At 47.2% G+C, this 142,206-nt stretch overlaps 6 protein-coding genes, 1 long non-coding RNA gene and 3 other non-coding genes across 12 annotated transcripts; 4 read left to right on the top strand and 6 right to left on the bottom strand.

Moving 5' to 3' along the window:
• Window positions 1-37,312: 37,312 nt before the first annotated feature.
• Window positions 37,313-37,399, bottom strand: LOC133891831 (small nucleolar RNA SNORD24). Its single transcript, XR_009904288.1, has one exon. It is a non-coding gene; the product is annotated as a small nucleolar RNA SNORD24 (small nucleolar RNA).
• A 73-nt stretch (window positions 37,400-37,472) lies between these two features.
• LOC133891816 (small nucleolar RNA R12) lies at window positions 37,473-37,556 on the bottom strand. Its single transcript, XR_009904274.1, has one exon. It is a non-coding gene; the product is annotated as a small nucleolar RNA R12 (small nucleolar RNA).
• Window positions 37,557-37,713: 157 nt separating this feature from the next.
• LOC133891818 (small nucleolar RNA R12) lies at window positions 37,714-37,796 on the bottom strand. The gene has a single exon (XR_009904275.1). It is a non-coding gene; the product is annotated as a small nucleolar RNA R12 (small nucleolar RNA).
• Window positions 37,797-38,893: 1,097 nt separating this feature from the next.
• LOC133891623 (glucan endo-1,3-beta-glucosidase 8-like) lies at window positions 38,894-42,815 on the bottom strand. The gene is made up of 2 exons (XM_062332350.1): window positions 41,927-42,815; window positions 38,894-40,199 (listed from the first exon to the last, which is right to left on the bottom strand). The coding sequence occupies exons 1-2, from the start codon at window positions 42,262-42,264 to the stop codon at window positions 39,068-39,070; spliced, it is 1,470 nt and encodes a 489-aa protein (XP_062188334.1). The 5' UTR covers window positions 42,265-42,815; the 3' UTR covers window positions 38,894-39,067.
• Window positions 42,816-55,979: 13,164 nt separating this feature from the next.
• Window positions 55,980-73,062, top strand: LOC133890099 (probable polyribonucleotide nucleotidyltransferase 1, chloroplastic). Of its 2 annotated transcripts, none has more exons than XR_009903993.1 (24): window positions 55,980-56,320; window positions 56,709-56,777; window positions 57,437-57,543; window positions 57,637-57,679; window positions 57,763-57,846; window positions 58,660-58,724; window positions 58,828-58,984; window positions 59,523-59,579; window positions 60,142-60,255; window positions 60,901-61,161; window positions 61,405-61,479; window positions 62,315-62,428; window positions 62,833-62,925; window positions 66,353-66,531; window positions 66,884-67,067; window positions 67,182-67,229; window positions 67,330-67,402; window positions 71,017-71,090; window positions 71,180-71,287; window positions 71,357-71,451; window positions 71,608-71,671; window positions 71,763-71,940; window positions 72,028-72,069; window positions 72,347-72,448. XR_009903993.1 is itself a non-coding variant. In XM_062330549.1 (24 exons), exons 1-24 carry the CDS (start codon window positions 56,060-56,062, stop codon window positions 72,614-72,616), a joined length of 2,691 nt encoding a protein of 896 aa, XP_062186533.1. In that variant the 5' UTR covers window positions 55,981-56,059; the 3' UTR covers window positions 72,617-73,062. The 2 variants fall into 2 exon arrangements, 1 of the variants encoding a protein (XP_062186533.1); XM_062330549.1 differs by having other exon boundaries at window positions 55,981-56,320; window positions 71,887-71,940; window positions 72,347-73,062.
• A 19,061-nt stretch (window positions 73,063-92,123) lies between these two features.
• LOC133891683 (uncharacterized) lies at window positions 92,124-97,599 on the top strand. Its single transcript, XM_062332419.1, has 4 exons — window positions 92,124-92,279; window positions 92,365-92,622; window positions 96,690-96,788; window positions 97,126-97,599. Exons 2-4 carry the CDS (start codon window positions 92,365-92,367, stop codon window positions 97,222-97,224), a joined length of 456 nt encoding a protein of 151 aa, XP_062188403.1. The 5' UTR covers window positions 92,124-92,279; the 3' UTR covers window positions 97,225-97,599.
• Window positions 97,600-98,782: 1,183 nt separating this feature from the next.
• LOC133891270 (uncharacterized) lies at window positions 98,783-105,181 on the bottom strand. Its single transcript, XM_062331980.1, is given in 4 exon segments — window positions 98,783-99,085; window positions 99,290-99,621; window positions 104,348-104,476; window positions 104,479-105,181. Coding segments are annotated over 4 exon segments (1,467 nt in total).
• A 2,999-nt stretch (window positions 105,182-108,180) lies between these two features.
• Window positions 108,181-126,558, bottom strand: LOC133890439 (probable transcriptional regulator SLK3). Of its 2 annotated transcripts, XM_062330808.1 has the most exons (11): window positions 126,451-126,558; window positions 124,310-124,567; window positions 123,887-124,144; window positions 123,672-123,800; window positions 112,148-112,196; window positions 111,276-111,490; window positions 111,054-111,122; window positions 110,501-110,601; window positions 110,249-110,342; window positions 110,022-110,091; window positions 108,181-109,427 (listed from the first exon to the last, which is right to left on the bottom strand). In XM_062330808.1, exons 2-11 carry the CDS (start codon window positions 124,484-124,486, stop codon window positions 108,505-108,507), a joined length of 2,085 nt encoding a protein of 694 aa, XP_062186792.1. In that variant the 5' UTR covers window positions 124,487-124,567; window positions 126,451-126,558; the 3' UTR covers window positions 108,181-108,504. The 2 variants fall into 2 exon arrangements, with proteins under 2 accessions (XP_062186792.1, XP_062186791.1); XM_062330807.1 differs by having other exon boundaries at window positions 123,887-124,567.
• A 6,830-nt stretch (window positions 126,559-133,388) lies between these two features.
• On the top strand, window positions 133,389-134,489 carry LOC133890093 (uncharacterized). The gene is made up of 2 exons (XM_062330541.1): window positions 133,389-134,354; window positions 134,433-134,489. The coding sequence occupies exons 1-2, from the start codon at window positions 133,959-133,961 to the stop codon at window positions 134,487-134,489; spliced, it is 453 nt and encodes a 150-aa protein (XP_062186525.1). The 5' UTR covers window positions 133,389-133,958.
• Window positions 134,490-135,300: 811 nt separating this feature from the next.
• Window positions 135,301-137,211, top strand: LOC133890094 (uncharacterized). Its single transcript, XR_009903992.1, has 3 exons — window positions 135,301-135,369; window positions 136,525-136,887; window positions 136,971-137,211. It is a non-coding gene; the product is annotated as an uncharacterized LOC133890094 (long non-coding RNA).
• Window positions 137,212-142,206: the final 4,995 nt, after the last annotated feature.

The raw sequence follows: 142,206 nt of genomic DNA, 5'->3' as shown, positions 1-142,206 counted from the left end.
AAACAACTGTGATGGTTACTGAGGTGGAGGCCAAAGTCTGGCTTCTTCTAGGGAAACTCACCTTAGCCGAGGGCCAAGCCTGCACCGAACAAGCCCTTGGCCACTGGCTCAACCGAATCTTTGAGCTGCGGGGCCTCGCTTATGGAGACAGGCCGAAGCTGTACGGGTCTTCAACGGGCCATGCCAAAGAGGGTTGGCCTTCGAACACCGGTGACGGTGAGACCTCTGCCATCCAAACCCAGAGGAAGAGAAAAGGTGGAGACCCTCCGGCTCAAGGAGCCAAGAGAAAGAAGACCATCGCCATGAAGAAAAGACTTATCCAACTAGCCTTTGTCAATTCTGGGGGTGATGATGACCTCAGGGGCCCCAAAGCCATTGAAGTGGTGCCCCTTCGACAAGCTTCTCCGAAGGAGACATCAGATGTGACCGTCCCTTCGCCAAAGTGCACTACAACTTCAGCGTGAATTGACCTCAGCCCCCTCCTGATCAGCGATGACAATGATGATGAGCGACTGGACTCGCGAGTTTCTGTGGAAACAGTGGTGGAGGAGACGGGGAATATCGAGGAGTCGAACAGCTCATCATCCTCCAGTTCGACCTCTAACTCCTCCGAAGGCCATAGAGCCACAGAGACCGAAGAGGAGGGGAATGCTTCGCCACCGCTGTGCCATTGCGGTGGCAAAAATCTTATGTCACTGGGTGCCTCATGTGATGCTAGAGTCATCGATGCCGAAGCACCGTGAGTAGCTTCGTTTGACCCGAGCTCTAGAAAAGTGAAGGACGCGAAGAACATATTCAACAGTTTCGTCCTCTTCGACCGCAAAGGTACTTTGGATTACTATTAAGTTCTCCTTTGCATACTCATTCTTATAATGATGTATGCTTGTTACAGGCTATGCTTCTCTCCCGCGCTATGTGCAAATGTGAGGAGAAAATGGAGGCTAGCGCGAAGGGGTGGAGGAAATGAGGGTCATGTTGCTCGCACGGGCGAAGAAGACCGAAGGCAAGCTTAAAGAGTATCTCCGGCAAATGAAGGAGGCTGTTTTGCACACACAGGAATTGGAAAAAGAGGTAGACACCCTTCACCAACCCACAGAAGAGTCTGAAGTGAGCGTATCAGAGCTTCAAGCTTTTTATGCTGCCAAAAAAAGTTGAAAACCAATTCCTATGCGAAGCATTGCAGGAGGCAAAGCAATTTGCTTGCGATGTTGTATAGCAGCGGGTAGAGGTTCTGGAGCCAAAGGCGATTAGGACCAGTGAAGCTATCATCAAAACTCTTCAAGAGTCTGGTGCTTCGACCTCAATGCCAACCCTCAACCACGTTGACCTCGACAACCTTCTTGAGTGTGTCGGTGTATCAGGAACCAGGGGTCCCTGAGTCCCAAGACCGGGCCGGCCATCCGCCATGTGTCACCATCCCGCGAGGACCCCCCCTACACGATGAGAAGAACTTAAGTTCCGGGAGAAGGCGCTCGGGGCCGCAGCCTCCGGTTTCCGAGCACCCCAGTCCCCCGATGACCCGCAGAGTCTAAATACCGGGAAGAAAGTGCTCGGGGCTGCACGTGGCAGCCCCCGAGGACTCGGTTCCCCGAAGGTCTTACCGGAGTGCTCGGGAGAGGGTGCTCGGGGCTGCACGTGGCAGCCCCTGAGGACTCGGTTCCCCGAAGGTCTCACCGGAGTGCTCGGGAGAGGGTGCTCGGGGCTTCACGTGGCAGCCCCCGAGGTCTCGGTTCCCTGAAGGTCTCACCGAAGTGCTCGCGAGAGAGTGCTCGGGGCTGCACGTGGCAGCCCCCGAAGACTCGGTTCCCCGAAGGTCTCACCGAAGTACTCGGGAGAGGGTGCTCGGGGCTGCACGTGGCAGCCCCCGAGCGCCTGGTTCCCCGAAGGTTCACGCAAGATCGCCCGACGACCCGAAGGGTCCCATCGGCGGGGTGTCAGCCAGTCAAAGGTCCAATACCGCATTCAATAGTCACGCGCGGCCTGACATCCTGACATCCTGACATTCTCAGCTGCTACGCCCTAGTGTCAGACCCTGCCATGCTTTGGCAGGGGGGCGTGGGTCCATTAAATGCACGAGTCCGGTCCCGTTTCATCCGGGTGCCTCGGGATAACGTTGCCAGAATCGAAGCGCTCCGCCTGCCACCCTGCCCCGGCAGAAGAACAAGACAGGGTGGGCGCACCGGGCACCTCTATGGCTGCCCGGTGGACCCTCTTGATGGCGCCGGAGGACATCCACAGTGGCGGGTGGTCGGATGCACGCCGCATTTTTCCACCGCCCCTGTCACTTCGCCAAGACGGAATGATGGCACCTTTCTCCGTGGCACCTTGGCACTCGCGCCCCCTCTTTCCCATTCAGGATAAGTCGAGGTCAGCGCGTCTATAAAAGGAAAGGATGGAGAACACATAAAGAACACGTCAGACAAGACAGCATAAACAGGAGACATAGAAGAAGCGCGACGAACACGATAGAACAAGAACATCGCAGACAAGCTCGAGCAGAGCTAGAACACGGGAGCCTCAAGCTCTCTGTAGACAACACACCCTTGTAACCAAGCACATCCTTGAAGAATTCCCTTCAAGGAAAGATATTGCACTCACACAGGAGTAGGGTGTTACGCCCCCGTGAGGCCCGAACCTGTCTAAACCCCGGTGCATCTATCTCTTTCGCACTAGGTCGATCTTCCCCCACCACCAGCCGCTTCATTTATTTCCGTTTTCATTTATTTCCCCGATGAGCTCGTTCAGGATCATCCCCCCGGCCGAATCTTTAAAAAGGGGTCTCTCGGGATCCCTGCGACAGGAGTTCACTCTCCGTCCCTGGGCGGATCGTCCTCTTCACATCTTTTGTGGCGGCGGGGTTGGTGCCACCGTTCTCCACCTTCTTCTTGCAAGTGCTGGAGACGTACGGCATTCAATTGGTGCACCTAAGCCCCAACTCCGTGGTGGTGTTGGCGATCTTTGCGCACCTCTGCGAGATGTTCGTGGGGGTGGCGTCTTCGGCAACGCTGCTTCGCTATTTCTTCGTCCTTCGGCCGGTGGGGAAGAAGAGGGGGCATTCCACGGCGGACGTCGCGGGGTGCTGCAACCTTCGGCTTCGGGACGGCCTGGGGGATCATTACATTCCCCAGGTGCTGCGCAGCAAGTGGGAGGAGTGGCGACGGGACTGGTTCTTCGTCGACGTCAACCCACACGAGCGCCTCGAACTGCCAGAGGTGGCGGCGGAACTCCGGAGGTAGACGTGGGAGGCGCCGTCTCCAGAAGACGCGAGGCTGAAGCCGGTGCTGGAGCGCATCCAGGAGCTGCGCGAGTCCGGGCTGACTTCTGTCATGGTGGTGGTGGACTTCCTGCGCCGTCGGCTGGCGCCTCTGCGAGAACGGGCCCGACCGAGTTGGTTCTACACCGGGCCGGAGGACATCACCAGGACCCAGATCGGCGCGAGCTGGTACCTGGGCCCGGCGGAGTTGCGGGGAATGACGCGGGTGATCACCGGAGTGGAGGACATGGGCCAGGCGGAACTCCCATGGCCGGAGATGGCGCTCTGCGCCAATCCCGACCGGGTGGCAATCATGGCGCGACTGCCGGAGTTCAACGCCCAGGGGCCCGTGGACCAGCCGAGGAGCCGGAGTCCCGAGGCCTCCGAACTCCCCGGATTGGAGGAGCTGCTCGGCGAGGAGGCCACAATCAGCTCGGCACGGGCTGGCGACGGGGCCGCCGCATGCAGCAGCCGCCGTGCCAGAGAGGAGGGCGCCTCTGAAATTGCCGTGGAGGTGGCGCCGGGGGACCAGGGAAAGCGTCCCCGAGCCCTCATTCTAGTGCCGGATTCTCCGCCGTCGCCGACGGCAGCGGCGGCATTCCCGGTGCTGGAGTCGCGGCTGGTGCGGATGGGGCCTGCGCCGGCGCCTGAGACCCACGCAGCGGCCCCGCCGAGCCCCTAGCGGAAGAGACGGCGGGAGGAATCCGGGCCGGCGCCACCGGACCCGGACTTCAGGCTCCCAGCGGCCAAGTGGCAGTACCGGTGAGTCTCTTTTCTTGCTCTTTCCGGGCGTTTCTTGCCCGAACTGAGCTTTGACATTCTTTATCTATCTCCCGTAGGCCAGCTGCGGGCGCTACTGCGACGGAAAAGGCGCGGGCACCAAGGCCAGAGCCGAGCCCGCCGGCCGCGTCGACGGAGGCGGGCACAGGAACGGCGGAGGCACCAACTGTCGTGGCGGCCACTGGGAGAGAGGCGGAGGCGGCGGCCGAGAGGAGGACGGAGCAACCGTCTGAACCCTTGGCGCCGGCGGAACCTACCCCGGGCGCGGAGAGCCCGGGGTGGACGACGGTGGAGGTGGAAGTTTTGCCGGGGCCGACGGACGTGGCGACCGATGCAGGAACACGGCCGCCGTCCGAGTCTTCAGCACCGGCAGAGCCTACCCCGGGCAGACAGTGCCCGGGGCGGATGGTGGTGCGGGGCCCCGCGGAGAGCTCGGACCCCCCGGAGGCAACCTGTGGGGAGGCCTGGGCCCCACCGGTGCCCGGCCAGCCCGCCGATCGCTTCCTGGCCGCCATCGAAGGCGTCCAAGTGGCGGTCAGGCGGCTGGGCGCGGCAGTGAACGCCAAGGAGGAGGAGCTTGAGGCCGAGCACGCCCGCCTGGCGTTGGAGAAGACGCAGCTGGCGGGCGCCCAGGAGGAGGCCCGCGCGGCGGCCGCGCGGGAGCAGAAGCTCCTAGAAGACACCCGCGAGGAAGTCGCGCAGGAACAAGAAATTTTGAAGGCCGCGTGGGCAGAAGCCGCGTGGGAACGAGAAGACGCCGCCCGCCTGGCTGAGGCGTCGAGGCAGCAGGCTGCCGAGGCCCTTGCCAGGATGGGGCAGGCACAGGAGAGGGAGGCGGAGGTGCTGCGAGCCGAGCTGACCCGCCGGGAGGGCGCGGCCGAGAAGACGCGCGCCGACCTCCAGCATTGGGAAGACGACCTCCGAAAAATCAAAGAAGTGATCTGCCGCTGGGAGGAGGATGTCTCCCTTCGGGAGGTGGACAATGAGTTGTCGGCGGCAGACCTCGGCGCCCGGGAGGATTCGGTGGCCCAACAGGAGGACGCGCTGGCCTGGCGGGAGGGCGAGCTGAGTCACCAAGAAGGCGAGGCTGCTGCGGCGGCAGCGGCCGCTGCTACCAGGGCGGAGGAGAACGCGAAGCACGAGGCGGAACTGACCGCCCATGAACGCGCCTTATCCGAGATGGTGGCCAAGACGAAGCAGGCTGCCGGGCCCGCAGTAGTTGGCGGTTCTTCTGGTCCGGCCGGGGACCAGGGACTTGAGGCGCAGCTGCGGGCTGCCAAGGAGAAGCTCGAGACCGCGTTCTTCTCGCGGGTCAACCTGCAGCAGATGCTGGAGGATATACTCCGGCGGATGCGGCGGGCCGTGGAGAAGGGCGGTCTCGGACGGCTCGTCGAAGACCAGAAGGGCAACGGCCCCGCACGACAAGTGTTAGGGCTTCAGCAGGTCTGCGAGCGCCTTGAGGCCCTGCCTTGGGCTGTCCAAGAACTTGCCGCCCTGGAGGGACGTGGCTTGGCACATGCAGTGGCCGAGCACGTCCTGGCCTGCTACCCGAACTTCCCGCTGGAGCCGGCGTGGGAGGGAGTGGTCGATGCTGAGGGAGAGGCCGCCCGGGAGGCGGTCCGGAGTACTGCCGCCGAGGTGGCAGCCGGCTTCAGGCGGGAGGTGCCTCCGCAGCCAGCCCCGGGGGACGACTCAGAGGACTCAGCCGCCGACTAGATCTTTTGTAGTCGTTTCTTTCTTTTGTTGTCTTGATGAATGTAAATATAGGAGTGATCCCTTAGAAACGCTTTGTATATGCCTTGTGAATATAGTGGCAGCTTTTTTTTGGGCTCGCAACTCCAATTTCTCTGAGTGTTTGATGTTTCTTCTGATATTTTGCCTTGAAGTCCCGGGGAGTACTCAGTCGGGCCGTTCCCGACCTTCCCATCCCCGAGAACGAAGTTGTCCTGATCGCTGTTGTTGGCGCAGTCAGCTCTCGAGCTCTCGCGAGTCTGCATTGTCTAAGTTAAAAAAATAAAGACACGAACTTCCTTGCTCAGGAGATAGATCGATCCGGCACGGAACACGCCGTGCCCGGTGAACACTTTTTCACTTCGCGACCACTCAGTTAGTAGATGGGAGACGCGTGCGGGCGAAAATGTGACCAAGAGTCCTCGTGGTTCGGTGGTGCCCGAGCTTAAAACGGACCGGACCGAGCACTGACAGCCCGCCCCCAAGGCCTGAGCTCCAGACTACTCGAGCAGCTCGAGCGATAGGATTAACCAGGGCACCCAAGGACTCGGTAGTGCTCGGGGTCCTTAAAAAGCGGACCGAACACCACGACCACCACGAAGGGCTTCGGTCAGACATTACCGTACGTGCGGTACTCCTTTCTACAAAACGCTGTCATTCTAGGAAAAAGTAGACACGCGGCAGGGTTTTGCGCGCAAGGAGATCACCTCGCCGAACAGATTAAAACGCGAGAGCCCCCGAGAATGACTCGGGAACATAAATTTACTGAAAGCAGACTTGTCTGATTATAACCACTCACCGGACAGCTGTCGGCCTTCCGGCCAACCGATCCAGGAGGTGTGTGCTTCCGAACTCGGGGCGCCCGGGGACTTGGTTCTTCCAGCGGAGCGCCCGAGCGCCCAGAGGCACACGAGGCTCCCGGTGTCGGGTGATCTCGACCACTCATGCCTAAGTGGTAGGACCATCCGAGGTCCCTTGGGGCCGATCAGAGACCGGGGTATTGAAGCCCTCGCAGTCGAACTGCTCGTGATTGCTGGCCTGTGACTTAAGAGAGAATATAGAATTTTTTTGTCTGGTGCGCTCTGTTAGTGCGTTACTTGTTATAGACTGCTCTCGTTTTCGACTCGAGACCTCTTGAATACCCAAACTGGTGGACAAGAGCGGACAGAGGCATAACCCAGAGTTCCTATGGTTCGGTGGCGCCCGGTATGATAGACCAGACCGAGCACCGACAGCCAGCTCCGGGGGCCTGAGCTCCGGACTACTCGAGCAGCCCGAGAGCCTGCTACAACACCGAACACCACAGCCTACCATGCCAGACGTAAGTCAGCGGCGACTGCTCGCATGCATACCGATTGGGATTCTTTTATCAGCGGGGAAAAATGAGAGAGCGAACTTTTTCTCGCACAACCGAGCACCTCACCAGACAGATTAAACATACGGAATCCAGAAAAATATTTCGACATAGCGATTGCCTATTGAAATACTGAATGTGCAATTTTTACAAGGTTGGGCGACGGCGACTTACCCAAGGGGTGGAGCCCTCGGTCTGCTTGGGCGGGGGGAAGCCCCCGACCTGGCTGACCAGAGCCGCGAGCACGACCATCTACGGGTAGAACCTTCGGAGATGCTCGATGTTCCACGGGTTCGGAAGTGGCTGTCCTTCCTCTGTCGCCAACCTGAAATAACCTGCCCGCGGGACCGCGATCACGGTGAAAGGACCCTCCCACACAGGGGACAGCTTATTCATTCCTTTGCGCGACTGGATGCGTCGGAGAACTAGGTCCCCCACCTCGAGAGATCGGGCCCGGACATGGCGCAGATGATAACGCCGCAGACTCTGCTGGTACCGAGCCGCCCGGATGGCGGCACGCCGCCGGCGCTCTTCCAGGTAGTCCACGTCGTTGAGCCTTGGCTGCTCCTGCTCACCCTCAGAGTATGCATGTACTCGAGGGGAGCCCAGAGTGAGCTCGGAGGGGAGGACTGCCTCGGCGCCGTAGACGAGGAAGAACGGAGTCTCCCCGGTGGCGCGGCTTGGCGTAGTCCGGTTAGCCCACAGCACGGCTGGCAGCTCGTCCACCCATCCCTTCCCGTGCTTAGCGAGCACGTTATAGGTCCGGGTTTTGAGGCCCTTCAGTATCTCCGCGTTGGCGCGCTCGACCTGCCCATTACTCCGAGGATGAGCGACGGAGGCGAAGCAGAGCTTGATGCCGAGGTCTTCGCAATAGTCGCCGAACATGGCACTCGTGAATTGGGTGCCGTTGTCGGTGATGATCCGGTTCGGGACGCCAAAGCGGCCTGTGATACCGCGGATAAACTGGAGCGCCGTGTTTTTGGTCACCTTGATGACTGGGACCGCCTCCGGCCACTTGGTGAACTTGTCGATGGCGACATATAGGTATGGATAGCCCCCGATTGCTCGGGGGAATGGACCCAGAATGTCCACACCCCAGACCGCGAAAGGCCAGGACAGGGGAATGGTATGAAGAGCCTGAGCTGGCTGGTGAATCTGCTTTGCATGGAACTGGCACGCCCTGCAGCGCCGAACCAGCTCGGAAGCATCCTGGAGAGCTGTAGGCCAGTAGAAACCTTGCCGGAAGGCCTTCCCGACCAGCGTGCGGAACGATGAATGGCCACCGCACTCGCCCTCGTGGACCTCAGCGAGAAGATCGCCGCCTTCTACCCGGGAGATGCATTTCAGGAGTACACCTCCTGCGCTACGCCGGTAGAGATCCCCATCTACTATGGCATAGCGTCTGGACTACCGAGCAACTCTTTCGGCAGACGCCTCATCCCCGGGTAGGAACTTTTCTTTCAAGTACTGTCGGTGTATTCGGAACCAGGGGTCCCTAAGTTCCGAGACCAGGCCGTCCATCCGCCACATGTCACCACCCTGCAAGGTAAGAAGAAGCTAAGTCCCGGGAGAAGGTGCTCGAGGCCGCCGCCTCTGGTCCCCGAGCACCCCAGTTCCCCGATGATCCACATAGCCCAAATATCGGGAGAGAGTGCTCGGGGCTGCACGTGGCAGCCCCCGAGGACTCGGTTCCCCGAAGGTCTCACCCAAGTGCTCGGGAGAGAGTGCTCGGGGCTGCACGTGGCAGCCCCCGAGGACTCGGTTCCCCGAAGGTCTCACCCAAGTGCTCGGGAGAGAGTGCTCGGGGCTGCACGTGGCAGCCCCCGAGGACTCGGTTCCCCGAAGGTCCCACCGAAGTGCTCGGGAGAGAGTGCTCGGGGCTGCACGTGGCAGCCCCCGAGGACTCGGTTCCCCGAAGGTCCCACCGAAGTGCTCGGGAGAGAGTGCTCGGGGCTGCACGTGGCAGTCCCCGAGGACTCGGTTCCCCGAAGGTCTCACCGAAGTCCTCGGGAGAGAGTGCTCGGGGCTGTGCGTGGCGGCCCCCGAGGACCCGGTTCCCCGAAGGTTCGCGCAAGATCATTCGACGACCCGAAGGGTCCCATCGTCGGGGTGTCAGCCAGTCAAAGGCCCAATGCCACATTTAATAGGCACGCGCGGCCTGACATCCTGACATCCTGACATTCTTAGCAGCCCACGCCCCAGTGTCAGACCCTGCCATGCACTAGCAGGGGGCGTGGGTCCATTAAATGCACGGGTCCCATCCCGTTTCATCCGGGTGCCTCGGGATAACGTTGCCAGAATCGAAGCGCTCCGCCTGCCACCCTGCCCTGGCAGAAGAACAAGACAGGGTGGGCGCACCGGGCACCTCTGAGGCTGCCCGGTGGGCGCCCTTTATGGCGCCCGAGGGCTTCCACAGTGGCGGGTGGTCGGATGCGCGCCGCATTTCTCCACCGCCCCTGTCACTTCGCCAAGACAAAATGATTACGCCTTTCTCCGTGGCATCTTGGCATTCGCATCCCCTCTTTCCCATTCAGGATATGTTGAGGTCGGCGCGCCTATAAAAGGAAAGGATGGAGAACACGTAAAAAAGGGACCGGAAGTGTGTGAAGAAGAGGACGCAGACGCTCGAACCAGCTCAAGCCAAGCTAGAACACGAGAGCCTCAAGCTCTTTGTAAACGGCTCTCCCCTTGGAACCAGATACATCCTTGAAGAATTCCCTTCAAGGATAAATATAGCGCTCACACAGGAGTAGGGTGTTACGCCTCCGTGCGGCCCGAACCTGTCTAAACCCCGGTGCACCTATTTTTCTCGCATTAGGGTGATCATCTCCCACCAGCCATCGCATTTGTTTCCGTTCCCGCTTATTTCCCAAACAAGCTTATCCAGGATCATCCCCCCGGCCGAATCTCTAAAAAGGGGTCTCTCGGGATCCCTGCGACAGGAGTTCACCCTCCGACAGCTGGCGCGCCAGGTAGGGGCCCGGTCTCTCGAGGTGGGGGACCTAGTTCTCCGACGCGTCCAGTCGCGTGAAGGAATGAATAAGCTGTCCCCTGTGTGGGAAGGTCCCTTCACCGTGATCGCGGTCCCCCGGGCAGGTTCTTTCAGGTTGGCAACGGAGGAAGGACAGCCACTCCCGAATCCGTGGAACATCGAGCATCTCCGACGCTTCTACCCGTAGATGGTCGTGCTCGCGGCTCAGGTCAGCAAGGCCGGGGGTTTCTCCCCGCCCGAGCAATCTGAAGGCTTCGCCCCGTGGGGTAAGTCGCTGTCGCCCAACCTTGTAAATATTGCATATTCAGTATTTCAATAAGCAATCGCTATGTCAAATTATTTTTCTGGATTCCCTATGTTTAATCTGTCTGGTGAGGTGCTCAGTTGTGCGAGAAAAAGTTCGCTCTCTCATTTTTCCCCGTTGATAAAAGAATCCCAATCGGTATACATGCGAGCAGTCGCCGCTGACTTACGTCCGATATGGTAGGCTGTGGTATTCGGTGTCATGGCAGGCTCCCGGGCACTAACCGAGTTTCGTGGTGCTCTGGGTAATCCCATCACTCGAGCTACTCGAGTAGGCCGGAGCTCAGGCCCCCGGAGCGGGCTGTCGGTGCTCGGTCTGGTCTGTCATACCCGGGCGCCACCGAACCGTAGGACCTCTGGGTTACGCCTTTGCCCGCTCTTGTCCGCCGGTTCGGGTATTCGAGAGGTCTCGGGTCGAAAACGAGAGCAGTCTATAGCAAGTACCGCACTGACAGAGCGCACCAGACAAAGAAATCCTATTTTTTCTCTTAAGTCACAGGCTGGCGATCACGAGCAGCTCGGCCGCGAGGGCTTCAATGCCCCGGTCTCTGGTCGGCCCCAAGGGTCCTCGAGTGGTCCTACCACTTAGGCATGGGTGGTCGAGATCACCCGACCCTAGGAGCCTCGTACGCCTTCCGGGCGCTCGGGCGCCCCGTTGAAAGAATTAAGTTCCCGGGCACCCGAGCTCGGAAGCACATCCCTCCTGGATCGGTGGGCCGGAAGGCCGACAGCTGTCCGGTGAGTGGTTATATTCAGACAAATCTACTTTCAGTAAATTTATGTTCCCGAGTCATTCTCGGGGGCTCTCGCGCCTTAATCTGTTCGGTGAGGTGTTTTCCTCGCACGCAAAAACCCTGCCGCGTGTCTACTTTTTCCCAGAACGACAGAGCGGTTTGCAGAAAAGAGTAGCGCGCGTGCGATAATGTCTGACCGAAGCCCTTCGTGGTGGTCGTGGTGTTCGGTCCGCTTTTAAGGACCCCGAGCACTACCGAGTCCTCGGGTACCCTAGGTAATCCTATCGCTCGAGCTACTCGGGTAGTTCGGAGCTCAGGTCTCGGGGGCGGGCTGTCAGTGCTCGGTCCGGCCCGTTTTAAGCCCGGGCACCACCGGACCGCGAGGACTCTTGGTCACATTCTCGCCCGCACGCGTCTCCCTTCTACTAACTGAGTGGTCGCAAAGTGAAAAAGTGTTCATTAGGCACGGCGTGTTCCGAGCGGGATCGATCTATCTCCCGGACAAGGGAGTCTGTGTTTTCATTTCTTAACCTAGGCAATGCGGACTCGCGAGAGCTCGAGGGCTGGCTGCGCCAACGTCAGCGATCGGAACAACTTCGTTTCTCGGGGATGGGAAGGTCGGGAACGGCCCGACTGAGTACTCCTCGGGACTTCCAGGCAGAACACCAGAAGAAGCATCATACACTGAGAGAAACTGGAGTTGCGAGCTCAAGGAAAAATTGCCATTAATATTCACAGGATAGATACAAGGCATTTTCTAAGAGTTCACTCCTACATCTACATTCATCAAGACGGCAAAAGAAAGACAAAGGCTACAAAAGATCTAGTCGGCGGCGGAGGCGTCGGCTGAATCCTCTGAGTCGTCCCCGGGGGCTGGCGGCGGCGGCACCTCTCGCCTAAAGCCGACCGCCACCTCGGCGGCGGTACTCCGGACCGCTGCCCGGGCGGCCTCTCCCTCAGCCTCGACCACTCCCTCCCGCCCCGGCTCCAGCGGGAAGTTAGGGTCCCTGCTTCGGTAGCAGGCCAGGACGTGCTCGGCCACTGCATGCGCCAAGCCACGTCCCTCCCGGGCGGCGAGTTCCTGGACCGCCCAAGGCAGGGCCTCGAGGCGCTCGCAGACCTGCTGCAGCCCCAACACTTGTCGTGCGGGGCCGTCGCCCTTCTCGCCTTCAACAAGCCGTCCGAGGCCACCCTTCTCTACGGCCCGCCGCATCCGCCGGAGTATGTCTTCCAGCATATGCTCGAGGTTGACCTGCGAGACAAAGGCAGTCTCGAGCTTCTCCTTGGCGGCCCGCAGCTGTGCCTCGAGTCCCTGGTCCCCGACCAGACCAGAAGAACTGCAAACTGCTGCGGGGGCGGCAGCCTGCTTCATCTTGGCCACCATCTCGGACAAAGCGCGTTCACGGGCGGTCAGTTCCGCCTCGTGCTTCGCGTTTTGCTCCGCCCTGGTCACCATGGTCGCCGCCGCTGCGTCAGCCTCGCCCTCTCGGCGACTCAATTCACCTTCTCGGCGACTCAGCTCGCCCTCCCGCCGGGCCAGCACGTCCTCCTGCTGAGTCACCGAATCCTCCCGAACGTCGAGCTCCGACGCCAATAGTTCGTTGTTCACCTCCCGCAAGGAAACGTGATCCTCCCAACGGTGGATCTCCTCCCTGATCTTCCGAAGGTCGTCTTCCCTGCGCTGGAGGTCAGCGCACGTCTTCTCGGCCGCGCCCTCCCGGCGGGCCAGCTCGGCTTGCCGCTCCTCCGTAGCCTGCTCGCGGGCTGCGATTGCCACCTCCCTCTCCTGCGCCTGCCCCATCCTGGCAAGGGCCTCGGCAGCTTGCTGCCTTGACGCCTCAGCCAGGCGGGCGGCGTCTTCTCGCTCCCGCGCGGCTTCTGCCCGCGCGATCTTCAAAACTTCCTGTTCCCGCGCAACTTCCGCCCGGATGTCTTCTAGGAGCTTCTGCTCCCGCGCGGCCGCCGCACGGGCCTCCTCTTGAGCGCCCGCCAGCTGCGCCTTTTCCAACGCCAGGCGGGCGCGCTCGGCCTCGAGCTCCCCCTCCTTGGCATTCACCGCTGCACCCAGCCGCCCGACCGCTACTTGGACGCCTTCAATGGCGGCCAGGAAGGGGTCGGCGGGCTGGCCGGGCGCCAGTGGGGCCCAGGCTTCTCCGCAAAGTGCCTCCAAGGGGGCCGAGCTCTCTGCAGGGCCATGCGCTGCCATCCGCCCCGGGCTCTGCCTGCCCGGGGTAGTATCCGCCGGCGCCGAGGTCTCGGACGGCGGCCGCATTCCCGCATCGGCCGCCCTGTCCGCCGGCCCCGGCAAAACATCCACCTCCACCGTCATCCGCCCCGGGCTCTCCGCGCCCGGGGTAGGTTCCGCCGGCGCCAAGGATCCGGACGCTTGCTCCGTCCTCCTCTCGGTAGCCGCCTCCGTCTCTCTCCCGCTGGCCGCCACGACGATTGGCGCCTCCGCCGTTCCGGTGCCCGCCTCCGCTGCAACAGCAGGCAGGTTCGTTTCTGGTCTCGGCGCCCGCTCTTTCTCCGTCGCAGTAGCGCCTGCGGCCGGCCTACGGGAGACAAATGAAAAATGCCGAAGCTTAGTTCGGGCCAGAAATGCCTATGGAGAAGCAAGAAAAGAGACTCACCGGTACCGCCATTTGGCCGCTGGGAGCCTGATGTCCGGGTCCGGTGCCGTCGGTCCGGACTCCTCCGGCCGCCTCTTCCGCTGGGGGCTCGGCTGAACCGCTGCGCGGGCCACGGGCGCCGTCGTGCGGGCCTCAGGTGCCGCCGCGCGGGTCTCGGTCTCCGCCATGCGGATCGCGGGCGCCGATGCAGGCCCCATCCGCACCAGGCGCGGCTACAGCACCGGAAATGCCACCGCTGCCGTTGGCGACGGCGGAGAGTCCGGCACTAGGATCAGGGCCCGGGGACGCTTTTCCCCGGTCTCCCGGCGCCACCTCCTCTACGACTTCAGTGGCGCCCTCCTCTCTGGCACGGCGGCTGCTGCTTGTGGCGGCCCCGTCGCCAGCCCGTGCCGAGCTGCCAGCGACCTCCTCGCCCAGTAGCTCTTCCAGCCCGGGGAGTTCGGAGGCCTCGGGACTCCGGCTTCGTGGCCGGTCCACAGGCCCCTGGGCGTCGAACTCCGGCAGCCCCGCCATAATGGCCACCCGGTTGGGGTTGGCGCAGAGCGCCATCTCCGGCCACGGGAGCTCCGTCCGGCTCATGTCCTCCGTTCCGGTGATCACCCGTGTCATCCCCCGCAGCTCCGCCTGCCCCAGATCCCAGCTCGCGCCGATCTGGGTCCTGGTGATGTCCTCTGGCCCGGTGTAGAACCAGCTTGGCCGGGCCCGCTCTCGCAAAGGCGCCAGCCAACGGCGCAGGAAGTCCACAACCACCATGACTGAGGCCAGTCCACACTCGCGCAGCTCCAGGATGCGCTCCAGCACCGACTTCAGTCTCGCATCTTCTGGTGGCAGCGCCTCCCACGTCGATCGCCGAGGTTCCGCCGCCGCCTCCGGCAGCTCGAGGCGCTCGTGGGGGTCGACGTCGATGAAGAACCAGTCCCGTCGCCACTCCTCCCACTTGCTGCACAGCACCTGGGGAATGTAACGATCCCCCAGGCCGTCCCGGAGCCGAAGGTTGCAGCACCCCGCGACGTCCGCCGTGGAGTACCCCCTCTTCTTCCCCACCGGCCGAAGGATGAAGAAATGTCGAAGCAGCGTCGCCGACGGCATCACCCCCACGAACATTTCGCAGAGATGCGCGAAGACCGCCAACGCCACCACAGAGTTGGGGCTTAGGTGCACCAGTTGAATGCCATACGTCTCCAGCACTTGCAGGAAGAAAGCGGAGAATGGCGGCACCAACCCCGCCGCCACAAAGGAAGTGAAGAGGATGATCCTCCCAGGGACAGTCGTCGCCGACGTCAGAGTCGCCGGCCTCACCACCACAGCACCTTCCTGCCCCTCCGGCACCAGCAGCTTCCTAATCTTGTCCGCCGCCTCCTCGTTCCTCAGATGAGACTCCGGCAAGATGCTGTCCGAAGCCTTGTCCCGGCGTCCTCCTCCAACCCTCGTCATCTCGACAAGATGGAAGGTGTTTTGGTGGTGGAGAGAGAGAGAAGGAAGAATGCTCCGGTCGCCTGAGAATTTCCTAAGGGCTTCGGAGAACAAAGAAGGCAGGAGCACAAGTGCGAGAGAGCGTAAAAAGGGGAACGGACCGATCCATTCCCCCTTTTATATCTCAAAGTTCAAAAATTGCCGCCCAAACGGTTCGTTCGGCGAAGCGTCGCCTCGATCGATGCAACTGCCAGGCGAATCTCCCGCCGATCGCGCGATGTCAGCGGCTGCCATGCGTATTTTCCTCGATCTGCACGGCGACCGCGCGTGCCGCCCGTATGGTCATTATACCCTTCGGAAGTTGCGTGGACACGCGTCCACTCATTTTCCCGTTGGGGCGTACTTGAGGTTCGGGTCCGCAAGGGCCACCTCTCGAAAGCTTGCCACATGGCGTCTGCACCAACCTCGGCCTCGGCCGCGACGAAGGGCCCATTCGCAGTCTCCGTCCCGTCACCTACCAACGGGCCCGGGGGCTGCTGTCAGTGTATTCGGAACCAGGGGTCCCTAAGTCTCGAGACCAGGCCGTCCATCCGCCACATGTCACCACCCTACAAGGTAAGAAGAAGCTAAGTCCCGGGAGAAGGTGCTCGGGGCCGCCGCCTCTGGCCCCCGAGCACCCCAGTTCCCCGATGATCCGCAGAGCCCAAATATCGGGAGAGAGTGCTCGGGGCTGCACGTGGCAGCCCCCGAGGACTCGGTTCCCCGAAGGTCTCACCCAAGTGCTCGGGAGAGAGTGCTCGGGGCTGCACGTGGCAGCCCCCGAGGACTCGGTTCCCCGAAGGTCTCACCCAAGTGCTCGGGAGAGAGTGCTCGGGGCTGCACGTGGCAGCCCCCGAGGACTCGGTTCCCCGAAGGTCCCACCGAAGTGCTCGGGAGAGAGTGCTCGGGGCTGCACGTGGCTGCCCCCGAGGACTCGGTTCCCCGAAGGTCCCACCGAAGTGCTCGGGAGAGAGTGCTCGGGGCTGTACGTGGCAGCCCCCGAGGACTCGGTTCCCCGAAGGTCCCACCGAAGTGCTCGGGAGAGAGTGGTCGGGGCTGCACGTGGCAGTCTCCGAGGACTCGGTTCCCCGAAGGTCTCACCGAAGTCCTCGGGAGAGAGTGCTCGGGGCTGTGCGTGGCGGCCCCCGAGGACCCGGTTCCCCGAAGGTTCGCGCAAGATCATTCGACGACCCGAAGGGTCCCATCGTCGGGGTGTCAGCCAGTCAAAGGCCCAATGCCACATTTAATAGGCACGCGCGGCCTGACATCCTGACATCCTGACATTCTCAGCTGCCCACGCCCCAGTGTCAGACCCTGCCATGCACTGGCAGGGGGGCGTGGGTCCATTAAATGCACGGGTCCCGTCCCGTTTCATCCGGGTGCCTCGGGATAACGTTGCCAAAATCGAAGCGCTCCGCCTGCCACCCTGCCCTGGCAGAAGAACAAGACAGGGTGGGCGCACCGGGCACCTCTGAGGCTGCCCGGTGGGCCCCCTTTATGGCGCCCGAGGGCTTCCACAGTGGCGGGTGGTCGGATGCGCGCCGCATTTCTCCACCGCCCCTGTCACTTCGCCAAGACAAAATGATTACGCCTTTCTCCGTGGCATCTTGGCATTCGCATCCCCTCTTTCCCATTCAGGATATGTTGAGGTCGGCGCGCCTATAAAAGGAAAGGATGGAGAACACGTAAAAAAGGGACCGGAAGTGTGTGAAGAAGAGGACGCAGACGCTCGAACCAGCTCAAGCCAAGCTAGAACACGAGAGCCTCAAGCTCTTTGTAAACGGCTCTCCCCTTGGAACCAGATACATCCTTGAAGAATTCCCTTCAAGGATAAATATAGCGCTCACACAGGAGTAGAGTGTTACGCCTCCGTGCGGCCCGAACCTGTCTAAACCCCGGTGCACCCATTTTTCTCGCATTAGGGCGATCATCTCCCACCAGCCATCGCATTTGTTTCCGTTCCCGCTTATTTCCCAAACAAGCTTATCCAGGATCATCCCCCCGGCCGAATCTCTAAAAAGGGGTCTCTCGGGATCCCTGCGACAGGAGTTCACCCTCCGACAAGTACCCTCGGATGTCAGACATCCACGAGGCATCTTGAGAACATTCGGCGAGCGCAGCACACTCGCCGGACGGCGACGCCCTGACAGGGCTTCCCACTGAGGGCACCGCCGGGGTCCCTTGAATTGAGTTCGAGGTTTCCCCTTCATCCTGTTCGGCAGGCAGGACGGAAGGCCGTGTGAGTCTTTCTTCAAAGACCCCGGCAGGAACGCGCGCACGTGAGGAGGCCATGCGGGAGAGCCCGTTGGCCAGAGTGTTGTCGCGGCGAGGAATGTGCCGCAACTCCAGGCCATCGAAGCGCCTCTCGAGCTTCCTGACCGCAGTCATGTACGCCGCCATTTGAGGATCCGTGCACTCGTACTCCTTGGACACCTGGTTGACGACTAGTTGGGAGTCCCCTTTGACCAGGAGGCGACGAATCCCGAGCCCCACCGCAGCCCGGAGGCCGGCGATGAGACCTTCATATTCCGCCATGTTGTTGGATGCGCGGAACTGCAACTGCACGACGTACCGGAGCTCTTCACCTGTTGGGGAGGTGAGAACCACTCCGGCCCCTGCGCCTTTCAGCGAGGGGGAGCCATCGAAGTGCATGACCCAGTACCCGGGCGCGTCGTGCCCGGGATAGGCAGAGATCTCTTCTGGGACAATGTAGGGGACGGGTGTCCACTCTGCCAAGAAGTCGGAGAGTGCCTGGCTCTTGACTGCCTGGCGACTGACGAAGTGTAGGTCGAACTCCGTCAGCTCAACTGTCCATTTGACAACGCGCCCAGTGCCTTCCCAGTTCCGGAGAATGGGTCCCAGTGGATACGTGGTAACCACCGAGACCTTGTGCGCCTGGAAGTAGTGGCGCAGCTTTCGGGAAGCAACAAGTACGGCATAAAGCAGCTTCTGAGCCTGAGGATATCTTGTCTTGGCTTCTCGGAGGACTTCCCTGACGAAGTACACCGATCGCTGCACCCGGCGGGCCCGGATGGCGGCTCCACCCGGGCGGCTGCCGCAGCCCCCAGGCTCGGCGGCACGGTCGGGGCTGGCCGGGCACTCGGGCTCGACTCCCTGGTCGGGAGGAGCAGTGTGCTCGGGCTCGACCCCCTGCCCAGGGGGAGTCGCGAGGACAGGTGAGTGGTCGGGGGCCTCTGGGAGCTGGGACCCAGCACCCGGCCCTGAACACTCGTCGCGCTCTACCACCAGCACTATGCTCACGACCTGAGGTGTGGTCGAAACGTAGAGCAGTAGGGGCTCACCTTGAGAGGGAGCCACCAGCACGGGTGGCGAAGTGAGGTACTTCTTTAGATCGCGGAAGGCCTGCTCGGCCTCCGGCGTCCAGTCGAAATGATCGGATTTCTTCAGAAGCTTGAAGAGGGGGAGCCCTCGCTCCCCGAGCTTAGATATGAAGCGCCCGAGAGCTGCCATGCAGCCTGCGAGATGCTGGACTTTCTTGAGTCAAGCCGGGGGTCGCATCTGCTCGATGGCCCGGATCTTCTCTGGATTGACCTCGATTCCTCGGCCAGAAACCAAGAAACCAAGGAGCTTGCCCGCCGGCACCCCGAAGACACACTTCTCCGGGTTGAGCTTGAGGCGGGTAGAGCGGAGACTGTTGAAAGTCTCGGCAAGGTCCTCGAGCAGGGTGGCGCGGTCTCGGGTTTTGACCACGAGATCGTCGATGTAAGCTTCGACGTTGCGGCCAACCTGCGAGTCAAGGGTAATTCAAATAGCGCGCTGGAAGGAGGATCCAGCGTTGCGCAGGCCAAAAGGCATTGACATGTAGCAATAAGTCCCCACCGGAGTGGTAAAAGCAGTTTTTTCCTCGTCCCCTACGGCCATGCGAATCTGGTGATACCCAGAGTTTGCATCTAAAAAGCATAAAAGATCGCATCCCGCAGTTGCATCTACAATTTGATCAATGCGAGGTAAGGGGAAGGGATCTTTAGGGCAAACCTTATTTAGGTCGGTGTAGTCCACGCACATGCGGAGCTTGCCGTTGGCCTTCAGGACGATGACTGGGTTTGCTAGCCAGTCGGGGTGGAGGACTTCTCGGATAAATCCGGCGTCGAGGAGCTTGCTGACCTGCTCGCGGATAAACTCCTGGCGCTCAGGCGCCTACCGCCGGACCTTCTGCTTCACCGGGCGGGCGTCCGGACGCACCGCCAAGTGATGCTCGATCACCTCCCTAGGGATCCCGGGCATGTCCGACGGTTGCCAGGCAAACACGTCTGCGTTAGCCCGGAGGAAGGCGACGAGCGCGCTTTCCTATTTGCTGCCCAGGTCACCGCCGATTCGGACGACCTGGGTAGCGCCTTCGCCCACCACGACCTCCTTCGTCGGAACAGAGGTGTCGGCAGCGAGTCGGGGTTTGGATGGAGAGGGTCCCGGGCCCCCTGGAGAGCCATCGACCTCGGCCTGCACTGAGACCAGAGCCATGTATGACTGCTCAGCACAGGAGACGGCACCGCCGGAGTCGGCGATCACGGAGATGGGGCCCGCGGGGCCCGGCATCTTAACCGTGAGGTATGCGTAGTGCACGGCCATCATAAACTTGGCGAGCGCCGGACGCCCGAGGATGGCGTTGTAGGGGAGAGGGAGCTCCGCGACGTCGAAGAGGACGCACTCTGTGCGGAAGTTATCCCGGCTCCCGAACGTCACGGGCAACTCGACCTGCCCGAGGGGCAGGGAGTGCCCGGGGGTCACTCCGCAGAAGGGGAGCGACGGCTTTAGGCGCCTGGAGGACACCTGCAGCTTCTCAAAGGCCTCCTTGGAAAGGAGGTTGAGGCCGGCACCACCATCGATCAGCACTCTGCCGACCTTAACATTGCAGATAGTGGGGGACACTACCAGAGGTAGTCGCCCCACGACTGCAGTACTGGCGGGGTGATCAGCCATGCTGAACGTGATTGGAGCGTCCGGCCACCTCAGGGGCCTTGCGGCCTCCTCGCTCGGGGTTGCCGAGCACACCTCGCGTCGCATGACCTTGATGCCATGGCGCGAGGAAGGCGTGTACGCGCCTCCGTCGATGAAGGCGACGGCGTGCTCGGGCTCCTAGAAACCGAGCTCGGCGTTGTCGGGGGCGACCTCAGCATCGCCTCCTCTGTGGGACTCGTCGCGCTCCCTCTGGCGCTGCTCCACGAGTCCTTTGACCGTACGACACTCCGTGAGGTCGTGCCATCTGGTCTGGTGTATGGGACACCATTTACCTGGCTCGGGCCCCGCGGGAGCGGGGGGCCTTGCTGGAGCAGGAGCCCGGCCGGGGGCCGGGGCTCTTGCGGGAGTCGGTGCCCTAGCTGGTGCTGGGGCCCTCGTGGGCCCGGAGGCCCAAGGAGGAGCCCTAGCAGGGGCCCTTGCGGGACGTCAGTTGACGCCCGGCTGGTGCTCTTGCCGGCGGTCGGGCTCTTACGGCGCCCTATGGGCGGGGCCCTGGGTCGGCTCGACAGGAGCGGCATCGCGCTTCCTTCTCTTCTTCTTTTCCCGCTTGTTGGAGCGGGAAGAACTTGGCTGGTCGGTGGCAGGGCGAGGAGCATGCCACGCCCTGGCCTCCGCAGCCTTGGCGCACTTATCGGCCAGTGCGAAGAGCTCCGCAGTGGTCTCGATCTCGTGCGTACCCAGCTTTTCGAGCATCCGCTCGTCGCGGACGCCCTGCCAGAAAGCAACAATAACAGCATGGGGGGCTACTCGCGGAATAGTGTTGCGAACCTGGCTGAAACGCTGTATAAAGCGCCGCAGCGTCTCCCCTTCCTGCTGTTGGACGGCGTGGAGGTCGCCCTCCAAGCCGGGGCGCGTAAACGTGCCCTGAAAATTGGCCACGAACTGGGGGCAAAGGTCATCTCAGGAGCTAATAGACCCTGGGGGTAAGTTCATAAGCCAAGAGCGGGCAGAGCCCCTCAAGGCAACATGAAATAGTTTGCCATCACCTTTTCGCTGTCTCCGGCCGCTTGGACGGCCGTTGTGTAGATCTGGAGGAACTCGACGGGGTCGATGGACCCGTCGTACTTCTCCGGCAGCTCGGGGCGGAACTTGGAAGGCCACCTGACCCGGCGGAGCTCAGCGGTGAAGGCACGGCAGCCGGTGCCGTACCCCGCAGCGCGAGCGGGGGTCCTTGGTGGCGAGTGGCGGTGAGCCGTGGATTCCCGGTGGCCTTGGGCTGGGAGAGAGGAAGTCTGGTCCTCTGCCCCGACCTCCTGCCGGGTCTCCCGCTGGCGCTCGAGAGTAACTCGGGCATCCTCGTGGCCCCTCCGCTCGTCAAGACGCAAGCGGAGGTCCCGGGCTTCGAACACGACCAGGGGGACGGCACTCCGCCTGGAGGCCCCTCGGCCCGTGTGGACGTTGCCCGTTGAGGAGCCAGCTCTGGCGGCGCCACGCTGAGAGGTGGTGCGAGGACTCCCGGCCTGCACCTAGCGGCGAGCAGTGCCAACCAAAGCGACGACATCTTGGATCCACCGGCCTTTCGGAGTATTCGACGTGGCCTGAACGGGCGGGTGCCTGAGGAGAGCATGCGCTGCAAGCAGCGCGCTCCCCGGGCCGGCCTCGCTGAACGCGAGCCTGCGCCGGGATGGCACCCGACGCGATCCAGAGGCGGACCTAGCGGCCGGGGTCCCGACCTCTTGCTGGGGGTCGAAAAGTGCATCAGCAACAGCGGCGGCGGCCCTGCTGGGCCCAGTGCCTTGATCCCCTTGAGCGGGAAAAACCGCGCACGTGGATAGCGGCTGCTGATGGAACGCAGCAGCGACTGGGCTCTCCCGGGCGTCGGGCAGCACTCCGTCACTTGAAGTGGAGCCGGAACGCTGGAGACGGTGCCCACCAGCCATCTTTTCCTGTGGAAAAAAGTAAACAAACAAATCCAGAGATATTCCCCCCTACCTGGCGCGCCAGCTGTCGGAGAGTGAACTCCTGTCGCAGGGATCCCGAGAGACCCCTTTTTAAAGATTTGGCCGGGGGGATGATCCTGAACGAGCTCGTCGGGGAAATAAATGAAAACGAAAATAAATGCAGCGGCTGGTGGTGGGGGAAGATCGACCTAGTGCGAAAGAGATAGATGCACCGGGGTTTAGACAGGTTCGGGCCGCACGGGGGCGTAACACCCTACTCCTGTGTGAGTGCAATATCTTTCCTTGAAGGGAATTCTTCAAGGATGTGCCTGGTTACAAGGGTGTGTTGTCTACAGAGAGCTTGAGGCTCCCGTGTTCTAGCTCTGCTCGAGCTTGTCTGCGATGTTCTTGTTCTATCGTGTTCGTCGCGCTTCTTATATGTCTCCTGTTTATGCTGTCTTGTCTGACGTGTTCTTTATGTGTTCTCCATCCTTTCCTTTTATAGACGCGCCGATCTCGACTTATCCTGAATGGGAAAGAGGGGGCGCGAGTGCCAAGGTGCCACGGAGAAAGGTGGCATCATTCCGTCTTGGCGAAGTGACAGGGGCGGTGGAAAAATGCGGCGTGCATCCGACCACCCGCCACTGTGGATGTCCTCCGGCGCCATCAAGAGGGTCCACCGGGCAGCCATAGAGGTGCCCGGTGCGCCCACCTTGTCTTGTTCTTCTGCCGGGGCAGGGTGGCAGGCGGAGCGCTTCGATTCTGGCAACGTTATCCCGAGGCACCCGGATGAAACGGGACGGGACCCGTGCATTTAATGGACCCACACCCCCCTGCCAAAGCATGGCAGGGTCTGACACTAGGGCGTAGCAGCTGAGAATGTCAGGATGTCAGGATGTCAGGCCGCGCGTGACTATTGAATGCGGTATTGGACCTTTGACTGGCTGACACCCCGCCGATGTGACCCTTCGGGTCGTCGGGCGATCTTGCGTGAACCTTCGGGGAACCAGGCGTCCAGGGCTGCCACGTGCAGCCCCGAGCACCCTCTCCCGAGTACTTCAGTGAGACCTTCGGGGAGCCGAGTCTTCGGGGGCTGCCACGTGTAGCCCCGAGCACTCTCTCGCGAGCACTTCGGTGAGACCTTCGGGGAACCGAGACCTCGGGGGCTGCCACGTGCAGCCCCGAGCACCCTCTCCCGAGCACTCCGGTGAGACCTTCGGGGAACCGAGTCCTCGAGGGCTGCCACGTGCAGCCCCGAGCACCCTCTCCCGAGCACTCCGGTAAGACCTTCGGGGAACCGAGTCCTCGGGGGCTGCCACGTGCAGCCCCGAGCACTTTCTTCCCGGTACTTAGACTCTGCGGGTCATCGGGGGACTGGGGTGCTCGGAAACCGGAGGCTGCGGCCCCGAGCGCCTTCTCCCGGAACTTAAGTTCTTCTCATCGTGTAGGGGGGGTCCTCGCGGGATGGTGACACATGGCGGATGGCCGGCCCGGTCTTGGGACTCAGGGACCCCTGGTTCCTGATACACCGACACACTCAAGAAGGTTGTCGAGGTCAACGTGGTTGAGGGTTGGCATTGAGGTCGAAGCACCAGACTCTTGAAGAGTTTTGATGATAGCTTCACTGGTCCTAATCGCCTTTGGCTCCAGAACCTCTACCCGCTGCTATACAACATCGCAAGCAAATTGCTTTGCCTCCTGCAATGCTTCGCATAGGAATTGGTTTTCAACTTTTTTTGGCAGCATAAAAAGCTTGAAGCTCTGATACGCTCACTTCAGACTCTTCTGTGGGTTGGTGAAGGGTGTCTACCTCTTTTTCCAATTCCTGTGTGTGCAAAACAGCCTCCTTCATTTGCCGGAGATACTCTTTAAGCTTGCCTTCGGTCTTCTTCGCCCGTGCGAGCAACATGACCCTCATTTCCTCCACCCCTTCGCGCTAGCCTCCATTTTCTCCTCACATTTGCACATAGCGCGGGAGAGAAGCATAGCCTGTAACAAGCATACATCATTATAAGAATGAGTATGCAAAGGAGAACTTAATAGTAATCCAAAGTACCTTTGCGGTCGAAGAGGACGAAACTGTTGAATATGTTCTTCGCGTCCTTCACTTTTCTAGAGCTCGGGTCAAACGAAGCTACTCACGGTGCTTCGGCATCGATGACTCTAGCATCACATGAGGCACCCAGTGACATAAGATTTTTGCCACCGCAATGGCACAGCGGTGGCGAAGCATTCCCCTCCTCTTCGGTCTCTGTGGCTCTATGGCCTTCGGAGGAGTTAGAGGTCGAACTGGAGGATGATGAGCTGTTCGACTCCTCGATATTCCCCGTCTCCTCCACCACTGTTTCCACAGAAACTCGCGAGTCCAGTCGCTCATCATCATTGTCATCGCTGATCAGGAGGGGGCTGAGGTCAATTCACGCTGAAGTTGTAGTGCACTTTGGCGAAGGGACGGTCACATCTGATGTCTCCTTCGGAGAAGCTTGTCGAAGGGGCACCACTTCAATGGCTTTGGGGCCCCTGAGGTCATCATCACCCCCAGAATTGACAAAGGCTAGTTGGATAAGTCTTTTCTTCATGGCGATGGTCTTCTTTCTCTTGGCTCCTTGAGCCGGAGGGTCTCCACCTTTTCTCTTCCTCTGGGTTTGGATGGCAGAGGTCTCACCGTCACCGGTGTTCGAAGGCCAACCCTCTTTGGCATGGCCCGTTGAAGACCCGTACAGCTTCGGCCTGTCTCCATAAGCGAGGCCCCGCAGCTCAAAGATTCGGTTGAGCCAGTGGCCAAGGGCTTGTTCGGTGCAGGCTTGGCCCTCGGCTAAGGTGAGTTTCCCTAGAAGAAGCCAGACTTTGGCCTCCACCTCAGTAACCATCACAGTTGTTTCAAAGTAAAAAATTATGAAAATAGCATAAAAATCGAAGGTTAATGGGAGTTAAGCTAAGAAACATACCAGGTTTTCCCCTAAAATCAAACTGGGGGTGGCAAAGTCCCTCTGGCCCTTTTGGTCCGAAGGATGGGATGGTCCACCCTTCGCTCAGAGGCTCGACCCCTACAGCAAGGAACCGAGTCTTCGGGGGTTGCCACGTGCAGCCCCGAGCACTCTCTCCTGAGCTCTTCGGTGAGACCTTCGGGGAACCGAGACCTCGGGGGCTGCCACGTGCAGCCCCGAGCACCCTCTCCCGAGCACTCCGGTGAGACCTTCGGGGAACCGAGTCCTCGGGGGCTGCCACGCGCAGCCTCGAGCACCCTCTCCCGAGCACTCCGGTAAGACCTTCGGGGAACCGAGTCCTCGGGGGCTGCCACGTGCAGCCCCGAGCACTTTCTTCCCGGTACTTAGACTCTGCGGGTCATCGGGGGACTGGGGTGCTCGGAAACCGGAGGCTGCGGCCCCGAGCGCCTTCTCCCGGAACTTAAGTTCTTCTCATCGTGTAGGGGGGGTCCTCGCGGGATGGTGACACATGGCGGATGGCCGGCCCGGTCTCGGGACTCAGGGACCCCTGGTTCCTGATACACCGACAGAGTGGATCACGAAATCGTCTGAAAGCCTTCAGCCAGCAGCCCACTTGTATGGTGATTTCTACACCATGATCTTCGGCCGAAGTCTTATACAAACCTTAGAGATGGCAGGCTGCGACCACTACAATGTGCTCTAGAGCCCTTGGTTCTGCTACCCTCCGGATATGTCCACCGAAAAGGTGTCGAAGGCATTGAAGGCCACCGCAAAATCTTTCACCAACAACTATTTGTATAAACATGGGCGCGACCTGGCCCTTCAAGAGGCGGAGAACAACTGTCGACGAGTAAGTACCTTTTCGCTATGCCTTGAAATTGTTTTATCATTCTCTATTTCACATATTTTTGGCTGGTTTTTGTTGCAAGCTGCTACAAAGGCCATTGATGCTTTGGCTACTATGAGACCCTTTGTCCTGCCTACTTCGTTGCCTGTGTAATATTCCCAAAAAAACATATCAAGACCGAGTCGGTCACGAGACCGACTCGGCCTTGAGGATGCCACAGTATAATCGGTCCTGGAGCCCAAGTCACGCCCAAACCCTAGCATCGTCGCCATCATCCTCCTGCGTCGCGTTGTGGTCCTTCCGTGTCGCGCCGTTGCCGTCGCCGTTCCGCGTTGCGTCGTGCCATGCAACCGCACACCTCCGCACCACGATGCATGTTCGAGCGCAAGCCACCACATCGTGTTCTAAGCCGGCCACATATCTCACCGCCGCTGATTGTCCTCATATTCTGCTGCCGAGTCAGTAGGCTATTGAAAAGGTGTGTTTTTGATCCATACGTTTCCATGGCACATATCGATTGATTAGATTCGGTGACTTGATTAGTGATTTTTATTTTTGAGCTGCATTATATCCACTAGCTTGTTTAGTGTTTGCAGAACAGGATATGTGATTTTGGGTTTGTATGACTAGTTGAGGCAACTCACCATGTTATACGCACTGGAGATAATTATAGTGTTTGGCCATCCAAATGGTTTCGTTGTTGGATTTATATTGCATTGTCCTTATTATGAGGATTGGAAAACTCACGTTACATTGATTAGAATAGCTGGGCTTTAGCTCCTGTGTAAGTAGCCACTGTCTTGTAGCATATGGTTTAAGCTTTCCATACATTAGTAAAATGTGAAATTGGGACAGTGCTATAGTAATTTACCTATAGTGTTCCGTAGCTGACCGAATTAGGATTCCATTGAGTCAAGACCATAGGATTTGGATCAGTGTTTTGAAATGTATGAGTCTAGTTGGTTGTAAGTGCAACAAATCAGTTTCAACCGTGAATTTAATGTTATAAATTAACCCTGTGTAGTAAATAAGTTGACAAATTGTTTAATTGAGAACTAGAAGGAGAATTCTTAAACAACAATATCATGATAACAACAATACTCTAATCCCTAACCCTTCGCAAAATGCTGATGACGCACCAAAAACGATCAAAGGTTCGGAGCAGGTGTGAACGAGGAGCAATGCACTATATCTTGAATTTGAAACATACCGATGATACTGGAAGTATCTGTAATATATTTTTGCTTAATTTCTTGTTGAATATTTTGACAACCTTCGCTTCCTACGCAGGTCCTCCCTTCGGACACTGCGCAGGTAGTCGGAGATGTTGCTCCCATCATCATGATGCAAGATAACTTTTTCATGTTGTGAGCTTGCCGGGATTCATTCCACCATCGCTATCTTGCCATAAAGTTTGACAAGTATTGGCAGGCGAAGGCTATGGTATGACACAAGGAACGCTAATTCGAAAGCATTTTGGAATTCGTTTAGCCCTTCAGACCTAGAGCTCTGAAACGTTGAGCGAGAAACTCGTAGGATAGAGCGCGGAGACTATGAGCCTCCACTTGTATTCCTCGAGACAAAGCCTGAGCCAAATGATGAAGACTATGGACCTCCGCTAGGGCTTTTTCAATTTCATTATCGTCAACGGTCTGATCCTATGCAAGCAACACTATTTACCGAAGGCCATAGTGCTTCACCTGTGTCTTCATCCATAACTTCTTCGGATAGCTATGTCAGATTCCCGCTAGATCCGACGGAGCCTTTTCCAGCTATCCGAAGCATTGCTTTCCAACTTGGTCGTAGTCAGATGGATAAAAACTTTGTAGACCCTAACGTTGATGAATTTGCAAAATACATTTTTGTTATTCTTTGTTGCATCCTTTTCCTGAGTCTTTGATCCCCAACTGTTTTAAGCCATAGACCTTCGACAGCAACGTGCGCGAAGCGTTGATCGAAAAATCGCCTCCCCGCTGACTTTTAAGCCGCAGGGACCATCGACATCCACATGCGTGAAGCATCGATCAAAAAAATGATGTCCCCCTAACTTTTAAGTCGTTGGGACCTTCGGCAACAATGTGTGCGAAGCGTCGATCAAAAAAACGTCGCCCCCCCACCCCCGCCTGACTTTTAAGCCGTAAGGACCTTCAGCAACAATGTGAGCGAAGCGTCGAACGTAAAAAACACCGTCCCCACCCCCCCCCCCCCACACACACACACACACTTTTAAGCCGCCTGGACCTTTGGAAATAAAATGCGTAAAGCGTCAATCGTAAAAACACCCCCCTGACTTTTAAGCCACAGGGACCTTCGGCATGATCTGTCTAGTCGAGCGCTGCTTTGACGGATTCTAAATGTCTTTGCTCATATCTTCTGATTCGAAGAACAATTACATATTGGCCGAAGGGTGTATTCGAAGACCATTTACATATTTTTATGTATGTTACTCTCAATTCTTATTTGAATACCATTTACAAATTTTTATGGTGACACAAATTGTTTCTTATTTGAAGCCGAGGATGCGTTGCCTTTTATTTGAGGCTTAGCATTACTTCAGCATTTATACATGAAGAATTAACACTTCGATGCATTGACATAGCGCGTGTGTGGAAAGTAAAGCTTCGATACATGCATATAGAGAGTAATCATTTTAATGTGCTTGATACTTTCTTTTTGCGGGGGTGCATTGCCTAGTGAGGGCGAGCAACACCTCAACTTTTTATGCGAAGGTGCATTGCCTATGGTGGGTTGAGCAACACTTTGACCTTTTCATTCCGAGTGTTTGTTCTGACCTCGGTGCGGGGTCGGCACTCTTAGCATATGTTTTATTTATGATCTGAAGAATTGATTAAGTCTTCAGACCGAGGGCAGGCACTCTCAGCCCTTGCCGAGAGGTGTGCTGCCTTTATTTTAAGGTCTCGCAACACCTCCGCTTTTTCTTCCCGAATGTCTGTTTAGACTTCGGTGCAGTGTTGGCACTCACAACATCCGTCTTATTTATGATCTGAAGAATTGATTTACTCTCCGGAGCAAGGGCGGGTCCTCTTAGTCCCCATCTTTTTATAGTTCAAAGGGCAAACTGCCTTCAGTGCGGGGGCAAGCACTCTTAGCCCTCATCTTTATGTAATCCGAAGGGTGAACCACCTTCAATGCGGAGGCGGGTACTCTTAGCCCCCATCTTTATGTAATCCAAAGGGTGAACTGCCTTCGGTGCAGGGGCAGGCGCTCTTGGCCCCTATCTTTTGTATGAAATAGATGCACATAGGGTGCAATCAAAGGGTTAGTGTTTCGACCTTTTGTTGCAGGTGTCTACCCATCTTTAAGTCGAAGGGTAAGGTGTGAGGCACACTTTGACATTCCTTATCTCAACTTTTTGTGACTAGGCTATGGCCCACCTTATTTTGTCGATTTGCGTGCATTCTTCAAGCGAAGGCTTGCATCACTTCGACGATAAATCATGCATAAATTTCATCGAAACACATGCTTTCTTGGGAGTAATTTTGTATAATCATGAGGGTTTATAAAGGTGGTTGCCTCGTTAAAAACCTCACGCCCGAAGAGGGGTTCCCCCTGTGAGGAAAAGAGTACAGCACCTGCACAATGCTTGAATTGAAATGCAAAATTTAAAATTGCATAAATGTAAATTTACTACAGATGTTTCGCCCATTAATATGAAGCCCCCCTTTTGACATCCTCGATTACTCATAATACTTGCGAAGGTTATCTGCATTTCAAGTATGCGGAAGCTCTTCTCCTTCGAGAGTAGCTAGGTGATAAGACCCATGCCTCATTGAACTCTTTACTAGGAAAGGTTCATCCCATTTGATTCGCATCTTTCCCACAGTCGAAGCATTGGGAAGCCTTCAGAACACAAAGTCCCAGCAGGTGAACTCCTTCTGAGCCACATTCTTGTCCCTCCATTTTTTTTGTTTCCTCTTGATATTTCACCAAATTGCCTGCATTCTGATTTCTTCCAGTGCTTCTTTTGCTACTAGCTCTTCACCTTGAGCCGTCTCAGCAGTAACACGAAATGACTTGTTTTTATGTTCCACTGGAGTCATAGCCTCTTCGCCGAAGAGAAAACGAAACGGCATGAATCCTATTGGTCTGGTTGTTGTTGTCCTGAGTGACCACAGTACCTTCGGCAACTCCTTGACCCATTTTCCCTTTGGGAGACCCTACAGCCGCCTTGCTACACCAGCCAAGACGTTGACATTCACCCACTCCACAGCTCCATTCGACTGAGGATGATATACCAAAGCAAAACGAATTTTGATACACATGTCTTTGCAAAATTGCTTGAAGCCTTCGTTGTCAAACTGCGTTCCATTGTCAACTATCACTTCGTGTGGAACGCCAAAGTGATAGATGATGTTTTGCCACAAGAACTTTTGAATGTTTCTCGACATGATCTTCGCCAATGGAACTGCCTCCACCCATTTGGAGAAGTACTCAACTGCCACTACAGCATAGCGAAGGTTTCCTGGAGCTGCTAGCAACTGTCCTATGATGTCAATGCCCTATCGAGCCAAGGGCCAAATCGGTGGGATGAGCTGTATCGCTGATGAAGGCCTGTTAGAGTTTTTGGGCCATGTATTAGCACTTCGCACAACTTTGAACTATCGCATCCGCATCAAAGATGGCCTTCGGCCAATAAAATCCTTGACTGAATGTTTTTTCAACGAACGCTCAAGTGTCGATGTGTGAGCCACACATCCCTTCGTGTATTTCTTTGAGCAAGCTTTGCCCTTCTATCTGGAATATGCATCGAAGCAATGGTGCACAAATTCTTATCTTGTACAGATTAGCCCCCATAATCATGTAGTTTCTGGCTCTTTGCATCATACACTTTGCCTCTACTTGGTCTTAGGGTTCGTTGTGAGGATCGATGACGTCCTAAGAGGGGGGTAAATTAGGAAACTTAGAAACTATTCAGCTCCAAAGACTTCACAAGATAAACCTATCTCAATTTCTATCTAAATGTACTCTAGATTTATCTAGTGTGTCTACTCTACCGATCAAAGCGCTTGCAACCTATCTAAGAAGGTAAATTGCAAGTAAGTAAATGCGAAAACGTAAATAAAGTACAGAGAGTAAACTCGGCATAAGGATTTTTCCCGTGGTATCAATCGTATGAATGCCACTCCTAGTCCACATTGGAACTCCATCAAGGATATGCTCCCGGTTGGCACCCGATCACGGCTATTGAGCCACTAAGTCACAAAGACAAGACCTCAACCCGGATGAGCCTCCAAGCCACCAAGACAAAGCCTCACCACAAGCCTCGGTCCCTTACCATCGTGATCACTTCAGAGCTTGAGCCACCAAGGCAAGAGTGTCTGCATCCCTGTACACATGTCTTGTTGTTGCTCCACACCAAGTCGGAGGGTCAACAATTTTGAGTAACTCCAGCTCAAGTTGCCGGCAAGTCACCAAGACTCCAAGGCACCGACGTACCACTTGGTACATGGTTGGATCACTCCTCGATCCACTCTATAAGCATCAATCACCTAGGAACACTCTCTCTAAACCTATAAGCACTAACTCACTAATCTTATGCTTAATCACCTTAGATTATCACTTGAAGCACTTTTGGTGGCTTGGATGTCTTCTCAAATGTCTATGCACTTCTCTAGACTCCAGCAGCATGCCACACTTTCAAATGACTGAGTAGAGAGGTATTTATAGCCTCAAACCCGTCAACTAGCCGTTGCCCCAATGGCTCAGAAAAAGTTATTAATACCGGATGATCCGGTGAGAACAATGGTACTAACACCGGATCATCCAATAAGTACATCTTAGAAACTAGCCGTTGGATTTCCACTCAAAGTCATCCTGAACATCGGACACTCTGGCATATACTTTATCCCCATCACTGGACTATCCGGTGTGTTATCGTGAGCCAAACCACGCTACTTCTTCTTTGTGCAAAACACTCTGGTGTAAGCCTCCGGTGCACTTCCTCTTGACACCGTACCATCCCGTCAGTTCATCTTCATTCTTCGACACTTGGAATCGTCTCTGCAAGAAATGCTCCGGTGAAGTCTCCGGTGCACTTATTTATCATCACCGGACCTTTCAGTCCATTGTTCTCCGATCTTCAACACTTGCAGACCTCTCTACAAGAATTGCTCTAGTGTATTTCTTCCACTGATCATCGGACTTTCCGGTGAGTTCAACTTCTTCTGTCCTGAGCCAAAATACTCCGATGACTACCTTCTTCATCAACACCGGACTATCCCGTGGCTTCTTCAATTCTGCTCTTCTCTGTAGATAAAGCTCTAGTGCTGCACCTTGCTGAGCACCGGACTATCCGGTGAGACTAACAGCCTCTGAACACAATACTCCAGTGAGTGCAAACTTCTCTACATCGGACTATCCGGTGAGGCAAATCTTTCTAGAACTTCTCCAATTCAACCAAACTTTGTCCCGACTGTGGTGGCTTCTTCATGTATTGCATCCATGAGACCTACTAACATATATTGTTGACAAACATATTAGTCTCATTGACTATATTGTCATTAATCACCAAAATCACAATCATAGCCTTAGAGGGCCATTTTTGCTACACTCGTAATGTCCCCAAAGGTAGGCCATTATGGGGGATCTCCAGTCTTCGCTCTCAACTGTGGTGACGCTTTGAGCCACCTACTGTGGGGCTTATATAGCTGGTATCTTCAGATCCTGATAAAAAAACATCCAGAGGCATCAACAGTTTTTGTGCCGCAGCTTTGGGCAAGGTCGTCAGTTTCGGAATTGTTATTTCTTGAGATGCTCTCAACAGTGAAACCCAAGAAATGTTTTTTCATGCTTCTCGTTGCTGTCATGTACTTGGTCAACTCTGACTCCCTTACCTAGAAAGTTTTGTCAATTTAGCATGTGACTACTTGGGAATCTATCTAGACCAGCACCCTTCGTGCGCCGAGGGCTTGTACCTTACAAAGGCCAAGGAGGACAGCTTCGTATTCTGCAACATTGTTTTTTGATCAAAAATCAAGTTTGGTTGCGTACCGCAGTTTTATACCCGAGGGCAAAAATACAACTACAGCGCACCAGTGCCCGAAGTCCCCCAAGCTCCGTCACAATATACGATCCACACTAGGTCCAAAGGTACTTCTTCTTGGCCTTCGTCCTGTGGTGTTCAACCTGCCAAAAATTCTGCCAAGGCTTGAGACTAGACATGTTCAAAGGTTGGGTCAGGCCGAGCTTTGAAAACCCTAACGGGAAAACCACAAGCCTAAGCCCGGCTCGAGCCCGCCACCGAGCCAAGTTTTTTGGGTCCGGACTCGGGTTTTTCTTGAGTTTTCTCGGGTTTTGGGCCTATTTTTAAGTCTGAGCCCAGCTTAAAAAAACTACGGGCTGGGAAGTTAAGCCCAAGCCCAGATCGTGCACTGGTCGGGATAGGCCGGGTCGGGCTTTTTGAGCTAGGTCGGGTCATTTTTATCGGGCTAGGATGCCCATGACCAGGCCTACATGAGACTTTGCATATGCCATTTTTTCCATCTCGGAGTAGAACCTCTTCGGACCCACCAATGCCTCCGAAACGTAATACACCGGACGCTATTTAAATTTTTTGGATAATTCCTTATATGCCACTGGCTAAAACTTAAATCCCTGATATGTCATTAGGCCCCACGTGTCATTGACTGAGGTGACCCCACATGTCATAGACATGGGATGACATATAAGGGATTTGTGAGTTTTAGTGATGGCATATAAGGAATTGCCCCTAAATTTTTTGTTGACTTGCATTTCTTGCACAAGCATTGTAATTACTGCCGAAGTGGAAGCCACAATGTACAGTAATAACTCGGCCTTCGGATCTAGGCTAGCCAAGGTTGTGAGCTTCATCAAATATTGTTTCAACTCATCAAAAGCATTATGCTGCTCTACACTCCACCTAAATGGGTCAGAGCCTTTGATAGTTTTGAAGAAGGGTAGTGTTCACTCAGCTGACATGGCAATGAATCAGCTTAGAGCTGCCAATCGATGTGCCTCTTTCTTATTCTACGGAGGCCTCATATCAAGTATTGCTTGTATCTTTTCTGGGTTTGCTTTGATACTTCTTTTTGAGACCAAGAATCCTAACAACCTTCCGGTGCGCACACCGAATACACACTTTTCTGGATTCAACTTTAAACCAACTCTTTGGAGATTGTTGAAGGTTTCCTGAAGATCATCCAAATGATCAACTTGTTTGGTGCTCCTAACAACTATGTCATCGACGTATGCAGATACATTCCTTCCCAACTACAACTGTAGTATTATCTTGACCAATCTGGCGAAGGTAGTCCTAGTGTTCCGAAGGTCGAAGGCCATTCTTACAAAACAGTATAATTCGAATGAGGTTCTGAATCTTGTTTTTGCCTCATCCTCCCTCACCATCCAAATTTGATGGTATCCCGAGTATGCATCCAGAATTCTTAAAATCTCACAACAGTTGCGGAGTCTACTAATTGGTCGATGTGTGGCAAAGGAAAATCATCTTTTAGACAATCTCTGTTTAGATTTGTGAAATCAACACACATTCTCCACTTGCCATTGTTTTTCTTGACTAACACTAGGTTGGCCAGCCATTCGGAGTGTAATGCTTAGCGTATGACCCCAGCGTCGAGCAATTTTTGTACATTGGCCTTTGTTGTGTCTTCTCTTTCTTTTGACGCTTTTTGAAGCCTTTGCTTCTTTGGCTTTGTCTTTGGATCAACTTTCAAAGTGTGTGATGATGCCTCTGCTGACCCCTTGCAAATCCTTTGGACCGTGCAAAGACATCTTCATTATTGCGAAGGAACTCTATTATTCTTCGCCCAGCTTCTTGTGTCATTTCAGCTCCTATTACCATAACTCTTTCTGGTCTATCATGACACAGCAATACTTTTTTGGTTTGGCCTTCAGGCTTAGCCTTCGAAACTCTATGTGTCTGGAGTAGATCTTCGGCTTCTAGAGGCTTCGACAAAGGTTCTGTCATGACATGGATGTTGTGCTGGCCTGAAGTATTTCCACTTCAATTCTTCATGCTATTTTTTAATCTCCCAACACTGAGATGACTCCTCCGGGGCCGGGCATTTTCATGCACAAATATTCGTGGTGTGGTATTGCCCCGAACATGAACTTTCACCAAAAGAAACTGGTATCTCGATTTTGCCCAAAGTATTGATTGCTTTGCCACCGAAGCCCAAAAACGACGATCTAGCCTGTTGGAAATCACTTCACAGCAAACCCATCCTATCAAAGGCATCAGCGAAGATGATGTCTGTCGAGCTACCATCGTCTATTAGAATCATGTGGACTTCATTTCCTAAAATGTTAGCCGCGATGATGAAGGCAAGTGTATGCGGGTATTCCAAGACCCTTATGTCCTCTTGTGAGAAGGTGATGGGGACGTGAGACCACTTCAGATGAATGAAGGCATGGCCTATGCCGATATAGTTAACCCTTCAACCATATTATTTTTGTTGTATTTTGGACTTAGTTTCCTTATTAGAGCTACCAGTGATTGCCAACATCACGTTCATTTTGTATGTTAGTGTGTCTACCAACCTGTTGGTTTCTGGGAGGCTTCGATTGCAGGTCTTAGCGAAGGGGTGGAAGTAATGCTTGAAAAGCCACAGGTTGAGCATACGTCTAATCTGGTATAGCCGAAGGTGTTGTAGCATATGGCTGCGCCGAAGCAATTGGTCGCCATTGAGAAGCAAATGCCGGAGGGTTTGGCCCGTGAGCTTGGCCCTGGCCCTGTTGACATGGCCATGCATTGCAAGTCTATATGACGCGGCGTGATGCACCACTCTTGCATAGTCGAAGGGTTGCTTCCATAGGCTTTCCTTCATGGCTACAACATGTGGACACTATTTAGTTGTATGAACAGCACCTTCACTGTGTGGCTAGTAGTACAATGTGCTTAGGTCACACGGTGCCTATCCGCCTCGGCCTCTACGACCTTTACCGCTTCTGCCATTGCGGCCTCCACCACCCAAGGCTTTGACGACTTCTTGCAAATGTCCTCGGGCTTTGATTTTATCTGGTTGACCTCTTTCTACTTCGAAACATACCTGAAGGCCTCATTTTTTTCGAGTGCTTCGACCTGTCCTTTGGTTGGACACTACTTTCTTCTTTGCTAGAGGGAGAGGGCTTCGACGTTTTTAATGCCGCCATTTCGCTTTTCCTTGACTGATGGTCTGCTTCGAATCTTGCATACTTCATTTTGTTGAAAAGCTCTTGGACACTCCCCGACCACTTGCGTGTTAGCTTTGCTACCAGCAAGCCTCCTCTGATACTCTAGATAACAGCATCGAAGATTATGTTTTCACTCAAGCCCTTCATCTAACAGTGCACATGTACAAAACGATGCATATAACATTTGATGTTTGACTACGAAGAGGTCACCGACCATAATTTTCACTGCACAACTGCTCCTATGAATATATCGACCCTAAGTACCAAAATCTTGCTATTCCTTTTACTGCCAACACGAAACATTCATTAATGTCGTGTCATCTCCACTAGCAGATTCGACTGCTAACTTGAAACTCATAATAAGTTCTCTCAAATCTGATTCTCTATCAAACATCACAACTCTTTAAAAACTAAAGTCCAAAGCTAGTTCTGCAAGCCAAAAAATAGTGAGGAGTCTGGATCGTTGCAGGTGACTTCAGACGAAGATCTTGCGCAGGCTGTGTTAGAAACAATGACAAAGGTGTAATGGTGCATCGTGTTTCCTCACCCGGCATGCTGCAGCACAATCTAACCTTGTAACTATTCCAGCATTCTAACTTCGTCAGCTAGTTATTCAACGATCTTTCGACTTAATATCAAACTCTCTAGCATGATTTTCTTCTATGCTATTTACCGTTCCAGGTATTCGACTTTTAGATATGCAGTTCTTCAGAAATTCAGTGGTTTCCCCTGGATTTCTTATTTTTCAGCATCCAGCAAGTATTAGTGGACACTTCCAATTTTATCATAAGACGGCTTCAACGGCTCAAAAGACTGGATCTGACTCCACCTTTCTCACCAGTAGCACACCAAGTTCATTTTGCAAATCAGATTGTTCTTGCCACCACTGTATCGTCAGCCTCACTGATATGAAATATGCAGTTTAGTCCACTGCATTCGTCAATACTGTAAGAACGAGTCTTGGGACATCTAGACGATTTTGTTTTTCCTTAGAAAGGTTTTAACATTCAGTAAGGTGGCGAGGGAGCGTTCAGGAATTTACGAAAGTTCTGTCGTTCCAAAGTGAGGAGCTTCCAACACCTGCATGTTCAGGAATGCAATTTACTCATCAGTGTTCGGAGTTACATGTCAATTTGATATACACGCGTGCAAATTAGAGAGTTCCTGAATCTTGAATAGCCTGTCTGATATTGCAAAAATCAAAACAAATTGTCCAAGAAGAGCACAACTAATCATGAATGCAGGATGGTTAACTACAGAGGACCTCAGAGATCTTGGTGGTTCGTGATCATCAGACGGAGCGATTGCCCCATCAAGAGTAGCAAATATTTTGATCACATCACTGGCCCCACGAAATTACACATACATACAGAAAACACCGGAAAAATCAAAAACTTGATTAGCCAACCAATGGCACTGTGTCGAGTCAGAAGTAGCTGGTTAAAGATCTCATCTTTCTTGTAGAAATCAATGGGAATCCGATTGATTTTCTTCGTCATCCTCGCTAGATGACATGACCATCGGTAAAGCACTCATCACAAAGATTACGAGACAAAAACGAAGCAAACAAAAAATATATAAAAAATATCGACAAATAATTTGATCGCATCACTGCCCCAATGAAATCACACATACATACAAAAAAAAGCAATGGCATGGATATCGAGTCAGAAGTAGCTGGTTAAGATCTCATCTTTCTTATAGAAATCAATGGGAATCCGATTGATTTTCTTCGTCATCCTCGCCATGCCCTTTGGTTAACACTCGAAACAAACCAAAAAAATCACAAAAAACTACAGAAATTTGCCTACTGTTTCACCGGCGAATCCTGGGATCGGAGGACGGCCGGAGATTAAAAGCAGGCGGAGAGGACTAGGAAAGCGCCCTCCCCTTTGGGTTCAGTCTCGCCTAAGGATAGATTGCCCGCCGCACCGGATGCAGCGGCGGATAATTGCAATGTTAGGCTAGCTAACCGACCAACAAAAGCAGCAAATCAAGAACGCGAAAGAATCGAATCAAAGCAGATCGAAGAAAAGGAGCACAAATCGGGATCGAACGATGAGGTTCATGGCGCTTGAACCCTAATTCGCGAGGAGTTGTGGCGGCGGCGGAGGTGGTGGAGTGCTGGGTTTGGGGCTCCTGCATTTGTAGCCGTCGTAGCGGGTTGTGGTTGTGTCAGGTTTGGATTTGGGTTCGTTTGCTGTCGGGCCCGTGCACGTGATGTCCGGGCCCGTTAGGTAAGTCGGTCATGGCCCACGGCCCATGGAGGGAATGCTGTACAGCTCGTACAGTTAGAGGTTGGAAGTAGATTCTTTTATTTTTTATTTCTTAAATAAAAAAATAAAAATAGGTGTCCATTTTGAAAAATCGCATATCTATATTATTGTCGACATGTCGCCCTTCCAACAGGTGACATGTTTAAAAATAAAAATACTACGTTCTATTGACCTAAAAATTCAAAATAATATTGAAATAATCATGAAAAATTCTAAAACGATTTGGTGGTGTAGAGGATATTATGATCTAGTTTTCCAAAAATATATGGAGTAGAGGATGAGACTTTTTAAAACTTGTCATCCGTTGGAAGAGTGACATGAATCTAGATGTGCGATTTTACAAAACGGATGCCTGTTTTTACAATTTTTTGATTTAATAAATATAGAAATAAAAAAGCTCGTTGGTGGAACTAGCCATCTTGGGGGGAAATTCGATTTAAATTTTCAGATATGTCTTGTTTTTTGATGAAATCATCCATGTAGTTGCTGATTTGGAATTCTCCTTCCTGCTGAAAAATTATTTTTTTTTGGTCAAATCGCCATGAGATACAGGGTCTCGTAAAAAATTCAGTCAATTAATCACTTGTAGAATTAGAATACCAGCGTGTTATCTAGCTGAGAAGGTCAAATGATGGTTGAATTGAATCTTCAAACAAAAAAAGGCAACAAATCAACGGAACAGATTGATCTTTCCGACACGTACACAAGCGCACCACCACTGCGCACGGCGGCAGTAGCTACTACGACAACGCCAAGAACTGGATCAGCGCCACAAGCAGGGCGGCCACCACCGCGACGCCTGTCCCGCCGCTCCGGCCGTGCAATGCCGCCGCTGCCCCGGTCTCGATCTGTATGGTGCAGTTGCACGTCGCCGTGGACGGGTCTTTCTCCGTCGGCAGCGCGAGGCCCTGGAAGTCGCAGGCCGTGTCCTTCTGGCTCTGCGCCTGGTAGTAGGCGTTGAACGCGTACGAGGCGTTGCCGGCGGTGTCCATGCCGTTGCACGTCGAGCCGTAGCCGAGCGGCGTGCAGTCGGCGTGAGTGCACGCGTAGTCGATGTTGGCGCCGAGCCTGCCGAGGTCCTTGGCGTTGGGATTCAGCGCGCACCACGTCCTCGACAGGTACTTGACGCCCTTCGCCGGCACGAGCATCGTGTTCCGGCCCTGCCCGGTGAGGTCCATGGCGTACTTGGGCTGGCCGTCGTACCGGAGGACGCCCCAGTGCCGCTCGAAGTTGCCCGGCGCCACGCTCTTCGCGTCCTCGTCGACCAGCCCGAACAGGTACACCTCGATGTACTGGTTCGGCCGCGCCGGCGTGCCCGTGTTCGCCGCCAGCCGCTTGAGCAGCCCAGCGTAGAACCGCTGGGCGTGGGAGGCCTTGGCGTGCTTGTCGCCGTCGGTGGGCCAGCCGACCTCGCCGATGATGACGGGCATGTCGCCGTGCCCCACGGCCTTGAGCGCGGCCACCAGCGTGTCGAAGTTGGCGTCGAACACGTTGGTGTACATGACGCCGTTGTCGTTCACGGGCGTGGCTCCGCCGTCGAAGAAGGCGTAGTCGAGCGGGAAGTTGTCGTTCAGGTACAGGCTGAGGAACGGGTAGATGTTGACGGTGAAGGGCGCGTTGTTCTTGGCCAGGAACTTGACGATGTCCGTCATGAGGCCGGAGATGTCTGCGCGGAAGCGGCCGGCGGACGGCACCGTGTTCTTGGCGGGGGAGTTGTACACGTCGGCGTTGAGCGGGACGGTGGCCTTGATCCTGTCGCCCACGCCGGCGTCGTTGAGCGCGTTCTGGATGTTCTGCAGCGCCGGGAAGGTAATGTTGATGAAGGAGCCGTTGTAGGACTGCAGGAACGGCTCGTTGCCGACGGCCACGTACCTGCAACAGAGGATCACAATAACCTTAGCTCTGATTTACCAGAGACCATGGAAGAGTCTCTTGCTTTTCATTCGTCGAAAATGTGCACGGGGAACATCTGTTACGATGCAATGGGCATTCTTGATTCCAGTTCACTGCTAGGGCTAGTTCAGAACTTCAGATGTAGAGATGGCAACAGGGCGGGGCGAAAACAGGGTACCCCCGTTCCCGTCCTATCTCCGAACGCGGAGCCCCACCCCCGCCCCTGAAACACAATTCAGGCTAAAATCGTTCCCGTCCCCATCGGATCCCCGATCTCCGTCAGGACCCCGTGAGGGAGGCGCTGCGAGCTGCAGCCGTGCTCTACTGGAGATGCTACGGTGCCGGAGGCCGAAGGCGGGCTGCATGCTGCCGTGCTGGAGGCGGGCTACGTGCTGCCATGCTGGTCGCTCTGGCGAGCGGCGCTCGTGCCCTTGAGGCCATGTGCCACGGCGAGCCACGTCCAGTCGAGCGACGCTCGTGTCCTGGAGGCTGTGTGCCCTGGCAAGCAGCGCCCCGGTGAGCAACGCCTATGCCCTAGAGGTCAAGCGCCCATGCGCCGGAGGCGGGCTGCTGCTGTGCACCGCTGCCGCCCAACGCCCGCTCACCCCTGGACTCAGGGCCCATGGAGCCCCCACAGGAAGAACTTCGTCCCTACCTCCGTCCTAACTTGGACTCGGGCCCCACCCCGTGAGCCCCGCGGGGAAAAACTCACCCCATCCCGGTCCCATTCGGGGCGGATCACCGCCCCTATGAGAAAAATTGTCATAGCTTTTCAGATGCTAGGACAGTATTTCACTTCACTACCTTGGCAAAAGAGTACTAGAACACATGAATATTATTCTCAATAAAAAAGGTCATCACTAAAGAAAATTACCGAGAAAGTGAAGTGGACATGAGTGACTTCTCCACTGAATTAGCAGCAGGCAGCAGCTACTGATTACTGGTTAAGTACTGCCGTACTGAATGGAGGACCAGTCGCAAGGTGTAAAGGACAAGCAATTCTCAGAGGGCTTGGAGGTTTCAGCTTTCAATCAGTGCGAAACAGATTTAGATTCCCCTGACACCTTATGATTTTCTTTCACTGTTTCTAAACAATACCTCAGAAATCTCCAAAAAGGAAAAACATTTGGCGTGGCCAAAGTCAACAATTTCACTTTTAACAAGAACACCAGAAACACCAAAATCACCATCTACAAGCAATCGTATGTTCCAAATATGTCATAAACAAATCGATCCAATGCACATTGACCATGCTTTGGTACAACTGGACCGTACCGGAACCGTGGAATTAATTTAATAACCCATTAATAAACTGATATTCAAACAATGACAACAGGATGACATTATCCATGCTCGAAAACGACCCATAGAAAAATGTGAGCCTTGCACGGCCAACCAAAGTTGCCAGCAACCTCCTCCACTGACTACTGTCCCCACTATTCGATCACTGAGCCACCCTCGTCCAAAAATCAATCTTGATGGCAAATCCACAAGAATTTATCAAGATGATAATTTCGTGCCAAGGAGCACAACAATTTAAAACGATGTCACCATCGCAAAAGCTTCGCACGATGCTATGCTCGTCGTGTTGCGCTGTGCTATGGAATCGAATAATGAATGTAGGGTAGCACGACCATGTAGAATAATTACTATCTGGTAATCTGAAGATAGGCATGGCGCGCAGCCGATACAGAGAGGGGACTCACTTGATGGTGACGCCGCCGTCGAAGTCGTACCGCTTGACGTTGCGCTTGGCCCAGTCCTTTGCGGCGCCGGAGTCGCCGGCGAGGTCGGCGAGCATGTTGTTGGGGATGGCCACCATGACCTCGATGCCGCTGCCGGCGAGCGCGCTCATGGCGGCGAAGTCGGTGTCGAAGAGCTTCACCTTCTTGATCCCGTTGTCCCGGAGCAGCTGCACCACCACCTTGGGCGGCAGCGGGTGCGTCGCCTGCGTGCCCCAGTTCATCCCCAGCGCCTCCACCCCCGCCGCCGCCCAGCACAACACTGCCGCTGCCACAAGCAGCGCGGCGGCGAGCCTCGCCATCGGTAGGGAGCAATGCAGCCCGCTACCTTTGGAGCTCAGAACTAATCGGAACGCAACAGGAGTGCGAAGAACTCAAGATTCCCGGCCGGGAATCTGACAAAGAGAGCAATCTTGCCAAGGAGACGCTGGAAATTTGGATGGATTTCGAAGAGTCCAGCTCCAAGAATTGGGGGGAAAGGTAAAGAAGCTGTTGGACTCGGGCCGGTGAGCTGTCCAAGATTGGGCTGGCCACAATCCAGCTCAGAAAAGCAGGAAGCCTTTAATAGTAATTAGCAGACAACCAAGAACAAGCCGAGATGAGGACGAAATTGAGATAGCGAAAAAATTCAAACATTTGAATCGAGCAAGCAGGGGAGGAGAGATTGCTGCACGAGAACCGAGGTGAAGGGAGGCAGAGAGGCACTGACCAATCCAGAACGGGCCGCCAGGCCACTTTGGGCGTGTTTGGATGGGGTGCATAGCTCGTGCTTCATCCGCCTCACGCAGACGAGCGTTTGGTTGCCGTGACGAGTGGTGGAGGCATCCGCTCGTGCACCTGTACGCTCCGATACTGCATGTGCGGACACGCTGAAATCGACCGTCACTCGGATGCAGGCACGCGGGATGCGGCGGTTCGACGGCTGGACCCACTGGTCAGCGGTAGTGAATCTCTCATACAGTTTTAGATAAAAAAAAAACTCAAATTCAATCTGTATTTATCGATTCAACTAATCAAATACTTTTTTTCTAAAATATAGCTCCTATTAACCTGTTTTCCCTCATCTAGGATATACGATACAGTACTATGAGATATTATGCAGATAACCAAATACACTTAAGTTTGGCAAGTTACCGATGCAAGGGAGGCATTGAAAGTGACGGGTGACCGAAGGTGGGAGAAGGAATCGCTACGGTTGTAGTTGTCGGAGAGGAGTGTTTCGATCATTAGGGTGGAGAATATTTTTGTGTGTGGTGACATGACAAGGTATCCATCCGCCACTAGCCAGCGTGCGGGGGCATGCTGACGTGGGACATTGGGCCTGTTTGGTTCCAAACCCCACAAAGTCTGATCAAAATTTGGCATTTCCAATTTATGGGTAAAGTCACATTAACAGAAAAAAAAATAGTATATGAATGGTAGCCATGCTAAATCTTATCATAATTATGAATATGACATGTAAGGTCTACGTGTCATCAATTTTTTTCTCATTGAAACATAGCAATATGGAATCTTGTTTTGTAAAAAAAAATCACAGGGAATAACATGGTGTAAATAAATTACAAATCAGTTACATGGTTCAAGTAGATATTAGCATTTGAAGTTTGATAATTAAAAAAAATCGGACTACATGCAACTAATAGGCTGCTGACACTCGCCCACGTCAGTACCCGCGTCAGCTGGATACTGTAGCTGGCATCCGCCAAATTTTCATGAATGGACTAAATTTTGATCTTGACCAAACAACGACTAAATTTTCAGAACAAATCAAATTTTAGCTTAGCTTATCCAGACCTGAAACCAAACACACCTTTTTAGCCGTGGAGAAAGTAGATTTTCGGCTGCCTTTTTCTGAAGGAATTTTCAGTTGCCTTTTGCGACGGAAGCAGTAACAGTGGGCCCGTACTGCTAGTCGCCCGTTGCGTTAGGAAAATTTACCGAAACACCCTTTGCTCAACCTCTCTTTCTTTTGGGGAACGACAAATTCAATGTCATTTGCAGAGCGGCAGAGGGCAGAACTTTGGCAGGTTTTCAAAACTTCACGTATCGAGCAGGCATGTGAAAAGCTGCGTCTTCCAACCAGTCCGTTAGCCTCACCTAATCTCTCATGTTTCGCATCCTAATCCGACCCTACCTATACCGACGAATCGCATCACGCGGTGAGGTGGTATTTAGGAAGGACACACTTGAGGCAAAAGACAGATAAGAGCGGATCCAGATCAGAAATCGAACAGGGATCTGTTAGCTATAGTAACGTTAGAGTTATAGTAAAAATGTCTATAATTTATTAAACTAACAAAATAAGTTGAATTTGTGCCCCCGCTTCTATAGAGCTGGATCTGCCTCTGAAAACAGAGAACATGCTGAAGAGTGCTTGCGAGGTCACAAAATAGCGTTGCGATATATATATAATTATCCTCAACCGAGTTTCGTTAGGGTCCAGAATCTCAAGATTTTCCTTCACGAAAATATTTTCGTTTCCTTCAGCGCTTCAACGGTTTTCCTTTACGGATCCCGTCACGAAGGGATTCTCAAGGTCATTCCCTTCAGAACGGGATTCTCTCTCCTTTCTCTTCACGAATCACTTCGAAAAAAACTGTTATATATGAGAGAAAATAAAATAAATAAGAACGAAAAGAGGAATCGAGAAGGAAACAAAATAAAAGAAATATGATTGGAATGGTATAATGCCATCATCAATTGTGACCCCCACTCATATTACATGGTATTGCACCATTCTAAACGCATGTTTTCCGAAACTGCATCTACAAAATCTAGGCCTCCTTCGAAGTACGGGATTTTTTCTGAATCTTACGTTTTTCTATAAAATTAAATTGATTTCTACAAAATTCATGTACAATCTCTTTAAAATTCCTACGTTCTAAAAGAGTCCCTGGTGTTCTACTCATCCTCACCTCCTTATCTGTGTTTGAGTCTTTGAGATACCAAAAATATGGTTGGATAGTCATATTTGTGTGTCAAAAAACGTCAATTATCTGAGAACGGTGGGAGCAAGGGACCCCCACACAAGAGCAAACCACCGGTCGCGTGAAGTCTCCTCCTGCCATGTCCATCCTCTGCGTAAGTAGACAGCTACTCTTGTGCTAATCGCCAAAGTCTTACCAGCAATAACAGTCAATTAACATCGGACCTTACTGTCGTTAAAAAAAATAACATCGGACCTAAACTATTAGAGTGATTTTAGTATTGGGACTAAAATTCAAAATTAGATAATATAATTGAGCGTATTTGTCAAAATAGATATCATGTAGTTGTATTTCTTAATTTAGCATTCGTATTCGGCATACGGTGTATCTTGAATTTTCGGTACACCGTGTAGCGAAAAACCATTTTCGGCACACGGTGTGCCGAATACGGCACCGTTGCCCGTATTCGGCACGTCGTGTGTTGAAAATGGCTTTTTGGTATATGATGTACCGAAATTAATAAATACGACTACATATTGTTTATTTCGATAACATGCTTACATCATGATATTAGAATTTGATTCTACGTTTAACTTGTTTTTGCAGAGAATATTATGACTGGTATGGCCTTTATGTGTATATGATGTATGTGTGTAATTTTCGTGACCTGCGTGTCATGGTTAATTGCAGCCAAAGACTGTCATGTTACTGTACAACAGCTTGCGTGCCGACTTATGATACTTAATTTTTTTATGTAATTCGTCTAGTGCTAGTGGTGTAGTAGACTAGTACATGATCATGGAAACATGAAGCATGATGACCCGGAGGACAAGAACCGTGGTGATGGAGATCACCATATAAAAGGGGTCATACTATGTCACAGTCAATATAATTATATGTGATGCTTTTTATATTCCTATCATACTGTTCTTTCATGTTTCATATGCAGTGGATATTATTATCATGATAGAGTAGTTTTTCTCGGAAAAAATTAAAAGTATTTGATGTCCTTCCAATAGCTGCACCTACACAGGTTTTGATCATTGTTTGTTAGGCCTGCCAAAGCAGTGTGACATCATTTATCTTAACTAGATATGGTGGATGTCGGACATTCGTACGTATAGTGTTGGTTTATTTAAAAAGCTATCAAAACATTTTTGAGCTTTGGGGCATGGTGTTGGCACCGGGGCATTCAATGCTACCCAACAAACAAGAGTCACTGGGGCATGCAAGTTATTGCTTACCTATATTACTAGGTTTCTAGCAGTGATGTCAAAGCTCATTAGAACTTAATTGAATATGGATCTTGACCCACTATATGTTTTTAGAGAGAAAACGATTTTAAAACATATATTAGAGCATCTTTTGTTAACTTGTTTAATAGAAGATTCACATAAACATAGCGCTGAATTTGCATGTTTATTTTTTTTATTGTAGATATGGCACCTACCACTAGTAACACTTTCAGTTTTAACTTGTGATTGATTCTTGAAAAAAAGAAGCTTTTTGGAACAAACTTTATTGATTGGTATAGAAATATGAGAATTTTTCTCAAACAAGAGAAAAATGAATACGTTCTAGAGGTTCCCTATCCTATTGAACTAGAAGAGAGCGCCACAGTGGCTAAAAAGAGGGCTTATGAGAAGCACACTAATGATGCACTTAATGTTAGCTGTCTCATACTTGCCACAATGAACTCTAAGCTTCATAAGCAATATGAGAATGCATATGCTTACAATATGATTGTGAGACTCCGTGGCATGTTTGAGAACCAAGCTAGGGCTGAGAGATTCAACACCTCAAAGTCTTTGTTTGCGTGCAGATTGGCGGAAGGTAACCCAATCAGTCCTCATGTGATCAAGATGATTGGTTACATTGAGAGCCTGAAAAAGCTTGGTTTTCCCCTTAGCCCTGAGTTGACTACATATGTGATTCTCCAATCGCTCCCTACGAGCTTGAAGCCGTTTTATTTTGAATTTTCATATGAATAGCATGGAAAAACATGGTTGAATTGCATAGGATGCTAAAGACTTCTGAGGAAAGCATTAACAAAAACTCTAGTCATATGATGATGATTCAGAAGGGTAGTAAGAAGAGAAAACGCAAGGCCAAGGCTAAGACTTCAAATGAGATCTCAAGCTCTAAGCCTAAACCTGTTGAAAAGTCCAAGGCTTGCCTTGCTGCTTCTGATTCTTGCCACCACTGCCATAAGCCTGACCATTGGCGGAGGAACTGCAAGCTATATTTGGAAGAACTCAAGAAGAAGAAGGGAAATAAAACTTCCACTTTAGGGACTGAAAAAGACTAGGAAGTGTGCGGGAGGCGAGATGGATGCTCGTGTCGGGAATGGTGCAAAAGCTGATGTGTTGGCTATCGGTGTTTATTCCTTATCGCTACCCTCAGGATTAGTTTTAGAATTAAATAATTGTTATTATATTCCTGCCTTGGGCAAAAACATTATCTCTTCTTCATGTTTAGAAGAATATAGTTATGAATTCATAATAAATAACAAGTGTTGTTCGATTTATTTGAATGGTATATTCTATGGTATTTGTCCATTGGTGAATTGATTATATATTCTAGATCTTGAGGATGTTCCTATTTATAACATTAATATGAAAATGCCTCGACTTAATGATTTGAATCCCACTTTTATTTAGCATTGTCGCTTAGGTCATATAAATGAGAAGCGTATGGAGAGGGTGCATAAAGATGGTCTTCTAGATTCATTTGATTTCGAATTATTTGATATATGCGAGTCTTGTTTACTTGGCAAGATGACTAAGACGCCTTTCACTGGTCAAAGTGAGAGGGCGAATGAATTGTTAACCCTTGTACATACATATGTATGTGGACCAATGAGTTCTACAGCTAGAGGTGGTTTTCAGTACTTTATTACTTTCACCGACGATTTTAGTAGATACGGTTGCATCTACTTATTGAGGCATAAGTCAGAATCCTTTAAAAAGTTTAAGGAGTTTCAAAATGAGGTACAAAATCAAATAGGTAAGATAATTAAATTTCTACTATCAGATCGTGAAGGTGAATATTTGAGCCATGAGTTTGGTGATCATCTAAAGCAACGTCGAATCGTTCTATAGTGGACTCCGCCAGGAACGCCTCAATAGAATGGGGTATCTAAACGGAGGAACCGAACCTTGTTAGATATAGTCCAGTCCATGATGAGCCAATCTGATCTTCCATTGTCCTTCTGGGGATACGCACTAGAAACTGTTGCGTTCACTTTAAACAGAGTTTCATCTAAAACTATAGAGAAGACATCATATGAGATATGGATCAGGAAGCGTCCCGAGTTATCATTCCTTAAGATTTGGGGTTGTAAGGCCTATGTAAAATATTTGATGTCTGATAAGCTCACTCCCAAATCCGATAAATGCTTTTTGTGAGGTATCCTAGGGAAACCAAAGGATATTATTTCTATAGCCAGGAAGAAGACAAATTGTTTGTCGCCTGGAATGGTGTCTTTTTGGAGAAAAGGTTTCTCTCAAAGAGAGTTAGTGGGAGCACGGTGCAACTCAACAGGGTGTGCAAGATGCTGTAGAACCTATTGTGGAGACATCAACCCCATCGGTCGGAAAGGGTCAGTCATGCACATAAGAGGTTTATGTTTCTAACCACGGATCAGCGCAACATATTATTGCTGAACAATGATGAAGCTAAGACCTACTCGAAAGCGATGATGGGACCAGACTCTGAGAAATGGCTTGGAGGCATGAGAATCGAATTATAATCCATACGAGAGAATCAAGTTTGGAACTTGGTCTATCCACCCGATAGTGTAAAAACCATTAAGTGTAAATGAGTTTTTAAGAAAAAGATAGATATTGATGGAAATTTTCATATCTATAAGGCACGATTGGTGGAGAATGGTTTCAGGCAAATTCAAGGTGTTGATTATGATGAAACATTTTCGTCCGTCGCAATACTAAAGTCTATCTGAATCATCCTATTAATTGCCGCATATGACTATGAGATATGGTAATTGGATGTCAAAACGGCTTTCCTCAATGGAAACCTAAGTGAGGATGTATACATGACACAACCTAAAGGTTTTATCGATCCAAAAAATGCTAGGAAGATACGTAAGCTGCAAAAGTCTATCTATGGGCTAAAGCAAGCTTCTCGGAGTTGAAATATTCGTTTTGATAAAGTGGTCAAAGGGTTTGGTTTCATCAAGAATGAATAAGAGTATTGTGTTTACAAAAAGGCTAGTGGGAGCACACTTGTGTTTCTGATCTTATTTGTAGATGACATATTATTGATCGAAAATGATATTCCAATGCTTGGTGTTGTCAAATCTTTGTTGCGAAAGAGTTTCTCAATGATATATTTGGGAGAGGCAGCATACATATTGGACATAAAGATCGATAGAAATAGGTGAAAGGACAATGATATCGCCTAGAAGGGGGGTGAATAGGCGTTTTACAAAAATTCGTCCCCTTTTACCGTTGGCCTAAACTTGCAGCGGAATATAAATTAACGGATTTTTCACAAGTGAAAAACCTAAATATGCTAGGCTCAACTAGTGCACAATCACCCTAAATAAGTGTGAAAATTACAATCCTAAGGTGACAAAAATTACTATAATCTAGCGAGAGATATGCAATAAAACTTAAATTGAAAAAGGCTGAATACACTGTTCATATACCTGAAATTACTGTTCACCGGATACTCCAGTGAAGTCCGGAGTCTCTGGGTTGTACAGGTCCGAAATCTCAGGTAAAGTCCGGATTCTCCGGATTCTATACAGAACTGAGCCTAAAACTGAATATAAAGGATGGGTAGAGAGTTCTAGCTCAAACCAAGTGATATCGTGTGTTCGCGGAGATGGTTCCAAGTAGATCCACGGAGAACCTACACTCAAATACACACAAACAAGTAGATCGAGCAATATGTATAAAGATTTGAGCAAGAATTCAAAAATAGAGGAACAAAGAGGAGACACAAAATTTGTTTCCCGAAGTTCGGATTCACCACCGTGAATCCTACGTCTCCGTTGAGGAAGCTCCAACGAGCCAGGTCTCTTTCAACCGCTTTCCTCGATCCACTAGCTTTATCTCTTTCCTTTCGGAGGCGAGATTGACCTTCACAAACTTTCCCACGGCTCACCACACGTGCGGGAGCTCACCGGGCAACACCTAGCCGGCTAGGAGACTTCACCTCCAAAAGTAACAAACGCTTTGAGAACTTCTTGTCGAAAACTCAAGTGCTCAAGATTAGATTTTAGCTCACATGCACTCAATCTTCTAATCTCTCAACCCAACTCTCTTTTCTTCTCAAATCACACACTAGAATGGAGTGGGAATGAGTTCTTTTGGCTCTAGAGAATGTTCTTTTCGTGCCCTTGCAGCAGCCCCAAAGGATAGGGTGAGTGGGGTATAAATAGCCTACTCCAAAGAACTAGCCGTTACTGTTCTGACACACCTACCCCGGAGTATCCGTTGAACACCGGAGTATCCAGTCTCAATTCCAAAAACGGCGTCAAAACGGTCACAGAACGTGTCAGAACTAGCCGTTATGCTCTTTTCTGGACTTTTACCGGAGTATCCGGCTTACACCGGAGTATCCGGTCGACACTTAACACAGAAAATAGCCCCGGAGACTTCCCGGAGTCTCCGGCCACTTCAGGTACCGGAGTATCCGGACTTCACCGGAGTCTTCGGTCTTTCCAGGTACCGGAGTATCCGGCCTACACCGGAGTCTCCGGCCACAGCACAACTGATCTCCGAAAAACGGCGATAACTTTTGATCCCAGAGTCCGATTTCGATGATTTTGGACTCTATGGAAAGCTTATTTAGAGGGCTACACATCGCAACTGAATTTATGACCTAAAACACAAAGGATCAAACTAGGAACACTCCAAAACCTATTTTGGATACTTCCACACTTTCCGCTCCGGACTCTTAACAACAAACTCTCACTTTGGGTTTGGTTGGGAACTCTTGAGCACTGAGACGCGATAATTAGCTCACGTTGCATCCCTCTTAATAGTGCGGCATACCTATACTCAAATTCAAAGAAAAAACACATTTGAACCACTTTGAGCTTTTAAAAAACTTTCAAATACCGCTTCTTTCTTTCAAACTTTGAGGGTTGCCAAGTTTCATATATTCTTCACTCCATCTCTTCTTGATTCTTCATATGATTGATGTGAATCATCCATAGCTTCCCATGGCCTCGCACGGTCCATCGGCGCAAAGCCTTTACTCGCTCTTCACTAGGATTTTTCAAAGAATCCATGCAATTCTTTAGACTCATGGCATTTTTCAAAGAATCCATGCTTCATCATTTATGCATCTCCTATAGAATAACCTAATAGCAATTCTCAATATGATTGTTAGTCCATAGGCATTGTCATCACTTACCCGAGCATCACCTAGAGCTCATTCATCTTGATGCATTTTCAATCTCCCCATTTACCTAGAGCTCATGCATATCTCTCATCCATGCAACACCTATGGAACAACCTACTAACAAACTCAACACCATTGTTAGTTCATAGGTATTGTCATTAATTACCAAAACCACACATAGGGGCTAGATGCACTTTCAATAGGTCCAGAATGCTAATTGGATTAAGCTAGAGTACATACATTGACAAGGTATTGAAAAAGTTTAATATGCAGGATTCCAATAAAAAGTTTCTTGCCAATGTCACATGGTATTACTCTCAGCAAAAGTCAGTGTCCTACGACACCTGATGAGCTTGAGAGGATCAGTGTGATCCCGTATGCTTCCGCTATCAGGTCCATCATATATGTTATGCTTTGTATACGCCCATATGTCTCCTACGCTCTAAGTGTTACGAGTAGATACTAATCAAACTCAGGTGAAGCTCACTGACTAGCAACTAAAAATATCCTAAAGTACCTCATAAGAACTAAGGATATGTTCCTGGTCTATGGAGGTGATGAGGAGCTCGTTGTACATGGTTACACTGATGCTAGCTTACAAACCGACAAGGATGATTTCATATCACAGTCTGGATTTGTGTTTTACCTTAATGGAGGCGCAGTGGGTTGTAAGAGTTTTAAATAAGAAACAGTTGCTGATTCAACGACGGAGGTCGAGTACATAACAGCTCGTGAAGCCGCAAAAGTGGTTGTTTGGATCAGAAAATTTGTTTTTGAGTTGTGTGTGGTCTCTAGTGTGTCTAGTCCAATGGATCTCTATTGTGATAATAGTGGAGTCATTACACAAGCCAAGGAGCCTAGGTCGCACCAGAAGTCTAAGCACATACTACGGCGCTATCACCTTATCCGAGAGATCATAGATAGATGTGATGTAAATATATACAAGGTGCCCACAGATTCGAATATTGTTGATCCGTTGATGAAGCCTCTCTCACAGCCCAAGCATGAGGCTCACATGAGCTCAATAGGTATTAGATACTTGCGTGATTGAGTCTAGTGCATGTGAGAGATTGTATTATGTCTATGTTAATGTGCTTTTGGATAATCGTTTATCTGGTTCCTTGAATAATTATCATTTACATTGATCAGTAAGTATGTGACTTGGTTATGAAACTCTTTGTTTTATTATGATATTATTCTAAATGATTCATAATCTCATATCATTATGTGGAACAATAATGATTTATAGATTAGCACATTGATTGATAGATTATCATGTTTCACAAATCATAGATATGGAGATATCAAATCAATAATATGGACACATGTTAGAGAATATGACGTTGGATTGACCCACCTTAAGACACTGCTAGAATGTTATTTATTGTGCCATCAGTTGTAGTCTCGAATGGTGCTCCTGCAGAATCCTTTGACCTGAGATCGTCGTTGATTCCAGAATATGTAGTAACACACTTAAGAGCTTCCAAACGCACTCCATAACTGGGTAATTATAAAGGTTGCTTTCGGGTATGTTATGAAACATGTTATGAGATATGAGCGATCAAGATGAAATTTGCTCCTCCTAGATAACGAGAGAGATATCTCTGGGACCCTCGAGGTAGTTGGATTAAGAAAGTGCATGACCATACCAATATAATTGAAGAGTTAATCATGATGAATCCACTACTTGATCGAGTGAATGGTCGAGCTATCACAACGGTGATACAAATATCTCATTGAGCTTGACTGGTATTATGTGGTAAAAGGATTGGTGCATGAGTATATCAAGGTTCAGCCGAGATGTTTTTTGTGTGCATTTAGGAGTCAGTATGTTCTGCTAGGTACCACTATTGACTTGCAACTCGGAAAGGGTTTCTGAGTAGTGGCTGTTTACACATGAACCTAACGGGCCACACACTTAAAGGGATGTAATTTAAAACTTGCATGATCGACTCTAGTGCAAGTGGGAGATTGTTGGTGATATACCCTAGAGGCGATCGCATATACAGATTGGATCTGCGAGTGGGATTTAATATGATTAAAGATCCATTAGGGTTTAGAGTCATGATGGGTTTTAATGTGATTAAAGACCCATTAGCATACTCTATATAAGAGGAGGCAGGAGCTGTGGGCGTACGAGTTGATTCGACCACCAAAAACCCTAGCCGCCACCTCTTCCCGAATTCCCTGTGAAATCCTAACCGGACCCGCGGTGCTAGCACACTGGTGTACGGTGTTCCATCCCTGTACGTGTGGATACCGTAGAGGCATTGCTGCTATTACGGCGCTGATCTACTCTGCATGTAGATCACTGATCGTGCTCTGTGGTCAAGGAGTGCGAGCACCTGGTCGCGGTGGTGACCGATGAGATCGACTACATCCTCTTCGTGGCCGAGGATGTGGTCGAAGCTTCCTCTTCGTGGTCGAGGACGTGGTTGAGGAGCAACACACCTGCTCGAAGGTGGTCGAGGAGCGACTATATTGACGTGCACGACGTTGAATTGGTATACTCTAACTCTTCTTTCGCTGCATTGCGCGTCTAGTGGTAATGATCTATGATCCCATACTTGCATAGTTTTCAAGTTGAACGTGGTAGAGAAATTTTATTTTGTGCTAACGTAGCCTACTCGTTCCCCAACATTCACCCTCTCTAGTTGCCATTCTTGGTATTACAATTTACATAGTCATCACAAGCTTCATCTTATAAGAAACTAGTTTTTTGCATGTGCATTGCAATAGGAGAAATAATAAAGGAAGAAAGAAAGCACATGACAAAATTTGTTATGTGAAGAGGTCAAACTTAATTAGAAGATCACCTTTCTAATATGATACATCATTTCATGTTTCATGTATGAAATTTTGAAAGATAAATGAGTACCACATATTAGTTATTTCATTGGACAAAATGTATCTTCCTAATTTTTGTTGTACAGAACTAAAATTAACATATAAGTTGTGAACACATGATGATAAATTGATTATTGTTTGTGACCTGAATAATGTAGGATATGTCAACTTTCCTGATGTTGTTTTCGAAGGTTAAGCTGTTTAGTTTTCGTTTCAACAGAGAATATAATAACAGGGCATAACTGTTGCCATTCATCTGAATTGGACCTTCTGCCTCTGGGAAATACATATCCACATACATCGGAAAATTCTATCATTTGGACATTGTGAAGCAATGCTTTTTAACAGTGTAAAACCAAGAAGTTCAATTCTTCCCTTGGTCGGTTGGCCCTTTAAGCGCTACACTTGTCCTGCAATCGTTGTAATGTATCCAAATAAACTAATGACGCTTTCTGAGAAGCATCATTGATCTAAATACCTGATGGACTTGATAATTTTTAACAGAAAACTTGATTTTTTACCTGTTTCCAAAGTCCAATGGCTAAACTAGTGCCCTTGGGGGGAAATAGGGATGAAAAATTGAAGAAAATGTTGCTTTTAATTGCGGCTTTCTCTCAAATGATCCAATCTCAACCTCCAAGTAGGCACCAAGTATGTGTATTAGCAATTCAGTTTCCTTTCACAATTCTAAAAATAACAGAGTAGGGCACACTATACACCTTGAAGGTCTCCCATGAAGAAGCGGCATCCTGATTCACCGTCACGTTGCCACCGCCACCGCCGCCTGGACTCACGTACTTCTGAAGCCCCACTGACTTGAGCTGCACCAGTGTGCCATCCTGAAGCAAACCAGACATTGACATAAGAAAGCAAAACGCACAACATTGACCACAACATGAGCTCCCATAACCAAAAGATCTACAAGCATGTCCCCGTTCTGAATGCCATCAAACAATGAGGGCTTGATCCACCCCTCCACCACTAGCCAGCCTCCAAAATTCACCTCCCTGACCTAGGAGAAATCATCAGCTGCAAATACAAACACACAAATACAACATAGAGACACAAGGATAGTTAATCAAATCACAATGAAGCAGGTTAGACTGAACCAACCATCCATGAGGTAAACAATCACCTGTTGATGAATGGGCCAGTTGTAATGAGGACATAACCCCAACGATCAAGAGACCAGCATGAGGAAGCCTCATCTCATGTGGGCAATTCATCGAACAGCCGGTGTGCACACGAACTCGTGACAATGGGTTCAGATTGAACTTGTATGGAAGGAAAGGGATAGGACATTCCAAGTTCAACGGGGGTGAAAACTGAGAGTGATGTGGCATGGCCGGGGATCGCCTTTTGCGATGATGCACTAGATATCTTCCTCATCGCAAAGTTCATCCTAAAGATAGATGGCGACGCAAACTAACACCACCACACACCGGAATCAACAACTGCTACTTGCTTTCTCTTCGGCCGCTTTTCTCGCACGACTGGTGGCAGAGTGGTGCGGGCAGCGAGGAGAGCGGGCAGGGTCAGAAGGGTGGATGAGGGCGAGAAGAGTGAACGGGGGCAGGAGGGCGCGGTAGTGCTGGGAGCAGCGTGGGCGAGGGCAGGCGTTGAGGGGAATGAAGCATATGCGCGAACACCGGGAGGACAAGGGTTATAGGATGAAAAGGTGAGCGAATAAGAGGCGTGGGATGAAATGGTGAGCGGGGGAGGGAGCGGGGGATTCACAGGCAGCAAAATCTGATTTAAAACCCACACGGCGGAAAACAAAGGAACCGAAGAAAGTGATAAGGTTCGTGGGCGCGTCGCTACCCTCTCGTCTCCCTCCCGCCCCTTCCCCCTCCTTCGCCTCCTCACTCCCTCTCCCCGGCCCCGCCCCCGCCCCCGCCCCCGCCCCCGCCGTTGCGGGCCGTCGTCTCCTCCCCTCCACCGCCTCGAGATGCTCGCGTCCCCCGCCGCACTCCACCTCCTCCTCCCGGCGCCGCCGCCGCCGCACTACCACCACCTCGCGTTCGCGCTTCCGCACCCCGCGCCGCCGCTCCACGTATCGCTCCAGCGCGCCGGCGCCGCGTGCTCGCGTCGCGCGCGGAGGAGGGCGCCGAGGCATGGCAGTGCTAGGGCTTCCGCCGCGGTGGCGGCGGAGACGAGTGACTCTGGCCCGGCCAAGTTCTCCGTGAGGATCCCCGTCGGCGACCGCGAGGTGAGCACTGGCACCGCTGGCCTGACCCTTCCCTGTCCGTGCAACTCTGAAATGTGGCGCGGTGCTCGGTTCGCGTGGTGGGAATTGGAGCTCTGCCGCGGGAGGCTTTCACGCGATTGTGTCGTAGTGAATTCCTGCACAGTACATTCTACCGCACGCTGTGTGCTTGTGTGGATTCCCAATTGCTGGATTCTCACGTACAATTCTAAGTATGGGTTCTCAGGTTGTTGTTAATAGTGAAGACCACCCACTGTGCCTGGTTGTGTGCTATGTCATCTGCATAATTGCATTGAAGTTGTTATACTCTTCATCATTTTGGGTTTCGGTTGACAGTTGTTTGATGACACAGCGTGAACATTTCTAAATGGGAGTATATTCTGTTACGCAGATACTGGTTGAGACGGGCCACATTGGGAGGCAAGCGAGTGCTTCCGTAATGGTCACGGATGGCGAAACAGTAAGTCATCAGAATTTAGTGTCTACTTAATACCCATCGTTAAGAAATGGCACATGCACGGGCGGCGGTTTATTTGATCGGTCTGTAGGATTTGTAAAATTATCAGAAATTTTCTCCTCAGAGCACAACATTTGAACGTTTTCAGTTAATTCTTTCAAAATTCAAGTGGGGGTGGTAGACTAGTAGTTTGTACATTGTTCCTCCTCAGAGCACAACATTTCAACGTTTTCAGTAATTCTTTCAAAATTCAAATAGCAACCCTTGAGTTGCACAGTGTGCCCATTTCATTCTGTCAGAAGATCAAAAGCCTGTTTTCTTGCTCCTTCCACAATTTAGGCTACCATGACTTAGCCACTGTTCTTATTTACCTGCATGGCAGTCAAATTGATCTACCTTGACCATGATTCTTCTACTGTTCTTGCTGTTGGTTACCATAGTTCATGAATCTCTTCTCCAGAGGACAGCATATTGCTTATGCATAGCACAAATTTGCCTTTTTCCCAAGTTCCAACTCGAGGCTGTAGTCTGGATTTTATTTCCTCCATCAATGTTCTCCAGTTTTATTGATGAAAGATTGAAGCATCTCAAATGTTATAATTTTATTACTTCAACTTCAAGACCTTGTTATGTCTAACTGGTAATTCAAATGGCACTGGCAGATTCTCTACTGTTCTGTTTGTCTGTCTGATACTCCAAACGACCCTGCTGATTTTTTCCCTCTATCGGTTCACTATCAAGAACGCCTTTCAGCTGCTGGAAGAACTAGGTACAGAAACCTAAAACTGTTCTTGCCATCCTTGTCATTGTCCATCCTCTGTGCATTTTATGCACTCTTACTCTATATTTCAACTGACTACAGCGGTGGTTTCTTTAAACGAGAAGGGAAGGCAAAAGACCATGAGGTTCATTATAAGAACTACCATTTTATTCAACTATTATGTTTGTTGGGTGATTAGAATTTCTTTCTTACTTTTTTTTTGTGCAGGTTTTAGTATGCAGATTGATAGACAGGCCCCTACGACCTACCATGCCCAAGGGCTTCTACCATGAAACTCAGATTCTATCCTGGGTAATCTTAATAAAAGTTAACTTGTACTGGTGTTGCCTGTGGGAGTTTGGTTGCATGACCTGTCTTTTTCCTTGCAACCTGTGTCAAAGTATACGAACAGCCCGTCGCCAGTTGCATATTTTCTGTTCTTTTGTTTTAACCTGCCCTAGTATCTTGTAAATAGCAGCAGCCTCCTTCAATAATCACATAAGACTACAATCAGTTGTAATGATAACATGACACTTTTCTCATTAATGCCCAATTTATGTATATCATGAGGTAGCTCGAATTCTGGATTCACAAACTGGACAGTCCTGTCCATTGTTCAACCTTGAAGCTGAAATGCTCGTTGTTTGTACTTTTGTTGCAAAAAACATCAAATTCAGCAATAAATCCTGATGCAAACTGCAAGGCTATTGTTCCAACTTTTGAAACTGAAATGCTGTATAACTCTTATCGGCAATCATCATAGATGGCTGTTCTATGGTGATTCATGCAAGATGCCTTGTATAGAGCCTTTTCTTAGAAGCTATGCTTGGTATGGCTTCAAATGTGATGATATTTTATTTGAAGTACATTTGTTTGGGTTGTTCCTCATTAAGAGCTTTATGATCTGCACTTGTTAATAATTCACTTTGGCAACAAAAACCAGAAATATGAATGCCCATCTTTTCAGTAAAAAACACCATGTTTGACCACCTTTCCTCTTGACATCTTTGTGGCTGATGGGCCAGCTTGAAACATCATATTTTGTTATTCCACCCATGTCTTGATTTTGTTTTGTGATGACCTCCATTAATCACTCGATGAAATGAGATAATCTGACTATTACAGGTTTTCAGTTATGATGGTATTCACTCCCCGGATTGCTTGGCTATCACAGCTGCTGGTATAGCCGTGTAGGTCTAATGAAAAATATGGAAATGATGTATTGCTTTTTTGTAATTTAAATTCTATTTTATCTTGAAGCTACTCTTATTTATTGCAAAGCTTTCATCGCAGGGCTCTCTCTGAAATTCCAAATAAAGAAACAATTGCTGGAGTAAGAATCGGCCTGATCAACGACCAGTTTGTTATTAACCCAACTACTGAACAAATGGAGAGGTCCGAGTTGGATTTGATGATGGCTGGGACTGATAGTGCCATATTGATGATTGAGGTTTGTGCTGAAGCTTTGTTTCACCCTATTCCCAGCATTTTTTTTTCACTAAAAAACACAAATCTGTGTTTGTTCAGCACGCATACTTATGATTTCACCTTTTACCGATACTGCATTAGGACAGTTACAACAGTGTGTGTCATTTGTGATTCTTTGCAAATATTATTCGGGTTAATGTTACTATCTGCCAGCTGATAACTGAAACATCTAGATACTTTTGGATCACTTTTTATTGGTAAAGGTAAAAATAACTAATTTTTTATTGGTACCATACCTTTTGGATCACTTTCATTGTAGGTGCTCTACAGTCTTGTAAAGCTTATATAGGCAAATATGAGTAGCATACCGTATTTCTATTACATTTGTTGTACATTGCTACTCTGCCCTATCGTTTTATTAAAAGTTTGTTCGCTTTAGTTTATTTATGGTTCATGTGCTGAACCAAGTCGCTAGGTCTTGAATTAGCTCAATTATTTTCCTATACGAGTCATTTTTTCCAGTTGTGGTTATCCCTTGATTTCTGACTAGTTCATGATAGGGCTACTGTGATTTTTTGACTGAGGCGAAGCTGCTTCAAGCTGTGGAAACTGGGCAGGTTAGCTTCTATCTTAATAATGATTTTATATAGAAGATATTGCTTCATAGTGTAAATTCTGAAGGCAATGCTTAAATATTATAGCAAAATCTCATGGCAAGATGATAGCACTCAGCAGTGTAATCAACAATCAGTTACTCAAGTCTGCCCACATAATAGATTTATTTGTTTCCTCATTTTGTTTATCAATGCTTCTTATAGCTCTTAACAGTAGAGATTTGTGTTCGTTATAACATGTAGTTGTTTTGGGCTGTTATATTACCCCTCTAGCTCTAAGTATTCAGTAAAGTAAGTAAAAAATGTTAAGTTCCTGAGTTTTTGTTTTCTTTTTGTTTTCCATAATTTGTAAGATCCAGAATTTCTTTCATTTATAGAATTTTTGTAAGAAGAGCTGTTCTCTGCTAATTGTTTATATCTCACCTTTTTGCTTTAGTCTCATCATCATATCTTTTTATTCAGTTCTCAAATGTTAGCTCTGTCCGCCTAAAACACAACTTTTGTCCTGGGCTAGTATGTTCTTGTTCTTCCTTCTTTTGTGATTCTGATGTAGTGTAGAAATCAGGTGGCAATTCGGGAAATCTGCAAGGCAGTTGATGTTCTTGTCCAGAACTGTGGAAAGAAGAAAATGGTTGATGCTATCGATTTACCACCTCCTGAACTCTACAGGCATGTTGAAGTATGAACATACTACAGCTCTTTATTTTACCAATTGTACAATCTTTTAATTTGTTGATAGGTCCAACTACAAGTAGTTAATAGGCTTGTAGTAGGTTAAAGAATACTTGAATTGTCCAGAATTTGTGTTGACTGGTGACCATAATACTGTTTCCTATCCTTCTTTCTTCTATTTTCCTATATGTTTTATCATTTTTATTTGCTTGATATGATTGATGGAATGGCCACTCCTTCATATAAATAATAATGCTGTTCTCGCATATTCTTCTTTCGTGTGGTTAGTTGCGCTGTCATGGCATTTAGAACCTTTCTTATTTTCCCCCAGTTAGAGGTTTTAACTTTGTATTTTGTGTGATTATCTCAAGAGCTCTCGTCTGAATAAATTTGTGAGAAAATAGATCACATCAACACTGTACAAACCCCAATCATTTTCAATTCCTTCCAATTTTCTAATATTTGATACTGTAATTTGGATGAGCCTGAAATTCTTAAGTTGGAAATATATATTGATAGTTATACAACATCCTTTTTCTTTTTTAAGTGTGCATTTGCCTCCAGCCATTGCCCATTTCATTGGAGCAAAGAGTTATTCTGCTTTACATCTTCTCGATTTCAGCTGCTGATTTCAACTGCTGATCTTGTTCAGGATATTTCTGGAGATGAGTTGGTGAAGGCATTACAAATAAAAGAAAAAATTCCCAGAAGAAAAGCTCTTTCAACATTGGAGGAGAAAGTTATAACAATACTTTCTGAACAGGGGTATGTTTCCAAAGATGGCTCATCAGTAGCCACTGAAAGTTTGGCTGATATTGTTGAGGATGAAGATGAGGATGAAGTTATAGTGGATGGTGAAGTAGATGAAGGTGATGTTCACATCAAGCCGGTTTCAAGGAAGCCCCCCCGTCAGGTGATAATCATTGTTTTATTTTATCTGAAGACGTTATTGATTTAAATGGTTCTTCAAAATACCAGAAATAGCATCCTATACACCTTTGCTTATGTCTTGTAAAGTTTTTCTTGTAATTTCTCTAGAATTTCTTATATAAGTAGACTTGGGTTTTCTATTTGTTTGACATTTTTAATCTAGCATCTCATGCACTATTGATCAAATGACATTCTATATTGATTTGCACTCTGTCTCTTCATTTAGCTGTTCTCAGAAGTTGATGTCAAGCTAGTCTTCAAGGAAGTTTCATCTAAATTTTTACGAAGGCGCATCGTAGAGGTATTGATTATCCTTATCACCTAATGGTTTATTTTGGCTTGCTGCTAACATGATCTCTGGACCTAAATGTTAGCATATTTGGATACTTCCTGTTAGCATATTTGGATACTTCCTGTTATCTATTGCATCAACTTGGTAGAGATTCAGTTTTCATGGTATAATTGACTTCAAATTTGCAGTGCTGTAGTGCATCGTAGTCATGATAATCAGCCATGGTGAATCATCATGGGTTCGTAATGTGTGTATTCATTCAGTGTATACATTTGATCACAACTATGTAAAACTTTTAAAAGATCAGAGAAAAATTTTCTAGCTCGTGCTACAAAAGATCTCTGGCTTTCTTCCTATGCGCCCTTGGGTTACTAGCAAATATTTTTCAAAAGATTCCTGTAGATTGTTGCAATGTAGCTCAGCAACAGGAAGCCAGTAAAAATGTGACAGATATTTCAGTCCTCCCACTGGCCTTTCCAAGAATCCAAAAGAAAAACGAAGTTAGAAGTGTAGCTGTCATAGTTAGGAGAAACTGCTGCTATGGGAACACAGGTTAGTTGCCAAACTAATAGAGACAATTCAGAAAGGGGTGCCCCTACGATGTAGCATTGTGTATGTACGGCTAGCTGGCAATGCCTGCCATGCGTGCCTTTGTTCTTCAACATTATTTTAACAATTACCAGGTTCAATTTTAGAAGTAATGTTATCTGTTGGGACTTTCTCTTTGACCGATGAACTTCCTACTGGGATACATCATTCTGTTTGATAGTCACAGTTCCTTGGGACTTTATTTGGTTGAATAAGGTAAATTTGATACTGAATATCAATGTCGCTCAAATTTCAGGGCGGAAAACGAAGCGATGGGCGGAGTCCTTGGGAACTTCGACCAATTAATTCTCAATGTGGATTACTTCCACGAGCACATGGTAGTGCTCTGTTCACGAGGGGAGAAACACAGGTAAGGTAATACACCTCGTTCAAGAGTCTATTGTAACTGACATTGTCACAATATGCCCTGGTATTATAGTTTCATCTGTCATATCTTGCTGGTATTAGTGTCCCTTCTAATGTTCTTAGGAGTTCTGCATTTGCATTCTATTCATATGTGTCTCATGTATTGTAAGAAACCAGCTTTCTTATTGCAATCAATAACTGTTGCAATTATGTAGATGCATTGGATTTTGAGGAGTTCATTTCACAACAACAGAGAGTGCAACTTAACTGTAATTTAAATCTGTATGCTTCTCTGCTGTTTTAGTTTAGAAAAGAGGCTGTTCCAGTTTCAGCAATTCAGCTCAAGTTGCATGTATTACAACTTGCAATCTATATGTTTTCATTTACTTTGTTTGTTCAATCATGCAGTCACTGGCTGTGGTCACTTTAGGTGACTATCAGATGGCTCAAAGAATTGACAACCTTGTTGACACTGAGGAATCAAAAAGTTTCTATCTTCAGGTTTGTGAAATCGCTGTGTTAATTGAATGATACATCACCCTGCTAGGCCAATATCCTATCTCTAAAGTTCAATATCTTAGTTTATAGTTACTCGTGTATTTCCACTTACTAAGTTTTTTCATTTGTTATGCTTTGTTTTTATTTTAGATAGTTTTATTCATTTGGAAAGTCATTTGTGTAGTCTTTTACAAATCTTCAAATCCAGGTTTCTGGACAAATGCCAAAATAGACAGGATAGCAAATGATGATGCCATCGCACGTATCCCTTTCTAATACATGTTATCAGAGGGATACATGTGGTATGTGCACTTAGTATTGTCTCCTGCTTTAGTACTAGCATTCTCGCAGATGGCATTAAACGTGAGCTAATTCATCCGTAGATTGTAAGTGGATATGAGCTGCCAATATTGTTTGTTTTGTTCAATTACCATTTATACGTGGGTTCTATATTTTGTGTTTTGGTCATCTCATTCAGATTTATTCACATATAGATTTATTCATGGTCAGCCTGTTTCCTCTTTTGTATTCTCCCATTGTATAAGAGGCCTTCTGCATATACACCACACCTGTACATGTATATATTCAAGCCTAGAGCCCTCTAATGAATACAAGTGCTATTCATAACATGGTATACAGAGCAAAAAAGTAGGGTTAGGGTTCTTTTTCTCTCTCTAGTCGTTCCACCGCACGTGGCACTTGCGTGCACCCCCCAACATCTCCATTGCTTCGTCGTGATTGCTCTTTGTTCTGAGCCCCTCGGTAGGGCTGATTGTTTTCGCCGCCGCCGATCTTCGTCGTCCTGGAAGCCTGGCATCGACCTCATCGTTGTTGTTTTGTCCTCGTTCCTGGACATGCAGCCGAAGTCACTGTCATCTACAACATTTGCTGCTCATTGGGATTGTCCAGGCCGCCACTGTTTTTTCTGGCCGCCGCCGTCAAAGATCCTTTTCTGCAGTTGATTTGGGACGGTCTGGTTCATCGGCTGCTCGTTGCGATCTTTCGATTGGATCGCGGTGCAAGCTGTTAACTGGATTGACTTCTCCGCCCACGTCTGTAGATTCCGCCGCCATTACCCGACTGGATCGGAGCGGGTTAGTTTTCCCGCCACCTGCTTGTCTCCAGGATTACCCCGTCACCTGATTCAGCGCTGATCCAGCCGTCACCGAGGTTGGCGGATCTTGCCGGCGGCTTCTCTCGTCTTGTGGTACTTTCTCTTGTTGCGTCTCATGTGGCGTCTCCTCCTGTGACGCCTTCTTCTGTTGTGCCTTCTCCATTGGAGTTATATCATGAGGCTCCTATTGGCACTATTCCTGATGATTATAGACCACTTGTGACAAATGTCTACACGTCATTCGCGAGTTGAGGATTCATCTTCTCCTAATGCGCCACCTCCTAATGCACCATCTTCTCCTGATGAACCATCTTCTTCGGAGGATTCTTCACTTGAGCCGCCTCCTCAATATGCTCTTCGTGATCGTTAGTCGATTCGGCCTCCTGGTCGGTTTGGTTTTGCTGGCACTGTTCTTTCCGAGCCAACTTCTTATCATGATGCCATTCTTCATCAGGAAGGGCAGCACATTATGGCGGAGGAGCTTGCTGCTCTTGAGCGCATCGGCATGTGGGATCTTGTACCCTTTCTCTCATGTGTCTGTACTGTCACCTACAAAAGGATCTATAAGGTTAAGACCCGCTCTGATGATTCTCTTGAGCGCTACAAGGTTCGTCTTGTGGCACATAGCTTTCAGTAGGAGCATGGTCGTGACTACGATGGGATTTTTGCTCCTGTGGCTCACATGACCACTGTTCGCACTGTTCTTGCTGTGGCCTTTGTTCGTGAGTGGTTCATCTCTCAGCTTGATGTAAAGAATGCCTTTCTTAATGGTGAGCTGCGTGAGGTGTATATGCAACCACCACCTGGGTATTCTGTTCCCGAGGGGATGATTTGTCATTTTCGCCGCTCTCTTTATGGGCTCAAGCAAGCCTCCCGTGCTTGGTTTCAGCGCTTTTCTTCTGTGGTCACTGCTGCTGGTTTTTCTACCACTGCTCGTGATTTTGCGCTCTTTGTCCACACTTCACCTCGTAGTTGGGCTCTTCTCCTTTATGTTGATGACGTAATCATCACTGGAGATGATTCTCAGTATACTATCTTTGTGAAGGCATGGCTCAGTGAGCAATTTTTTATGTCTGATCTGGATCCTCTTCGTTACTTCCTTGGGATTGAGTTCTCTTCTACGCCTGAGGGCTTCTACCTGTCCAAAGAGAAGTATATCTAGGATCTTGATCGTGCTTCTCTCACTGATCAATGCACTATTGAGACTCCCATGGAGCTTAATGTTCTCCTTTGCGCCACCGATGGTGAACTACTTGCCGATCCCACACATTATCGCCACATTGTTAGGAGTCTTGTGTCACTCGTCCTGATATTTCATACTCAGTGCATATCTTGAGTTAGTTTGTTTCGGCTCCCACTCAGCTCCATTATAGCCATCTTCATCGTGTTCTGCGATATCTTCGTGGGACTATCTCTCGCCGTCTTTTCTTTTCGCGCTCCAGTTCTTTATAGCTTCGGGCATATTCTGATGCTATTTGTGCTAGTGGTTCCTTTGATCGTCCATCTCTTTCTGCTTACTGTGTTTTTCTTGGTGGTTCCCTCATAGCTTGGAAAACTAAGAAGCAGATAGCAGTTTCTTGTTCGAGTGCAGAGAGAGTTACGGGCCATGGCACTTTCGATAGCAGAGGTTACTTGGCTATGGTGGTTGCTTGAGGATTTTAGTGTTTCTGTTTCTGTGCCAACTCCTCTTTTATCCGACATTATAGGTGCTATCAGTATTGCTTGCGATCCAGTGAAGTATGGGCTCACTAAGCGTATTGGTGTTGATGCTTCTTACACATGAACATAGGTACAAGATGATGTTATTGCTCTTAAGTATGTGCCCTCCGACTCAGTTGGCACATAGGTACAGATTTCTTCGCAAAGGCACAGACTAGAGCTCAGCATAAGTTTTATCTCTCCAAACTCAGTGTTATTGATCCACCTTGAGTTTTTTTTTTGGGGAGGGGGGGGGGGTGTTAGAGTACATATATAGCCTGTTTTCCTCTTTTATATTTTCCCATTGTATAAGGGGCTTTCTGCATTTACACCACACCTGTGCATGTATATATTCGGGCTTAGAGCCCTCAGATGAATACAAGTGCTATTCATAACATCTATGAGTAGGCATGTTATTATGTAATCTTTGTCTTGCCCTATGCGGATCACTTTGTACAGTTCTTTGTGAAGGATATGTGCGTATTAGTTTCATTGTTGACTTGTGCAACAGTTATAAAATAGTTTCCTATTCTAGCTTCACGGAATTTTGTTCTCAGTGAAGCTTAGACAGTAAGATTGGTCTGCGTAATTAGCTAATTTCTGTGTGACGTACTGCAGTACTCATTTCCTCCATCATGTGTTGGTGAAGTTGGTCGAATTGGAGCACCTAGTAGGAGAGAGATAGGACATGGGATGCTTGCAGAAAGGTCACTGGAGCAGATTTTACCCCCTGAAGAGGATTTTCCTTACACTATTCGTGTCGAGAGTACTATCACCGAAAGTAATGGCTCGTCCAGGTAATACTATCGTTTCCATTTGAACTTTCGTTTCTGCTTGCTTGCTTGTACAGTTTGTTGTCTTTGCTAGCAAGGACAATATTTGCAATTTTGTAATTTGCTAAATTTTTGGAGAGTTGGCCTTATTGTTTTTCTTTAAATGTTACTTGTTGCCTCCCGTTGGAGGCATTCTGCTAGCTGGGCAGGTGCAAAAACTAAATTTCTTGTGCGAAGACTGAAGAGTAACCTGAATTTTCACCCAATATTTCTGATAAATTTAACAATCAAGCATTGATTTTCTTGCGTACAATAGAGAAATAATCTTTTGATTATCTCCTCAATTGCTAATACTTTCTCTGTGATACATCACTAGCATGGCTTCTGTTTGTGGAGGTTGTTTAGCACTTCAAGATGCTGGGGTTCCTATAAAGTTTCCGGTTGCTGGAATCGCAATGGGCTTGGTTCTTGATACACAGGAGTTTGGCGGAGATGGCAGCCCACTTATACTTTCTGATATTACTGGAGCTGAAGACGCTTCTGGTGACATGGATTTGAAGGTGTGACTTCTATTTTATTCTGAACTGGGTCTTTCATATGGAAATGTAGTAGAAAGGTTAATGTACGGTGCTGCATAATCTTTCAGTTTTCTCACCAGTCAACTCTTGTTGCAGGTTGCTGGTAATGAAAATGGTATAACTGCATTCCAGATGGACATCAAGGTTGTCATGACTATAGATTAGCAAGCATTTTTCTTATGTAACTGTTCGGAGGCATCGCTTCAATGTTAAAGTTACCCCTTTGGATCTTGTGTTGTGGCAGGTAGTAGGGATAACTCTACCTGTGATGGAACAAGCACTCCTTCAAGCTAGGGACGGTAGACAGCATATTCTGAGTAAGCCAGTGCTACACTAATCAGCGACTTTTTTTAATAAAAATATTTCAATGTGCTTGCACTAGCTATCTGCAAATATATGATAGTTAACACACCATAACTAGGCTGCAGGTTAAAATGAAAAAAGGAATATGAAATCATATCAACTTGCCGGAGTTATGTTTTGAGCTCATTTCCAAACCCTGTCAGGATTGTTAAAAAAATAAAAATAAATCAATGTTTACCTATAATTCGGGCTTCTTGTGGATCAGGAATGCACCATCTGGCATTAGTATAGAACATGCAAAATAGGATATGCAGTGGCGGCTTTTCCTTGCACTTTTTTTTTCTTGAACGACGCAGGAGAGCTGCGTGTCATTTTATTAAGAAGAAAACGTACAAAGGAGTACGACAGCACACGCCAAACATACCCCTAACACACAGAAAGGCATACAACAGATTACACGCGTGCCACACAAAAAGTAAACAACCGAGAGCGAGGACAAGAAAACCTAAGGCAGACTCCTAAGGTCTCTAGCCCCTGCTGTGCACCGGAATATCATGCATGTTGTTCTTGAACTTTACACTTTTGATGATATCATCTGCAAACGTGCCCACTAAATTTGTGAGCATTAATGTCAATAGCGAAAAATTATGTCACGGTATGGATGGAAGGTGGAACTTTTCTTAATATCAAATTATCCTTAGATGGTCAACAACAACAACAACAACAACAATAACAAAGTCTTTCAGTCCCAAACAAGTTGGGGTAGGCTAGAGATGAAACCTAAGATCTTGCAAGTCTAGTCATGGCTCTGGCACGTGGATAGCTAACTTCCACGCACCCCTGTCCATGGCTAGTTCTTTGGTGATATTCCAGTCTTTCAGATCCCTCTTTACAGACTCCTTTCATGTCAAGTTTGGTCTACCTCGACCTCTCTTGGCATTATCCGCACGCTTTATTCTTCCGCTATGTATAGGCGCTTTTGAGGGCCTGCGTTGTATATGCCTAAACCATCTCAAACGATATCGGACAAGCTTCTCTTCAATTGGTGCTACACCAACTCTATCACGTATGTCATCATTCCGAACCCGATCCTTTCTTGTGTGGCCACACATCCATCTCAGCATGCGCATCTCCGCTACACTCAACCGTTGGACATGTTGCCTTTTAGTTGGCCAACATTCTGCGCCATACAACATCGTAGGTCTAATTGCCGTCCTATAGAACCTGCCTTTTAGCTTCTGTGGTACTCTCTTGTCGCAGAGGACGTCGGAAGCTTGGCGCCACTTCATCCATCCGACTTTGATTCGATGGCTCACATCTTCATCGATTTCACCATCCTTCTGCAGCATCGACCCCAAATATCGAAAGGTATCCTTCTGAGGTATCACCTGCCCGTCAAGGCAAACCTCATCCTCCTCGTGCCTAGTAGTACTAAAATCGCACCTCATGTACTCAGTTTTAGTTCTACTAAGCCTAAAACCCTTCGACTCCAAGGTCTGTCTCCACAGCTCTAACTTTCCATTTACCCCCGTCCGACTATCGTCGACTAGCATCACATCATCTGCAAAGAGCATACACCATGGGATATCACCTTGTATATCCCTTGTGACCTCATCCATCACCAAAGCAAAAAGATAAGGGCTCAAAGCTGACCCTTGGTGCAGTCCTATTCTAATTGGAAAATCATTGGTGTCACCATCGCTTGTCCGAACACTTGTCACAACATTATCGTACATATCCTTGATAAGGGTAATATACTTTGTTGGGACTTTGTGCTTCTCCAAGGCCCATCACATAACATTCCGCGGTATCTTATCGTAGGCCTTCTCTAAGTCAATGAACACCATATGCAAGTCCTTCTTTTGCCCCCTGTATCTCTCCATAAGTTGTCGTACCAAGAAGATAGCTTCCATGGTTGACCTCCCAGGCATGAAACCAAACTGATTTTTGGTCACGCTTGTCATTCTTCGTAAGCGGTGTTCAATGACTCTCTCCCATAGCTTCATCGTATGGCTCATCAGCTTAATCCCACGGTAATTAGTACAACTTTGAATATCCCCCTTATTCTTGAAGATTGGTACTAATATACTCTGCCTCCATTCTTCGGGCATCTTGTTTGCCAAAAAATGAGGTTGAAAAGCTTAGTTAGCCATACAATTGCTATGTCTCCAAGGCATCTCCACACCTCAATAGGGATACCATCAGGGCCCATTGCCTTGCCTCCTTTCATCCTTTTTAAAGCCTCCTTGACCTCAAACTCCTGAATCCTTCGTACAAAACGCCTGTTGGCATCATCAAATGAGTCGTCCAGCTCAATGGAAGAGCTCTCACCTCCTCCATTGAACAGCTGGTCAAAGTACTCTCGCCATCTATTCTTAATCTCATCTTCCTTCACCAGAAGTCGGTCTGTCCCATCCTTGATGCATTTGACTTGGTTGACATCCCTCGTCTTCCTCTCACGGATCTTGGCCATCTTATAGATGTCTCTTTCCCCTTCCTTCGTGTTTAACCGCTGGTAGAGGTCCTCATACGCCCGACCTCTTGCTTCACTCACTGCTCGCTTTGCGGTCTTCCTCGCCACCTTGTACTTCTCTACGTTGTCAACACTCCTGTCCAAGTGTAGTCGTTTGAAACATTCTTTCTTCTCCTTGATAGCCTTCTGGACATCCTCGTTCCACCACCAGGTATCTTTCGCTTCGCTTCTACTTCCCCTCGTCACCCCAAACTCGTCGGAAGCCACCTTCCGAATGCAAGTCGCCATCTTTATCCACATATTGTTTGCATCACCTCCTTCCTCCCAAGAGCCCTCCTTAATTACCCTCTCCTTGAAAGCTTGAGCCGCTTCCCCCCTGAGCTTCCACCACTTCGTTCTAGCGACTTTAGCGCGTTTATCCCGCTGGACACGTATTCGGAAGTGGAAGTCAGCCACCAAAAGCTTATGTTGAGGGACAACACTCTCTCCAGATATCACCTTACAATCTAGGCAAGCACGCCTGTCTTCTCTTCTCGAGAGGACGAAATCGATCTGGCTAGAGTGTTGGCCACTACTAAAGGTCACTAGATGGGATTCCCTTTTTTTAAAGAGGGTGTTAGCTACGATCATGTCGTAGGCTAGAGCAAAGCTTAAGACATCCTCTCCTTCTTGATTCCTGCTTTCATAACCAAAGCCCCCATGCACCCCCTCGAAACCTGTGTTAGATGTACCCACGTGGCCATTGAGGTCTCCTCCTATGAAGAGCTTCTCGCCAATAGGTACACTCCTAACCATGTCCTCCAGGCCTTCCCAGAACTCCCTCTTGGTGCTCTCATTGTGGCCTACTTGAGGGGCATACGCGCTGATAACATTGAGAACTAAGTCCCCAACGACCAGCTTGACCAGGATAATCCGGTCTCCTTGCCTCTTGACGTCTACCACTCCATACTTGAGGCTCTTGTCGATCAAGATGCCTACTCCATTTTTATTTGTAGTTGTCCCCATGTCCTACTCCATACTTGAGACAGAAGCGCACAATAGTAATTGTGCGCTTCTGTCTGTTAAACAGAATGCTCTTATGTTGAAACTGTCATTTTCGTCACGTTTCTTTTGAGGAGATTCCGTCTGATGTTACATTTTGCTTGTCTTCCTCAGATGAAATGTCAAAATGTTCACCTCTACCATCAAAAGCACTATCTCCACATGCTCCCTTAATTCACGTTATGAAGGTTAGTCTTTTCTTCATGGAGCGTATACACTACGTATGTTTTCTAGCAACTATGTTGTTTTAAAATATTTATTACCATTGTTCTTCAAGGTCAAACCTAGCAAGGTGAATTTAATAATTGGTTCTGGTGGAAAGACAATAAAAAGCATAATTGAGGAGACTGGAGTAGATGCTATCGATACTGGAGATGATGGCACGGTATGGAAAATTTAGTGATACTTGCCTTTTAGCCTTCTTAAAATACTATCGGACAAATGCTTTTGGCAGGTAAAAATTACCGCAAGGGACTTATCAAGCTTAGAGAAGTCAAAAACTATAATAGCTAATCTTACCATGGTTCCAAAAGTCGGAGAAATTTACAGGTATCAATTTTATCCCTTAGTTCTATACACAGTAATTTCTCAAAGTATATGATCTCTTTTCGCTTGTTCAATTAATTACTCTTCTTACTTTCTCCTAGTCAATTTTCTGGGTTTTAGCTAGTTAACACTCTTTTTTCTTGGAAACTCATTTGCTAGGAACTGTGAGATCAAATCAATTGCCCCATACGGTGCTTTTGTTGAAATTGCTCCAGGGCGTGAGGTGAGCAGATATTAAAATTTAATTTATTAGTTTCAACATTTTCACATATTATCACATGTACAATTCACTAAAGAGAAGCCCTACTTCTCAGAAAATTCACATGGCCTCATTGGGCTTCTGTACAATGAGGGAAGTTCTCATGAAAATTTGTTCCAGTTTTTTTTTTTTTTTTAAATCTTGCTGCCATAATTTGTTTCGCTTAACTCAATGTGCAGGGTTTATGCCATATCAGTGAGCTAAGTTCAAGTTGGTTGGCCAAGGCTGAGGATGTGAGAAAATGTCACAAATTTGTTTTATTTGCTTTGTTTTTTTTTTCCTGCTTGTTTAAGTAATCCAGTCCCCTGCTTATTGTGCAGGCTTATAAAGTCGGTGATCGCATTGACGTCAAGCTGATTGAGGTTGGTAGCTCTTTGTAAATTCGAATATTGCCTAATTCAATGTACAGAGAGAATCACTGACCATAGCTTTTCTCTAAGTTGTTTCTGGGTAACTGCGTCATTGTAGGATTTGTATATGGTTGGTTTGTTTCTTAACTTGCTACTGGCAGATAGACTGCTTGTAAGCCTTTATAGTGCTTATGCCACAATTCCTACCTCCAGAAATGCCATTTCGTTATCTGTCTACACGGTATGATTTGCTTTTCTTAATGTTTACTTTCCTGTTTGTCTGAACTAGATAAATGACAAGGGTCAACTTCGGTTAAGTTGTCGAGCTTTGCTTCCTGATGCGAATCCAGAATCCAACAGCAAACAGCAAACAAGCGGTTCTACAAAAGAAAAGGCCCCGCAAAAGGATGATCTTATCAAGATGACAACAAGGAGACCCAGGCGTAAGAAACAGTCTGAGTCTGAGGCGTCTGCAGCTGAAAATGCCACAACGACGACTCTTGAAAAGAGCACCGCTGCTCCAGCTAGTTCACAAGGCAGTGAAACTGCAAAGAAATAGGATCACAACGAAGCTGGCACCGTATTCAGATGATTGATACACATGACTGGCCGAGTTAAAAAGATGCATGCACAAGTGACCATATGACAATCATAAGGCAGTCATTCCATGACAAGGGTTCAGACACTACACCAGATTAGATTATATAGAAGAGTTAATTGGTCTGCCTCTTCATGGATGATGGCGTCCAGAGTATGCAGAGTTCGTGAAATGTCCTTTTAGGACTTGGTAATCATGCAGCGTTTTAGAATGTGCTACACAAACATGATCTGCGTTTTTGTGTACCTGATCAATGCTGTAGTTTCTTAGAAGAGCGATCTGCAGCAAGAAGTAGCTATCGTTGTTTCCTTGTTAGTTACACAAAATTTTAGCGTGTTAGTGAATTATTGTGACTCGTTATACGTGAGAAATTTTGTCCTTGCTAAAATTCAAGCTTTATTTCCATACGTGAACTTTTATTATGTATAGCATGGGGGAGCAGTTGTGGACTAGTGGATCAAAACTGGATTGACTAGTGGACAAATGCATTTCCATTCTCCACACGCCAGTCTCAATAAGATCAAACCTGCGATGTGGGCGGCGTGCACCGTTGCCTTCGCCGCCTGTGTGCACGGCCCGGAGTTCCTATACGACACATGTTTTTATCTTGGGTGTAAGACGGTGTTTGAGATTCGTGCATACTAAGGTTGACGACTGAGATGTGTGGGTGCAGATCAGAGCTGAAGTGGAACACTTGTCATGATGGGATTAGAAATATTCAACATTTTGAATGTACTATTTTAACAATACGAAAATACTATTTCAGCATTTTTAATGTATTGTTTCAACAACTGATACATAAAATATAGAACTAGTTTTTCGAATGCTCCACTAGGTTTCATAATTTGTTGAATCAATTTTAAAAAATGTTGAGTGCATATGAAATTTTCTTGAACAAATTACACATAAAATGCTGACCCTGTTTTCCAAAACTATTGAATTAGGTTTAAAATTATGTTGAATAAAATATTTTACATTATTTACCATGTATAAAAGACAAAATGATAAATCTAGACAAAAAAACAGTTATGCGGAGTAATAGAGAAAACATAATCTCTACTACTTAAAAAATACGTAGTGATCCATCCTCAACAGCCAGAACATCCTGCCTCTCGTGTGGGTCCCATGACCTCTTGCACTGCAAGCTCCCGTAGCGTGTTGCCGCCCACGTGCTCCCGCACTGCGCACTCACACGTGGGTCCGCGCGCTCCCGCACCGTGCGCTCCCGCACTACGCTCCGCCCCGCACGCTCACGTGCGTCTGACGTGCAACACACGTGCAGCCGACTAGTAAAATAAAAAAAATGGAAGTCTTTATTGTGCACCCACCTCGGCCGTGTCTACTGGTCCTGGGCCGATAGTGTGCAGCAAAGATCTTAATGAGTTGTGTGTGGTGTCCTCTTTCAAGCCTTGCGAAGTTGGACTCGTGTTTGGTTGGGCCTTTCAAGGCCGAAGGAAGTTTCGGACAGACTTAGTTGTGCGTCTTCTATAAGTTGAATTTTGATTTCTGCTCTTGACTCAGCTCAGCATATGACCCCTACAAATTTTCCCCAATTCTAGAACCCTCCCGAACCCTAAATCTCAAATGCTTCCACAACTTTGTCGGAGCCATGGGACGGGCGGGCCCCTAAGGGCGCGATTGGTTCCCTGCACGCGTGAGCGATGGCTCGCTCGCGCGCAGCAACCCCGCACCTGTGTTTGGTTCGCCTCGGGGTTGGAGCGCGCCTGGCCGACAGATGCAAGAACAATGTGCCAGTTAGGTCACAGAAAACATATTTTGATCGTGTTTCCCATGAGCCTGGCTCGGCCAGTGCGAGCGGTACGCGTGAATTTTTTTTATTTAACTCTCGATTTTATTTAGACGTACAAGAGTGATCCAAAAATTCTAAACGTTTTATGAGTAAACTAGAGCCAATAGCAAATATTTAATTAAAATTCTCTAAAAATCAGAAAAATCACTAATGTTCCTATCATGTGGTGCACTAATTTATAAAAATATTTTCAACCATAAGCTATTTGGTAAAAAAGTGAGTTCCTTTGTAATGCAATATATATTCAGACGGACAACTAAATATAATCTCTTCTCGGCTAGGCTAAGTACATACAACCAACCAAACAGACACTATTACATCTCCTGAGCTTGTCTCAACTCAACCTGTCCTAACTCAACCTGTTTCAACACCCCGTAAGACGATGAGAATGCCACTGTGTTCTCCATAGCTAAAGCCGCCTCGATGGGGTTCAGGAATGCCTTGCTCTACTCATAAAAACCTGGTACGCACCCACGTTCGATCTAAAACCCCAAACATGGGCGGGTGGGACGTTGCCACGGTCACCCCACCAACGAGCTCGAGTGTGAGGCACCTGGAATTCGTCCCCTATGGGAATCGAACCCGGGACCTCACTGGTGCTACTTGAGTCTAGTGACCAACCGGTCAACAGCTTGTTCGCAGTACTGGGTGCGTATAAGGTAGCAGCCTCATCCCTACACGCATAGCTAGTTAGGGGCTACCTTCAGAGTGTTCGATGTTCTTTAGTGTTGATGCTTGGCGTGCTGGGTGTCCCCTTCATGAGATGGATCAACTAAAATCCATGAGCAGACACTTACATTCATCGAACCAAAATCCACGGGCAAACACTTAGCATTCATCTGATTCATGCTGACTGTGGTTTTTGTTTACCTTTAGGATCTGCAACTAGTTGTTAGATGTGTACTTCAATCCTTTGCTCCAACGACGACAATTGGTTTCTTTGTTATCGTTCCTGTTTTTTCTGTGGCACCATAGCTTGAGCTACGGGTAAGTAATTCGTTAGGTGGCTAGCCCATACTCTTCTCTTAGCTCCGGCCTTTCTCTACCTTTATTGCTCCACAATGCTTCTTTGTATGGTACGGAAAGAGTAAGCTACGTCCTTACGTTGGCAGACATGGCTATTGGGTGCTTAACACATAACACATAAAAAGAACAACATACTAACAGAAATATCCATGTGTTAGAAGGATCAATACAAAAATCTAGAGAAAATCTTCGACATGCCATTGAATAAGCCAACGTTCTTCCACAATCCACTCGTTATGAGGCCGCCATGTGGGTCCTCGTCCTACATATCAATGAGCACAGTATCATGTGATAGACACATAAACTCATGCAATGGAATGTGGTGGATTGCCCCCAAAAATCTAGGTATTAGAAGGATGATAAAAATAGCTTCTTAGAAAATATCAAGATCTTTTCAATGGTACAAGAGTACATGTGTTTGGTTGCATACCCCTGAAAGCCTAACCAAACTTTGTCCATGATCATAGTTGGGGTAGTAACAAAATTAAGGCCAAAAAAAATATTGTTTGGTTTGCAACCAAGCCAAAATTGGGGTACTAGACTGAAATTTGATGTTCGGATCTTGACCAAGCCAAAGATTTGCTAAAAGTTATGAGCATGACATGTAGGGTCCATATGTTATTATCTTTTTTTTTGTCATAGGCAATATGGGTCTTAAATTGTATATTTAATTATAAGGAGGGGAATTTGCATTCATACCATCATTTTAGATGTACTTTTCATCTATACTATCAGCTGTGTCAATGACAGGTGGGATTTGGTCCTACATGTCAGTGACACAGACTGATGGTATAGATGAAAAGTGCATCTAAAGTGGTGGTATGGATGAAAGTATTTGTTATAAGGAACATAATAGTTTAAACGGATTATTAATCGGGTTCCTATTTTGAAAGAAATTATCGTTTGAAGGTTTGTTATCAAACAACAAAAGCAATTAATGCAACCACTCTCCTGCTGGGAATGAGATCCTCTGACTTCGATCTGCAGTTGCTACAGTGATCCTCTCGCTTTGCATATTTTGAGCCGTCCGATCTAACACGAATGGCTCAGATTGGCTACCACAGTACCTAAACAATACCTATGAACAGTGAATCGATACAGTTCTGTGGATATACATGTGAATAGTAAATTTCGACTGCAACACCTTTGCCTTCAATCGCCCAACTGCAGAGGATTCAATTCCCTCCTGCTGCCACCTCAGCTACGACTTGGGCAATGACCTAGCCAAAACTTAGGTGGCCGATTTGCCTGTCAGAGTTTGGCCCATGATTTGTGCTACATAAGGCATGGGCAGGCCAAAATATCTTTGGCATAGCCAATTTTTGGCTTTGAACCAAATGGGGACCAAAATCGTTGGGCAAGGCCAAATTTTTGGTCTTGCACGTTAGGATCGAGAACCAGACAGCCCCTAATTGCCAGGCGGCCTTATGGCATGTACAAAGATACCTACACCAACTATCTATGAGAATCCACATCAGCAAAAAAAAAAAAAGAAAGCCTAGTTTTCTTAGGATAAAAGAAAGCCTATTTGGAAGAGGGAGAACATGAGGAGAGAGAATGTGTCGCCGGTTGCACGCCTTGCCCTTACCGTCCGTTGCCCACGCGAATTGCGGGGACCATCGATCAACAACTGGTCTGGACGGTGCAAAGCTGATGACCGTGACCGGATCTTGCAGGATGAAGCCCTACGCTCGGAGCACGACGACTGCGACGGAGGTTGGATGACGACGCGACGGCACAACACGAGGACACGACAAAGATGGCCATAACCCCAGCTAGAACGACTCAGATCCCATAGGATCCGCACCGCACACCGACTGTTTGGAAACAGACGGATCTGAGCTATGGTCGTTGAATCAGGCATCCAGCCACGAGTGACGGAGATGGGACGGAAGTGCCGAGTGAGTGACGGCACTGCAGCCACCGAGGGGAGGAAAGGGGTGGCTGTGGAGGTGTGCGGTGTCGGTGGAGTTCATTTTTCATTTTTTTTGTAATTGTGCAAGCAGGTAAAAACTATTGGGTTCCCCTTTCATGGCGATGCTAGGCTGCATTGCTTTTTCTCACGAAGGAGAGGAGGTATTTACTGACCTTTAGGGCCAATCTTTGCTGCCACGTATGTGGAGGCGAGCTACGTGCGCACCCCCTCACTTCCTCATTGCTAGGTGGACAAGGGCGAAGCCAGCATCAAGAGGGGTGCCTGTGCGTTTACAGTTCATTGTAGCTACAGTAAATTACGGTTCATTGTAGCTATTTTTAGTAGTGATTTTGGATTCTGTTCACCCCCTCCTCCCATAAGGTGGCATCGCCTCTGCAGGTGGGCCCATGCTATTGTCTTCCTCAATTGAGCTTCCTCGTTGTAGCCGAGCTGGCTGTGCGCAGACATCCTTCGAGTTAGGGTCAGGGGCTTTGGGGTTACCGGGAGTTCACCAGAGCTCTCCCTGGGCTTAGAGGATTGCCCAGGGTAGCAGGTCGGCCGGTGGTGGTGGCGGGGTGTGGGTAGTGCGATGAGGCGGCATAGCGTCACTGGCCGCGGGTGGCGGAGGCCCGCCGAATGGGCGGTGGTAGTGCAGGGGCGTCATGGCAAGGGTCCCAACGGATCCAGGTTAGTGTGGCGGCGGGAGATGGGAGCGAATTTGACACCGGAGAAGGAGGAGGAAGGCAGGACAGGGGCATCTCGTCGGAATCGATGAGGAAGAAGGAGAGATTGAGGCTGGCACAAGAAGCCAATCAGAGGCGGCGGTGATGATGGATGAGCTACCGTCTGGAGGTTGAAGAAGGCCTGGTGGGGTGCGCGATCTATGATTTCTGTTTGCACACGTGGGTGCGAACATGACCCGATGACCTTCATGGCCTGTTTGGAAGGTTGACATGTGGGCCTATGCGATGAGAGGCATAGGAAGTTACTAGTAGAATTTGTGGGGCCATGCTTAAAGACAGTGGGTTGTACATATTTTTTCTTCAGTTGTCTTTAGGTTATATGGACACTAGTTATAGGCAGCTGCTATCACAACCTTTGTACATGCCTTTAGTGAAGCTACCAATGTTGAGGAACCACTGCTATTGGGTGTAGTTCAGCGATCGCTCGAGATAACAATTGCACAAAGGAGACACAATATAGGGGAAAAGCTTGCTATTCTTTATTCATATGTGTTCTACAATGAAGGGTTCTATCATATATATATAGTGTCAAAAACCACTAAGAGATAAAATCGAATCTTTCAAGAGATTGAGACGGGCCCACATTCGGTTGTAAAACTTCAAGTTTCCTAACACTCTCCCTTAGGCACTTCTCACGAAATGCATATGTCTCATCAAAACTTCCCAAAAACCAGTGAAAAAATTAGAAGATAGAATACATAGCTCACGATATGGTCACACGAATTGCCTCATTAAAACCTTAATATGAGAAACTTCAGGAAAACTCATTTAAGGGAAAAAGAGTACAATCCACCCATAATGCTTCATATAACCTTCATGATTATTTTTGGGCACTTAGTCTTCTTGACTAAGATTTAATTCTTCATATCGGTATTATATGAAAATTCTCCCCTGAAATGTGCAACGCTCTAAGCCTCATCATCTCAACGTCACGAACACATCTTTCAAAATAGATGCACGGAGAGACTTAGTGAATAAATTTGCAAGATTTTCACAAGATTTGGTATGCATTACCTTTATTTCATTCATTTTATGCAATTCAAAGAAATTGGAGTTAATATGCTTTGTTAAGTTGCTTTTCACATATCCTGATTGCACTTGTGCAACACATGCAACATTATCTTCATAGATAATGATGGGGGTGTTAGTCGTGTTCAAATCACATGTCTGCTGGATATGATTGACCACTCTTCTAAGCCATGCGCATTCCTGTGTGGTTTCATATAAAGCTATTATTTCCGAGTGGTTCATCGAAGTAGATAAGACTTTGCTTTGACAATTTCCAGGATATTGCAGTTCCACCACATAGGAAAACATAGCTAGTCTGTGATTTCGCTATATGCGGGTCTAACAGATACCTAGCGTCTGCATATCCAACCAGACTTAGGTCCTGATTCTTTCTGCAGAACAGACCCAGATATTTGCTACCTTGCAAGTAACGCATAATATCCTTCACGCCCTTCCAATGCCTTTTAGTGGGCTCTGCACTGTATTATGCAAGTAGGTTCATTGCAAACGCTATGTTTGATCTAGTGCAATTAGTCACATACATCAGCGCACCTATTGCACTTAAGTGTGGAAATTCCGGTCTCAATGCTTCCCCCTCTTCTCTAGGTCTATAGGGATCTTGATCTACTTGCAATGATCTTCTGGCATGGGGGTTTTAGCGGTAAATGATTTTTTAAAACCAAACTGCTCTAACACCTTTTGACTGTAGTTTGACTGATGTATGAAAATTTCATCTGTTACATGATCTAGCTGCAGGCCTAAGCAAAACTTGGTTTTACCCAAATCTTTCATTTCAAATTCAGACTTCAAGTACATGCTTGCTTCTTCTATTTCTTCTTTTGTACAGATGATATTCATATCATCTTCATATGCAAAAATCCATCCTGAGATTTGACTGTTTTGACCCATATAGCGACTTCTTCAATTGTACACTATAAAGGTATCTATTTCTTCTATCCTAATTCGACAATGGTATTCCTTCAGGTACCTTCATATAAATGTCTGAGTCAAGGCTCCCATAAAGATATGCAGTCACAACATCCATCAATTTCATTTTCAACTCCAGGTTGACTGCCATCAAGATCAATTATCAAAAGGTAATACCACCCATAACCAGGGAATAGGTTTCTTCATAATCAATGCCTGATCGTTGAGTGAAACTTTGTGCTACTAATCGTGCTTTGTACCTCACAATTTCATTCTTTTCATTCCTCTTACGAACAAAAACCCACTAGTAACCTATTGGTTTGATGTGAGGAGGTGTGCGGCATACTGGTCCAAAAACCTCTTTTTTTTTTCAGGGACAACAGTTCAGCTGTTATTGCCTTCTGCTAGTCTTCCCAATCTAACCTCATTCTACATTTAGTGAGTGATGCAGGCTCAGGTTCATGATCTATAATTGTGGCAATTTTATTTGCGAAGTATATATCAACTATTGTGGTTGCTCTATTCCAGGATTCCCTTGAATTCACATAGTTTATTACTATTTCATCATGGGTTGCACTTTCAGGTGCTTCTACATCTTACTCTTCATCATTTCTTACTATTGGAGTATGACCCTTTAGTTTACCAGCGTCAATTTCAGCACGCGTATTTTCGCTGGTTTCTTCCTACGTGGGAAGATTCATATCTAGTATGCCTATTTCCTTATGTTTCATACCATCGTCAGGTCTCAACTGACTCCACTTATTTTTCTTTGGGGCATTTTTATGATGACTGTGGTAAGCTTTCATTTTCCACTTTCGTCAGATGTCTCCGACTACTTGGGACTTGAGGAACTGAATTTCTTATCCATTATTTATTTTGCGGAGCTCTTAGGACAAGATTAGGGGTACCTTCTTTTGGTACTTCTAGCCTCTCCGGTGCATTGCGTTCAGGCATATGCGACTTAGTCATGCTCTTCAAATCACAAAAATGATTAGGCAGATCGTTTGCTAATATCTGCAAAAAAATTTATGTACTTCATCATTTGCTTCACTAGTGCGATGATCATATGCCACAGTTCCTTCCACCTTCCAAATAATTTCCCAATATTTTTCATCCAAGGGTATATTTCCTCCCCCTAATGATGAAAAATTATTTTTATAAAAAATACAGTCAACGAAGCGAGCTGTATGCAAGATCCCATAGCGGTTCGTTGTGGTGGCAGTATTGGCACATAAACCATACATCCAAATTTACATAAATGAGAAATTTTCGAAATTACTCCTTGAACTAGTTGTATAGGTGAATGGATGTTATAAGAGGATGATCTATAATTAATGAGAGCTGCTGCATGTAAGACTGTATGTCCACAACATATAGCAGACAAATTACATTGCTACAACAACAGTCTAGCAATGAATTTTATTCTTTTTATCAGTGCTTCGGCTACTCTATTCTGGGTGTGGATGTGCGGTACAGAATATTCAACTTTAATTCCCATACCACAATAATCATCGAACGCTTTCGAAGTAAATTCTCCAGCGTTGTCCATTCTAATAGATTTCATTCGATGGCTAGGAAAATTATTCCTGATTTATATGATCTGCGAGATCAACTTTACAAAGACGTGGTTGTGGATAGATAATAGACATACATATGATCACTTTGAGGATACGTCTATTAATACACAAAATACCGAAACGGGTCAAAGAACGATTGAATAGGACCTTCAAGGTAGATGATCTTATTATTAACTTAGTAGGTACCCCGTGCGTTGCCGCGGGTGCTATTAGAAATATTGAAGTTCAGAATCCATGTGTCAAAAGAAATAACATTTTAGCTAACACAAAAGTTCACAGTGCACAGCTATAAAAGAGAGGTGAGCTCAGTTGGAAGCTGAACGTTTACAATGCTGGAATATGGTAAACTGGTGTAGGGTGACGACATGCCAGTATGTAAGGGGTATGGAACAAAACAAATTGTACAAAAATGTTCGGCCGACCACATGAATTGAGATAAAATTGAATCCTCATTGTAGCAAGTGACCTGCAAGGAAAATATAATAGTAACATGTCTCTACATCGACTCGCGTTCCCGGTGACTTAGCATATAACAAAATAAAAACCACACTCTAATTTCAGCTCTATGGAACTCTGAGCTCAACTAAAGATCTATGCGAAATTGATATGTGTATTCAAGCAAGTTCGTTAACATGCAAAGTAAGGAAAACATAAAAATGCTTATCTTTAATTGACTGGTGCCATCTGAAAAAGGCATGGAAAAATGGAGCTGCTTCCACCGAAAAGCTGAACATTGCTGAAAATTCAAGTATTTAACCACAAGGGCCAACGCTTTCTTCCAGATCCCTTCAGAGCTAATGTTTTGTTGGAGAAAAGCAAAGCCTATTAATTATGAGGGCTATATGCAGAATCATGTAAGATTTACCTATGAACCTATGTATCATACGTCCAGGATATTGATTCAACAATATGTGACTGTATTTTTAGACAATCTGGGGCCAACTGGAGGCCATCGCAAGTGCAGCACTAATTCATACGGTGCATCCAAGCAAGGTCAAAACACATAAATTGATTCATAAAAACAGTAGCATGCCACAAAATAAAGTTGCAATTCCAAAATATTGGCTCTGTTTGATTTGAAATGATCTGATTAAGTCACTGCACAACCTTGAATTGAACCATTCTATTTCTGAATATACAATACAGTGACGCTAAATTGGTTCATGAAATAAAATGGTTGTTTAAATATTCCATAAATTAGACAAAGGTTATCCTGCAAACGATTTTGAGACATGAAACCTCTCTGGTTTGTCATTGACGAAGAAGCTCCAGAGTAAAACGAAGAACAGTTTGAACGCTCACCTTGCTATGATCGGACTAAGCACTTTGCTCCTCCATTTAGACATAACTGAAATGGTGGCAATTCTAAATATGAACTGAAATAAGTTGCGAAGAAACATAGAGCAAATCGATGAAATGAATGTGCCAATAGCTAGTAATTAGCTGAAATTTTCTGTTTCCCAGACATAAGCATGGACGGAGATGTGCTCTAGTTGGCTTCTGGTGCCGGACAGTTGAAGAGTGAGGATGACGATCAGCGGACAATAGAGGCAGTTGCCAGGGACACTAGATCCGCCGCCAAAGGGTTTGTGGATGCCGGATCCGACTGAGTGACTGGGGCCTGGAGCCACCGTATGTGCAGCCCAATGCAAAATTGGTCGTAGCCACTGGACCTGCTGAGGAAGGTGTCGATGATAGCCGCTCCGGTGGGGAAGCGGACGGTGTAGAAAAGCACGGCATCCAAGGGATCGGTGCTATCGGATCTGCAAGCGGCGAGCAAGTGGGCAGGCGCCCTTGTGCGTTGATGTAAATATTGGCCTCCGAATTGAGCTCCCGGTCAAGATGGAGAGAGGAGGAGGGCGAGTGTAGCGGTGGAGAGTTGCACAACTGTAGGGCCAGAGGAAGAACCCCGGAGGACAGGGGATGCTGCGGCGGTGGGCGGTGCTGGGTAGGGGGGACAGGGGATCGCGAGAAGGGAATGGCCAGATGGGAGATGAGGAGGATGAGATTTTTCTCGAGTAGGGAACGTTCACCGGATCATGATCGAATGGAGGAATCTCTATAATTAAATTATTATCAGACTAATTTCTTGTGTATGTAAAGAGCTATTGGAATTCATCGTATATTGTAGGAGATAAATCAAAGGATATAGAGCTATTACCTTAGATTCTTGTGGATAGTGACTGTAATGCTTTGAGACATTGTTCGACAACTCAGATCAAGAGAACAATTGAATAATAATTGAGAAACTAAGTGGATAAATATTTTGGTTTATTTGTGTGATGAATCATTGATAATGTTCAAGTTGAGTTGAGCTTAGTTAGCATGTGTGTGTTGATGCTCACCTTTGATCTTGATTAACTCGAGTTGGCGGAAAATGTTTTTGGCGAGTTCATCTCTAAGCACAGGAATTTTGCACACAGCGGAAGTTCCGGTGCCGATGTTCACTTGAAGTTCCGGTGTGGGTAGTTTGTACTCGTCGGACCAATTTGTGTAGAGCAGATTTTAGGAAGAAAATGGAGATCAATGCACCAAATGGTCCGATGATGGTTATGGGAACACCGAAGAGTATCACCGGAGCATTTCTTGTAGAGAAGAATTTTTCGAAGAAAAATAGGAGTTGTTCTTATCGGAAGTTCCGATGTTAACACCGGAAGTTCCGGTGTGTCACCGCAAGGTCACGCTAGAGCAATTCTTGTAGAGATGATGCAAATGGGTGATCTGGAGGAGATAAACGCGCGGGATGGTCCGGTGATAGACACTATGATCATCGGAGCATATCACTGAACAATTTCTTGCAGAGACAAGATTTTTCAGTGCACAGTGGAGATGTACTAACTGGATGTTCCGGTGCTCAGAGGCAGTGCACACCGGAACATCCAGTGTTAATGAATTTTTTGAGATATGCTTTCAACTGATGATTTTGATTATGATCTAACTTGTGGTGAATTTGAAGAAACATGTTTGCTTGCCTCATAATGTGAAGGTGATAGATGCGACTTGGCGGTCGACGATAGGATGATCAGGGCTAATTGGGGAGCTTAGTGCCAGATGACCAATGAGGCCAGACGGAGTCAAAGATGATCCTAGCTAGACATGTGGAGGTCAAGCAAAGCATAAAAGATGGATGAAGATGGTGTGTTGATAAAGTCAAGCGAAAGGGATGCCGGTGCAAGTGACAAGGTGACCCGAGGGATTGGGAGCGGGAGAGACTTGCTGGCAGTTAGGATCGTAAGACAGAGTACACACGTCGACATCGGAGCTCTTGCTTAAGGTCTAAGCAAGTGGCGAGTCACGCTTTGAGAAGAGTGCAGAGGGTTTCACGGTTTGGCCTCAAAATCGTGGGAGGGCTGGAGGGTCACGTGGTATCATCATGAAGCTTCCATCGAGGCAAACCTAAGTCATGAAAAGGTTATGGTTGTTCGATGGATGGAGCTTGAAACGGACGAAAGCGCCCCCGGTGGTTGGTGGGAGTGCATTGGAAGGTGGTAGGTAGGAGGGGCACTGTCGGTGACATGGGAACCAAGGGTCCCCAAGTCCCGAGGCCAGGATAGCAGAATGTCACGTGGCGCCTTCCCTCAGGGACTATCTCCCCGAGGTCCGAGAAGACCAAGTTCCGGGAGAGGGCGCTCGGGGCCATAAACAGTGGTCCCCGAGTACCCGAGTTCCTCGAGGACCCGAGAAGTACAAGTTCCGGGAGATGGCGCTCGGGGCCATAAACAGTGGTCCCCAAGTACCTGAGTTCCCCGAGGACCTGAGAAGTCCAAGTTCCGGGAGAGGGCGCTCGGGGCCATGAACAGTGGTCCCCGAGTACCCGAGTTCCCCGAGGACCCGAGAAGACACAGTTCCGGGAGAGGGCGCTCGGGGCCATGAACAGTGGTCCCCGAGTACCCGAGTTCCCTGAGGACCGAGAAAAGACATATCTGGGAGAGGGTGCTCAGGGTTATGAACAGTAGTTCTCGAGCACCCAAAGTTCCACGAGGACCTGAGAAGCCCCTTGCCGGTAGACCCCACAAGGACTCAGCGGTGAGGTATCAGCTGGTGAGAGACCCGATGCTGTACTTAAGAGCAAGCGTGGCCTGTCACTTCCAACCACTCCCCCACGCCTGCTGTCAGTCCCTGCCACCGCCTGGCAGGGAGGCGTGGGGACATTTATTGCGACGGGTCCCATCGCACGTCATCCTACGTGGCTTGGAGATATCGTCGCTGGGCTCGAGGCTTATCGCCTGCCCCCCCTGCTATGTTAGGCCCGCTCTGACCGAGCGGGCATGCGGGGTGATTCGGCGGTTGCCCGGTGGGCCCCCCTCCTGCAAATGGCTAAAGCCGTGCGTAATGGGCGACAAGACCGGTCAGGACGCACTTTTCAACTCCCCGTAACATCAAGCTGCAGCCCATGATGGTTGCTTTCCATTTATGACTCATGGGGACTCGTGCCCTCCTTTCTGGGCACGTCAAGCCCCCCCGACGGTATAAAAGGGGGGTGCACCCTGACGACAAGGAGGAGGTTTTAGAAGACCGAGACAAGTTCAAAAAGTTCAACAGACGTAGACAAGCTAACAAAGTCAGGACACACGAAGCTCGAAGCGAGACCGAAGCTCTAGATTTAGACAAAAATTCTTGTAACGCAAGAGATCCACAGAGAGGCATTCCCAGAGCATTTATAGCATACACACAGGAGTAGAGTATTACGCTCCGTGCGGCCTGAACCTGTCTAAAAATCCCTCGAGCATTTACTCCACTAGCATCTGATCATCCGCCCCGCCTGCATCTCCCACACACTCTCATTTAATTCACGTACAAGGTAGATTCAGAATCATCCCCCTGACCGAATCTCAAAGGGGTCCCTCCGGATCCCCGCTTGAGGAGTTCATCCTCCGACAGGCACTTTGAGAACAAGGAAACTTGGCTCCCAACTAGCCTCTCTAGGCCTATAAATAGAGGGGTAGTGCTGTGAGGAGAAGGGAAACAAGTCATTTGAGTGCCTAGAATTAGGTTTTGGAGGAGAGGAGAAGATAGGCCTAGCCTTCGTAATATGTTAGAGTTTTTGTGAGGGAAAAATACTTTATAATCTGTCAAAATAGGGTTGTTCTTTGAGCTTAATGAAGTTTATTTTCTTGCATTTGTTCATGCTCATCTCCTTTTAGTATTCCTCTATTGGTTCCTTTGTTTTGGTTGATAGTTTCTCTTTTTCGGTGGTTATTTTCGTTTTCAGTTTTGAGCTGAAATTTTCGTCCCTTGAAAAGTTGTTCTTGTTGTTGCTAGTCATAAAATTCACATACGAGTGTATACTCATGGATCTTGAGTTCACTTGCCTCTAGATCATCAACTTAGAGAGTTTCTTTGCCCGGCGACCATCTTCTTTAGTTCCTTTACAAGTTGCTTGTTTTTTGGCTATGACTAGTGGTTGTGTGCCTAATGGAACCTAAGGTTCATTCTTTCATACACTAGATCTATGCCCTCCTTAGTTTTATCTCTTTCCTTTGTTTCTCTCAGTTTGCTTCCGTTTGTGCATTTTTGAGGAACGTTGGGTAAGAAAGGAGTATGCCATCGATTTCGAAAGAAATTTGTTGAGGCGTCTATTCACACTTCTCTAGTTGTCACTCTCGATCCTACAATAATGGAGTACCTCACCTCAACAATCTCAACAATGGTCATGGAGTTGAATCTTTCATGCAACCAATCTAAAATTGGGAAAACAAACACAGTTAGAAAATAATACTGTAAGTTTGACCTCAAGGCGGGTACGCGTGGAACTCAGAGAAAAAGATAATACGATAGAATAGACCACCTTTAAAAATCTCAGGAAAAACAATAAGAATGATATTAGCAATGTCAGCTATATTGATTGATAAATGATAATAGAGAGTTTCTGAAATGTGACCTCATAGCTCAATGAATCACATCAGTACGCAAAATTAGCATACATCAAGGAGAAGAGCACTGCAATATATCCCAGAACATGGTTTCTTAAAGAGGTCATCAACTGCACCATCCCTTGTTCCAGGTAGATGTAGTATTATTTAAAAAAAGCAAAATAAAAAAAATCAGAGCAGAGGAACACAGTCTACCGTAATTTATATAAGTATTTCTCCTTGATTTACATAATTATCTGTTCACTTGAGCAGGGGAACTGGACATCAATCAAAGCAAATGTGTATCATAGAAGAGGATGTAGATTAAGTGGAAAAAGCAGCAAGTGGATCTTCAGGAAAGCTTACTATTGCTGTCCCGGAGGAGCAAGATGGACATACGTATAAATTGTGAGCTAGGTGTGTCCATTGGCGCCAGTATTTGCAGATGATGCTGAGCGGTGATGCAATCAAGCTGTAGTCACAAATCCTAGAGCATGGAGGAAATCAAGTTGGGGGGGGGGGGGGGAAGAGTAGGAAAACAGTGGTAGAGTAAATAGCTAACCAAGCATTGACGGAGGGCGCCGAACCTCCATTGAGACCACCATAGTACGGCAAAAGTTGGTCGTAGACGAGGGCATGGTGACGCTGAGCCCTAGGACGGATGGAACCCAGGGCGGCGAGCCCATGGAGGGTGCTGCGGTCAGGTCTGCGCCGCAACAGTAGCAGGTGGTGGTGAAGGCGCATGGTAACGACGACGATGGTCGCCTGACAGTTAGAGCAGGGCGGCGGAGAGGGAGCGCTAGCGAGGAGAGAGCATCGGGGCTGGGGCTAGAGGTGCGCAGCGAGCATGCGATCGTGTCGGGGAGAAGGGATGCAGAGGCTAAGGACTGATGGGCAGAGCTGAGGGGTGGCGGATGTGGAGGTGACAGAGTCGTGCAAGTCTAATTGCAATTTGGGGATTGGGGCTTCAGGAAGGCTCGAGCTCTGGACTCTGGAAGAGGAGAGATTTCAGAATACACCACCCTGTGGGCCTAGCTCTCCATCACGATCCGGTATTGTTCGCCCGGTGAACGCAGTTGCGCCTCGCGAACTGGTACGGGAGAGGCTTGTGAGCGAGTGGAGGAGAAGAGGGAGGTGGTGGTGATTTTTGGGGAGAGGGTTTGGGGCTGTAGAGATGGTGACGAGGGAAGGGAAGACCAGTGTGGAGAAGGCAGCAGCCTTTTCCTCTCTGTGAATTGGGAGGGGCCTCGAAGCATCAAAGAGGCAGCATGCCTAAGAATGGATGGATCGAGCCGAGCGATAGATTGTACGCCTGTAATTAAATAGCGACGTGGCCGCACGAGGTGTCGAGTAGCACATGCAGGGTATACAAAATCTTTATAATTCGGGAAATTTTTTACATTTATGCCATGATCTTGTGAGTTAGTAATTATGTTTCTTATCATTCTAAGATCAGGATGACCTAATCTATCATGCCATAGGGAGAATAATTCTGCACTATGAAACACAATCTTCAAGGTAGTGAGCACTTCAGGTGCTCTAATACGAGTATAGTACAAGCCACTTCTCATGGAGGGAAGTTTTTTTCTATTATTCTCACTTCACTATTGCGCTTAGTGATGAGTAGGTGCTCCCTACCATTTTCTTCACCAGTTTTTACCTAGAAACTATTAGCGTGAATATCTTTAAAACTTAATAGATTTATTGTAGATTCAAGGTACAATAATGCTTCTTCAATGTGCAAAGTATTTCTCATAGGTAGGATGACTATGGCTCTTCCAAAACCAACTATACATTTGTCACTACCAATGATAGTCATCATTTTTCCAGAACTATTTGTAATAGACTAAAAATACATCTTTTCTCTTAAGATAGTGTTTGTGGTTCCATTATCCACAATACAGTTCCTCCATGCGGGTGTCACACATATTCTATTAAATACCGAAAAATATTGTTTGCAGCTAAGCTGGCTCTTTTAGAGCTTTCATTTATTTATTCAATCCTTCTAAATTCGCCAACTAGATAAATAGTTAATTACTCTAATTCTAGATAGAGTCAGCGAAATAAATGGCTTTCTTTTCTGCTTCATCTTTCATGGCATCTTCTATGGCAGTGGAGTAGGGCAAAGTAGAGGTATCTGCATCCTTCATTGGCAAGTATTTTACTGCCAGTATGGTGGTGTCATCAACTTCCATGTGAGATGGTTCCCTTTTAATTGCGGTAACTTTGTCCACCTCCATCCCCACTGCAATGGTGAGGTGTGCTTCTGGCTGTTCCATCTTCTTCTTCCGATATGCCTCCACAACATGCTTTGGTGCTTGACAAATTCGGGACCAATGGCCCCAAACACCGCACTTATAGCATGTTTAGTTCTGCTCACCGTATAGCTTGACTTCTTTCTTTGTCTTGCTATTATCATCACCGGACTTGACCTTGTCTTCCACCACTTTCCTTCCTCCCTTCCCCGCTTCTTATTTCAATTCTTGCGTACTTTGAAAGAGCTGTGATTGACTTCTAGACCACAACTCTTCCCTTGCGGCTGAGATAAGAAGTTTTTGTTTATGACTTCGTCATGAATTTCATGAAGCTGCAGTTTGTCAATCAGTTCAGAATACTTCTTATATTTTGATTGGCGGTGATTGCATGCAGATTCTGTCACATTCGGGTGGAAAGTGGAGAGAGTCTTCTCAATTTTTTCCTCTTCTGTGATCTCTTTTCCATAGAGAGATAGAAGTATGCAAATACGGTGCAGCGTGGAGTTGTACTCTCTGACATGCTTGTAGTCATAGAAACGGAGCCGGACCCATTCTTGCTCTGCAAGAGGCTTGATGGTATATTTAAGGTGCTCAAAATGCTCCCGCAGTGCGTTTCATAGTGCATTAGCGTTGATGATTGTCATGTACTCATCCTTCAAAGTAGGGGAGAGATGGTGGTGGAGAAAATGATGCCTGATCATTCTCATCCTCCGTGGGGACCATTGCACTACTTGTTCCTAGGCCAATGACAGCGCGAAGCCTTTTCGCTCCAAGTAGAATCCGTACATCCGATGCCCAAGTGAAATAGGTGCGGCTATCTGCACTTAGCTAAGCGAACTTCTTGTTCATGATGCCAGCCATTTACATATTCAAATGACGCAAGTATTATTACTAGTAAAATTGCTTCGTATTGCTAAATAGGGTTGCTGTAAATTTTCTGATATTTTCTATGCTATTATATGAATATTACTGAATTTAAATGCATAACAGACAATTTAAACATTATAATAATATATAAATAAATACTGCATAATTGCAAAAACTGATGCAAAATTCAAATTTTGGAGGTACTTCTATGCAAAAACAAAGCCTCTGGATAATTTTTAGAATAACCAGGGGCCTAAATGCAAAAATATAGAGGTTGCGCTCAATTAATAGAAGATTCGGGGGGCTAAAAGTAAAATTTTGGATTTTTCTTTATTTTTCACCATATTTCATCCCATACTAGGCCGGCCTGCAAGCTTGGGCAGCGCCAACGAGGCTGGTGCTGGTCAAGTGAGGCTGGTGCTGGTCAAGTGAGGCTGGTGCAGAACAATGCCAGTGTCCTACGGTGGCCGGTGCCGGCAAGACTCTTGGTGGCGCACGGTGCATCGATGGGGCTGCAAATGGTGCATACTTTAGGCGACGATGCGGCGCAGAGACGCAGCGTGGCGGCTTCTAGGCTGCTTCAGGTGCACGGCAAGCGGCGGGCTGCAGGCAACCGGCCCGGCTCGACATCGGGTGGCGGTGCGTGGAGGGCTACAGGCGGCTGGTGCAAGACGCGATGGTCGTCGGCTTCCATGCCGACGATATACCTCCCCTTTTTTCGATCTGTGGTGGTGGCCATCGAGCCACCACGTTCTGTGCAGGGGTACAGCCGCTGGATTCTGGCCAACGGTATGGTGGCGGCTGTGGGCCCCATTAGTTCTACGCCGTATTCACGCTGATGCAGTTCATGCTAGAGTTCTACTATGCTATTCATGCTACTGTTCACATACTGTTCATGCTATTCACGTAGATGTATAGATCCGAAGCAAAAAACAGTAGTTACAAGGATATGTATCGATCGTACATTTCTATTTTTGCAAACAGATTAGTGCCGCGTATGGCATATAGTCTAGGCCATGACCTGCCCGCTTGACGACGATATCGGTACAATATCGATCGGTCGTAGGCAGATTCGTTCCGCTAGCTTGGTCTCCGTCAGAGCTTCATGTTGATAACTTGTTAAGAAACCATGGCTATCGGGTATAGTCTAGCAATCTCTCGAGAGAACAATTGCACAAAGAAGATACAATGTAGGGGGAAATCTTTCTATCCTTTATTCATCTGTGTTCTACAATAAAAGATTCTACCTTATATATATAGTGTTAAAACCCCTAAAAGATAGAATCGAATTTTTAAGAGATTAAGATGAACCAACATTCAATTACGAAACTCTAGGTTCCTGAGAGCCAATATGAGGCCAAAATAGAAATTTGGAAGGCGTGAAAAAAAATCCACAGAAAAATGAAAAGAAAAATAAAAGAAGAAAAGCACGCGCGTCAACGAAGCAGGCCCAAGGCCCTTTTGCGCAACCCGGCCATCCATAACTGCTCGGGTGATCCGGCATCATCCGCAGCCGCCCTCTTCCAGACGGCCCAGAAATCGCACTCCGCTTTCACTCTCGCGCCGCGCACCACACCTCGCCGCCTTCGCGCTCGCGCCGCGTCCCACCGCTCGCCGCCGCCGTCGCTTGCCTCGCAGGAGAGCGTACGAGTCTGAACACCCTCACCGCCCACCTGATTGTTGCTCTGGTTTTGCTAACGCTTTTGGTGGTAACGTGGTTCTGCCGCAGATGGGGTCGGAACAGGAGGTAGCTGCCGCCGCCGCCGTCACGGAGGAGGTCGCCGCGAGGGTGAGGAGCCTGGTCCGGAGCCTCCTCCGTCCTGGCAGCCTGCTGGGCGTCGTGGAGGCTGCAGACGCCGCGGCCGACGGCGCGAGGCGCGGGCTCGCCGAGATGTCCCGGGAGAACGTCACCCTGCGCCGTGAGGACGTCGAGGAGTTGGCCGTCGCGGCCGCCGCAGGCACCCTCTCCGTCCTCGTCCACTTCTACGTGAGTAAAACTAACAAATTCGTCGCCTCTGTCATGCCCAAGCCTTGCTATCTGCTCGCGATTCTAGTGTTTGATCTGTAAACCCTAGGGGAAGGTTGGCGATTGCTTAGATTGCTGTGATTCCAGGCCAAGGTTAGATCGACATAGAGGAGTGGGAAGTTTTTTCTCGAACACTAGAGTAGTGGGAAGTGACGATGCTGTTCCAATTTACCCAAGTAAAACAAGGTGCCTGCCAAGTGTTCGATCCAATGTCTGCTGTGCCAAAGGTGTTGATGGAGGAGCAGCAGGCAATGGGATTTGAGAACATGGAGATCCATGGCGCTAAAAGCAAGTAGGTGGTGTTAGGTTCGAAGGAGATGCCAAAGCATGTTTTCATCAGTGTGCAGCAAACAGGTCATGTTAAGGAAGTTGCCTTCAATAATGGCGCCCACCAGGGGCTCGATGGAATGCCATGTTGTCAGGAAGGTCATGATCTGAACATAGGCCATGTTCTTATTGTTAATGTGCATCACATGCGCCATGTGGTGAGAACAAAGGTGCAGCATCAAGTGTTCGAATCATACAGAGTGGTTGAGATCGCTGCCACCTACAAGCCAGCAGGTTGTCAAGTGTTTGTAAAATATCAAACACATCAGCAGGCTACACATGGTTTGAACACTTTGCATGGAAGGTGTATCTATGATGGTTGTTGTCCGTTGGATGTTCCGCATGTTCCGCGTGTTTATCAGATTGAGGTGTAGGAGTTGGGCAATGCTTGTAATGCACAAAGAGCCCAGTTCTCCAGGTCCAGTACAGAAAGGCCGAAAGGGATTCTAAAGTTTGATGCACTAATTTGCAGAAATGTCATGAGAATTTTGATGCTTGCTTTGGCTGTACAACATTCCTTCAACGCTTTGGATCACAGCTGCTGTGATGAATATGATTGATGATTCCGCTCTTTGGTTGCATGCTTACAAGACAAGGTATGTTCTGGAATCTTGGAAGTTTTTTTGTGCCGCAGTGCGCAATACATTTGGTCCAGGCACTGATCAGCAGCCATTAGAGAGCATTGAGAAGCCTTTAGATGACGAAAAATGCAGAAATGTTAGTGTGCATCCATCTGCAATTCAAGACAGGGTTATAGTGCCTCAAGTATTTGATGAAGCAACTAATTAAACAAAAGGCCAGTCCAAGCATAGCAATGTTGTCAAGTGGAAGAAAGGAGTGCGTGTAGGTCGCTACTTTATGCGCTGGAACATTAAGGCCGGGCAGTCTGCCGGAGTCATGAACATGTCGCATGTGCCATTGTGAGAAAACATGCTAATGGAGGAGGTACTTGATTGCGAGATGCACACCATCTGTTCATCGCCATCTCTTAACCTGAATGTGGTGAATGTGTCAGATGAGGAGGTAGCAGGCAACATGATCCATGGCGGTGACTGGCTGCAGTTTAAGAAGCATGAAAAGGGTGATGGTCATTGTGTGCCTAATGGCGTATCTCCCACAGTTGAGCTCTGTGGTGCAGTTCCAATGGTTGAGAAGTTCATCATTTATCCTTTTGAGGCCTTCTTAAATGATGCTAAGTGTAGCCAATACTTCATGGTGTACACAGCATGGAGTGTGAGATGTAAGACCAATGATACTTACCACAAGAGGCCACAATGGATGGGCAACGCTTTTAGCCCTGGAAGATCTTTAATGGAGAGCGCTCAACTGGTGTTTAACAAGATGCCATCATAGAGACGCAATGGTTTCTGACCCGGCAAGGAGGCTGCTGTGAGCAATGGGATGAAGTTACAACAAGATAATTATGTGAATAATGTGGATTCAGTTTCCATAGTTCAATCAGTGAGATTTGTCGTTCTAGAAAGGCCTTGGGATCCTGGTGTTTAGCTTAAGAAGTTTCGGTTTCAGTTTCTATGGAGGTTTCCTTGGAAACATTGTGTTGACACTGGGCAGGGAATATGTTCGTAACCACTTTGGCACTTCTTATCCTCATTGACGAAACTTGCGAGTTACAAGTGTTGTTTGCTACTATATGGAAGATATCAGAGTGAGTCAACTTCCACTATTATCTCTGTTTCCTTGAGTTTCCATGGGATTCAAATTTGGACAGAGCTTTATAAACAGTTTCTTGTTGAGCCTATGCTGAGGAATGGGAGCAGCAAACCACCGAGAGCCAACTGCTACCTACACCATCATTAGAAGTTACAAATTGGAAGTACAGGGGAAATTTTTGGGCTTGGGTTTGATTTCTTGTTGCTGGTCAGAATTGTATGTATGCTCCTTTCTATTCACTGCTTGATTGGACCAGTATTCAACTGTATCAACGTTGGGCACCCATGGATCTAAAGAACATGTCTCTGGAATGTATTGTGGGGTTATACAATCATTATCCACATCTTGCTCAATCACGTGTACAAGTCAATTGCTGAGAAGCAGCAACAAATCATATTGAACCATCTGTACAGGGGGGATCCAGGTATCCAGAAATTTGTTTGCAAAGTTGAGATACTGGTGGTCCTATGGTTAATCTGCGCACTGTTGCTTCATTCCTTGGAAATTCTACAAGATGATGTCACCTGGCAAGGTTCAAGGGTGACAGAGCAATTGCTATGGGAAGTTATTTGGGTGGATAGAAGCTTGTCTGGGCCTCATGAACAGTGGCTATGTTTGGCTCTTTAGAAGCTTGAGGGCACACTTCTTTTCCCAGGGAGGGGTAATGTCATGCCCATGGAATACTTCAGCTAATACAAGAAAGGCAACAGGAGAAACTGACATGTGGGACTGCTCTAACCTTGGGGCCCACTTGGCAGCGTGAGGGAGAGGAAATTAAAAGGGGCGGTTGTAGTGCTCAGAACCTTATCGATGAACATGTAATTCTGAAACTCCTCCCCTGTTCTTCGTTCTCTTCTCAATCCTCTTGCTGCTCTTCTGATTCCCAGTCCCCAATTTCTTCCCTTCCCAGTCTGAATTACTCATTCTTGTATAAATCAGTGCCTTGCTCGTCCTCACGGCGACGGGATACGACAGTTTCTATCTCACCCCCGCCCTCCTTCGCCCGTTCCCTCTCTCCGCGGTCACTGTGCCAGCTCCTCCTTACTTCCCCTCTCGTCTCCATCTCGGAGAACTGCCGCACCACCCCCAAGGGACCAAACCGGTGACACGCCGACGACCTTCTTCCTTGTCGTTCCATCTCTGAATCTAGGCAGTATCGCTGCTATCATGCGATAAATTCATGCTGCAGTCCATCACTATTTGTCGTCACCGGCGTCCAATGCTTCGATCTCCATCACTGCCGATGTTTGCCCCTGGAAACTGCCACCTATTCTCGTCTCTGTTGCGTCCCTTGCTGGTAATTGGTAACAAGGAGAGTAGGAATAAAATTTAGACTGGGAATTTGTCAAGGAATTTGGGTTAGAGTAGCAAGAAATCAAAGGAGAGCAGAGGAGCAATATATTTTCATCGCTGCCCTTTGGGAAAGAAAAAACAGTAAACCATGGCCTAATTGATAATGAGCTTATCGCAGGCCTGTTTAGCTTCCAAAGCAAAAGAAGCATGACTCAATATTCTAGGCATCTAGGCATATAGAGGAAAATGATCAATTTATGTTGATGAAGCATCTAGGCATCATTGGAAAAAGGTATGATGTGGATGAAAAGGCCATAGACACGCATGGAGTCCTTAAAGGATAATCTCCGGAAGGTGCAGTTAACACCATCATGACCTTGTTAGGTTTGGACAAAGTGACAAACTCAACGTGTACGATTGGTTCACCAGACTTGTGGCCATTGGTTAGAAAGGAGGTAGTCAACATAACGTTTGGGTGAGTTTGTGCTTTTGTGCTGCCTTGATGGTCCTAATGCACAAGTAGCTTCTGGTGATCTTTTAATGTCAGGTGGTTTGAGTAGTTTGTTGGCATGTGGTCTTTCTTCTGGTAGTTTGTGTATGTGAGATGTTCTCCCCTTTTTCCGGTTGGTCTTTGTATTATCCTCTCTATTAATGAAATGGGGTAGACTTGCTCTTGTTTTTTAAAAAAATGGGTTGATTTATGTCTGTTTGTCATTAATTTGGGATTTGATCTGCAGAAGGGATCGCTGAACTTACCCCGTGGCGTGGTGGAGGCTGAGATCACCAAGGCAGTTGCGGCTGCTGGTGCCCTGGTGGGAGCCATGACTTCCTCTTCGGTAAGTACATATAGATTGTAGGGACAATTGAAGGAGCTTGTGAATTTTGAACATCTAATAATTAACAAATATGCGTAATGAATTGTCTTTTCAATATCGTGTCATCACCATCTTAATACTGTATACCATAGGATAGTTGAAGAAATAATTAAACCATGTACTCTGGACATTCACTTCTATAAGTTTTGATTATGTGAACTCATTTGTCAATCTTTTAGTAATGCTAGTTATCGTGATTGAATTTCTAATTGACATTTCACCAATAGAAAAATTGGAATTTATATTAGATGAAAATAGAGTTCAAATATAGATTTGACCGATGTTTTGTTTCTTGCAGGCCAACAACTCTGCTTTCAGATACTTCGTTCTGGCTTTCTGCATGGTTGTGGCCGTACTCAGTGCTTCTTATTTTGTCTACCCGTTGAGCGCGATGTGATATACAACACCAGTTTAGCTCTCATAGCCATAAGGTGAAATTTTGTACTGATTACTTTGGGTAATACTTGGTGACACAGAATCTAGTGTACAGAGGGTGCAGACCAAACGCAGTTGGATTTGTCTGGGGCTAGACATGATGCAAATTCGATATGCTATGATGCGACTGCTTTTCATAGAGTTCTTACCTTGCTGACAATTCGTCTTGGTTTACAGCTCTTAGCTTTTATGGTAATATATCTTTCTTTCCATAGTTGATCCGAGATGTTTGTGTGGACGGACTCATAAAAACTGAAATATGTTCATCAAAATCTGCCCTATGTCGAAACTGTATGTTTGATGTTTTGATCATCAAGTTAAAGTATACTTTCTCGCATCATAGATATGACCTGATGCTTTCTTCGGAACATTGATTCCCATTGAAGCTGCTACCTATGTCCTCGTTCACTGCGTTCATTTCGAGGTGAGCTCCGGTACCCTGGCATGTTGCTATGATCAGAGATGGCTGTTCTGTTGGAATATTGGTGAAGCTTAACCCAGCCAGCACCCATACTTATCTGCAGCAATTTGGTAATACGACGCGTCGCCGTAATTGCGATGGTCGATCGGCCTTGCGCCGCCTGCCGCTTTGCTGGGCGCCGGCCGCTGTTATCGCTTCAGGAGGCTAAGTCGATGGTGATGCCGATCTTTGGTCGTATAATGCGGTCGTACAAATGGATTGTATGTATAGCAGCACTTATTATTTTGCTACAATATACTACGTATGAAGCGGAAGTCACTTCGAGATCAAGTTGCTACTGGCAAATTGCATATTTCTCATGTTCATATTTCTGACCAACTTGCCGATTCACTTACTAAGCCCGGGCCTCGCCGGCACTTTCAAAGATGAGGGGAGGGGCTAAAACGTTCTTAATCCACTCCCCGAACCAAATGAAAGGCTCCGTCCCTCAAGTTTGAGCCTAGCGCACTAGAATATTCAATGTCAATGCAAGCAAGAAATCACTAACGGATGAATGGGAGATTTTCTCCGCTATATAACGAATGTTTCTTATGGACTCGCTCAGAATGATTCTTCTCTATCTATAGTTCATGGCCTATTAGAAGTAGAAGGTGCTCTGGTACAATCCTTACCGACAGAAAAAGATTGCAGTCAACCAAGGTTTCCCGGTAGAACCCTATTTCGCCCAAGTTGTTGCGGAACCGGAAAAATACTACATGGACATTAGATGCAGTGAAGATGCTACGAACAGGTCTTGAGATCTAATTAATTTCCCCCTTTCTTCAATACTGATTCCCTTTCCTTCAATTTCTTGGACGTCTTACCTGTAGTGATTATATTCAGCGGTGAAGAGAAATAGAGTAAATCCGTTGACTCCATCCAAATATGACATGCTGCGACTGCTTTTCTCAGGGTTATTTCCATGCAGGTCCGGTCCTGAGATTTTGTGGGCCCGATGTGAAATTAAACATAGAGCTCTAAATATATTTGAGTTGTTACCGATAAAAACTTAAATTGCATCAAAAACAATATTTATATGGAATACTTCATACATATTACTTTAAAAATTTCTTCGGATATTTCTAGATGCGAAGTCATTGATGATTGTATCAATATCAATCTCATCCAATAATTTCTTCTCAATGCATAAAGTTACCAGACCATTTAATCTTTCTTGGGACATTGTAGACCTCAAATGGTTCTTCAATAATTTCAACTTTGAAAAGATTTTTTCGGCAGATGCCACAGTCACTGGTACAATAAATAAGATCCGATAAGCAACAGAAATATTAGGATAACAATCTGCATTTCTGACAAACTCAAAAATCTCCATGGCAGACATTGGTCTATCTGGTAAAGTCAACTGTATAACACTTAACACAGAAATTAGATCATTTAACGCAATATCGGATGAACTCTTTAGAGAGAAAGTTTCTGCAAATTTAGTGCAACGGTCTTTTAGTTCAATACCATCCAATGACTTCAAGATTGTTGAACTCATTAAAAACCCAAATATACTTTTGAATTCTTGGAGTTCTTCAAATCTAGTTTTCAATGAAGTGATTGCCATATCAACCATAACAAAAAAGTAATCAACTTCAAAAACCCTCTCAGCTTGCAAATTTGCTTCATTATAATCAGTTTCATCAAACTGTTTCTTCCTAATAGAATGACGCTTTACTGGAAATGATGCCTCTACACCCATTTCAGATGCAATATCTTTGGCTATGATCAGACTAGAAGCAAATCCTTCATTTCTATAGCTGTGAAAGTAATTCATTATGCCTTCAATTTGCTGTAAGGTAGACTCAATGCACATGGACGGTGATTGCAACTTCTTACTCACAGTGTTAACAGCAAATAAAATGGCATGCCAAATGTAACATCCTGAGTTTAAGCCTGCCAATTAGTGCAAATCTCACTCCAAATTGAAACTTTTTAGGGTAAATTAGGCTGATTAAGGTTAAGAAAATAGGAGTGTGGATGTATATATACAAGTATATGTATACTTTCGTAGTTGTGAGTTATGCTAAGTTGCAGCAGTATTCGAAGTGCACTAGGATCAAATTCAAAATATACTTTTAGATTCTATTCAGCGCAAATTCAAAAATTTAGTTGGATCCTTTGGTTCAAATCGTCTTGAAAATCTCGAGATCCAAGTTCAAATATTCAAAATAGAGTTGTTGAATCCAAAGTCAAAACCAAATTCAAATTCTCCAAATTTGAATTATTCCAAAACCTTTTCTTTCTCTCCTTCTTTTTCCTCCTTCCATTTTTCTTTTTCTCCCTGGGCCGGCTTTCCCCTTCCCTCTCCCTTCTTGGCCCAGCTGGCTAGCTCGGCCTCCTCTCTCCCACGCGCTGCGTCCGGCCCAGCTCGCTGCGTCGTATCGGCCCACTCACGCGCGCGCACTCATACGCCCTCGGCGGTCCGCTGAGCCACGCGTCGCTGATCCGCCCGCACGCGTCCGCGCGCCTCTCCTTCCTTCTCCCCTCCAGCGCGACGACGACATCGCCGGTCGCCGTCTCTCCGGGAAATATCTCGCGCACGCCCGACCACTCTCCGCAGTCCCCGCTCACCCTCTGCTCTCTCTCTCTCTCTCTCCCTGCTACCCATGCCTCTGCGCCGTGATTTCCGCGGCCCACGCGCTGGCCGGCGCAGAGTGCCCATGCTCCGGGGAAAATGGTGGGCGCCGGCCGCCACCTCGCCACCGACGCCCCTGTGACGCCAGCACGTGAACCGCCTCCCCGTGCCTTCCCTCCCGTCTATAAGTAGAGCAGCCTGCGTTTCTCTCTCCCTCCTTTTCTCCACTTCGCCGCGCCACCGTACCACCACCACCGCCATTTCCGCCGCTGCAACCTCGCCGTCACCCCTTCACCGTCCACGTGCCGTCAAGGAGTTTCAGGACACTACCGCCGTCTCTGGGCCGCTGCTTGTTCACCGGAAGCTCGACTGGAGCTCGTCCGTGCCGATAGCCGAGCTGCGCTGCCGCCATCTCTCTGACGAATCGCCGGCCGCCACCCCGCCCGTCGTCATTCCTGCGCTCGGTGAGCACCCCAAGCCCTAGCACCCCCCTCCTAGATAGCGTGTAGGTGTCCTCGCGCTCTCCCTTAGCTTTTCACCGTGCGCCGCCGTGTTTTGGTTTCCGCCGCCGCAGTTGCGCTCGCCGCCGGCATGATTCTGCCCGGTGCTGTGATCCGGCCATCGTGCCATATGCTCTAGAGGCATTAGGCCTCTTTTCCTTGCAGGATTGGCCCCTCTCCGTGCGGGGGAGGTGCTGTCCAGTTGCTCCGCGCCGCCATCTCCTCTCCGGCGGTGATCTGGCGTCGTTCTCTCCGCCGGTCGCCGTCAAGATGATCCGTGCCGAGTCCGCCGTGTCGCGTAGAAGCCCGGCGTTAACTCATAGTCGTGAAACTCCGGTGAAAACTCGATCCCGGCGAGCTTTCCGGCGCTGCGCCGCCGTGATTCCTCGCCGCCGGCTTGTTTCCCCTCCGCTCCGCCGCTCGCGCGCGTTCGCACGCTGGCGCGTTCGCGCAAGCCAACTGGGCCATGCCTCGGCCTGGCCAGCCGGCCTGGCTCGGCCCAGTGGCCGGCTGACCGGCCTGGCCAGCAGGCCGTGCACCGCGGGCCGGCCCAGCTCCTCTAGCCCGTTAGCTAGCCAGCCCAGACCCGAATGGGCCAGTACTGTGTAGTTATTACTGTGCAGTCCAAGCCCGGCCCAGGCCCATCTAGGCCCAAATTCGGCCCAATCTGAGCCCATTAGGCCCACTGGGTACTATTCATGTGGGTCCCACCTATGAATAGTGTCATTTCGTAATTTTCCGATTTAATTTTATATTAAATCTTCCGGGAGCCGTAACTACTCCATTCTGGCTCCGATTTCGGCAATTCTTTCGCCAAAATTCATCTAAAATCGAGATCTAGTTATCTGTTGCATTATGATGTTTGTTAAGGCTCATTGGTTTTCCATTGGTGTGATTGGTTCTTCCCTAGTATAGCTCGTTAATGGTCGTAGTCGCAATTGCAGATCTGCCAGAATTCTGTGAGTGCTGTGCGGGAAGCATCAGAAGCGAAGAAGATCCTGATTACAACCAAGATTTTGAAGAAAACTCCGGAGAAGGCAAGTCCTATTTCCTTGATCATATTGAACCTATGTTTTCGAATAATATACATGATTAACTAAAATCGGACTTATTATCGCATGTGCTATATATTGCATTTCCTTCAAACTACTTGTAGTAGTTAACCCTATCAACACTGCCATGCCATACATGTCATCATCCAGAATACATATCACCCTAGGAATACCTGTTGTTAAATATATTAACGATGGACGACGTCTTGATATCTAGCATGCTTAGGATTGAATACATCTCCTCTGAGATGTCGCTTTTAAAATACGTCTCCTCAGAGATATTGCTTTTAAAACACTTCTCTTAGAGACCAATTTGCTATTATCAACAATAACTCATATACCATGATTCCTTGATGGTTGTGAATTCCGTGATGGTCGAGAAATCCTTGATGTCATGTGGGACATGGAAGGTGATGTGTAAAAATGGGTGAAAACTGTTTTGGCGCGGGCAGGTAGAGTGATCCTCCGGGGAGGATGCTCATGGGGGCTTGAGTTACATGATGGTATTCATTGCCCATGAAGATGCCTAGCCCGGCCGCTTAAGGACCGAGTCTTGCGCCGTCATGCTTAGTCACCCAGTGCAACCATGCGTCCTGTATGGGCAGGACTTGATTTTCCTTCACTGGACTGAGTTGGGCATCATACCAGGAGGCTGAGAGCAACGAGCAGCCAGGGGTCTATCTGTCCCGCTGTTTGGAGGTTCAGGGACCGGCTTAGGCTTAAAAATGGAGGCTGGCCTTCGGAACATGCAGCTCTGGAACTTGGCGTGTCTCGTGGAAAAGCCCGGCAGGAAAGGTGTTTGGAGAGTCTCGGTATGATTCGCTCCTCCGCTTGCAACGGTTGGAGGCTGAGCATATCGTATGGGTAAAGCTGTACAACATCTGCAGAGTGTAAACCTATTCGAATAGCCGTGTCCACGGTCATGGACATGCAAAGCATTGACCTCACTTGAATAGACTCCGGGTGCGTGCATCTTGATGTGTGAGTGTGTGGACTAGATGTCCGTGTGATGTGGTTCCTGGCTCAATCCGCCAGAAGCTGTGTGGTACTAGAGGTACACCAGATGTGATAAAAGGGACTGCGGAGTGAGGTATAGCCCCTCCCAGGACTGAAAACCCCCAGATACAACTTGTTACCAGGTCACCTTCTAATACGTTGGGGACTTGAGGTGATACTCAGTACCAACAGAAGATGCCTGCCTTTGTTTCAAAAGCTTTGTTGCGTTTATTTCAAAAGGGTAACAGTGGAGAATATAACTTGATACCTGCATAAAACCTGCTTTACGCTTAAAACTATGCCGTAAAGCCTTATCCTTGAAATATCCATTATGCATTTATCAACCCCTTTGAAGTAATATAGGACTTGTTGAGTACCTTCCGTACTCACTCTTGCTGTCATTCAGATGAAGAAGCCGATGCTGACTTCGCCGAAGGAGAAGCCAGAAATGAAGAATAGTATCTAAAGTCGCGTTCGCACCCTCGTTGCTTGTGGCTTGAGCTTTTGTTCCGCTGTGTGCTTTGATGGCCGCTAGGCCAGATATGTAATATACAGTATGGGTTGTAACCTTTTGTACTCTAAACCATATTAATTATGCACGAAGTTTGACTGTGATATCATTCTGTTGAATTCTGTGCGTATCAGCTACTTGATCCAGGGACTGATACAGGAGGCACAGGGGAACCCGGGATCGGGGTCCTGACACCAAATAACCATACCAAGTATAAATTCAAAGCTGCCAAGCACTTCAAATAAATTTTTTGCATCGCTCTTATCCTTGGGATCAGTATCATCAGCTTCTCTTAAATTTAACAAAGCTGACCTTAGCTCAGGAGCTTGATACCTAATTGGTTTTACACTTTTGATTCGACTCTCCCAACGAGTATTGCGCAACGATTTCACAGTTAAACTTGGAATATGTTCAAGCAAAACTTTCCATCTTTTGGTAGAACCAGAAAACAATACATATATCCGTTGCACAATTCCAAAAAATGAAATAGCTTTAGCACATGATTTAGCCATATCACAAAGAGTAAGATTAAGACTGTGGCAAGCACATGGCATATACAAAGCTCTTCGATTAATATCAAGCAACCGTCTTTGCACCCCCCCCCCCCCCTTGTGTTTTCCTTTCATGTTAGAGCCGTTATCATAACCTTGACCCCTAATATCATCAATATTAAGACCAAAAGACTTGATAGAATCAATCAATACATCGAAAAGCCCAAAACCAGATGTATCATCCACCATCAAGAAACCCAAAAAAAACTCCTCTAATTTTATTTTGCCATCGGACATATTAACACATCGAACCAACAAACTCATTTACTCTTGATGACTCACATCTGGGGTACAATCAAGGATAATGGAGAAATATTTTTCCTCTTTAACAATCTTTATGATAGAATTTGTAATATTAGAAGCCAAAAGAGAAACCAACTCATTCTGAATTTTATGACTAAGATAATGATAATGAATCTCATTATTTTGAATACGTCTAAGATGGTCTTGCATCACCAAGTCAAATTCTGCAACCATCTCAACACAAGCTAAGAAATTGCCATTCTGATCATTATAGAGTTGCTCATTGGATCCTCTAAAAGCCAAATTACGTTTACCAAGAATTTGACAATGGAAATTATTCTTAGTTAAACTTGTCTTATACGTTCTTTCTCCTTTGTGATTTGTTGTTGTAAATCTTTATCAATTGTTTCACTTTTCCTCAATCTAGCTCTCAGTTCATTCCAAGAGGTCATGTTGGTAATATGCTCGACACTAATTTCATGTTCTTTTAGCCTCTCACTAATATGCCTCCAATCTCTAAATCCATCACGCCCCAATGAACTCTTGCAATTTCTAGAATTGAAAATCTTACAACTAAAGCAAAACACTCTATCAACGTGCTTCGAATACACTAACCATTTTCTGTCATTAACCTCCCCATTGCTCATTTTTCTAGAGAAATGAGCATACGAAAAATGTCTTGAGTTGTCATCTAAAGGGAATACAATATTTTCTTCTCTTATAGGCCCCTTCTCCACTAATATGTTCCTAGCTTTGTTATCAAGATTATCCCAATTTCTTGGATCATAAATATCCGTAGTAAAAACTGGCTGCTCATCAACACTAGCAGATTCTATAGCAGATGAATTAAATATGTTGTCATGACCACTTACATTGTTATCATCCTCGTTGATGTCAACATTGTCTTCCGTAGGGGTAGGGTCCTGGTCTTCATCGTTCACATTAGTTTGTTCCTCCACAGCAACTATCGCCCACTCATCTGGGTTTCGTGAACTGCCCGTATTACTCCTTAAGAATTTATCCATTGCCCCCTTCTATGATTCTATTAACTCATCCACCTGTTTTCTCTTTTTCCTTTTTTCGCTACCTGATACGTACTTTCTCAATGACATGATACCTAGGACGAACTGATAATTGAAACGATTAACATGTTAGTGGTTGAACTCATATAAATTACAAAGTTACAAAACTAAAAAAATGGGATTAATTGAAATTAACCTTAAATCGTGATTTCTGAAATATGTTGGCTGCTGCTCTATTTCTGAAACATGCTGCTCTATTTAATTGAAATTAACATCGGACTGTTCCCCCAAAAGAATCTTCCGCCATCGCATGTCTGCGTTTGATGTAAGGAACGAAAGTGGCACTGGCACTGGCACCGGGGCCCGGGCCACCGGCGGACGGCGGACCGGCCAGGCGCTACCGCGCTGGTGCCTAGCGCCTGGCGGGCGGTGGCTCCGCTACTGTCGGCTAGCGCAGTGGCGCTCCTCAAGCTCCTGGAGGGCCGAGGCGGCCACCGGGCGGACGGCGGACCAGGGCGGGCACCAGGCCACCGGCGGACAGCGGACTGACCAGGCGCTGCTGCGCGGCAAGCGGTGGCTCCGCGATTGCCGGTTGATCGGCTGGATCTCCTTAGGCTCCTGGAGGAGCGAGTGGGCTCTCGGCCGACGCGCCGACACCGCGATTCCGCGACGGCCGGCGTCACGCAGAGTCGAGAGTCGGAGAGACGGAGACCAGGGCGGTAGGGCCCTGCGGGAGGCAGTCCTTCTCCTTCGGCGGACTGCGGTCGGCGGTTCGGGGGTTCGGCGGATGGCGGTTCGGATCGATGTCGGCGCTATGCGATCCTGCATACTGCAGTCGGGACTCAGGCGGCGGCCAGGCGCTAGCGGCTGGCGCTCCTGGAGGCCGGAGGACTCGGCCCTCGGGCCCTCGGCGGCGTCTCGCTGAGTCAGAGACTCGGAGTCCGCTCGCGGCCTGCAGGTTGCCGGCCTCGCGCAAGTCGCAGACTCGCAGCCCGCTGCGAGTTGGGGGCCTAGAGCGGCCGCACTGCTCGCCCCCCCCCCCCCAGGGCTGGCCCTGTTTCCAAGCTGATAATTTGTCTGGGTTTGCTCTTGAGCTGTTATAATTGATTATATGTTCCTGTTTGCTACTCTGCGGATACCTGTTGTTGGGCTTAGTAACGAACACACCCACCTGTCGTTTGGCATGAGAATACAGATGAGAGGTGTCTTCAAGTAGTGCAATTTTTATCATATTACTGATGATGGAGTTGTCTTGTATGTCTGTCAATTTTTAGAAACCGAGAAAGTTTCATAAAATACCGTGCAAGCATGATATGGATTGGTTAAGGTAGATGAGATAGCAGGAAGAAATCAGTTAGTAGTACTCCTCTCGAAGGCTCTGACCGTTCTTTAGATTTCTTTTTGCTTGATTACAACAGGTGATACACCCTCCTTTATATAAGAGCGGTCCTAACTAACAAATCTTTTCTCTAATACTTATCTCTAACTAATCTAATCATATCTAATGTCGGCTACAGCACGTGTCATGCTACATTACCGAACAGTAATTTTAGCCTATAACAAACTATATCTCAGGCCCAAAGCCCAGCCCATAACAAAGCATTATTACCGTGCAGCTTGTATCACTAGATGGCTCAAGATCAACAAGGTAATGAGCAGATGAAACATGCGCTTCTTCAATTTGTTCTGTCAAAGCCATTACACATATTAGGCATTCACTTTCCTTTTAGGTCCTTGGCGTTTAATTTCCTTTTCGGTTTTTCCGAATATTAAATGCCTTTCTGAGTTTCTGCAGTGTAATTTCCTACTCCTTTTTGTTTCAATGAAACAAAATTGCCCAGTTTGCAAATATGAAGTGTTTGGACCTTCTTAGCATGCATCGGATCATCAACGAAGCTGACAGATTACAGTGCTGGTTGGATCGTCTATTTCAGTCCCAAGGAAAAAAGTTCAACCAGGAAAACAAAATAAAGAAAATAGTCAAGATACAGAAATGCTTGGTCATGAAGCCTGAGCATGTTTCTTTACCTTTAACTTTTTGGTATGTAAAATTGTACGTATGCTTCCTAATTATATACAGAATGTAATTTTCTTGCCATGCCTTTGTGTTTTGGCTGTACAATGCTTCTTTTGCGTGAACTAGCTGTTATTGGACAATCCTCTTAAGCATGTACAATGCAAGGTGTTTTGGCACGCGTACTTAGAGAATACTGTCACATCATTGAGCACTGGTATAATAAATCTTATCTCCAATGCAAATGGGTGTTTAAATAGGATCAATTATCTTGTTAGCACACCTTAAACACCTAAAGCAAACTTATTATGCAAGGTCGCAAAAGTTAATGGACAGTCATCCTTACACCTGGCACCTGGCACACAACAGGATCTACAATAGTGGCACTTCAGCTCTGCACATATCTTAGCTTTATCACATCAGTAAAATCCTAGTGAAGAGAAAGCAAGGATAGAATGAAAACCGTCTCTTATCTAAGAGAGTTTTTTGTAGGTTTGTCACACGGAGATACATAATATACAACTATAAGATCTACAGTCTGAGAACCCATTGTAAGAATGGACCCTTGAGTTGTCTCTGAGTTCAGATGAAAACTACTCCCTCCGTTATTTTATGTTTGATTGTTTGTAGTCCTAGGATCCGTGCCGTCAAAGTTTCGTAAGTTGGCCCACTAATATGTTCAAATCTCTCGACAATTGTTATAAAAGTATAAATCTATTAGTACACATTAATATTGGGTTGCACAAATTAGTAGTTAAAGGTGCACCTTGAAGACCGCGAAATGTCAACAACTGCAAACAAAAAAGAACGGAGGGAGTAAACAATAGTAAGAGACAACAATACTGTACATACATGTTCTAACAAGAGAAGAGAAAACATGTACATACATATCCTAACAGGTCATTTAGTTACCACTCCCTATGGCATGAAAATGAGATAGAGAGATACTGACAATCACAGCAAGGCATTCAGTAGCATGGCATCGATATTCTGATAACTTAGGTTCCATTGCTCCCAAATATCCAGGCCAAATCCAACTCATTATCTCACACATCTGAAGTTACATCAGTGTATGATCATCAGAAACAATCCAAACCGACAATACAAAAACTCCAAAAAAAAGAAGGAAAAGAAAGAAAAACTAGAATCTAGGGCAACTTTCCATCACCACTTGCTAGTTTCCACACTTCCATAACCACTTGCCAGTTTCCATACTTCCATCACCACTTGCCAGTTTCCACACTAACAGCCAAGCAGGCTATTGCTTCACACTTAGAGTGAACTCGGAGAGCAGTGAGACATTTATAAATTGTCACATGTTCCATGAGAATCCGTTACCGCCCTGGTCCCCCATGAACAGCCCACTTTCCACCAGTTCATTAGTAATGACAGGGTCGAGGTCATCCATTTTGTGGAAGGACTCGGCTTTAGAAGTTGCGGCGTTGCCTCCAGTAGCAGCGGCTGGATTGCTGCTTACCGACTTGAAACTGTTGCTTCTGCTGGGGACGAAGCTGGCTGTACTGTTGATCACATTGCTAGGACCGGTGCCAACTGTAGCTGCACCCTTCACCGGGCCGTTATTGATATGATATGCCTGCGCCTGCTCCCCAGTAGCAGCACTGTTGGTGTTAGCAACACCTGATGCGACACGACTATTTACATTAGGGGTATCCGGAGGTGGTTGCTGCACCAAAGCGCGATTGTTATTGTTCTTAACTTCTTGCAGCAGCTGATGAATCACATGCTGCTGGTATTGTGGGCTCGCACTCAAGCCCTGGATATTGTTTTGCACACCCAAGCCCTGGAGGTTGTTTTCCTGGGGCATTGGATGCTGAAATGACGCAGTATGTTGGAATTGTGCAAGCTGCACTTGGTTAGGTCCACGGAAGGATCTAGATGCTTCCAGCTGTAGGCCATTGTGCATTGCTGCAGGACCTTTAAAGACACTGGATGCCTCCTGCTGAAGCACACTCTGATTTGCACTGGAGCACCTGAGTATATTCTGGTAACTGTTTAGTGCTGCAGCATTTTGTGCAGTATCACTGCCGGTGGCCGTGGCTCCAACACCAGGAGTTCCATTGTCCACATGGGCACTTATTTCTTGTTTGACACCCGTGGCTTTGGTGGTGCTCTGCTCATTGGGAAGGCCAACAGCAACCATGAGTTGTTTTGCCTCATGCATATTCTGTACTGGAAGCTTCGGTACAGTTGGTTTGGAAAAATTATTCAAGCCCTCTGCAGATGAACACAGAACATTAAAAATACACCGCAGGTTGATGAGGCAAGCAGGAAGTGCTATCCATACCAGAATGTTATTACATTCTCTGGACGAAAATATACTATTTTTATATTTTCTACTGGCCATATTCTCTCTATAGTTGTTATGTTACTTTACAGCAGCAAAAGCAAATGAAGAAACACAAACCATAGATTAGATGCTTAACTTCCCACTACATACACTTTGTATTATCACTAGTGTTTGTTCATATTCTTCAAATCTGTATAATTCACTATAAAGTAGACCTGCTTCATTAGGTCAAAAACAACTGAGTTTATCAAGTTAACACATCACATTGGCTGGGTTGGTCCCTTTATGGCATTTCTAGTTCTCTAGGTTTTTCTTATCAACAGAACTTGGAATAGCTATTCAACTGTTCTAAAGAAAGCATAGAATATATCTTAACACTAACACATACCATCTTCATGCAAACGATGGACAAAACATTGGCCAGGATCCTCCTTTAGAAAAACTTGTTCACAGAACTAAATGATTGACAATTAGGTAAAAACTGAAGACAACGATAGGTAAATGTGCATGATCTTACATACCAAGAGGACCAAGATTGTTCTTGCTGGTGAACTCAATCAAGTCCTTCATGTGATTCACCACCTCCGATATCTGACAATGACAGATAGTCATCAGTGTGCTTGATGCACATGAATAAATGTAAGGAACGATACAATGCAGGGGCTAATAGTTACGTAAATTCTCGGGCAGGATTTGTCAGATAATATTAAGGATTAAAAGTATATAGTGCAAGGGGAAATCTAATTACCTGCAGGCAGCGAACATATCGTTTCGAAAGTCCATGTTCATTTAAGGTGTGGTGCTCCAGATTTTTCGCTAGTTGCCGTGATGCAGTCACAAACCTAACAGAGTAACAGTACAAAAGAAAATGATGTCTTCACATTGATATGACCAAAAACAAGATTGCTGTAAATATAATCAGATATAGATATTTTTCATCATGCCGAAATATCACTAGAAAATGGATGTTACGGAACTAAGGCGTAGCAGGTTCACTAACATGTTGCAAACTGTTTGTGCATCATTGTTTGACACCCCAGCAGGACCACTTTCGGTGGCGGCAGCTTGGTATTTCTGTGCAACTTGCAGCAAATTATTCACCTGAAAAAGCAGAATCATGTGTAGAAGATAAGATATCACGGCCATCACAGGTAAATAATATGACATGCACAAGAGTTACGCTTGGTAGAACAGGCATTATGCACTTAGGAAGTGCCATGTCACAAATCATGGGCTAAAATGTAATAATGATCTTCTGGGGTTTCGCGCAGCAGTCTGGAAGTCCAGTACATAGATGAAAAATGGAGAAGAAACCAAATAGCTGTGAGAGAAGTCTGGTGGTGTTACAAAGAGGCATTTTTCACCCAATTATTCAGGTTCCAACAAAGTTACCCTATAACAATTAGATTTATGCCACGTGATATAATTTATCACCTAAGGTCTAGGGTGCCAAGCAATAACCATATCACTATATATATGGCAAGGGGAAATCTACTATTCACAGTTTCGTAGTCAGATTAAAGAGGAACAGCGCTCTGGTCTAAGAACTCCACCTGTGGTGCTAGAACCCTGCGAGCGATATACTCTTCATGTCGTCGCGAACAGAACTCCCAGGACATGATCTGCATGATTCAAAGGCAATAATCAGATAAGAATGCTTACCAATTGCCCCTAACTTGGATCATATCTATCCACAAATGCAATACATAACATGGACTTGTTACTAAAGATTGCTAATGACATGTGCGAGCTACTATACCAACTAAGCAATATACCTTTAATTCTGGTGTGAATTTGATTCTCAAATGCCCCTCGTGTGTAACATGTAGATGTTCATAGACACTCTTTTGAACAACTTTTGTATGTTCCAGCAGCATTAGTCCATTAGGCAACCGGAATTCATTGGGCATGTCGAGGAATAGGTATTCATCTATAACACCATGGTCAAATCTAATTTGACAGAGTCTAGGAAGGACTTCATAGGTAGCCTCTGTCAGATGGATCAGACATAAGAAGGACAAAATCACAAAATTAACTGAGTAAGCTCAATGACAAAGACGTGAAATTAAATACGAAAAACATAAAATAACTCATAACTTAAGAAAGCAATACATTGAATTTACGAGGAATAGATCAGAAAGCACTCAAAAAGTGGAGATGCTAACATGTCCATCTATGCTATGTTAATAGCACTTCCACAGTGCACAGAAGATAAGTCGATAATACAACAGTTACAAACTAATATTGCTTTACCAAAGATTCAATGTGAAAGGTATGCACCACTGGGATCCAAACATCCTGTTCTAAATACTCTTTGTTCGCGGATATCATTTATTCATTTCAAAGGCATGTCCAGAGAGTAAAACTGTGACCATGCAACTTATATGGGTGAGATAATTTTGTTCATTCTTGATGCTCATGCATGATGCATTATTCTGATTTGTGTTAGGACATGCTTCAATGCTTGCATCTTTGTTCTGGCCTGAAATCGTAAGGTCATTTGTAAACCACACGGCGTTTACTGAAAAGTATTGAGTTTGGCTAACAGATAAGTGGTTTCAAAGAGGAAGTGAGGAAATTAAGAATTTGAACATATGAAAGAAGCACCAGGAATATGGTTTGCCAGAACTGAAAGAAATCAACTAACCATATCCTTTCCCCCCATGCGTATTGCAAATGTCACAACGCCATGTATCCTGCAGCATCAACAAATATAGGTGTATGAAACTTGATATGAATACATCCATCACATTTTATAAATACAAAAAATCAAGGAATGTTTTCCTTCACATTGACTGTAAATGCACTGCAGTTAAAGAATCAGCCTTTTCTATTCAGCTACTGCAACATTTAAAATTCTTCATTTCAGAAACCTATAGTCTCATCCTGTTGAGTAGGTAAGTGCTTTTGATGTTGCTCTGTGAGATGTTGAGGTGGCCTCTCCATCAGTGTGTTCTACCAGGGTGTTGTGTTGGCATTTTGTAGTTCCTCTTATGGTGTCCGTCCCCACCCCCCCCCCCCTCCCCCGCGGGGCAGTGTATTCTCTTCTAGTTGAAATGAATGGCAGAGCTCCATCCCTTGGTTCGAAAAAAGAAAACAATGCTGTATCTACAAATTCTATTTTGCAGCCATTATAAAAAATGCTTACTACATTAAATGTGGTATTCAATAAAACAAGCAGAACTTTAAGAATATGCTAATCAATCTAATTTTGAAATCAAGCAGAAGGTGATATTAATCCACTGTTGGGGATGGTCTCACAGGCCCCCTTCGATTAATGGGTCGAAGACCTCCAGTACACATTGTTGACTGACAGAGACTATAGTTGTCATCTCATTTAAGGGAATGCCTGAGGACGGATGAACCCTTCGGAGGATTGTCGAAGGGCGCAGCAAGCCTTCGGCATGTGATCAAAGGCCTTCGCGTGTCATCACAAAGGGAGCACCGAAGTCACCATCGCCGGCGAAGCCTTCGGAGGTCAACCGAAGGCTAGCGCACGATGCGACGGAAGAGTCGGCAGAAAATCGCCGAAGGGGCCATCTATAGTGGACCTTCGGATGCCCATAAGGGTAGTGATCGTCGGGATCAGAGGATGATGAGTGGCACAATTATAAATATGACAATGTAATCACGATGATACTGAAATACCCCCGAATATGCTGAGAATGTAGCAGTTAGAGGGGTAAAGTTGTATATTGTGACAGTGAGAGGTTAAGTACGGGCTATAAATAGGCTATCACTGTAACTGAAATGACAGGTGAACTTAACAACAGCCACAGTTTCTCTCTAAGTGTGTTGTGGTCCATCAAGCCTTCAAACCTCGCCAAAGGGCCGAATTCGGCCCGCTCTTGTGTTCGGTAGCTCGAGTTGCCAACAGTTGGCGCCGTCCATAGGGATTGGTACATTCCGAAGCCATGCCACCCAAGAAAAAGACGAAGGGTGACGAGATATCGGCAACAAACCAGGCACAGCAACAGCTACTAAGGGCTTCGACCGACAAAATTCCTCGGGCGGGGGAAGAGTTGGCTAACACTTCGGCCGGTGCGACCGCAGATGACCAACAAAGGCAAGATATGGCTGCGGTGATCCCTAGCGATGGTCCCCCTCACGAAGAGCCAACTCAGCAGGAAGATGCTAATGCTGTCGTGCGAAGGGTTGAGACCAATCTTCGCACTCGCTTCGAAGCTTCGGCAGCAGCAAAGGGAAAGGCACCTCTCGTTGAAGAACTTGATGACTTCAATCAATACGAAGAGTATGAAGACGAAGAAGAAGAAACTGAGGAAGAAAGAGCTGCGAGGCTAGAAGCCGAAGACTTGGAGAGACAAATAGCTCAGAAGAAGCGAATGCTGGAAAGCTTAGCATCAAGTCGCAAGTCCGCCGAGTATCGGCGTCGAGCTGACGTAGCCAGAAAAACTCTGGAGCAAATGCAAGAGGAAATCAACACGTTGCAACAGGACAGCGAGTAGACCCGAAACATCATCACTCCGTCGTCAGCTTTCGCAGTACGCCCAATGCAAGATCTTCGACATAGGTCAGACATTGGCGATCCGAAGTCACCACTCTCTGTCGGCCTGCAAAACCAGCCATAGCCTTCGGGTTTCAAAATGCCGAAGGTGGTGATGTTCGATGGGGAATCGGACCCGAAGGAATTTGTCATGAGTTTCGAGGTAGTAGTTGAATCCGCTGCTGGGGATGACACAACACTGGTGAAGGCCTTTGTGTTGGCTGTGAAAGGAATAGCAAGGTCATGGTACTCCGCCTTGCCTTCAGGATCTATTCTCATGGGAGTAGTTACGCAATGCCCTTTACAGTAATTTCCAAGGCAATCGAGCAGAGAAGATTACTGTCGGTGACCTCTTCGCAGTTAAGCAACAACAGGTGGAGTCGCTGAAGAATTACATGTGTCGCTTCGTGCATGTTCGATGCCATGCAAAGGGCTTGAGCGAAAACACTATCATCAATGCCGCTATCCAGGGCATCACAGGAGGACTATTGGCAGGAAAGCTGACACATAAGAGGCCGCAAAGTGTTCAAGAACTCTTCAATAAGATGGAGGAGTATGCAAGGTCTGAGATGGATCATCTTCGCAGGAAAAGCGAGCTGGCAGCGATAAGAACGTCAAAGCCAACTCCAAACAAGGACGCAAACGCGGCCCAGTCGAAGGACAGGCCGAAGCACGCGAAGAAAAGCGAAGCGTTCGAGTATACCTCAAAGCAACAAGTGAATCAGATAGAATCTGGTCCAGAAGATATTTCACAAGAGGTCGTCGAAGCCTAGGGTGTTGGAGCACGTGGCGGCAGAAGAAGCAGAGGACGCGGAGGCCGCGATGGCCTAGGAGGACGAACTCCCCGTGGCCCAAGTACATTGTATTGTGAGTTGCATGACGAAGGTGCCGGTCACAGAACTAAGTATTGCCCACAGGTTGTAGCCATGAAGGAAAGCATGGGAAAGCAACTCTTCGATTCCGCAAGAGTGGTGCACCACTCCGCGCCGTATAGGCAGAGTGAAGCATGGCAATTTCAGCAGACTCAAGGTCAGAATCAGGGTCTCAACCCTTCGGCATTCATTTCCCAATGCCGGTCACCGTGTTTACCCAATGGCGGCCAATGGCTTCGCCCCAGCCATGCATTACGGCACCTTCAGCTCCATCAGACCAGACCTATGGCCAATCACTGGCTTCCCAAGCTGCCCTTCCGCCCCCTCCACCAAGGCCTGCAATCAAAGCCCCTCCTCCCCCTCGGAGACCAACAGATCGGTAAACACGGTGACCAGCAGACTCAATGTGGTGCTAGCCATTACCAGTGGTTCTAATCAGGAAATCGAGTCCAAGAGGCAACGGAAAGAATATGTGCGAAGAGTGAACCATGTTGGTGTAGGGCCAACTTACATCTGCTCGAAGTGGTCTCACGTCCCTATCACCTTCTCGCAAGAGGATATCAGACTCCTGGATTACCCACACATATGCCTTCGTCATTGTTGCAAACATTTCGGGAAACGAAGTGTACAGAGGCCTTATAGATGGTGGCAGCTCAGCAGACATCATCTTTGCAGACACATTCGATAGAATGGGCTTGCAACGACATGACTTTTTGCAGGCTGGATCCCCATTGCTAGGCTTCGGGGGAAAAGTAGTTAACGCTTTGGGCAAGATTGAGCTCCCAGTCTCTTTCGGCGAAGGGTCGAACTTTCGAACGGATGGCGTTATCTTCGATGTTGTTGACATGATCTATCCTTACAATGCCATTTTCGAACGAGGGGTCCTCAACAAGTTCGGAGCAATACCACACCATGGTTACCTGTGCATGAAAATGCCCGGTCCTGAAGGCGTTATAACAGTGTTGGGAGATCAACAAGTGGCTCGAAGGATTGAAGTGGGAAACACTCCGGGCCAAAGAAACGTTCATGTCATAGCACAAACTCTGATGAAGCCTGTGGAATTCGAAGATCACCTATAGATACAGCGAGTGGCGAAGACTGAACCCGAATACCAATCAAAGAAACGGCCGTCATGTCAAGATGATTCCAAAGCTGGCAACCTTGTCAAGGTTGTAGCAAAACACCTACCAAATCCTCTAAATGCTTCTCATTAGGGTTTGAAGATATCAAGAGTCGAAGACCCTTCACAGGTGTCGAAGGCTTTCTTTGATACGAAGGCTGTAGACCCTTCGTAGTTCGTGAAGAGCCAGTACGTGACAAGGGGCAAGAACAGGCCTTCGTCGGCAACACAGCTCCAGGAAATTTGAGCTACGCCGTCGTGTAGTGAGGACCAAAAGGGTGCCTTCGTATTAATGAGCGAAGCATCCATAGATAGTTTACTTTTATGCAATTTTAAATTCAGCATTTCAATTCAAGCAATGTGCAGGTACTGTACTATTTTCCTCACATGGAGAACCCTTCGTCAGGGTGAGGTTTTTAATGAGGCAGTTACCTTTGTAAACCCTGTTTAATATATGACATTACCCCCAAACAAAGTATGTACATTTATGCACGATTCATCGTCGAAGTGATGCAAGCCTTCGATAGAAGGATGCACACCAATCGACGAAGGAAGGCGGGCCGAAGCCTCGCCAGAGAAGTCAAGGTACGGAATGTCTAAGTGTCACAGACATCGTACCCTTCGACTTAAGATGGGTGTAAACCAGCGAGAAAAACTTGAAGCGCGTGATTACTTCATACGTGTTCTTACTTTAAAGCATTTTATCCTTCGGCAACATTTTATTTCTTATGTCGAAGTAATTGTTATTCAATTGCATCTTATGCATATCTATTCAACGCATGAAAAAAGCCGAAGTGCTCCTTGATCTACACAAAGGCATCACACCTCTCGACTTAAAACAAAAAACGGGGGCTACGAGTGCCTGCCCCCGCGTCGAGGGGTAGATGTGTCGATCGACCTCCAAAACGAGGCATCGCCTTCGCAAAGATTGTAAGACGAAGTGACGCTTGACCTCGATAAGAGGCAACGCACCTTCACGGCAGTGAAAAGACGGAGTGTCGATCGACCTCCAAAACGAGGCATCGCCTTCGCAAAGATTGTAAGACGAAGTGACGGTTGACCTCGATAAGAGGCAACGCGCCTTCGCGGCAGTGAAAAGACGGAGTGTCGATCGACCTCCAAAACGAGGCATCGCCTTCGCAAAGATTGTAAGACAAAGTGACGGTTGACCTCGATAAGAGGCAACACGCCTTCGCAGCAGTGAAAAAACAAGTGTCAATCGACCTCCAAAACGAGGCATCGCCTTCGCGAAGATTGTAAGACGAAGTGACGGTTGACCTCGATAAGAGGCAACACGCCTTCACAGCAATGAAAAGACAGTGTCGATCGACCTCCAAAACGAGGCATCGCCTTCACGAAGATTGTAAGACGAAGCGACGGTTGACCTCGATAAGAGGCAACATGCCTTCGCGGCAGTGAAAAGACAGAGTGTCGATCGACCTCAAAAACGGGTCATCGCCTTCGCATAAATTATAAGATGAAGTGACGATTGACCTCAATAAGAGACAACACACCTTCGCGGCAATGAAAAATCGTAAAATGTAGTGCAGGTTTTTACCCTTCGCTCAAAGGAATATTTATTCCTAGTATACAGGTTTTAACCTTCGCATGAGAGCTCATGTTGCTCGTATATAGAAAAATTCCATTTTCGCAGGATATGGCTTATACCTCAAACGTCGAAGGTTTTATCCTTCGCTGCTATATTTATCAATACGTTAAAGCATACACTCTTCGGTTATACTTTTTCTGCATCCATTAAATACAAAATACGGGGGTTGAGTGCCTCCCCCCCCCCCCCCCCCCCGCGCACTGAAGGCAAAAGAAACCTTAGGGAACAAAAAGGAGAAGTGTTGCTTGACCTTCGATTAAATGCAGCGCACCTATCGAATTGACACAGAAGACGAAGTATGGACACCAGATAGGTTAACCACATTCAACATTAAAAGCCGAAACGTTGCTTTTCTTTGTATAAAGCGTGCAAATGATTAAGCACAAAGCCGAACAACTATAATATGCGTACCAAAGCATTCACTTTTACGCAGGCTTCGCACTTGTAAGCCGAAGTGATTATCTTCACACATTTGCATTATGTATGCACCGGATAAGTTTCCCGAATGTTTTTACCCTTTGGACTTGCATCACATACGCGGCAGAGCACACCACCGCCTCGTGTGCAAAAGTATTTATTACTTGTATACAGCTCTGTACCCTTCACTTCAATGTCGAAGTATTTATTTTTCAAAAGTTCGCGTCAATTCGCGTATGTTTGCGTAGCACATACGAGTCGAAGTTTGTTTGTACCCCTCGCAAGTATGTGCATATATTCATGCCCCGTTTGATGAGGCTAATTTCTTCTTCCGTGCAGACTTGAACCCTTCGTATGATATAGTTTAATGGCAGAAATGCAGCCATACCATGAGATGTACCGCCTTAACAGTTACGGCAAACTTTGCAGAAATTTGCAGAGTATCCACACTGTTGTAAGAAAAAAGCGCAGCCCTATCACTCAAAACGCTTCGCAGGGTATTGCATGTACCCTTCGCATGATGGAAACTAGCAAAATTTAATTGTGTGTGGTTAAGTTTTATTGAGTACACGCGATACCTCAATGCCTTAATTCTTATTCCAACAACGAACGCGTTGCTCTGATGCGCTTCGCAGATTAGTTAGCCACGAAGTTAGACCCAAGATCGGGCTTCGGACTTTGATAAAAATAATAATAATAATAATAGCAACCACAAACATAGTTACGAAATCCGGCATTTAGGCATTAAGCCTTCAAATCGAAATAAATGAGCAAACGAGCCATCAGCGTCTATGTGGCCCTGGCCGAAGGTCCCTACAGCTTCAGAGTCGGGGGGGCGGGGGGCGGCGTTTTCAAGTCAACACTTCGCGCACGTCGCTGCTGTAGGTCCCTACGGCTTCAGAATCGGGGGGGACAGCGTTTTCAAGTCAACGCTTTGCGCACGTCGCTGCCGAAGGTCCCCATGGCTTTAGAGTCGGGTGGGGGCGTTTTCAAGTCGACGCTTCGTGCACATTGCTACCAAAGGTCCATACGGCGTTCAACAAATAATGTTTTGCTCAGCAAATGACACAATATAACAATGTTACAGATTCTGGGGTTGAAGACTTATTGACAATACAACAAAGAGTATCAATGGCTCTATTCAGTGAATTCATCAATATAAGGATCTACAAAATCTTTATACAATTGGTTGCGTCCAAGTTGGAATGCAATGACCTGGCTAGCGTGAAAAGGCTGAGTAGGGTCTAAAGGAGACTCGGGATAGCTACCCGAACAGATGTCGGACGAAGTAACAAACGTGCCACTGTCATCTTCGGCATTTTGCATTATTTGCGAAGGGATGGGCCTTCGACGATAGCAGTATCCAAAATGCCCGAGTGGATGTTTGTAAGTCTCGTCCTCTGGTTCAGGTTTCGGTTTGACAAATACAGGCGGAGGCGTGCAGTCTCCGCGTGCAACTCTGCGTTTTATTCGCTCAACCCTCCGGTGTCAAAATCCGAAGGGCAAAATTATTCCCAAAACGCCTTAGAATCAGCGTTCCTTATCTCGTACAACCTAACATTCGCTCGCCAATACTTGTCAAAATTTATTTCAGGATGGCGACGGTGGAAGGAATCCCAGCAAGCCCAAGACACGGAAAAAATTATCTCTCAACATAGTAAGGGGAATAGCATCTTCGGCTACCTGCGCAGTGTCCGAAGGCAGGACCTGCGCAGGAAGCGAAGGTGGTCAAAATATTTAACAAAAAATTAAGCATAGATATTACACACTTCAAAGTATCACAACGTTTCAAACCCACGACAAAACATCACTGCTCTATCACACCTGCTCTTGGCCTTCGACCGTCTTCGACCCCTCCTCAATGTTTTGCGAGGAAATAGCCTGGGGGGCTGGTGGAGTAGAGAATATGGCGGAAGATGAAGCACCCTTTGTCTTCGCGGCAGCCTGAAGCGAAGGTAAATCAGAAAAATGCAAAGCAAGGATAAAACAATCTCGGAAACATAGCAAAAAAGGTGCTTACTCGAAGACGGTTGTTCTCTGCTTCTCAAAGGGCCAATTTGCGCCGTGGCCTTCGTCACAGTTGTGCTGGACATATCCGGAGGATAGATTAACGACAAGTTCTGGAGCTCTTTATGATGGTCACAGCCAGTCATTTCAATTGATTGAACTATGCTCCTGGCCGAGACCATAGCGCAGAAGTCACCATATACTTGGGCTGCCGGAAGAAGGCTTTCGTTAGATTTAGCGATCCATTCGAGAAGACCATCCAGACCAACCTCCTTGATACTTGGCGGCACGGCCGAAGCACCTAGTTTCTCAAAAGTCTTGCAAATAGCTTCGCTAGCTTCGACCGCTTTCGGCTCCAGCTTTTCAGCATGCTCTGCAACGGCGTCACTATATAACCGCTTCGCTTGCTCTAACGCTTCGCGCAAACGTGAGTTTTCAGCTTTTTCAGTATCATAGATAGTTTGGAGCTCTAATACCTTCGCCTCAAACACTTCGACGTTATCGCGAAGAGCAGTTATTTCCTGTTCCAGGTCCTACTTACCCGAACGAACGTCGGCCAATTCTCTTTCAAGCTTTTGCGAGTGCAAAACAACCTCCTTCGTCTGCTGTGCGTACTCCTCCCGCTTGGCTTCGACCTCCTGTGCCTGGACGAGGAGCGTGGCTTTCAATTCCTCTGCGCCCTTCGCTAGAGCCTCGGTTTGCTCCCCGCATTCGCGCAGGGCACGCGACAGTGCCATTCCCTGTAATAATACAACAATGTAAGAATTGGTATGCGAAGGAAAACAAAATAACAATTCAAAATACCTTCACGCACGCCACGTCGAAGGCGTCCATAAGCTCGGAAGCCAATTGTATTTCGGGCTCGGGAAGGACGACGCTGTTGAGTATCTTCTTCGCATCCTTCACCTTCCCAGAGCTTGGCTCAAACGAGGCAAGCTTTAGCGCCTCGGCATCGATTACCTTTGCATCCTGTAGCGTGCCAAGGGATATAAGACCCTTGCTACCATGGCAAGGTTGATGTGGCGAAGCTTCAATTTCTTCTTCAATATCCATGGCTCTTCGGCCTTCGGATGAGCTAGAACTAGAAGACGAACTAGAGAATGATTCAGCTTCTCCTCCTTTAGATTTTTGAGGTTCTTCGACCTCCTCCATCTCTGCTCCTACTGCTTCCACACCACCTTGAGGATCAGTCGGTTCATCGCTGAGTACAAGGGTGGCAATGGCCACCGGCGAGGAAGCGCTGCGCTCAGGCGAAGCGAGGGATTTTTTGTACCATCCTTTGAAGTTGCCTGGCACATTCAGGTGGCTTCGGAGCTACCAACGTCCTTTTCAACTCCAGAATTGTCTAAGGCAATTCAACGAGGCTTTTTCCTCAAGGCCAAAGCCTTTTTTGTTCTGAACCCTTGCGGTGGAGGCTCTGCAATTTTTCTCTTTCTCTGAGTCTGGGCAGCCGAGGCTTCTCCGGTCTCAGCAGTCAGAGGGCGGACACCTTTGGCATGTCCCCCTAAGGATATGGACAGCTTTGGTCTGCCCTTGTAAACGAGACCCCGCAAATCAAAAATCCGGTTCAGCCGACGGCCGAGGGCTTGGTTGGCACAAAGTTGAGCTTCGGTTTGGGTAACCTTTCCTAAAAGAAGTGTGGCTCTGATCTCCATTTCGGCCACTGTCAAATTTGTTCCAGCGTAAAGAAGGTAAACAATAATAGAAAGCCGAAGCTTAATAAAAAACAAGTCAACAAATATACCTGAGCTCCCCCTAAAATCGGGAAGAGGGCGCAGAGACCCTTTGGCCCCTTAGGGCCGAAGGCAGGGGTGGTCCAACCTTCGCTGAGGGTCATATAACGGGGCCACGAATTCCTCAACAAGGTCATGTGTGCTCACGTGCTTCGCACACCTGGTGAAAGCTTCGGATGCCTCCCGCTGATGGTCCTTCAGATTTACATCTGGGGCCCGATCACCTTTATATTCTTCGCATCTCGACAGAAGATACTCTTTCTGGTCCACCTTGTAGTAGAACCACCAATGTCCAGTCTGTTAGTCATTTATTCTTGTAGGCCACGGCCGGCGTCGCCAAGCCGACTCAATAGGCAAAATTCACACAGCCATAATGAGAATCGTATTGCAGGTTGCCCATGAAAACTGGTTTCGGTTGATGGTGCAGTTTGTGGGCTGCAACGAAGGCCCTGGCTGAGGCTTTCGCCCCTTCCGAGCGCGCCGCCCAGGCGAATTTGCTGAGCCGGACGATGGCGTTCGGAGTCAGTTGGTGCAGATAAACTTCGAACATTTTTAGCACCTTTGGAACCATCTCGTCTCAGGGCAGACGAAGCCCAGCTAGGAAGTAGTCCACAAAAACGATGGCATCACCTTCTTCTGGCAAAGGAGTCTCCTGGTCCTTCGGGAGTCTGACACTGGAGACATCGCTGATCATGCCCTCTTTAACTAGGCCGGCCAGGACTTTTTCGTCAACCTTCGATCGGCCGATCCAATACATCTTCGGCCTAGTGGTTTTACTCTTCGGAGCCATGGGATCTCGGAGGACTTCAGAATGGAGTGCGAAGGAGCACAAGAGCCTTCGTACGCGAGCGGGAGGAGCACAAGAGCCTTCGTACGAGAGCGAGTGCGAAGGACTACAAGAACCTTCGTAGGAGAGCGAGTGCACTAACAAGAACGCTCGGTAAGAATAAGTCGTGGGGTACAATATATATAGAGGTAAAAAAACGCAGCCAGCGGAAGCCAAAACGGCTTGCATGGGAACTTGAATCGTCGTCTTAATGACGGTTACGGTCAGATCGATTCTAACCGGTGTTTGCGAAATCTAAACGCCGCATAGGGACAAAACAGTCACCCTCTATAAAATACCAGTCGAGCGAAAAAGGAGATCTATATGTAAAATCGAAATACGTGTGCAAGAAGGTCTTCGATAGGTCGAAGGGGACGGCGTTTGGTGATACCATTTGATTCACGGGTTCTGCCCATCGAAGAAGATCATTACCCGTGGGGGGCTGCTGTTGGGGATGGTCTCACAGGGAATGCTCGAGGATGGATGAACCCTTCGGGGGATTGTTGAAGGGCATAGCAAGCCTTCGGCATGTGACCGAAGGTCTTCGCGTGTCATCACGAAGGAAGCACCCAGGTGGAGCACCGAAGTCACCATCGCCGGCGAAGCCTTCAGTGTGCCTTCGGAGGTCAACCGAAGGCCAGCGCATGATGTGACGGAAGAGTCGGTAGAAGACACGCCGAAGGGACCATCTGTAGTGGACCTTCAGATGCCCATGCGAAGGGGTAGTGATCGTCTGGATCAGAGGATGATGAGTGGCACAATTGTAAATATGACAATGTAATCACGATGATACTGAAACACCCCCGAATATGCCGAGAATGTAGCAGTTAGAGGGGTAAAGTTGTACATTGTGACAGTGAGTGGCTAAGTACGGGCTATAAATAGGCCCTCACTGTAACTGAAATGACAGGTAAACTTAATAACAGCCACAATTTCTCTCTAAGTGTGTTGTGGTCCACCAAGCCTTCAAATCTCGCCAAAGGGCCGAAGGCCCGCTTGTGTGTTCGGTAGCTCGAGTTGCCAACATCCACAAAGCCAAGGGCGAGTAAAAATGCAAGTGTGAAGTGTACACTGTTAACTTACCAGAGCTGTCTGTGGGGTAGAAACTGAAGAATTTCCTCTCTTTTCATAAGAAGAGACACACCATCTTTCTCTTGCTCGTGGTGCAAAATATTCCTCAACAAGCTTCCTCCAGTATGTTATGGGATTATTCTAGAAGACAGTGCACGAGTAAATTGTGATGCCAAGAGCTTGTATCTCATAATCGCATAATAAATGTATAACATCCAGAAACTCACCTCTGGACGATGACGCTTGTGATACAAATACTGCATTAGCCTGCGGGAACAAAGCCCATTCTCGACAGGAGTCCTGATAGGTCCAGCTAGCTGCATTCCGGACTGTGCTAATGGTGGCCTAAGCTGAGGCTGACGAGGGGTGCCAATTTGAGATTGCTGTATCTGAGAAAATGGTTGCAACAACTGCTGCTGCTGTCGTTGCTGAATCTGTGCCAGTTTGTGCTGGATCAAAGCTTGAAGTTGTGGGTCCTGTTGTCCCTGAAAATGAAGAGAACTCTGACCATGGAGCAGTTGCTGAATCAGCTGATGTTGCATAATATCATCTTGCCTAACATCAATCCTTGATTTCTTCTGAGCATGCAATGCACCACCAGCCTCAATCATAGGATGTGATGTTACACTAGAAGACCTCCGCTTTTGCACCTGCTCTTGGGGCAGAGTTTGCTGCACGATTGAGCCATCAATGACTGAAGAGCCATAGATGTTATTTGATGGAAATGATATTGGGGAGGCAGGAACACGCATGAATGAATCAGTATTCATGCTAGTACTTGGCTGCAACTGGGCACCTCCAGAGAACGATGAGTTGACATCCGCCATCACCTTGAAGAATCTCGTATAAAAGGAAGGGACATAACTGGAAATTACCAATAAAGATCTTCAAATATTTTGAGCTAGAACCTGTAATGAGAGAGTAAGTATTAGTGAAGATTTTTTAAGCCGTGCAAGACAAATATGCAAGTGACAATAAAACTTTGTCTGCATTTTTTTCCTCAAAGCAATCAGCGGATATACCAATAGCCCACCAATCTTCCAGTTCTTAAGTCACAAAAGCAGACATAGTTTTTCTTTTTTAGGGTAAGGAACTTTGAGGATCAAATAACAAACACCAAAGGACCATTGGTGATCCGATCTAGAACTAGAGCAAGGCATCAACTTTTAACTTTCAAAGAAACCACATATGCAATTATCCAACAGATGTCAAAACATTTCCCAGAAATACAGAAAACTGGGACAGGAGAAGATAACAGATATGCAGCAAGCCCCAACAATGAGGGGAAAGAATGAACTATACTAGTTTGTGCAAAAAGCACCTGAACAGCCAACTGATCAAGTTCACATCAGCAAAATGGGTAGAACATTCTATTCATCTCAGCAAAAGGTGACCCAAAAAAATAGTGCTGATTGTGAAACAGCAAACAGGCACCACATAAAGACCTGATGGCCTATCTTCCGTGAGAGCTAAAGAATCAATCTTCCGGTCTGATAAACAAGGGAAGCAAAAACGGATAAACAAGAAAACAAAACCCATCATATCGTCAGTGGATCAAAGTGCACAAATGAAATAAAAGGAACCTTGATCCAACTTCAAGATACACCTTGAAGCATTTTGGTCCCCAGAATCCAGAGATTGTATTTAGTGGATCAAAGCTACTCTCTAACGCCGAGATGGAGCACATCTCATCAAATATCCAGAGGAATTGGGTAAAAAGTTCTTTCTAACGCAAAGTCTGTGTTCAATTAAGTGCAAGGCACTAGACAGCAGGATGCCTTGGCACTGTTTAGGCAGCAAACTCGGGGGCCTTTGCTCCAGTGTTTGACGATTAGGCATATGGCCAAGCAGTAGTGGCCATGGATGTGGAAGTCCGGAGCATAAAAGAGCTTGGCAAAGGAGGTGGCGAGGAGTAGATGGTGAAGTTGACAAGGGAGATGCAAGTCTTGGAGAGGAGGACAAAAATCCAGACTGCTGATTTTCCCCAAATCGCCACAGCAGGGTGGACGCCACGGCCTACGCAGCCTGAACACCGTACAAGATTGATTTTTTCTTTCCTCCATTCATCATAGCTACTACACGTCTCTGAAGCTATAATCTTCTGCGCCAATCTTATCAAACAAAAAAATGTAGCTGAAAACACTACACTTCACAAGCTGCGAGAAACTGTATACAGCATAAACCGGTGCTAAACAAAGGAATCAGCATGGAAAGTAGTAATAATACTAGAAAATAAAAAAATTCAGGAACAAGGAGAGGCTGAAAAATATAATAGTAAACAAAAATCATCCCAATAACACCACTCCAACAACTAAAATCCTAGACCAATTTTGCCCCTTGCAACCAATCAACCCCGTTCAGCGACGGCAGGAGAGAAGAATATGGCAGCGAGTGATGCTAAGGGACTAGCGAAACAATGATGGCACTGCAGGTGGAGTAAGAAAGGGCCTACACTGATTGCTACTCGACCCCAAAACTTTAGTCTCCACGGGTGGATGGAACCCTAGCAACAAACTCACCCCAAACCAAATCGAAACAACAAGCAAGCAACCGATTCCGACAGCACGACCAAGATCACAACTTCCGCCTCAAACCCCGAAATTCGGGCGGGCGCTGCATTGCCAGAACCCGCACCCATGGACCCCCGTAAAAATCCTCCCAAACAAAAATCGAACCAAAAATCCCCAAACACAGAGATGGAGCCGGAACGAGGAGGGATTGCTCGGACGCCATCACAAACAATCCGAAAGTTCAAACGCGTGGCGAAAAGAAAAATTAAAAAAAATCTCACCTTGCTGCCGCTCATTATTTTTCTCTACTCTTCCCCTTCTCTCCTCCTGCTCCTGCTCCTGCTCGTTTGTGTGCGCGTCTGTAGTGTAGATTCGTGGGGTAACCGGGCGCAGCCCGTAGCGCGGCCCGCTTTGACTGCCCTTGACCGGTCACCGGGCAATCCCAGCCGTTAGATCGAGGTTCATGTATACACGCAGGCGTTTGTGATTGGCTCGCGGTCGGGACGGGGAAAGTGGAATTTTTATATTTTAGCCCTTTTCAAAAACAGTTTTATAAATAGATCCTTCAGGAAAAGATGTTAAAAATAAATCATTTTCACAACGTCATGACTGACGATGTTAAAAGGGCCACGTAGGATGTTCGGTCAAAAGCCATGGCTGACGTGGCTCATGTAAAAATGAATCCTTTTCACGACGTCAAAATCACAGCGCCCTGGTATTTGACGTCGTGCTGTTGGCATCGCTGCTGCCTCCTTGCTGCATGGCAGTCGTGACACCTAGATCAACATCAGCCATGCATATAGTTCATCAAAATATTTATTTGATCCCGGATAAATTATAAAATATTGGATAGAACGTTTGTTGGACGAACATCCAACGTAGAAAGGACATCGACTTAATTAGAGATTGCTATTTTTTAGTCACATTAAAACTAGACGTACGGTCCCTTGCATAGAACTAGACCAAACTACTTCATATCCAGTTAGGAAAATATGACATTTTGTACATGTTTTCGATGAAACTTTTGAAAATTTGGTTATTAGTATCTTTAAAAATATTCGCAAAAATTATCTTTCAAAATACATAGATCAAAAACATGAAGGTAATATGTGCATATTTACCTTGAAATGCACTCTCATAACATCAAAATTTCACAAACCTATAATTATTGGGACAATTATAAAGAAACCACTACTCCTGATGTTATTACAAGCTTGGCACTAGAAAATTACAAAAATAACATTAAAACTGTCATTCGAGTGGCATTCTTGCAAGAAATAAAAAATCAGGGAGGTATTTGCAAATGCTCCATAACTATTTACACCAAAATATCACAAAACTACAACTTTAAGTCATATTTCATAAAACTACAACTATTTGTACCCTGAGTAACGCAAACCTACAACTTTTCGCTCCAGGCCCACCCATTAGCCACACGAGCTGAAAATGTTGTAGTTTTGTAAAAATATGTGGCTCTATGTTTCCTCAACGAGGAGGAAGTGTTTGAGCCAAAGGAAATACTGCTCAATGATTCTGGCCGACAGTTAGCTCCAATTACCAACCCAACTAAACTCAATATATATTTAGCCATGGTGCAAGTAAAGAATGGGTGAATAATACTCTTAGATTCGCAGCATAACATGCATTTGCTGTCCCCCTTCCAATTCCTCCTGACTAGGTAATCCTTGGTAAGAATGGTATTTTGATGTAAGAGCCACATGAAGATTTTGATTTTCAAAGGAATTTTAGCTTTCCAGATTACATTATAGTGCAAACCATTCTGGGCTCTACACAAGTGATTGTACATTGATTTCACATAAAAAATTTCCTAAGATCCCCCACTGCCAAATAGGTTGGTCTTTCTCAGTGGACAGAGCACAAGTCATTATGACATCTCTCAATCTTCTTAGCGGGCTTTGGAGATCCTCATTAAGCCATCTTCTGTATGAAAGATTCCAATTTTTTGAGGCAGCAATTGCAACACTCATGTTTTGGTCAATGCAAATCTCAAAAAGATCCTTAAATTTAACAAAAAAAAAAGACCTCACCACACCATGCATCTCTCCATAATTCAGTCTTGGTGCAATCCCCAATTCTCAAATTTTTTTTTTGCCAGCTAAATAAAGGCATTTTACCTTTAGGAGATCATTCCACATAGGAGAACAATTGGAGTTAGACTTAATCTGGAAAATATAACTGCCTTTGATGTATTTTTTTTTCTCTACAATATGTTGTCAGGTGCCATCTTCATTCTCAAATTTCCACCATCATTTTCACAACAAATTGACGTTTAGTTTTCTAAGATTCTGTATTCCTAGACTGAAAGTGCATCTATTCCTCCAAGTGGGTTTTGATGATAATTACAAAATAATTAAAGAACTAATGATTTTTATGATTTATGAACAGGTGTTAGCTCCGTCAAGTAAGAAATGTGACGCGTTGTGAACCCCCCAAAAATGGATAAAGGAAAGCGACTTGGCTCGTATGCTTTTTAAATTCTTTTATGCTTTATATTTGAGTTTAGGATGCCGTACTATAAAGGAGGACATAAAATCTACTTAGTTGTACAGAGACAGTGCTCAAAAGTGCAAACAAATCCATAAGAGTCATAGAAAGTTAGCTCTAAAACTTTTGTTTCAAAAAAATGAGAAAGGTCCACATTTTTCTGCGGAGTATCCGCACTTTATGCGGAAGGTCCGCACTTTAGTGAGTTCTCGGCTAACTGCGGAAGCTCCGCACTTTTGTGCAGAGGGTCCGCACTTTTCAAAACATAATGGCTAGTTTTTGAGTGTGGAGTATAAAAACCCCATACCCTTCAATGCAACAGCAGTTGAGCCCTTTAATTCCAACCAGCTTTGAGACAAAAGGCTTCTAGCACATTAAAAGCTCCTTTTCACTCCCTTTTTTTATTTTTGTTGAGATCTTTGCTAGGATTGAGTGATTTTAAGCAAGAGTTCTAGTGAAGTACAAAGCCATCTTTTGAGCACTCGTTTCTTCGTCAAGCCGGTGGTTTCAAGTTCTTTACTCTTGGTGGTTCGTTCACTTAGACGGCAAGGCGTTGCCCGTTGAGCTCCCAAGTTTGTGGTGAGCCTCGGGAAGTTTGTATCACCCCAACAAGTTGAGTAAGAAACCCAAAGCTCGATCTTTGTGGTCACTTTGGTGAGAATAGGGTTAGAAAAGACCCGCCTCTTTGTGAGCTCCTCAACGGAGATATAGGCACTTCTTTGTGGAGTGGTCAAACTCCGGTAAACAAATTCTTGTGTTAACTTGTTCAATTTCTAGTATTTCCTAATAATCTTTCGTTTGAATAGAAATCTAGGGTTTATACCTGATCTATCTCGTTGCAAAGTTTGAGCTGCAGATATTTGGTCTTATAAGTTGTTATACATCTACTGATGCTTGGTAACCCATAAACTTGTCACTCATTATCTCAGTTTTTAGCTCTAGTTCAAACTCTCTCAAAAGTCTGGAGTATCCGCACTTTTCTTCGGAACCTCCGAACAAGTGCAGAGGTTCCGGACAAAAGTGCGAAAGGTCCAAACTTTTCCAATCCGATATTTTAAGTTTGCAGAATTTTTTAGATTTCGCCTATTCACCCCCTAGGCGACATTTCATAGACCCCCCCCCCCTTTAGTACAAACTTTATCCCACTTGACTAGATAGTACTTTTTTCTAATCCCCTCGCCCCCCCCCCCCCCCCCCCCCCGCCGCCAAAAGAATATCTTCCTAGTTTTGTTCAATTTTGCAAGTATAGTTTTATGAAGTAAATACATGGACATGTGATAAATGGGTACACTGCTCAAACTAGAGTTAACCAGAGTGGTTCTGCCCCCCCCCCCTCTCCAAAAAAAGAAAGAAAGCTGCCTTGGCAACCATCCAATCTTTTTAATAATTTCTCGTTCAAAAGTGACCAATGCTTCACAAGAAGCCTACTGTTGTTCATAGGGACCCCAAGTTACCTAATAGGCCATTCTCCAGTGGCACAATTAAACATTTCAGCATAGAAATGCTTCTTTCCCTCCTTTCGGTCTATCATGAGCACCTCACTTTTTTGAAAGTTTATTTTGAGGCTAGACATGGCTTCATAATTATAAAGGAGCGGCTTCAAATTGATTGCTATTTCTTCCTTGTCTTTCACAAGTATTATAGTGTCATCAGCATATTTAAGAATGACCACCCCATTCTCAATATAGTTCGGTATCAAACCTTCAACGTGTTGATTTTGTTTGGCCATAGCTATCATCTTAGCAAGGGTATCAGCAGCAATGTTGAAAACAAAGGGGGACAAAGGACCCCCTGCCTAACACCTTTCTTGCTTTGAAAGTAAGCCCCAACCTTTCCGTTTATTTTCACACTGAGGGTTCCTCGAGTCACCACTGCTTTCATCTAACGGCACCATTTCTCATTGAACCCCTTTGTTCAAGGCATTTGAAAAGGAACTTCCAACTGACCTTATCGTATGTCTTTTCAAAATCCAATTTCAGTACCAGCCCATTCTTCTTTTTTACTCTGGTATCATGCAAGATTTCATGGAGGCACATTATCCTATCCATTATATTTCTATCTTTTATGAAGGCATTTTGGCACCAATTTATCGGTCTATGCATATATTCGAGTCTCAAGGTTAGCACCTTAGTAAAGATCTTGTAGCTGACATTTAGGAGGCATATGTGCCTGTATTGTTGAATTTTGTTGGCCTCTTTCAGCTTGGACAGAAGAGTAATGGTCTCATAATTCAACCTACAAATGTCTAAATCATGGTTATAGAAGTCCTGGAACATTCTCATGAGATCCAACTCAATGATGTCCCAACACTGTTGATAGAATTCAATAGGCCAATGATCAGGACCTGGGGCGGTGTTCTTCTCCATTGAGAAAACAACAAATTTGACTTCCTCAACTGTGAAACATGTGGTTAAAGCAGCATTTTCATGCTCACTTATTTTTTCATCAACACCCCAACTGTTGTCATCTAAATGGAATAAGGGTTTATCCCTAGGACCAAAAAGTTATTTGTAATAATCAGTGGCATGAAGGAGTAAATCTTCATCACCTTCAATAACCCTATCATCTTGCTGGAGGCAGAAAATAGTATTCTTTCTTTTTTTGCCATTTACAATTCTATGGAAAAATTCGGTATACTCGAAGATTACCAAACCCTATATTAGGAAGGTCTCGATCGGGTTAACCGACTCGAGTACGACTACCATCCAGGTTGGATTCGGCTACCTTGCTTTAGTCAACAAGACGGAAGACTCCGTATCGATTACAAACAGGATTCAAGGCAACGCTAGAACCCCAATATAAGGCGGGGACCCAAACCTCTGAGGACAACTCAACGAGAACTAGAACTCACGACTCGGGATGAGCATCAAGACCATAGTCCTTGGAGATACTCGACGACTTTATCCTTAGATTAGCTTAGATCTGATCTAATCCTTGTAATAGGTCTAGCCACATTGCTTATACTTTAGAGAATAAATATATATCATCATTCATACAGGATGTAGGGTATTACTCCACCTGGGAGCCCTAACATGTTTATATTGTATGTTTTGTTTTGTGCTTGATCACTGATCTCGAATGTACCCTAGTTGAATTACGGATATATTGTCGAAAACTAATCTTCGACAATACTCTCCAATATAAGCTGGTGCTAAAATTGGCTCAACTATCCATTAGCACACCTTAAGTACCTAAAGCAAAATTAAGAACCTATTCTTCCCTATTATCTGACTTGTCTAACATGGCAAAAGGAGATCGGTTTTCTTATACAAGCACAATGTCTAAGCACCTATATTGTAAATGCCCTTAGCATTTGAACATGAAACAACAATCACCTATATCGAATGCTCACGTATATACATACATGTGCTCACGTATATACATACATGTGCTCATGTATATATGTACATTTGCGTTCTTTATGATGTTTAATATTGTATCAGACTTTGCTGGTTTACATTTCGAAGATTAGAAAATTAGGACTGTCTAGCTATTTGTTGCCGGATTTTTAGGGCCTAAATATGTTGGATTTTCCCACCGTTCGATGCATATCCAGCGACCCAGATCTTCCCCACCGCACATAACCCTCATCCACCTATCCCTTCAACCCCGACCTTTCCAGACGCAGCCGCCGCCACCACCACTATAACTCGCATCGATGCCCGCTGCTACCCCCACCCAACGCACCACCTCCCATTGCCTTGCTGTTGCCATCCCCGGCTTTGGCATGGCCCACCAGGACCACCTTCGCCGCTGGCCCTCCCTCCCCCTTCGCTCCCCCTCCGTTCCCCCTTCGTCGGAGATAGATCCCATGCACCCCCGCCTCCCGCGCCGGAGCCACAAGTCTTCCCGCCCACCGCCTGCCACCACCACCGTGCCGACGGCCTCCCCAGAGCTCCCTCAAGCCGACAACCACCTAGATCCAAACCTGACAACCCAAAACCCCTAACCGAACCCTAATCCTAACCTCGCATCCACTGGAGAAGTCGAGGTGCTCGCTGGAGAAGACAACCTCCAACTGGTAGGTACGAATCTCGACGCATGATCCATGGTTCGAAGTTTGATAGATTTTTTCCTGCTAAATCTGGCGACAAATAAATAGAACTTGCCTAGAATTTTTTTGGTACTACAGTGAAACACAATGTTTCTATTTTTTAAAGTGATTTGGCATTCCCGACTAAATTTCTTTACGGTTTTGAACCATAAGGGCATCTACAGTGGTAAGAGATAGCTACTATATCTTATTATTGTAGCATGTAGAGAGAAGAGAATTAGCTAGAGGTGAAGATAAATCTGACGTGGAGAGAAATCTTGGAGAACTAGCTCTTGTTGGAGAGAAAATAAAGATAACTCTAAGCATTGTGAGGTATGGAAAATTGAGAACAAAATCTTTTGAAAAATATGCTGAGAGAAATAAAAGATAACAACAGCTATAAGACCATCTCCAACTATATTCTTTTTATTTTGTTCCTTTCTTGATTCATCTCTAAATTCTCGTTTTCTTTATTTTATCTCATCTCTAATAGTTTTCTTTTAAAATGATTCGTGAAGAAAAAGTAGAGAATCCCGTTTTAGAGATAATGATGTTAAGATTTTTTTAATAAAAATCGTGAAAAAAAATGGTTGAAGTACTATTTTTATGTGCGAAGTGACTTCATGGGATGGTCTAAAGATGGAGCCGCGCGCTCCCTCGCCCTGGAGGCCTAGACGCCTGGATACAGCTTAGCCGTCTGTTCTTCGAAAGTTCAGAAACCCGCCGCGAGCGCTGCTAACCCCGCTCTCCCCCCAATTCCCAGGAAAAAAAAAGAGAAAGAAAATCCCAAATCCTCGCCGGCCGCCGCGACGCCGTCCTTGCCCTAACGCGCGCCGACGCCGTCCACCGTTCTGCCCGCCCGACCGGGACCCCTCCGCCCGCCCCCGCCCCCGCCCCAGCCGCCGGTAGCCTTGCCGCGGTTTCTTGCAGCGGGGAGGTCGGCGGCGACTACGAGGAGGACGCGGAGCGCATTGCGTGAAGGGTGCAGCAGCCGCACCACGCGCACCGCCGCTCCGCCCGACCGGGAACCCTTCAACGCCCTGCCTCCGGTAATCTTGACGCGGCCACGCCTTTTATTGCAACCGGCGGCGACTCCGAGGAGGAAGCGGAGCGCGTCGCGGGACACAACACGCGCCGACGCCGTCCGCTGCTCCGCTCCACCGGAGAGTCCCTCCGCTTGATCCCACTCCGCCCCGTCGACGCCGAGGACCACCGAGCCGGCTTCCGCCCCGTCCACGCCGACCTGTTGCGATGGGGAATGCGGCCTTCCAGAGGAACGGCGGTGGCGCTGGAGCCACCGATGAGGAGAACTCTTTGGCTACCGCAGTTGCGGAGGCGACTGCGACGGGCGCCAGGCAGGCCATCATTGACGCGGTCCTCGAGGCTCGGCAAGAAGGCGCGGTGGGAGGCCAGGAGATCGACCACGAGAATCCAGCAGAAGCTTTGGTGGCCGGTGTGCTGCCCCTTTCGCGTGCTCAGGCCGCCGCCGCCGCTGGCGCGAAGCGCGGTATCGATGCTATGGTGCGGGATCTTGAACCTGCCAACCGATTTGCCTACGATCTCAAGAGGCTGAAGGTTGCGGCTGCCTCTGCAGCCAGCGCGGGGGTGAAAGCAGCCGTACTGATGGCGGGGCAGCACGCCATGGGGGTAAGCTGAGAGGCTTGATTGTGTAAACTTTTTTGGGGGGTTATTCCATTATAACTATATGTTTCTGATCAATTTCAGGAGATTGACCAGGAGACAGCAGCAGCAGCAGCAGCAGCAGCAGCAGCAGCAGCCTAAGTATCACCGATACTTAGCAGAGGCCGACGTACCCGTATCCGATACGCCGCGATACGCCGATACGGCCCGATACGGCCCGATACGGGTATCGGAGAGTATCGGAAAATTACGATCTAAAAACAAAAATAATAATTCACGATACGCTCATCGATACTTGCCGATACCTCCTTCCGATACTTTGGACCCAATTCGATGCCAATGTCGGAGATCTCGCGGCACCACTTGACGCTGAGACTCTCTAGCCTCGGGCAAACACTTGTCCAGCATCAGCTCCCTAAGCCCCGCTGTCGTGGCCAGGGCAACCATCTCTGACTCCCAGTCCCCGGCGACCATGTAGTGGGACAGGTCGACCGCCTGCAACCACGTGCATGCCGCCACCAGGGGCTTCAGCCCACGCCACCCGACCCCGCTCGCCCATGCGAGCCGCACCCGCCGGATGCTTGGTTTGTTTCGGTCATGGAGATAGAGGAGGGGCTCCTGTGCGATTCGGCTGGAGGAAGGAGAAGGGCGTGTGGGCCAGCTGAGCTTGCTACGTAGGGGGAGAAAGGAGGGGCCGGCTGGGCCTGTAGAAGAGAAGGAGAGCAGGTCGGTCTTGGTCCAGTGAACTCGTGCTTGGAGAAAAGAAAGAGAAAGGAGGGAAGAGGAGGGAGAGAGGTATCGACGTATTCAATTATTTATATTTTGATAAAAATTAAATATATATTTATATATACTCGCCGTATCGGCGTATCCTTGTTTTTGGACAATCACCGTATCGCTGTATCGCCGTACCCGTATCCGTATCGGCGTATCGCGTATCGGTGAAACTTAGGCAGCAGCTACTGGGGCTTGGGTAACCTGCTTATTCTCAGTAGAGATGGGTCTCGTCGCGGCCCTAAATGTGAGTTTCCTGACATAGGTTGGCGCTTTGTGATTCTTTTCTCTAACCTGCATCCATTTTCCAATCCCAAATGTGAGTTTCCTGACATAGCAGAAGCATTTTGTGAAGGACTGAACCTTCGTGTTGTCTGGTTTTTGCGGTGTTGTTTCACTGTATATTCCTATCTCATATTTCCTCTGCACGCGGCCGCACACCTTCTGATAGGATGCTCTAATTCATTATCAAATTACTGAATGAAGGTGCAAGCATGATGGTTTGATGGATATCTGTAGATGTGGAGGCTGCTTTTCGATGAAAATAATCCTATGAATTGGATTATACTGGAAGACCAAATGCCAATTTAATGGGCTGCGTGCCTGCATTTCTAGTCTCCCGAAAATTTCAAAAAGATATTTAGTGCTCTGGCCTCCCAACAATGACGGTGATTGCGGCTCTGCCGAACTTAAACGATTCTGCATGTAGGCAAGCTTTGTGAACGAATAGAATAAATCTAATTACATACCTTTCAATCCATTGCACGAATATATTGTTCGATCCTGGCTTGGCTCTAGGACAGTACGATTTTTAGCTCTTTACTGGTGGACTCTAGTCCCATTAAAATTGTATATTTGGCTGATTAGAAGAGAGAAACAATGCACAGGACTTTAATGCCCTTGAGTGCAGCACTGGCCGAGCTCGAGTTCTTGCGCCCGCACTAGTGTGACATCAAAATCCTACCTCACCTGCGTACGTTATTGCTAGTGGTCGATGTTTAGGAGGCTGCTACTCAGCCTGGAAACGGTATTTCACTGTCCATAGTGTCCATCAGCAAAGCGCCACAGTACAGTGCAGTCTCCACCAATAAAGCCATACTTTCATGGTGTCAAACAGAAGATGGCGCAATACTTGAGTCTCCAGGAGCTAAATTTGCCTAATGAAACAGTATATGATATCGACGTTAAGCTTTCAAACCTCTTTGAAACGTTGGGTCGTGTAGAGCTATCTAATGAATCCAACTTTTGAGCTTTCTTGTCATAGTTAGAAGCCCAGAAGTATATTTTGGACTCTAAACATTCATATGTTATCTTTGTTATTTTTCTTGTATGCCTTATGTTTCTTGTCAGAAATATCCGACCTTTTTATGTTCCTTATGTATTTTTATTATGTTTCTTGCAGGTTAGCAGGTATACGGCTTTACTTGGGCCTATGTTTGGGGGGTCCTTTCCCACATCTGCTGCGGCCTACCACTTGCTTAGTACTCACTCAGATATTGTGAAACTCTGTGGCTTTGGTGGAATCACTCTGGGTGTCTTTGTGATATCGTCTGGTTTGGCTGCTGGTTTTCTAGGCATATCTCTGGGATCAGTTTGTTACACTCGGTTTGCTACCCTTGCAGCACTGGTCATTGTGTTGAGCCTTTTCAGTTGTGCGCTATATACAATCTTTCATTCACCAGTGTACAAGATCACATGTGCAATCGTATGTGGAGTGACGATCGCTATTTTCGTGTTCCTATGGTTGTATTTTGGATGGTAGCTGGTAAGCATTCCTAGATATATGTAATGTTCAATTTAATCTTGCAGCTATCTTTTCTTTGCTAATTTATATGATTTTTCTTGCAGATGTTCTCTTCTTGACATGTCTCCATTATGCAAGCTTGCAGAGCTGATTGTTGTGCGAGTGGTCAATGTGGAGCTGATTGTATATTCTTCCTGATGGATTCATATACGATGCTCAGATCTTGGCTGGGCCATTTTTTGGTAGCTTTAATCGTACATATACTGTGACGTTGGAAGTCAGAGATGTATATTCTTCCTGATGGCATGATCCGTTTTACTCGTGTTGCTGAGGATCTTGCTGTGCTGGGTCCTTTTTTACATTGGAGGTGTGTTTCATTGTTCATAACCTCCAACATGGAACTTGCAAATTTTGCACGTGAATGAAATATACATATAATGATTTGGTACTGCAATGCTTGAGTATTGCTTCGTTTATCTGTATCTATTGATTATATAATCTCATAACTTCTAGGCAAAAAGCTAACCATTTGTTTTGAACTATATTATGTTCAGATGGTGATTTTTTCAATCACTTCATGTTGTTTTTTTATGCGAAATCAGTTCATGTTGATATATTGGTGATGAAATCTGCCGATAGTACTTAATACCATCATGCTTGCCTTTTTTTTTCTGTTGGTTACTTGTTTAAGTTAGATCTATCACGCGTCATGCGTCATGATGTGAAGGAACCCTTTCGAAGTCGAAACATCTCACTATAGAAGAGAAAACACGGTATAGTTAGTCTCACGAGACCAACTGGCGATCTAAAAGTACTTTTCATACAGCGGTAACTACCAGATTTTTGATTATTTGACCGCATACAAATAGTTTGTTCTAACATAGCATCTACTCTTGAGTCTTGACCCGATCGAGTTGATACATATTATGCCGGTCCAACTTGCACGCTAATCCAGTAGAGGCCCGGACAATGGTTGTATCCAGTAGTTGAGGCCCGGACAATGGTCGTAGACGTAAATGCCAAGGTAGGAGAACAGCATCGACAACAGCGAGAAAAGCATAATCAGAACTGAGAACGCGATCACCCAGGTGAGATTGGGCAACAAGTCAGGGTGCTTTGCGTGGTAGATCATCACGCTCCCAAGGACCAGGGTCGAGGTGCATAAAACCCCCTGAAAATTGACCGAAAATGCATGCAAATTCGATCAGATACCCCAGAATCAATTAAAAAACGCATGTGTCTCCTGCTTTTTCGTCAAAAAAAGAAGATACCCCAGAACCAATATAATCAATCATCATCGTGCATCGATCTTAAATCTTAGGGAATTACCTGGGGGGCGAACATGAAGTAGCGGAGGCGCTCGATCCTGTTCGCCTCCCGACGCTCAGCGGCGGCGTGCCCGAGTTGAGGCGGCAGGTGGTGCTGAGGAGGCAACGGAGCGCGTCGTGCCCGGCGGTCGTTGTCCACGACGTGGATAGTGAACTCGGGCTCCTGCATTGGGTGGTCGGGGTCGGAGTCGGAGCCGGGATCGCCCGCCATGCTGCTGGACGCCGCCGGACGGCCGTCGTCGACGGGGAGCGAAGCCTTCGTCATCGCGGAGAGTTGAGGATGCGGCGGCCAGGCGCTGCTCATCGCGTCGTCACGTCACGTACTTCGGCATGGATGGGCGCGACGCGTGCAAATATATATCCGTCCGTCCCCTCTTCGTTCGTGATGGCCTCGGACTCGAACTTGAGTCCGACTCCGACGCAGCTGAGCTGAGCTGAGCTGACCTGGCTATGTACGTGGCGCGACGAAGCCGGCCGAGTCCACCAAGCAGTCCGAACGCCGGCCGGCCCTCAGCACCGCCTTCCGCATGCAGGCCTGATCGATTCGTGAATAATTGACCGAATCTCTATAGTGGAGTACTCTATCGATCCGATTCGTGAATAATATGCCTACGTGTTGGGTCACACTACATAGTGCATGCCACATAAGCTAGTTCGAATTCAGATTGTTTTCAGCTTTTCGAATTGAAATTAACATGCAAAAGAACTCCAAACCTGGAGCAGATGCTGAAGGCTCCACTGTTGTATGAGCACGCTAAGACAGTCCACTGTTGTATGAGCACGCTAAAACATGCTGCTGCTTATAACTGATGTATAAGCACGCTAAGACAGTCTCGTAGTAATACAAAATGGGACAAGGGCAATTCCATCTGTTCGGTGTTCTGTTTGCTCCTCGCCTTCTTTTTTTCTTTATCGAGGTGAGGGTGAGGCACGCGCCCAGCAGCCGCTGATCACAATTCACATCACGGTAGTAGCTAAACCGATTTATAGGAATGAAATCGATGGATAAAATTCTAGGATTTGAAGTCTTTCTTTGTATTTTCTGACATCAAGATTTCTACTTAATCAGAAATCACTACTTAATTTAGATCAAACGGTGGCATTGGCTGTACTAATAATGATATCTGGTGTAACTTTGAAGCAAAAGGCTGACCATTTTCTTTGAATTGTTAACCTCAAATAATGACATTTGTCACTCAACTAATTGTTTCAATCAGTCCCTGTCCATTTATATAAGTTGACCCAGTCATTGGTGATGAAGTCTGTAATAGTAATTTGATGCCATCATGCTTGGGCATGTTAGCTATATCTATTAATTAAATGGTTTACTCAAGTAAATCATTGTGAGAACATCCGTTGCGGTATTGTTTCTTATCCATATAGCATTTATTTTTTAGATGAAAATGTCTCTCACATTTTATTTATTGAATAAAACGTCATTGAGACCAGTAAGTACTGTAAATTCTAGGCGCCCTGCCGCCTTAGTATTTTGTTTCAATCTATACTTGTTTTGTTTTGAGGTGGTTGTTTCATAGTGGTGAAACCAGTTCAAAGATGATTTGGTATGCATGTTCACGATGTGGCGATGGATCTAATTCATCGATAAAACCATACTTCAATTTGGTTTAGTAGATTGGATGAACTTCTTCAGAACTATGCATTGATTTAGTAGATTGGATTTACTATTGAACCTTTTTCTACCTGCTTGTTACTGGAGTTAGGCTACTCTCCATGCATAACGTGTATCATATTACTAGTTAAGACAGTCACTTCATATAAAGGATAATAAATTGATGTGCAGAAACAACTCCACCAATACATAGTATCATATTGTGTTTTCTTTCATACATGTATACATTGAGCTCCTTTCGCAAAAAAAAATGTATACATTGAGCTGGCCCTTGAACTCCTTTTCATAGCTTTTTTTTGAAAGAATCTTCTTTTTCATTGTGTCAGAGGTCCTAGATGAAATCGGAGTCCGTATGTAAAAATTATATTCGTTTTACCAAGAACGTTCTGGATCACCTATTGAAAACATTCAAATTGGTAATATAGACATAGTTGACGGGTCATAACCGTCATCCGTTACTTATGACTTATTAGGTGATGAGCTATAACCTTCAGCAACGAAGATTAAAAGGATAAAATATCCGCTTCATATCACAACAACGTGATAGCTGTGTTGTGAAGGGGTTCGAGCGCGAGAGAGGTAGTGGTGGTTCGATTCCCACGAAACACAAAGATTGAGAACACTTTGAAAAATGGCGTGGCTTGTGGGGCATATGCAATGAGCTCAAGTTGGCTCGGGTCGTAAAAAAAATATATTTTTAACTTTTTTGTTTTTAAAAACGTGAAAAATATTTATCAATCATAAGTAACATGTCACTGTTACGATCGGTCACTTATATTCAGTCATAAGTGATGGATAACAGATACAATCCGTTACATATGATCCCCATTAGTAACGAATTAAGTTGTGATCTGTCACCTATAACTTAATTAGTGATGAACCTTTACCCGTCAGACCTATCACTAATAACGACTTATCAGTGATGTGTTTAAAATAACGGGTGTGAAATTCATCACCTATAATAATTATCATCTGTCACCTGTAACTTTTTTTTTTCATATAGTGTATGTTATATAAAATACAGCTTTCTTCTCCCTCCTAGTTAATTCCAGTTATTTCCTCGCCAAGCCACCAAAAAATCCTACATTACAGATCAATAATATGCGTGCGGTGGTCAGGATCGATGGGGAGCGAAGCCTTTGTCATCACAAGATCGCTAGTCGACGTGACTTGCATGGATGGGCATGGGCCTGCCGCGTGCAAATATATAGTTTCTCATGTTCGTTAGTGATCGTGATCCGTGCAACCGAACTGGACTCCGACTCAAAAAAACAAAAAACAAAAAACCCGACCCCGACCCCGAATGATAGTAGTGCGAAAAGCATAACCTGAACGGCGCCCTCGTATAGCTACCCGGAGAGAGAAAAAAAAATCCAAATCAATCTAACAACGAAAAGGCAACAAATTACGAGACAAATATTACTGCAGAATATCTCATCAGTGTCAGTTTAAAATTATTATTAATAATAGATTTTGAATCGATATTGATTACTCAACACTGATAGTCAGTGATTATCAGTATAGGTATAAAACAGGCACTAAAAATCGCTATTAATGCCGATTCCATTCATGAACTAGCATCGATAGATATTCAGTAAAAAAAATGACACAATCCAAAATGCATCACATGCACATGCATCCATTCTTTTAATGTTTAAGTCGTGATAAACACTTAGTACATTAATTTAAAATACATGTATTTCTAAAATTACATCAAATATCATTACATGCATAGTTGATATCTAAAATTTCAACTCCAAATATTAGATCAAAATGATTCAGTGCATAAATGAGCGCATTAGCTTTTGCTTCAGACGGAAGTTTCATTGGACTTCTGTAAATAACAAAACTGTTACTAGCATACTGAAATTTAAGGTGTGACTGGTACTTTTTTGGGACATTTCTGCATTGAGGATCAAGTAGTGTGTACCCTACTGCTGGGCAAGAAGACGCAAGATTGAAGTCAAGCTACGATCCATCCATATCCAAGTGTTTCAGTAAAAATTCTACAGACAAAGAGCAACAATATAGAGAGAGAAAAATTAATATTATTAAAATAATCATAACTACAAACTATAGGTTCATGTCACCAACCGTTTTAGATGCATATAACCGCGAGAGCCTAAGAGTCATTGCAAGCACATCCCCATTCTGTTCAAGCGCTTTCAATTTGAAATAGCTGTAGTCTGAAAATATGTATCCAAGTTACAGGTTAACCGATCATAGAAACGCATATATAGCAGATCTTTCAGCCATAAATCTTTCTTCTGTTTCGGAGCTTGATGCTGTTATAATGATATATCCTTATTTAGGAAAACCAATGCTAAAAGATATTGTCGCTGTATCAGGAACCAGGGGTCTCTAAATCCCGAGACCAGACTA

This window comes from Phragmites australis, chromosome 14 (assembly GCF_958298935.1).
Source record: "Phragmites australis chromosome 14, lpPhrAust1.1, whole genome shotgun sequence".
In the NCBI taxonomy this organism is placed as follows: Eukaryota; Viridiplantae; Streptophyta; class Magnoliopsida; order Poales; family Poaceae; genus Phragmites; species Phragmites australis.
The sequence above is the reverse complement of the archived record's forward strand: the minus strand, read 5'-3'. Positions and strand labels throughout refer to the sequence as shown.

What these genes read in the sequence shown, in the direction of transcription:
- LOC133891623 (XM_062332350.1), bottom strand. Translation starts at nt 42,264, where the DNA reads ATGGCGAGGCTCGCCGCCGCGCTGCTTGTGGCAGCGGCAGTGTTGTGC. An exon ending in GACGGCGGCGTCACCATCAA is followed by an intron (nt 40,200 to 41,926) that starts GTGAGTCCCCTC and finishes CCTCTGTTGCAG; the next exon opens with GTACGTGGCCGTCGGCAACG.
- LOC133890099 (XM_062330549.1), top strand. Translation starts at nt 56,060, where the DNA reads ATGCTCGCGTCCCCCGCCGCACTCCACCTCCTCCTCCCGGCGCCGCCG. An exon ending in AAACTCAGATTCTATCCTGG is followed by an intron (nt 57,847 to 58,659) that starts GTAATCTTAATA and finishes TGACTATTACAG; the next exon opens with GTTTTCAGTTATGATGGTAT. An exon ending in CAAGGAAGCCCCCCCGTCAG is followed by an intron (nt 61,162 to 61,404) that starts GTGATAATCATT and finishes CTCTTCATTTAG; the next exon opens with CTGTTCTCAGAAGTTGATGT.
- LOC133891683 (XM_062332419.1), top strand. Translation starts at nt 92,365, where the DNA reads ATGGGGTCGGAACAGGAGGTAGCTGCCGCCGCCGCCGTCACGGAGGAG. An exon ending in CCGTCCTCGTCCACTTCTAC is followed by an intron (nt 92,623 to 96,689) that starts GTGAGTAAAACT and finishes TTTGATCTGCAG; the next exon opens with AAGGGATCGCTGAACTTACC. An exon ending in GAGCCATGACTTCCTCTTCG is followed by an intron (nt 96,789 to 97,125) that starts GTAAGTACATAT and finishes TGTTTCTTGCAG; the next exon opens with GCCAACAACTCTGCTTTCAG.
- LOC133890439 (XM_062330807.1), bottom strand. Translation starts at nt 124,486, where the DNA reads ATGGCGGATGTCAACTCATCGTTCTCTGGAGGTGCCCAGTTGCAGCCA. An exon ending in GCACAAACAGTTTGCAACAT is followed by an intron (nt 110,343 to 110,500) that starts GTTAGTGAACCT and finishes TTACTCTGTTAG; the next exon opens with GTTTGTGACTGCATCACGGC. An exon ending in GATATGTTCGCTGCCTGCAG is followed by an intron (nt 110,092 to 110,248) that starts GTAATTAGATTT and finishes TGTCATTGTCAG; the next exon opens with ATATCGGAGGTGGTGAATCA.
- LOC133890093 (XM_062330541.1), top strand. Translation starts at nt 133,959, where the DNA reads ATGGGGAATGCGGCCTTCCAGAGGAACGGCGGTGGCGCTGGAGCCACC. An exon ending in CGGGGCAGCACGCCATGGGG is followed by an intron (nt 134,355 to 134,432) that starts GTAAGCTGAGAG and finishes GATCAATTTCAG; the next exon opens with GAGATTGACCAGGAGACAGC.